General features: G+C 43.5%; 3 protein-coding genes across 5 annotated transcripts; 2 read left to right on the top strand and 1 right to left on the bottom strand.

The window, feature by feature from the left end:
* Nucleotides 1-1,341: 1,341 nt before the first annotated feature.
* Nucleotides 1,342-26,742, top strand: SIRT5 (sirtuin 5). 2 transcript variants are annotated; one of them, XM_055406804.2, is made up of 9 exons: nt 1,342-1,460; nt 7,673-7,822; nt 9,390-9,523; nt 10,804-11,029; nt 14,032-14,119; nt 14,903-14,956; nt 16,534-16,657; nt 17,181-17,296; nt 26,527-26,742. In XM_055406804.2, exons 2-9 carry the CDS (start codon nt 7,708-7,710, stop codon nt 26,600-26,602), a joined length of 933 nt encoding a protein of 310 aa, XP_055262779.1. In that variant the 5' UTR covers nt 1,342-1,460; nt 7,673-7,707; the 3' UTR covers nt 26,603-26,742. The 2 variants fall into 2 exon arrangements, with proteins under 2 accessions (XP_055262779.1, XP_055262780.1); XM_055406805.2 differs by having other exon boundaries at nt 1,459-1,541.
* A 3,672-nt stretch (nt 26,743-30,414) lies between these two features.
* On the top strand, nt 30,415-35,364 carry NOL7 (nucleolar protein 7). The gene is made up of 8 exons (XM_055406875.2): nt 30,415-30,744; nt 30,841-30,901; nt 32,050-32,108; nt 33,633-33,664; nt 34,052-34,130; nt 34,432-34,553; nt 34,628-34,705; nt 35,178-35,364. The coding sequence occupies exons 1-8, from the start codon at nt 30,482-30,484 to the stop codon at nt 35,252-35,254; spliced, it is 771 nt and encodes a 256-aa protein (XP_055262850.2). The 5' UTR covers nt 30,415-30,481; the 3' UTR covers nt 35,255-35,364.
* Nucleotides 35,365-36,137: 773 nt separating this feature from the next.
* On the bottom strand, nt 36,138-108,053 carry RANBP9 (RAN binding protein 9). 2 transcript variants are annotated; one of them, XM_055405929.2, is made up of 14 exons: nt 107,462-108,053; nt 93,697-93,808; nt 69,228-69,280; nt 68,193-68,360; nt 63,633-63,655; nt 58,448-58,632; nt 55,911-56,023; nt 54,532-54,640; nt 52,503-52,693; nt 51,254-51,398; nt 48,344-48,465; nt 46,588-46,739; nt 39,383-39,494; nt 36,138-37,128 (listed from the first exon to the last, which is right to left on the bottom strand). In XM_055405929.2, the coding sequence occupies exons 1-14, from the start codon at nt 108,051-108,053 to the stop codon at nt 36,998-37,000; spliced, it is 2,208 nt and encodes a 735-aa protein (XP_055261904.1). In that variant the 3' UTR covers nt 36,138-36,997. The 2 variants fall into 2 exon arrangements, with proteins under 2 accessions (XP_055261904.1, XP_088687458.1); XM_088831332.1 differs by lacking the exons at nt 36,138-37,128; nt 39,383-39,494 and having other exon boundaries at nt 46,618-46,739; nt 48,298-48,465.
* Between the last annotated feature and the right edge of the window lie 36,126 nt (nt 108,054-144,179).

Raw genomic sequence — 144,179 nt, 5'->3', positions numbered from 1 at the left:
ATTCCAGACAGAGGGACCAGCCTTTGGTTTGGAAAGACAAGACCATCAAGAAATTAAGGTCAAGTTGCTCCAAGGATGGGAAGGATAGTGGTTGATGTTTCAGAGAAAGTAGCCTGATATTGGCAGAAGAGTCAGCTTTTCTAAGCCTGGAAGAAGGTATGTGGTTAAGGGATATGGAGTGGGTAGCTGTGGGTAGTGACCCCTGGGCCTTGATAGAATATGATGTCCCAGAAGGGATCCAACCTGTGGCTGGTGCCATGGAAGGTTGCAGTGACGGGCACAGGGCCTCCCCCACAGTGTGCCCTCCCTCCCCCCCAGTGTCTGAATGAAGACAAGGATTGACACCTGATGACTAACATCAAAACCACAAAAAGCAACTTAACATGTTAATGAGAGGCAGTACAGGCAGTGGCGCTGACCCTTGTGGCTGGAGCCAAAGCATTTAGGCTCAAACCCCAGCTCTGCTATTCAACAGCCTATCTTGAGTAGTTACTTGACCACCTTGTGCTTCAGTTTTGCTATCTGTAAAGTGGGAATAACTATATCTTTTATCGGGTGGGGAAGATTTTAACTGGTTAAGACATGCGAAGTTCTTAGAGGTGTCTGGTACAAAATGCCATATACATGTTACAGAAAAAGTAGCAGCCAGACATAAGACCCTTCTCCAATTTTCTTGGACTCCATAGGGCCCAGGAGACTGATATAACCTGCGGGAGCAAGAGGGGTTCCAAAGCTGGCGAGACTTCCAGCCAAACTGAGGGAGGTGGTTGAGGTCAGAGTTGGAAAAACAAATGCTAACATCACATTCTATGCACCCAAGTTCTCAGACCACCTCCCTTTAGGATTACTGGCCAGTCCAGAAACAATTCTATTCTCGGAAAATTAGTTCTGGTGGTAAGACTGAATCAAAGACAAAGAAAGATGACTGCTTTTAAGGGCGATCAGACGCGGGGAGCCATGGAGATCACAGAGTACTCGAGGCCTGGAAACGGGTCCCTTCCGACGCAGAGTAAAGATCTCAGCATCAGCGCTGGTCATTGGTGGGATGGCCTGGGAACCCCTGCCTACCTTCATAGAAAATAGCGTTTCGGGGAAAGCCACCCCAATATTTCACATGTTCTGTGTGGCCAAGTAGTGCGGTCCAGCTGCAGGCTCAAAGAAGAAAGCCGCTCATCCGTCTTTCACGACACGTCTGGGAAGCTCACAAAGACGAAGCAACAGCCCGTTCCTTCCCCCGCCGGGCCATCCCCCCTCCACACACACAAGAAAGAAATGCAAAGAAACCATCTTGTGCGACCAGCAGGCCCAGGGAAGGGCCTCCAGGGCTCGGCAGCCGGACCCGGTGTGGGCCTCCGGCAGGGGCCGCTGCAGCCCCGGGCGGGTGGCTCCAGCCGCTCGGCCCCCAGGCTCGTCGTCCCGCCCCGGCGCCGGGGCTCCGCCGCGGTCCCCGCCTCCTGCAGGTGCGTGGGCTCCGGGGCCCGGCAGCGCTCTCCGCCGCCTCCCTGGACTGCGAGGGTCGCGGTCGAGCCCAGTGGGGCCGGGTGGGCGCCGGGCAGTGGGGCTCCCGGGGCGAGCGCGGGGCCGGCGCGCATGCGCGGGGCAATTGGCAGCGGCCGATTCCGGGGTCCGCGAGGGTGGGGGGAGGCGGAGGGGAGAGGGGAGGGGGTGGGGCACGGGGAGGGCGAGGCGGGAGGGGGCGAGGAGGGGAAGGGGCGCGCACCCCGTTTCTAAGGGTGGATCCAGTTGGCAGCCCCCCACCTCGCCGGCAGACACACGTGCGGAGGCCGGAGATCGGGGCTCGCTGCGGCCGGAGAGGCGAGGGAAGGGGCTAGAAACGAGGCTGGAGGGTCAGGCGCCCGGGGCGGGGGCCCTGGTAGGCCGCGGGAAGGGGAGGATGGCCCGGGGCACTCGGGGCAGGGTGTCCCCGTTGCGCAGAGGCCCGCCGGGCCCTGCTGCAGGCCGGGCGGCACGTGGGGCGGCCTGGCCCCGGTGGTGGGCGTGGGAGGCGCGGCCGGGTTGGGACACGGCCGTAAAGCTGCAGTTGCTGGGGTATATCGGCTTGTGTGGGTGTGAGGCGAAAGCCGAAGGGACAAGTGGGGGCCAAGGAGGACGGCGAGCTGAGGCTTTTGGGGGAACGTTCAAGAGTTGAGGCTTGACTGGGAGCCGGGAGCCTTGTGTTGGACATCCGAGGTGGGGTGCAGTGGTGAAGCCCCTGGCGATCCAGCGAGGTAGGAGGAAAACCGGGAGCAGCGAGTGGCTCCCCCGGAGGTGATCAAAGGGGTCAGAGGCTGGACCTGATCCAGGTGTACCCTTGGGTTTAGCAAGGTGGAGCGGGCTGGTGACCTAGATAAGAGCGAGTGGTGGACTCGGGGGAGGAACTGAGTCTCCCAGTGTTGATAGCTGGGGCCTGGTACTTTGCTTTGTTTGGCTCATGAAGGTGAAGTCGCTCAGTCGTGTCCGACTCTTGTGACCCCATGGACTGTAGCCTACCAGGCTCCTCAGTCCATGGAATTTTCCAAGCAAGAGTACTGGAGGCGGGTACCATTTCCTTCTCCAGGGAATCTTACCAACCCAGGTATCGAACCTGGGTCTCCCGCACTGCCGGCAAAGGCTTTACCGTCTGAGCCATCAGGGAAGCCCATGGGTTTGTTTGGCTTATAGGTGTTAAAAAAGTATTTATTGAACACCCGTGGAAGTTTTTGTAGTTCCTTCACGATGTACTTTAATGTTTTGTAAATGCTTTTTCTCTCGAATTCCTCATATAACCGTACATTTATTGTATCGTATTGTGGTATTCTTAAGAACTGGTGGGGTGCCCCCTTTCTCAACAGTAAACATAGAAACATTTTTCTGATTTTCTAATTGGGTAGGCGAGTTTCAGGTTTCCCAAGAAAGCCTGGTTAAGTGAGGATTGCCATTCACACAGACTAATATCAGTGTTTGAGAACCTATCCTGCACTCAGAAAGCTCCCAATGACTGCGATGAAAGAGTTTATTTTCTTCCCCGAGGCCTTACTTGCCACCTGAAGGTCAAATCAGGGCAGGATAATTGGAGGCTTTACCCAGGGCAGTTTTCACCCTGAGGTTTGGATCAGATAAACTGATGTCTTCCTCCTCTGACTCAGCACAGTGGGGGCCTTCTTACCCTTGGGGTATTTGCTTTGGCGTTTGAATTGGGTTGTGAGTTTGTGGCAGCTAGAACTACTGCCCACTCTGATCCCCCAGAAAAGCACATAAATATTGACACAGAAGATTCTTCTAATGAATACTTTGCATTAGCATCTTGAAAGTGTTTCCCAGGTGGCACAGTGGTAAAGAATCCGCCTGCCAATGCGGGAAATGCTGGCGTATCCCTGGGTTGGGAAGATCACCTGGAGAAGGAAATGGCAGCCCATTCCAGTACTCTTGCCTGGAGAATTCCATGGACAGAGGAGCCTGTCTGGCTATAGTCCACGGGGTTGCAAAGAGTCAGACACATCTGAGCGACTTAACAACAGCAAAGCATATTGAAAATAGACTTCTGTTCTGAGCATTTACAAATCGTGGAGATAAATTTCAGGTGGCACGGTTCTGAAACTGTTTATTTAAAACAATTTTTTTTGAAGTTTTTTTTTAAACCTCTCCTTTGTTTTCACATTTACTGAGAGACTTGGAGAATATCTTGTAAATTAATGGAAAATTTAGCAAAACGATTCCCACATTCATTAAAAAACTCATGATATTTTGTCTTGTAAATGTTTTTTATTTAATATTACAATTTTGAATTTTATCTAATTTCCAGTTGACAATCAGCAGCAGTTTGAAATACTCCAGCTTTTTAGTACCTTTTTAAGTTTTAACTACAAAACTAAAACTTACAGTTTTAGTTAAAAACTTGTAGTTTTTAACTACAAGGCTGAATAGTATTTCCCTGGATGAAACGCATCCAGTGATGAGCTGTATCTGTTATGGATGAACCACAGTTTGTTTATCCATTTATCAATTGATAGGCCTTTAGTTTGCTTCCAGGTTTTGACCTGCTACTATATGGGAATCCCAGACCACCTGACCTGCCTCTTGAGAAACCTGTATGCAGGTCAGGAAGCAACAGTTAGAACCGGTCATGGAACAACAGACTGGTTCCAAATAGGAAAAGGAGTGCGTCAAGGTTGTATATTGTCACCTTGCTTATTTAACTTATATGCAGAGTACATCATGAGGAACGCTGGGCTGGAAGAAGCACAAGCTGGAATCAAGATTGCTGGGAGAAATATCAATAACCTCAGATATGCAGATGACACTACCCTTATGGCAGAAAGTGAAGAGGAACTCAAAAGCCTCTTCATGAAAGTGAAAGAGGAGAGTGAAAAGGTTGGCTTGAAGATCAACATTCAGAAAACAAAGATCATGGCATCTGGTCCCATCACTTCATGGGAAATAGATGGAAAAACAGTGGAAACAGTGTCAGACTTTGTTTTTTTGGGCTCCAAAATCACGGCAGATGCTGATTGCAGCCATGAAATTAAAAGACGCTTGCTCCTTGGAAGGAAAGTTATGACCAACCTTGATAGTATATTAAAAAGCAGAGACATTACTTTGCCGACCAAGGTCCGTCTAGTCAAGGCAATGGTTTTTCCCGTGGTCATGTATGGATGTGAGAGTTGGACTGTGAAGAAAGCTGATCGCCGAAGAATCGATGCTTTTGAACTGTGGTGTTGGAGAAGACTCTTGAGAGTCCCTTATACTGCAAGGAGATCCAACCAGTCCATTCTAAAGGAGATTAATCCTGGATGTTCATTGGAGGGACTGATGCTAAAGCTGAAACTCCAATACTTTGGCCACCTCATGAGACGAGTTGACTCACTGGAAAAGACTCTGATGCTGGGAAAGGTTGGGGGCGGGAGGAGAAGGGGACGACGGAGAATGAGATGGCTGGATGGCATCACCGACTCTGTGGACATGAGTTTGAGTGTACTCCGGGAGTTGGTGATGGACAGGGAGGCCTGGCGTGCTGTGATTCATGGGGTCGCGGAGAGTCGGACACGACTGAGCGACTGAACTGAACTGAACTATATGATAGGCCTGTTGAACGTAAATAATTTCACAGGACACCAACATCAAACAAGACTACACTGTAATCATGATGAATCAGGACAAAAATAAGACAGCTTCATAATTAGGTCTGAAACCAGATATAAATAAGAACTTTCTCTAAACCGCAAAAATGACAAAACACGCTCCTATCCTGGCTAATAGGAGGGCCTGTTGCCTCTTGACCAATCCCAGCTCAAGCTTTACTTCATTCCCTCCTCTTTAGATCATTCATTGAAATATCCAATAAAAGGAAACTTTTCCCAGACAACATCCAGCGTAGATGAGAGCCTCCTTCCATGACTCTCCCTAGCCTTACCCAACACAAGCCCAAATCCTTTTCTGAGTCCTAACTTCATCAAGATGGGCTTCCCTGGTGACTCACTGGTAAAGAATCTGCCTGCAATGCAGGAGATGCAGATTCCATCCCTGTGTTGGAAAGATCTCCTGGAGGAGGATATGGCAACCCACTGGTATTCTTGCCAGGAAGTCCCATGGAGAGAGGGGCCTGGCGGGCTACAGTCCATGGGGTTGCAAGAGACACACTACTTATCAACTAAGCCACCACCACCAACGTCACCAATATGCCTGCGGCTCCTCACTGTAAGCTTCTCCCTCCTTGCACTTGCTCAGCTGCAGGTGTGTTCCCAGAGTTTCGCCAGAGAGCACTGACAATGCAAATAGCATAGAAACACATCCACTGAAAATCCTTGCCTCCACTCTCGTCTCCATACATCCTGATCCTCATCCTCATTCTTGCTACTAATGTCTTGGGAATTCGTCCTTTTTTTTTTTTTTTTAACACAAATGCAAATAAGTACCCTTTGCACTCTAGAATGTCACACAGGTAGAATCGAACATGCAACCTTTTTTTACAGCAACCATGCTGTGCATTGTGAATGTGTCCTTGTTTATTGAACTCATCCCCTGCAGATGGTCATGTAGGTTCTAGTCTCTTCCTATTTATCACAGTAGGCTAAAGAACAACCCTGTAGATGTGTCATGTTGGATGTGTGCAAGTCTCCCTGTTGTATAAATGTCCAGACAGGATTGCTAGGTCAAAGGGAAAGTGCATTTGTAATTTTGATAAGTTGTCCTCCAAAGGGATTGTAAAATATTGGGAAATGTGTTATTTTTCTATTTTTCCTATACCTGCTGCTGCTGCTGCTAAGTCACTTCAGTCGTGTCCGACTCTGTGCGACACCATAGACGGCAGCCCCCCAGGCTCCCCCGTCCTTGGGATTCTCCAGGCAAGAACACTGGAGTGGGTTGCCATTTCCTTTTCCAATGCATGAAAGTGAAAAGTGAAAGTGAAGTCGCTCAGTCATGCCCGACTCTTAGCAACCCCATTGACTGCAGCCCACCAGGCTCCTCCGTCCATGGGATTTTCCAGGCAAGAGTGCTGGAGTGGGGTGCCATTGCCTTCTCCGTTTCCTATACCTACAGACCTTTAATCCTGAGTTCTTCCAACAATTTGCGTTCTTCCACTAGGTAAAAGGCAGATATGTCAGTTACCCTTTTGATGTCATGGATCTGAGTATTGCCTTTCTCTGTGTCTTTGTCTTTTTCCCTGTCTAACTCCTCAGAGATAGATAAAGATTTAGTCAACGTGCTTTAAGACTCACAGATTTCTTTGACATGATCTCATCTTAATTCCATTTGTTGTGATGGTACATATCTTTCCGGCTTCATTCAGTTCTCAGAATTTGCATGCTCATAGAAACTGTATTTTGACTCAAAGTCAAGCCAATGGCTCTCATACCTTTTTAAAAGTATCAGAACCTGTTTTTCAAATGAATCCTCCCATCTAACTCCTTCCTAAACCTCTAAGGCTGTGGTTCTCAAACTTGAGTGTTCATCAAAATCACCTGGAGACAGATGGGGCCCTGCCTGAAGAGTTCCTGGTTCAGAGGGTCTGGAGTGGAGCCTATCCCAGATGCTGCTGCTCTGGGAACCATACTTTGTAAACCACTGTTCTAGGCACCTCGGAGCCCTTGAGGGTACACACTGTAAATAGCCAGTTTAGATGGGGTTTGTGTGAACACCATGAAAATTTTTGTTAAGGCTGTTCCCTTGTGGCTCAGCTGGTAAAGAATCTGCCTACAATGTGGGAGACCTGGGTTCGATCCCAGGGTTGGGAAGATCCCCTGGAGAAGGGAAAGGCTACCCACTTCAGTATTCTGGCCTGGAGAATTCCATGGACTGTATAGTCCATGGGGTCACAAAGAGTCGGACACGACTGAGCGACTTTCATTTCATTTTCATTATTCCTTTATATATGTGTATGTGTATACACATGCTAAGTCGCTTCAGTTGTGGCTGACTCTTTGTGACCCACTGGACTGCAGCCCACCAGTCTCCTCTGTCCATGGAGATTTTCCAGGCAAGAATACTGGAGTGGGTTGCTGTGCCCTCCTCTAGGGGAACTTCCTGACCCAGGGATCGAACCTGCATCTCTTTATAGCTCCTGAATTGGCAGGCCTGTTCTTTACCACTAGTGCCACCTGGGAAGCCCATATGTGTGTGTGTGTGTGTGTGTGTATTTGTAGAAATATGAGTGTTTTCTGATTGTTTCTGTTTGTTTTGTGATTTTTTTTTAAAGTCCATCTCAATTGTTAGTGCAACAGAGAAAACCTGATGCCACCTCTCTGGATCGTCCGGAACCGATTGTTTTCCCAGCTGTATTGTGGATTGAAGTATCCAATCTCCACACAAACCAAGATTTGCTTAACAATGGCTCGTCCAAGTTCAAGTAGGTCTTTCATACACGGTGACATCACCTCCTCCTGCTGCCCACTCTCTTCCTTTTCTCCATCAACGGTTTCATGTCTGAGGGGTGCTTGATGGGTCCAAGAGTTAGTTAGCCTTGGTTGCCACGGCCTCCCGGGGAGACCAGAGAGCCCGCTCCATCAAGCGAGGAACCTGCTTCTGGTCTTGCTCAAACCTTCAGTGCCTTAGCACAGATTGGCTGCACCTGGAAGACGGCCTGTGCCCGGCAGACGCTGACCCGGTGGCCTGGGCCAGCCAGAGGCAATGCTGATCCGCACTGGCTTCTCCCAGTGAGGGCAGTGGAAGGGGACTCCCACAGCTTGTGAACCACTCAGGCCTGGCCGGTTGGGACACAACCTTTCCTCATCCCACGCACGAGGGCTGCAGAGCTGCAGTGCCCGGGACAGCGGGAGCCACGGGCTGTGCCGGGACCCAGCCTCCACTGCCAGGAGAGACAGCGGCAGTTCGCAGTCTGGCTCTTCATGCTTATCCTGGGATGATATTTGTCTCAGGCTACCCAAGTGCTCGGCACAGAGTCTGGACACAGGGAGCCCTCACGAAAGGCGAGCCGCCACCCCTGTGGGTCTGAGGTTGGGCCAGAGGATGCCTGGAGATGGAGAGCCAGCCCTTGTGTCCTGGGGCGCAAGCCGCAGGCTGCGACCATGACTCCCTGCTGCCGTGTCATTCTGCGCGTTCAGTCCCCTTCTGTTGCCCCAGGTCTCCGGGGCCGTCTTGTTAAAAAGACCAAGTCTCCCTTGAGCTGTAAAGGAGAGTGTGTCCAGAGTGGGGTGGAGCATTTGTTCATGGGGAGGGGCCCTCATCCTCACCCTGCTGGTGATGCTGAGGGAAGCTGGAATTAGCAGGATCCTCCAAGGGAAGTGAATTTGGGGAGGAAGGGACGGCTTTGGGGTCCAGTGGGCCTGAGGTCAGCCTTCACACCACACAAGCTTGCTTTTACTTTTAAGAAGAAAGATACACTCCCACTCATTTTGTGTGTGTGTGTGTGCTCAATCAATTTCGACTCTGCGACCCATGGACTGTAGCCTGCCAGGCTCCTCTGTCCATGGGATTTCCCAGCCAGGAAGACTGGAGCAGGCTGCCATTTCCTCCTCCAGGGCGTCTTCCCAACCCAGGGATTGAAGCCACTCCTCTTGCGTCTCCTGCATGGCAGGCAGGTTCCCTACCTCTGCGCCACCTGGGAAGCCTTTTTTAGTCCTCACAGCAGCCCCGCTCTCTCGGGAAAGCACACTTGTGCACGTCAAACAGCTAAGGAGACCCAGACAGCAGAGGGTCAGCAGTTCACGCAGGATCCCACTCGTGGGAGACGGAGCGGTGGGGGCGGGTGGGGCTCAGAGCTCGGGCTATTCACCCCAGACCCCGCCCCTTCGTGCAGATGCTGTGCTTTCACATCTCATTGCATGGGAAGAGTTTTATTTGATTATCTTAAAAGTATAATTTCATGCAAGGTCAAGTTTCAAAATATAGGCAATTGACTGGGACGTAAATGTCCAAATGAAACACTGGATTGACCAAGATTTTACTCTCTTTAGATATGGCTGACTTCCGGAAGTGTTTTGCAAAAGCCAAGCACATAGTCGTCATTTCTGGGGCTGGCATCAGTGCTGAGAGTGGGGTTCCGACGTTCAGAGGAGCGGGAGGTTACTGGAGAAAATGGAAAGCCCAGGTTGGTAATGTTGCCAGAACTCTGAAAGGCTCTTTCTGAATGAAGCCGTTTAACAGTTTGACTCAGAATCTCTATCAGAGGGGAACGTTTTGAACTTTACTGTGACCCTTTTGTCCTGTTCTTTTTGGCATCTCCAGAGTCCATAGGATTAAAACCTCAGACTTCAGCAAAGCAGCCTCTTTTCTTTCTTTCTCGGCATGTGTTGATTATCCTTATTCAGATAACAATTGGATTTCCTCTAGTAACCAAAGTGGAACCAGGAAACTTTGGTTAGCATAATTCATTACTTTTCTATTCATGTTGAAATTAAGAATTACACATTTTTTAAAAGTTTCTGTGAACTTTTCAAATGAAAACCAGTGTTGAGTTGTTAAAGGCTTAGGCCTTGATGCTGCAAACTTTGTACAAAGGTCATTAGAATATAAGTTCTCTGGGGGCACAGAGTTTTTAAAATTCAGTTTTTATTGAGATATAATATACATGCAGTAAAAATCACCAATTTTAAGTGTACAGTTCAGTGAGTTTTGATGGATGTATATATAGTGGTATAACTGCCACCACAATCAAGGTGTATAATATTTCTTTTTTTTTTTAACTTTATTTTGTCAAGTATTTATTTTTATTTATTTATCTTGGCTGCGTTGTGCATGGGAGGGATCTTTGTTCCCTCATCAGGAATCAAACCCGTGTCCCCTGAATTGGCAGGTGGATTCTTATCCACTGTACCACCAGGGAAGTTTGGAGGAATCATACTTTTAAAAATGTGTATTTTATATATCCTGTTACTATATACACGATTTTTTTTTAATGTGTAGCTGTATGTGTGTGTGTTCCTGTAACTGTAGTTATAAAAGCCGAGTTTTCCCACTATGGCCATTATAGTTCAGTTGGGCGTTTTGCATTTTACTTTTCTTCCTGGATAAATGAGATAGCCATCACATCACGTGGTGCTCCATGAAAACGTGGCTTCCAGCCTAAGTTACCTTCCCCTGTGTTGCTGTATGTTCGTAGCTCACCTGAGTGGAAGACTGGACGGGTTGCGATCTTGCTGGGGAAATTAAACCTAATTTCTCCAGGGCCCCTCAGGAGCCCCGGGCCCCTGCCCGCGTGAACCTCCATAGACATGTTCCCGCGCCACCCCCCGGAAGGTGCCTGCCTGCCCACAGCCAAGGGCGCCTGGGAGTGTCCTCCCACCTCAGTCCAGTGCCCCCGCTGCCCGGCTTCTGGAGCATCAGCCCTTCTTTTCCCCCGCTGATCCCTGCCTCCTCCCTGCCCCCCAGGACCTGGCCACCCCGCAGGCCTTCGCCCGGAACCCGTCCCAGGTGTGGGAGTTCTACCACTACCGGCGGGAGGTGGTGCAGAGCAAGGAGCCCAACGCCGGGCACCTGGCCATCGCCGAGTGCCAGGCCCGGCTGCATGAGCAGGGCCGACAGGTGGTGGTCATCACCCAGAACATCGACGAGCTGCACCGCAGGGCTGGCACCAAGAACCTTCTGGAAATCCACGGTGAGAGGCCCTAGGTCTTCCATGGGAGGGGAAACCAGACCTGAAAACACATGTGCTGCTGGGGCCCAGCTGGGTCCACCAAGTCAGAACAGCATGGTGCCAGGACCCCGGGGTCTGGCGCGCAGACCACCTGGCCTGGAGAAGCCGGTCTATATCGGGGACCTGCCTCGATATGGACCCAGGATATCCTCGGGATGAACAGCGTCAGCCTCAGCGAGAGAGAGAGACAGAGGCTGATAATTCCTTGGTTTACGCAGGAAACCAATAAAACCCCAGCACGGGGTTTGCTCTGTTTACGTAGGTCGCAGGCGCCCTCTCGAATCACTGGAGGCACCCCACCAGGGCACCCCCTCGAGTGGGTCTTAGAAGCCCAGGCAGATAAGTAAACGCAGAGGGCCCAGCGCTCTAAGGATCTCAACCAGAAAAAGGAGAATAGAGAAAAGGACAGAAAAGAGAAAGAACGACATGGGGAGACCAAGCTTCAGTGAGCAAGGCCCAAAACTTTATTTTCCAGTGCTGCTTTTATACCCTAAGTTGTGCACATAAAAAATAGAGAAAGGGAGGTATAGAGTCACGCCAGAATCACGCGGGGTCAGCAATCTTGACCCTTATCAGGATCAGGGCTTATTTTGGTATGTCTCATGATATACAAAAGTTTTAGGTGGTTTACATCATCTTCTGGCCAGGAGGCCTGCTAACAGTTTATGGCCCTCTCTCCTAACAAAGGTTTAGTTAGCTAGAAAAAGGCTTATATTCTTTCAAGGTGATTTTCCTAAAGTCAGGCGCTATTCTCCAAAGACACATGACAAGGTTACATTCCTATAAGGCAAGGGTGTAGTGAGCTACAAGAAAGGAATTTATTAACTTAAGATCTGATGTGGTTAAAGGCTACTACTTATTTTCTCTATATGTGATTAATATATTTCCAAGGATACAATAGAAAATTTGGAAACTTTGCAGCAAGCATTGATTCAACAATGAAATCTTTTTTAGTACTATTCTAATGATTTTAACTTCTTCAACAAATTCCTGTATTTTAGAATATTAGACTTTCTGTCCTTGCATGGTTGGGAGGCTGTAAACAGTCACATTCATAGTTGTAAGAGCCCGGACAAACTTGTCAGGCAAGTTAGAAAGCTATCAGAGGGGCTTGGATTGGAATACTCCTATTAAGCCGAGGAGAACTTTTTAACTACAGCTCTGAATTAATGTTTTCAGAGAAAAGGTGGTTGGGGGGAAGCCCCCGTAAGTATTAGAGGACTTGGTAAGAGACGTAAGATAGTAAGGCAGTCAGACTCTGGTTTTCTTTGGGGTAGATGCTCGGGTAAGTCCAGGGGGTTCCTCGAGTCCTGATTAGCCTTTGCCCGTCAGGCCTCTTCCCCAATTGACCTTTGCCACGGGTAGGATTTCCCTCGCTGGCTCCCGGCAGGTCTGCACCCCTGCATGCTCTCCCCTCCCTGGGGGTCCTGTTGAGGGCGCCCTGTGCTCCCAGATGGCCCCCACCTGGGCACTGGGAAGCAGGAGGTTTGGGCCGTTGAATGGCTGGGGCTCTAGCAGGATTCAGGCTGCGAAGGCCTGGCAACCCCGGGAGATCCATTTACTCTCCCTGCCGCCCCCCCCCCCCCCCCCCCACCGTGGGCACTGCCCGCTTGGGCTGTGTTTCTCCTCTGCCCTGGAGCCTTAAGGTGGCTGCCCACTCAGTGACCTTCCCTCCTGGGAGCCCACCGGGTCTGTGACACCGAGGAGCTTGTCTGGGGTCCCTGTGGTTTCCCTTCTCTGCTTTCACTGACACCTTCCTCTTCCCTCTTCTCACTGAAGATCTAATAAAGTTGTTCACACAAGAGCATAAATGGGTATGCCAGAGTTTCTTCCCAAGGGCATCTGATAGTCTGTGATGCTGTGTTGAGCCGCTCAGTTGTGTCCAACTCTTTGCTACTGTTTGGACTGTAGCCCGCCAGGCTCCTCTGTCTGTGGGATTTCCCAGGCAAGAATACTGGAGTGGGTTACCATTTCCTCCTCCAGGGGATCGTCCTGACCCAGGAACTGAACCTTCATCTCCTGCATTGCAGGTAAATTCTTTACTGCTGAGCCATCCATGGAAGCCATTTAATAGTCTGCAAAAATTCAGTCCAAAGAAATGCATTTCAAATTGCAGAATTTCCAGAAGCAGTGACCCAGTGGGGCTCCAGGCTCCCTCCCTCCAGTTTAGCCATCTCCTCAGAAAATAAATCTCTGGATGGCCTGACTATCATTATCGTCTTTGACCAAACACTACTGCTGGAGGGACAGGATGCCACAATTAGACCAGTCTGGAACTTGTGCCCCAGCTTGTATTTGGGGAATGTGACTGACAGCTCCATCAGCTTGGCGTGGGACAGAGGAGGGGGCTGGTTTCTGAAAGAAGGAGCCCTGGAGAGAATGGACCCGTGTGTGTCCCCTGCTGTGTGACCTGCTCAACGCTGGGTACACCGGTGACTATGTAGTGAACTGAGGTCACCTTTTATGGGTTAAGCTCAGTAAGTCTTTGCTAGTTTTAATAATTATTTCCTTCATTTATTAGTTGATTATTTATTGAGCTGCCTTTGTAGAAAAGATTCAAGCTTTACTAAGTCAAAATTAAGATTTTGTAAAACACATCCCCAGCTACTGAGCCTCTGTCAGGCATCTTCTCAGTAAATCCTGCCCTTGGGTTTAGATCGGCTTCTTCTACCATGTGGCATATTTGAATTCCACCAGAACACCTGGGTGGTCAGAGAGCTCCTTGGTCATGCAGTAAGTCACTTCCTCTCCCCCTCCCCTCTCCAGATTGCGAAGTCCAGGAGGGCATGTGTTCTGGCTTTTTCAATCTCACTACATGCCTTGATGTTTGCCATGAAAGCTGGGATGGGTGCATTTGTTAAAGTGATGTATAGAAACATAAATCATTTTGTACTCTTTTAGACGTGGAGTCAGCTGCTCCCGATTACACTAAATTCTGGTCTTGTTTAACTTGTGTTTTTCAGGTAGCTTATTTAAAACTCGATGTACCTCTTGTGGAGTTGTGGCTGAGAACTATAAGAGTCCAATTTGTCCTGCTTTATCAGGAAAAGGGTAATTATACTGCACTCTGGAATAGGTGTTCAGTCTTCAGTTGACTATAAACACGAAGAAACTGAACATTCATCTATGACTCCCGTGGATATTTATGAGACATAAAGCTGCAGACAGTACAGCCGTATTGTAAGGGAAATATTTTGCTCACAGGTTACAATAAGTGAAAATAACAGGCTCGATAACTCTACATTATGATCCCAACTTTGTATTTAAACACACATCCACCCTCACCATGTTGATGTATCTGTATGTAGACAAATGTCCAGAAGAAAATCAACAACATATTAACAGGGACAGTAGGATTATGGCAATTTTGATTTCTTTTTCATATCTTTCTGAACTTTCCAACATGTCTATGATGAACATTTACTATTGTAAATATTATAATTGGGGGAAAAATTAGGAGTAGACTCAGAATATTGAGAAAAATTCTACCTAGCCATTTGAAGTCGGTGTAAGTTATGCAAGTAACTTATTAACATAATATCATTGCAGGTGATTGAAATTGCAGTGACATATATGATGCAAATCATGAAACTCCTTAGCACAACAGTACTATACCCCTTCCCGCATACAGATTCCCTCTCTCGAGGTGGAACCACTGATAATCAGCTCTTTGTGTCTGCCCTCCTCATCCTCTTGTAAGCCAGTGTGTATCCATCAGGAGTTTTGTGCCATAGATGGCCAGGCAAAGAGACAGTCTTTCACTGGGTTATCTTATTTCTTTGTTCTTTGATTACACCAGTGACATTCTTCCTTTTCTAATATTATTTACTTCAGGGCTCCAGACCCCAAAACTCAAGATGCCGGAATCCCAGTGGAGAAACTGCCCCGGTGAGTAAAAAGACTTTGATCTGTGTTTGGTGCTCCAGTTTGAAAAAAAAAGAAAATTAGGAGTCAAAGGAGAAGGCAATGGCAAGCCACTGCAGTACTCTTGCTTAGAAAATCCCATGGATGGAGGAGCCTGGTAGGCTGCAGTCCGTGGGGTCGCTAAGGGTCGGACACGACTGAGCGACTTCACTTTCAGTTTTCACTTTCACACATTGGAGAAGGAAATGGCAACCCACTCCAGTGTTCTTGCCTGGAGAATCCCAGGGATGGGGGAGCCTGGTGGGCTTCCGTCTATGGGGTCACACAGAGTCGGACACGACTAAAGTGACTTAGCAGCAGCAGCAGGAGTCAAAATCTAAGTTCACTTGGTGAGATGCCTCTGAAACATGCCAATGCAGGAACCAGCCCTGACCCATGAAGTGAAGGGTGAAAGGGCAAAAGATGAACCAAACCAGGCTTAAGAGAAGCACATCTGTCCTGTCCCTTTGTCCTTTGTGTTGTGGTGGGATCATTTGAGGTCTGGAAAGTTTCAGAAGCTGCTGTGTTGCAGCTGTTCACCCAGCGCGTGTGAAGCGCAGTGGCTGGTATGCCGGACGTAACCGGTCAGGAAGCCTCAGCTGCTGTCCTTCTCATCAGTGTCGCTAATCCAGGGCTGTGGAGGCCGTCAGAGGTCTCGCAGAGGTGAAGTTATTGGACCGAGCAGAATTTGTGCAGATTAACAATAGCAAAAAAACCTTGGAAAGATTTTTATGTCAGTTTTTCAAAACTCGACCTTAAAATGGCCCTTCGTAAAGTGTTTCATTGGGCACTGGATCCACATGACGTTGATAGGCAATACTCAGAGAAAAAAGATGTCACATGCCCAAATAAATATGGAGCCACTAGAGTGAACCAAGTCTGAAGCATCGTGCTTTGCTGCAGAGCTACTCAGAGCACTAAATGTGTGAAAGCACATTGTTACTCCCTAAAGAGCAATTATGCTAACATTTCCCTGGTTTACTTAACCTTTAAAATTTTTCTTCGTAAAGATTTTCATTACTAAAATCAGAGTTTTGACCTAAAAGAGTAAGTTTTCATGACTAAATTCTAAAGTTTTGATCTAACATAAACTTGATTAGGCAATTAATATGATGAAAATGGAGTTTGAGGGAGATTATTTTAGAACGTAAATAAATACATTGACTAGAGATGACCTAGGGTAGTAGCTAGTGAAAGATGAGAGATTTGGGGAAATTGACACGGGAGAACTTGGCTACCGACAAGGCAAGAGAGAGGTGAATTTGAGAGAAGATGAGGGAGGCCATTGATGACATTAGCAAGTGGTTTGAGTGTTGAAGGCAAGTATGAGTCCAGTGGTCCTCCTGGGTCCAGCTAACCGTGAGCACGGCAGTGCCTGAGTGGAAGGAGGTAACTGGGAAAGAGGAAGCTGTTTGGAAAGAGAAGGTCAAAGTTGGCTGAGACACATTCGCCAACAGATCACCCCAGTGCACCCAGACACAATAGAGACTTTATGATTTCCCCTGATCCACCTACCCCCAAGAGTAGGTCTTGGGAGTGGGTTAAGGATGACACTCTTGCAGTTGTGAAGAGCCAGGATGCGGGGGCCTGCTGCGACCTCACGTGGTGTGGTTTGGAGAAAACCTGGACCCTGCCATCCTGGAGGAGGTGGACAAAGAGCTGGCCCTCTGTGACTTGTGTCTAGTGGTAAGTCACAGCCTTCCCTGACCTTTTCAAAGAGCAGAAACAGCTAAAGCTAACTTGGGTGATGGTCAGATCATTTCTTTGCCATTCTGCCACGTGCTCAGCTCTCTTTTTCATACCAGGTAACTGGTGGTAAAGAACCTGCCTGCCAAGGGAGGAGACGTGGGTTTGATCCCTGGGTTGGGAAGATCCCCTGGAGAAGGAAATGGCAACCCACTCCAGTGTTCTTGCTGGGAAATTCCATGAACAAGAAGAGACAGGAGAGCTACAGTCCATGGGGTTGCAAAGAATCAGACATGACTTGGTGACTAAACATGACAAAATCCTTCCTAAATTCTAGGGATCAGCCAGAGGGGAGCCTCCCCGTCCCCTCTTGTCCCCCAGACATTCTCCATTTGTCCCACCCCGCTTACCTTCCCTCACACCAGCAACCACAAACTGGCCCAAGTTTCTGTAAGCTTTTCTGCAAAGACGCTGCTTCTCCACCATGTGGTCACTTGTCCGCTTCCATGTGTTTGCTCTGTAGGTGGGGACTTCCTCCGTGGTCTATCCCGCGGCCATGTTTGCCCCCCAGGTGTCAGCCCGTGGCGTGCCGGTGGCCGAATTCAACATGGAAACAACCCCGGCCACGAACAGATTCAGGTACGGGGTTACCAGGGTGGGAGGCGGACAGCACTGAGCAGGTTTGGACATGGTCATCCCAGCAGATTTTACCTGCTGTCCTAGCTTTGTAACACAGAGTTTGTGTTTTCTTATTTGGTCTGTAGTTGCTTTGATGGAAGAAAACAATGTGTTAGTTGTAGATTGATGGAAGAAAACCTATTAACTGTAGATTGAGGTAGCCGTGTCTTTTTACAGGGAGTTTGCCATAGGGATTTTGTTTTTCACATTTTGAAAGTTCTTCTGTGATGCTTTAGACTTTCCTTTTATTGATGCACTGAAGCTAAGTATAGTAATGGCATTCAGATGCCGGTCAGCTGAAGACTCAGCACATAAGCCAGGGAGACACCCACACACAACTCCCTCGCCCACTGTTTTCCGTGGGCCTCCCTGGGCAAATTCCTCTCTGGTCTTATTGCCAAGAATGTTTGTACTTGTGGCCATTTAATGACGTTGATCCTGACCCCCAGACTTGTGTGCAAAGTACAGATGATCACAGTATATTCACGTTGTCTCGGTCTAGGGTCCAGCTTACATCTCCTCCTTTGTTTTGCTCTCTTTTTTCAACCCTGCTTTTCCGTCTTCCCTTTTAATGTAGTTTATATATTCTTAATAGTCTAATTTCCAGAATAAGGTAGACTATGAACTAACACATCAGTATGAATAAGTAAAATGTAAAACGTTACTGAAGTGTCTTGTCCTTACTTTAGTCAGTGACTTTTACCTCAACTATGTATTTTTAAAAATCTGATGACTGGGAACTTCCCTGGTGGTTCAGAGGTTAAGACTTGGCCTTCCAGTGCAGTGGGCGTGGGTTCCACCCCTGGTCGGGGAGCTAAGCTCACACATGCCTCTTGGCCATAAAACCAGAACATAACAGAAGCAATATTGTAACAAATTCAATGAAGACTTTAAGAATGATCCACATAAAAAAAAGAATCTTAAAAAAATTTTTTTTCTAAAATCTGATGACTGGGTACCACTCAGGAGATTCTGATGTAACTGGTGTGAGGTATAGCCTGGGCTCCCCCCTTTTATATGCTTCCTGGGTGATTCTGATATGCACCCATTGTGTACATCTTCACGTGAAAGGAAAATGAACTTGGCAGTTTTCCTTGCAAGTTCAAATGAAATTCTTGGATTGTGCTATCACTTCATAAGTTCAGTTCAGTTCAGTTCAGTTCAGTCGCTCAGTCGTGTCCGACTCTTTGCGACCCCATGAATCAGCACGCCAGGCCTCCCTGTCCATCACCAACTCCCGGAGTTCACTCAAACTCATGTCCATCGAGTCGGTGATGCCATCCAGCCATCTCATTCTCTGTCTTCCCCGTCTCCTCCCACCCCCATCCCTCCTAGTATCAGAGTCTTTTCCAGTGAGTCAACTCGTCGCATGAGGTGGCCAAAGTATTGGAGTTTCAGTTGGGCCTCCCAAAACCACAAACCTGCTTCAGCTGCTGCTCATCTTCAACAAAAATTCTTCAGCTTCCCATCCTGAAAACCTGCAGTGTCTCTGTTCAAATAAACAGGCCTCTTGCTGGTCTGAGACTTTGATCAGATCTGAACAGCACCAACCACAGGAACCACAACAGATGCTCAGTGGACCTTTTCGGAAGCCAAGACTCTCTGTACCACCACGTCTGGGAATTTTCCCAGATGAGTATAACTGACCAGTGAAGCCAGCGGTGCTTTTATCTGGGCGTCATCAAAGCTGACATTTAGAAGAGTCGTGGGTGGTCATCTTCTCATCCTACTTGGGTTTTCAAACAGGGAACCAAACCCAGAGTGACTGAGAAGCTGGTTTAAACACACAATTTAACAAAAGCCGAAATTTCTCACATCTCACATGTAACGGATGTTGGTTGAACTCTAGCCTAGGTCAGAGGTCAGCAAACTACTGCCTATAGGCCAAATTCACCCACTGCTGCTGCTGCTGCTGAGTCGTTTCAGTCGTGTCCAACTCTGTTCGACCCCCTAGATGGCAGCCCACAAGGCTCCGCCGTCCCTGGGATTCTCCAGGCAAGAACACTGGAGTGGGTTGCCATTTCCTTCTCCAATGCATGAAAGTGAAAAGTGAAAGTGAAGTCGCTCAGTCATGTCTGACTCTCCACGATGCCATGGACTGTAGCTGACCAAGCTTCTCTGTCCATGGGATTTTCCAGGCAAGAGTACTGGAGTGGGGTGCCATTGCCTTCTCCAAATTCACCCACTACATTTTTGTAAATAAAGTTTTATTGGCACCCAGCCACAGCCACATGTTTCTATATTGTCTGTGGCTGCTTTTACACTTGAACAATGGAAGTAAGGAGTTGCAGCAGAGACTGTCTGGCCTGCAAACATGAAATAGTAAGTCTCTGACTCTTTACAGAAAACATTTTACCAGCCCCAGCTCTAGGTTAGTAGGAAAAATGAAAATTGAAATGATACTGCCTTTTCACCCAATTTCTTTGTTACCTAAACAGGTTACAGGAAATGATGCCTGCATTGTATGTGTTTATTTATTTCTGCCTACATTTTCAATTTGGATTTCACAAGACTCCTTTGCCCTTGCACAGGTTGTTTGGATTCTTTTCCCCAATTCTAATTTAGAAACACAGTCATGGTATCTGCTTCCCATCGAAATGTATTAATATTTTCAAGGTGTTATTTAGTTCCTATTTTGTTTTTTGTCATTTCCCCTGTCCCAGATGGTTATCTTGGATGATTTTCTGAGAAACCATTAGACTAGGTATTTGGGGATTTAGGCATCAGGGTTTTGACTGTTTCTCAACCCCAGGGGTCTTTGGCATGTAAGGATCTGTGTATTTGTTGAAGCAGAAATGGGATTAGTGCGCCCACGGGACTGGTGTGCAAGGCCTTCCGAGGACAGTGGGACCCCCATGCCCTGCAACCCCCAGTCGTGCAGCTTTCCATTTCTCTAAACTTTGGAATTTAGTCCAAGTCCACGAGTGTTTATTTAGCACCTACTATGCAGCCATGACGGAGAAGGCAATGGCAAGCCACTCCAGTACTATTGCCTAGAAAAACCCATGGATGGAGGAGCCTGGTAGGCTGCAGTCCGTGGGGTTGCTAAGGGTCGGACACGACTGAGCGACTTCACTTTCACTTTTCTCTTTCCACTTTCACACATTGGAGAAGGAAATGGCAACCCACTCCAGTGTTCTTGCCTGGAGAATCCCAGGGACGGGGGAGCCTGGTGGGCTTCCATCTATGGGGTCACACAGAGTCGGACACAACTGAAGTGACTTAGCAGCAGCAGCAGCAGCATGCAGCCATGAAATTAAAAGACGCTTACTCCTTGGAAGGAAAGTTATGACCAACCTAGATAGCATATTAAAAAGCAGAGACATTACTTTGCCAACCAAGGTCCGTCTAGTCAAGGCTATGGTTTTTCCCGTGGTCATATATGGATGTGCGAGTTGGACTGTGAAGAAAGCTGATCGCCGAAGAATTGATGCTTTTGAACTGTGGTGCTGGAGAAAACTCTTGAGAGTCCCTTGGACTGCAAGGAGATCCAACCAGTCCATTCTAGAGGAGATCAATCCTGGGTGTTCATTGGAAGGACTGATGCTAAAGCTGAAACTGCAATACTTTGGCCACCTCATGCGATGAGTTGACTCACTGGAAAAGAGTCTGATGCTAGGAGGGATTGGGGGTGGGATTCATGGGGTCGCAAGGAGTCGGACACGACTGAGCGACTGAACTGAACTGAACTGATGTCCTAGACTTTGCTGTTGTTTAGTGATTCAGATGTGTCCAACTCTTTTGCAACCCCATGGACTGTCGCCCACCAGGCTTCTCTGTTCATGAAATTTTCCAGGCAGGAATACTGGAGTGGGTTGCCATTTCCTTCTCCAAGGGATCTTCCCCACCCAGGGATCGAACCTGCGTCTCCTGCATTGGCAGGAAGATTCTTTATCACTGATACTGTTCTGAGAGCTTGGGATAGGATATACTAGTAAACAAAATAAAAATCCTACCATGTGAAGATGGCTTCCTAGCCGCAGAGGGCAAACAGTGAACGATAAGATAATAAATGTGCATACTGTGTGGCCCATGAGAAATGGGATTGGGCTGTGGGAAAAGGGAGAGGTAGAAGCGGGGCGGGGGGAGCAGGTGGGCACGGGATCCAGTGGGTGTTGGGGGATTCAGAGAGAAGAGGTCTGACAACACTGGAGGAGGAGGAGTGGTTCGCTGAGGAGACCTCTGGGCCAAGAGCCTGCCAGGTGCCAGGACCACCTGGGCAAAGGCCTCAAGGTGGCAGCCAGCCCGGGAGGCCCGAGGAGCAGCTCGGAGGCCAGTGTGTGTGGAGAGCGGGCGGGGAGGGGGCTCCAGGAGGTGGGGCTGGTCAGTAGTGTGTGTGGCGGGCACGTAGCGCGTGTGCGGGGGACCCGTCCCCAGAGAAAGCGCCCTGCAGGCGGAGTTTCAAAGTCTCTGGAACTCTTAGCTGGAGAACAGCTTCATAGGTGGTTTCTTGTTTGCGTTTGTGCTCCTCAGACAGGTGAAGATGCTTGTAATTTGCCGCTGGCTGCATGTGATGGAAAGGCCGGTGCTCGGCCTGCCTAGATCATCAGGCAGCTGGCCAGACCCTCTTAGTCCATGCAGTGGGGCCCTAGTGGTCCCTTAACCAAAAAAGTCACTTAAACCAAGAATAGTAAAAAAAAAAAAAAAAAAAGGACACATAAGCATCTCAGTTTCATTTAAAGCATAAATGGGCATTCATTTACTTTTTTTTTGTTAGAGCCAAAGGCGCCTTTCCTTTGAGTAGGAATCTGCAGATTGGGGCTCACCTGTGTTGCATAAATCATACTCACAATCCTGGTGGCAGTGGTTTAGTCACTCAGTTGGGTCTGACTTTGTGACCCCATGGACTGCAGCCCGTCAGGCTCCTCTGTCCATGGGATTCTCCAGGCAAGAATCCTGGAGTGGGTTGCCATGCCCTCCTCCAGGGGATCTTCCTGGCCCAAAGATCTATCCTGAGTCTCCTGCATTAGCAGGCAGATTCTTTACCACTAAGCCACCAAGGAAACCCTAGAAATAGAACACTGACATTTAAAAGTAAAGCTTCCATTGTCCTGGTTTTGATTATATCCTGTGGAGTCTGAATGACACAGCAACCTGACACCCACCAGCATTATTTACAAAACAAATATGTAAGCAGGATTTTTTCCAGTGAGAACCTTCACCTTTTTTTTTTCTCTTTGAACTTGTATCCCCGCCCATCCTATTTCTACCACAGAAATTTGTACTAATGTATTTTTATGCTCAAAAATCTTTTGTTGACTACCCTTTTATACTTCTGCTTCAAAGTATACGAATTCTTTATTCTCAGTTTCCTTAGAACTTAAACATTGTTCCACAGAAAAGCTCTTCCAGATGGAATTATCACTGCAGTAATTTATCTTATGTAGTTGTTGAAAACAGCAAATAATACATTTTGGTTAATAATTCTGTAAAAGTCAAACTCGGAGAAGACAATGGCAAGCCACTCCAGTACTCTTGCCTAGAAAATTGCATGGACAGAGGAGCCTGGTGGGCTGCAGTCCATGGGGTCGCTACTAGTCAGACACGACTGAGCGACTTCACTTTCACTTTTCACTTTCACACATTGGAGAAGGAAATGGCAACCCACGCCAGTGTTCTTGCCTGGAGAATCCCAGGGACGGGGGAGCCTGGTGGGCTGCCGTCCATGGGGTCGCACAGAGTCAGACACGACTGAAGTGACTTAGCAGCAGCAGCAGCAAAAGTCAAACTATGGGAAATGCATCTCTTAGTAGATGCATGGAGCATGAGATTTTTGAATTAGTTCAAGTGTCCACTGGCTTCCCTGGTGGCTCAGACAGTAAAGAATCTGCCTGGTCATGCAGGAGACTGCGTTTGATTCCCGGGTTGCAAAGATCCCCTGGAGAAGGGAATGGCAACCCACTCCAGTATCCCTGCCTGGGAAATCTCGTGGACAGAGGAGCCTGGCGACTTACAGTCCGTGGGGTCGCAGAGAGTTGGACACAACTGAGTGACTAACACAGACATACACACATCCACTCTGAGTATTGCATACCGTTAGAAGGAGGCAGAGTCCATGATGCTGCAGCCCTAATAGGCCTGTGGTCACGGGAAACAAACCTGTATCCTAAGGAGATCGGGTTTCCTGACTCACCGCCGTTAAGGGGACCCCAGAGAGCCCTGCTGCGTGTCCCCAAACAAAGGAAAAGATGGAGTTACTGTAGAATATGGAAGGAGGGTTGAGTTTAGGTGAAATTTCAGTGAAGCTGTTTTTGATCAACTCAGCAGCTAGCAGGACTGTGTGTGTGTGTATGGAGAGGGGTCAGATCCGCTCTGACTGCAACGTGGTTGCAGGGTCCCATGACCTTGGAGATGGACGTGAAACACTGGGCCCGGACGCCCCTCACCTGGAGCTCCGTGCCTGGGCTGGAAGTCAGGCTGCTTGTCTGTGGCCAAGTGACTGAGGTCCTCCAGGCACAGGAGTCTTTCATTCTTTACTGCCATCATTTCCAACAGTGAAGGGTCTGATAGTGTATGATTTGAGAGGACAGACTTCCTTAGTGAGCATCAAAGCAGTGGTCGCCCGAAGAAGGGAGCTGCTGTGACCCTGTACAGCTTGTCCTGGAGTGGGGCGGGGGGAATTGTGTTTCGAGTAACTGTGTCTCTAATTCCAGTCTGAGGCGAGCAGGCCAGATTTTCCAAGCTAAACACTTACCTTTTCAATGTCAACTGTAATTCTCAGTTTTTGGTTTTTATAAAGGAAAGCAAAAACTAAGTAGTTAATCTACAGATGTGAGAGTTGGACCATACATAAAGAAGGCAGAGCACCAAAGAATTGATGCTTGCAAACTGTGGTGCTGGAGAAGACTCTTGAGAGTCCCTTGGACTGCCAGGGGATCAAACTAGTCAATGTTAAAGGAAATCAGTCCTAAATATTCATTGGAAGGACTAATGCTAAAGCTGAAACTCCAGTGCTTCAGCCACCTGATGCAAACAGCTGACTCATCGGAAAAGACCCTGATGCTGAGAAAGATTGAAGGCAGGAGGAGAAGGGGACGACAGAGGGTGAGATGGTTGGATGGCATCACTGACTCAATGGACATAAGTTTGAGCAAGCTCTGGGAGTTGGTGAAGGACAGGGAAGCCTGGCATGCTACAGTCCAATGGGGTCGCAGAGTTGGACACGACTTGGCAACTGAACAACAACAATACCATACATAAAATACTCAGAAACCTGGGCCACATAAACCTAGGGCATGAAAGGAATTTTGTTCTGGCCACTCAGATTTTGGACCTCCTTCCATCTTACATGCTGAAATATCCAGAGTACTCCTGAATCGACTTTAGTGGTCTGTTTGGCAATTCTGTAAGAGCCTCTTTCAATTTTACTGAAAGCAAGAATGAAGTGGCCCTGTTTGTATATATTACCCAGTCTTTAGAAACCATTTGTTTTCTCAGATCTACAGCAGTGTTTCAGACATCCCTTGGTTTGGCAGCCCGTTAAGTTTTCACATTCTGGGATAAGAGGCACCATGTAAGATTTAGGATGGGTGAGGTCAGGTGCAGCTTGCTTTGGTAAACGGGAGGAAGATGAATCTGGAAAGGGGCACACAAAAGAACAGGTGCAAGCCGAGGGAAGTCCCTGAGTGCTCTCTGCCTGGCTGTGCTTCCTGGGAAGTCCTCAAGGGACTGTGCTGGGAGGAGCTTTCTAGTGGGCAGCCTTCCACGTGCTGGGGGTGGTGGGAGTGGGGTGGGGCTGCTGGAGGGGAGGCAGAAGGATCAGAAATGCCAGTTGGTCAGGGCTGTCCATTCATGGCACAGAGGGAACATTCTTGATCTGCGTTGTATCAAGAATAAGTAATATGACCAGATGCTTTTTTTTTTTTTCATTTTAAATTGTGCTCAGTTGATTTTCATTTATTAATAACACAGTAGAATTAGTTGGTTTCTTTTTTTCCTCCTGTCATAAGTGTTTTCCCTTGAAGGAAGCAGAAATACAGGTTTTTCTTATTTTCTCTCTCCCTCTTCTTTCTTTGATCTTTCTCTTTTTCCTACTTTTTAACTACAAGTCAGGACTAGTTGTGAATTTCAGTGATTGGCGTAGGCCAGCTGACTCAGCTAAGATCCTTATGGTCTGCGTGGTGTATGGGGTTCATTTTCTCTTGTCCTTAGTACCAGTGAAGGCGGTTTTATGTAGTTGTATAAGAGTTTATAAAACTTAAAATTATGAGTTTGGCAAAGCAATCACAAAATACAATCATGTCTCTCCTTCCTCCTTAAAATAAAATTCTCATTTATAGGCACCTAAATTCTAAACCCAACATTAAAAAAACTAAGATCATGGCATCCGGTCCCATCACTTCATGGCAAATAGATGGGGAAACAGTGGCAGACTTTATTTTTGTGGGCTCCAAAATCACTGCAGATGGTGACTGCAGCCATGAAATTAGAAGACATTTACTCCTTGGAAGGAAAGTTATGACCAACCTAGACAGTATATTAAAAAGCAGAGACGTTACTTTGCCAACAAAGGTCCGTCTAGTCAACGCTGTGGTTTTTCCAGTAGTCATGTATGGATGTGAGAGTTGGATTATAAAGAAAGCTGAGTGCCAAAGAATTGATGCTTTTGAACTGTGGTGTTGGAGAAGACTCTTGAGGGTCCCTTGGACTGCAAGGAGATCCAACCAGTCCATCCTAAAGGAGAGCAATCCTGAATATTCATTGGAAGGACTGATGTTGAAGCTGAAACTCCAATACTTTGGCCACCTGATGCAAAGAACTGATTCACTGGAAAAGACCTTGATGCTGGGAAAGATTGAAGGCAGGAGGAGAAGGGGATGACAGAGGATGAGATGGTTGGATGACATCACTGACTTGATGGACATGAATTTGAGCAAGCTCTGGGAGATGGTAAAGGACAGGCAAGTCTGGAGTGTTGCAGTTCATTGGGTCGCAAAAGAGTCAGACACAACTGAGCGACTGAACTGAAATTCTAAGCAATTGCTTTCCCAAATTCCCTTGGGAATGAGGGTGCCAACCCATACGTCTAGATTTGGCGTCGTCAGAAACTTGATGAAAGAACTGGGCTCCAAAATGCCTAAGACTCCTGTGAGAATCTGGATTTTATTCTGGCTGTAACGAAGAAAGTTGACTTGCTGAAGCAGAATGCTCATTTTGCTCCTAACTTTGCTGTGTTCGTCCTTCTGTTTCAGGTTTCATTTCCAGGGGCCGTGTGGGACGACTCTTCCCGAAGCCCTCGCTCCTCATGAAAGTGAAACTATTTCATAGCCATCCTGGGGAAGGAAGAAATCTCAGCGCATCTAAGTACCAAGCCACCAACAGGGGAGGCAGTCTTGTGAGCCAAATACTGGCAAGTCTGAAAATATCTTTTGATTGCTGGGCTGGAATCCAAACTGCTGATCGTTGATGGGGACTTGGAAGCAACAGTGGTAACCTTGCTTAGAAGGAGAAGTCACAGGACTTCTGAAGTCAGTTCCTGTTATTTTGTTTGATCCTGAGCATAAGTCTGATGTGTTTGGTTGGTTATTGGGTAACTTTGTAATTAGACTGTCTAAAACAAAGTGATTCTCCTGATTGTGTTTTTGCTATTTGGGCAAAGATATAAATAAAGGGGTAAAACTCGGGTATTTCTGATTGTGGCAAGGTTTGGTGGAAAATAAAATCACTCTCTATGCAGGTGATTTATTGTATAAAAATGTTAGCCCAAGACATTTCTCTCTGGGATGTTTTCTTTTCAGTGTTTATGTGTTTGACTGCCTAACCTCAAGTTCGGGGTGGGGATAGCTTACAATAAGAACTCATGCAAGGATGGAAGAGAAAATTAGCAGCAAGGTAGAAAATCAGGATGAGAAAAAAGAATGATGCAAATATAGGTTAAACAAAGCCGCCTAAAACTGAGCACAGCCGAAGAGGCAAGCAAGACGTGGTGGTGGGCTGTTTCTCAGTATCGTATACACGGAAGGACGTCTCTCACTGTTATAAACACACACCCTGCGGGGCCTGCCAAGCTTCCCCAGACACGGAACCTGGAAGGGAGTTTTTCTCATGGGACTTAAAAAAGTGTATGCTCAGAGTACCTTTTTTGTAAAGTCAGAAGAACACAGCCCCCCCTTCAACTCCCCCCACTTAATGCAGACCCAGGGATGCCCGCTGTCAGCAAGCACCAGAAACCAATGCAGGGAGTGGCCGTCAGCACCCAGCACGGGAAGGTCAGACAGGTCTAACTCCCTTAGACCAGGTGGGCTCCCCTGGGATTATGCAGCTGGGTGACATCACTTCCAGCCCTTACAAACGTGCAGTGACTCTCACACCCCTGGCTTTCGGAGAAGCCACATGATGACATAAAACTTTGTGCTGCATTTGCAAGTCACGCCTTTTAATAAATGCCAAGGGTCCTTTGCATGGATAGGAGGGGACTTGTAATACTTATAATGTAGTTTCGGTATGTAAAATGGGGCTTCCCTGGTGACTCAGATGGTAGAGAATCTGCCTGCAATGCAGGAGACACAGACCTGGGTTCAATCCCTGCGTTGGGATGATTCCCTGGAGAAGGGAATGGCAACCCACTCCAGCATTCTTGCCTGGAGAATCCCATGGACAGAGGAGCCTGGTGGGCTACAGTCCATGGGGTCACAAAGAGTTGGACACGACTGAGCGACTAACAGTTAACACTTCTTTGTACAGAACATACCATCATCATTCCCTTTTAATAGGTTTGTTGTCCAGGTTCTCAAAAGAGCACTCTATATACATTGCCCTGGGGTTAGCAGTGGTGGAAGCCAGCACACTGGTGGAGGAAGCCTGACTGTATTTTAAATTTTTAATTTCTATCTGACCAAGGCCCAGATATTTCAGAACTATCCTTTGTAAACCCCTTCCTACTAGGCCATTGGTACCTGTAGCTTTTTTTGGTTCCGTTTCATACTTTTTGTTCGTGTTTTGGTCTTCTTGTTTTTAAGCTAGGAAATACTTCCAAGAGAAAAGGAAAAGCAAATTGAAAATACTGCAAAATTTATGTGAGGAAGGATTATTCAGTTTAATATTTATCGAACATCTACTCTATGATAGACATTAGAAATACAGTGATTAAGAGGGATGGACCTTCCTTCCAGGAGTTCACATGGACTTAGTTGGGACCACTGGTACAGAAACTGTTATACATCATGGAAGCTACAGTAACAGAAAAAGATTCAAGGGAGAATCCAATCAGAGATGAGCAGGGTGGGGACGGGGTGGATATTAAGGCGCTTGAAAGGCTTTGAGAGGAAGTCAGCCTGGGTGCGGGTTTTCAGTTATAAATAGGAGTTCCAAGTGAGGACTGTACAACAAGAGCATGTCCAACTGCAAGGTAAGCATGAAATAGCTTGGTTTGTTCAGAGAATGCGGAGAAGGCAATGGCACCCCACTCCAGCATTCTTGCCTGGAGAATCCCAGGGACGGAGAAGCCTGGTGGGCTGCCGTCTGTGGGGTCGCGCAGAGTGGGACATGACTGAAGTGACTTAGCAGCAGCAGCAGTTCAGAGAATGACGAATCATTTGCTGTTGTATAATGGGTGTGTGCTTAGTCGCTCTGTCCTGTCCGACTCTTTGTGACCCCATGGACTGTAGCCCACCAGGCTTCTCTGTCCATGGGATTCTCCAGGCAAGAACACTGGAGTGGGTTGCCATGCCCTCCTCCAGGGGATCTTCCCAATCCAGGAATCAAACCAGGGTCTCCTGCATTGCAGGCCTTTTCTTTACTGGCTGAGCAGGTGGGAGAAAATAAACACAAAGATCACTGAATGGCCACACAGACTAGGAAATGAGATAGGTGTATTGGGGGCGGAGCGGGGCATGAAAATACACAGGGCCCGGGTTTCAGTCACTTAGTGGAGGTGCGATGGGCAGTCACCGGGCAAGGTCCTGGGGTCACAGCCGGGAAGCAGGGGTCCCTGCTCTCACTGAGCTCACGTTCTAAAGGTGGCGGGGGGCGGGGAGGGGCAGTCTGGAGGGAGACAGTCTGTGCGGACAAAGAACAGGCAGCGGCCGAGGGCTGGGCAGGGAGGGCCGCCGAGGTTGCCACACCGCACGCTTGGTGCCGAGATCGATGTAACTGTGGGTCTGTCCACCTCGTTTCTCCTCGGTGACAACAGGACTGCAAAGCATGGGGTCCCGCTGCTATGGCGCACTTCCGCCTTTTGAAAGGGCACTTTTATGGGGAGTGCGGAGTGGAGGGAGCCGAATCTACAAATACTGATTATTAGATCGACCCAGAGGCTCTCTGGGTCATGTATGGATGAGAGAGATGGACCATAAAGAAAACTGAGCGCTGAAGAATTGATGCTTTTGAACTGTGGTGTTGGAGAAGACTCGCGAGTCCCTCGGACTGCAAGGAAATCTAACCAGTCCATCCTAAAGGAAATCAGTCCTGAGTGTCCACTGGAAGGACTGATGCTGAAGCTGAAACTTCAATACTTTGGCCACCCGATCCGAAGAAATAACTCCTTGGAAAAGACCCTGATGCTGGGAGGGATTGGGGGCGGGAGAAGAAGGGGACGACAGAGGATGAGATGGCTGGATGGCATCACCGACTCGATGGACGTGAGTTTGTAAACTCCAGGAGTTGGTGATGGACCGGGAGGCCTGGCATGCTGCGGTCCATGGTCGCAGAGTCGGACACGACTGAGCGACTGAACTGAACTGAGCGGCTCTCTGAGCGGAAAGAGGCGGCGACAGGGGACTGGGGCTCGAGGTCCCCGGTTTCGTGGGCACCGGGCGGCGTGACCCGCGCCAGCCCGCCCCGAGGAGCGCAGGGATCCAACCAACAACGCTCTCGGCATCCCCGCTAAGGCGGCAGCAGCACCGATCGGCCCTGCCTGGACACAAGCTCCCAAGTCCACCGGCTCGCGTAACCGTGGGCGGGGACCGGGCATTCTGGCCCTCGGCGCGCAGGCTCCGAGCCGGGTGGAAGGGAACGCCCGGCGCTTTCCTTAGGCCACGCTCCCTCCCGGCTCTGCGCATGCGCCTCCGTACCGCGCGGTGGGGCCTCCGAACCTGCAGAGGGCGGCAGAGCCCCGGCGGCTCCTGCCCTGTGCGTCACTCCCCGCGTGCGTGCGGCTTCCGGGTCAGAGGTGAAGACGGCCGCCGGGCCCTCCTCGCAGCTCGGGTCATGGTGCAGCTCCGTCCGCGCGCGTCCCGCGCCCCGGCGTCGGCCTCGGCGATGGTGGACGAGGGCCAGCCCGCCTCGGAAGAGGAGGCGGGGCACGGGCTGCTGCTCGGGCAGCCCAGCAGCGGCGCGGCCGCCGAGCCGCTGGAGGAAGACGAGGAGGGGGACGACGAGCTTGACGACGAGGCTCCGGAGGAGCTGACTTTCGCCAGCGCCCAGGCCGAGGCGAAGGAGGAGGAGCGGCGAGTTCGGGAGACGGTGCGCAGGTTCGGAGCCCCGGGGGCCGGGCCGTGGGGAGAAGCGCCGCCCACCCGTCCCGCTTCTCTTTTCCGCGCGCCCTGACCCGTCGCGGTCTCTTCCAGGGACAGAGCGCTTCTGAAGGAGAAGAGGAAGCGGCGCGAGGAACTGTTCATCGAACAGAAGGTTAGGGGTTTGCAAAGCGGGGGGCGTGTCACGGGCCGGCTCGGGGGAGAGTTAAAGGCTGCAGGGTTCGGGGTGGAAGACAGCTGCCGGGGGTCTCTTCCGGCAGCACTGACACGCGCCTGCTCGTGCTCCTCGCTGTCCGCCAATTCACAATAGGGTCGGGAAGAGGAGAATTCGTAGAGCCAGACCACCTTTGACGCGCGGCGGCGGTGGTTTATGTGAACTTGGGTCGCTGTGAGAAGGCAGCCCTGGGTAAACGGAGGGCCGTGCAGACGATGCTCGGTTCGCGCTCTGATGTTCCAGAGATTGGCCGCAGGTGGACGTGACTGTGAACCGCCCTCGGTGTATAACGTGACCCGAGGGTTGGAATAAAGCGGGAACCCCTTCCAGCCTTCACGTCTTCCAAGTGAAGTAGGAGTAGGCTCTGAGTTGCTCGGGCCCCAGTCTTCCGACAGCTCAGAAGTAGTGGAGGGCAGTGTTCGGATCATTTATTTGCCTAGAGTTAGGGCTGTCGAAAGTTATGACCAACCTAGATAGCATATTAAAAAGCAGAGACATTACTTTGCCAACCAAGGTCCGTCTAGTCAAGGCTATGTATGGATGTGAGAGTTGGACTGTGAAGAAAGGTGTTCGCCGAAGAATTGATGCTTTTGAACTGTGCTGCTGGAGAAGACTCTTGAGAGTCCCTTGGACTGCAAGGAGATCCAACCAGTTCATTCTAAAGGAGATCAATCCTGGGTGTTCATTGGAAGGACTGATGCTGAAGCTGAAACTCCAATACTTTGGCCACCTCATGCGACGAGTTGACTCACTGGAAAAGTCTGATGCTGGGAGGGATTGGAGGTGGGAGGAGACGGGGACGACAGAGAATGAGATGGCTGGATGGCATCACCGACTCGATGGACATGAGTTTGAGTGAACTCCGGGAGTTGGTGATGGATAGGGAGGCCTGGCGTGCTGTGATTCATGGGGTCGCAAGGAGTCGGACATGACTGAGCGACTGAACTGAACTGAGGGCTGTCCTTAAAATGGTAACTTCAAAAGCACTTGAGGGAGTGTTGTCCTGTTGCTTACTTTTTATTGATTTTTTTTTTTTTAAGAAAAGAAAACTCCTTTTTTTAAGTCCCTTTCATCTTTTTTTCTTTAAGAAAAGAAAACTCCTTCCAGATACTATTCTAGAGAAATTAACTACAGCTTCACAAACTAGGTAAGTGGTGGATCTAGTTATATTACTTGTTTACATACAGTGTTTTAATGCTGTCTTGGTACATTTATCTGAACTCAGGTTTTAAAGTCTAAATTAGAAAGCTACACAGGAGGTATTTGAATTTGGTGGGGCAGGTGGAGGGAAATGTTCCCCTTCTTTTCCGTCTGTGGCTGTTTGTTATTTTTGTTGTTCCCATGGGGAACTCTTAAGCTTCTGAGTTGCTGATCTCAGTGAGTTCTTACCGTAAATTGTGGCTCACTGTCAGTGTACTAGGGGCAGGATAGATGGTGTGAAAAAGTGTTGTGAAGTTCATCCTTTAGTGGGGTGTGGAGTGCTAGTCTATTATTGATGGTGCTGCTGCTGCTAAGTTGCTTCAGTCGTGTCCGACTCTGTGCAACCCCATAGACAGCAGCCCACCAGGCTCCCCCGTCCCTGGGATTCTCCAGGCAAGAACACTGGAGTGGGTGGCCATTTCAGGCTCCTAAAACTCAGCTTGTCCTGTGCCTGCTTCTCCTTCCTTGCTAAAGTGAAGTCACTCAGTCCTGTCCAACTCTTTGCGACCCTGTGGACTGTTTCCATGGGATTTTCCAGGCAAGAGTACTGGAGTGGGTTGCCATTTCCTCCTCCAGGGTATCTTCCCAACCCAGGGATTGAACACAGGACTCCCGCATTGTAGGCAGACGCTTTACCATCTGAGCCACATAATTTTTCCCTCCTTGTTCCCCTTTTCATTTAATAGCTTTGCCATCCACCGTGTGTTTAAAGCTCCTCTTTCTCCTCTGTGCTGTGGCATCAGGATTCTATACTGTACTAAATTTAAATATTTGCTATTTTTTTCCTGTTGCCCTTTGTCTCTTCTTATTGCTTTCAACTTAGCTTAGCCCTGCTAGAACAGTGGTTCTTTTTCCGTTGAACTTTTCCAGAGTTACTCAGATTCTGAATACATCATGGTGGCAAAGTCCCTTTCATCTTTGAAAACCAAGTTTGGATGTCACCTGTCCCTTCTTATTCTCTCTACCCCATCACTGCCCCCGCTGTTTAGCTTTTCCACTTCTGTATAGACATCTCATTGCGTTCTGCCGTTGACTCTCTCTCCATTAGACCACACTTCTTGAGACTACCATTGTTTGTCTCCATTCTTGTGTCTGAAGTGTTCAATTAATCCTTTCCACTCTCTGCACATGAAGTGACGCAGGCCTACCACCTTTCACTTCATGTTTCAAATACTGTATTACATGATTCTGAAATACTTTTAGCACATCAACCACAACAATCGGCTTCTTTGGAAGCCTGCTAATATACTTTCAGATTTTAAATTCTGATCCTCCTAGCCTAGTATAGTTTTTTGATTGGGAGTTGTTGACAGCGCATTGGGGAGTGACTTTAAGGATGCTGAGTAAAAATTAAGAATGGTGGTAGTAAAAGGGGGTTATCTTATTTGTAAAACCAGCTGAAATTTTGTGATAACTTGAGTCATCATTGCTCTCAGCCATCCCAATCACTGTTTTGCTTGTTCTTCCTTAGTGTGAAGAAATCACCGGGAAAGTTGAAAGAAGGTATGAACTATTCAAGTAACCTCTCATTAAGTGTCAAGGGCATTTGCTGATATTTGCAAATGTTGTTGATCCTGAGAAGGAGCATGGGAACAGGCCTGGCAGGCTTTAGCTTCTTTCTTCAAAAAAATAATTGATTTGGCTGTGCCGGGTCTTAGTTGCAGCATGCACATCTTTTAGTTTTGGCATGTGGGATCTAGTTCTCCCAGCAGGGATTGAACCTAAGCCCCCTGCACTGGGAGCACAGAGTCTTAAATTTTAGCTTATTTGGTACAGTCAGTCACATACAAATTGGTTTCTAGTGGATATTTAAAGTAAACTCCAGTATATATTCATTCTTGATTTATTTGTGCACAAATGCTAATGAGAAACATTAACTCAATTTTTTAGTTAATTTGCAAAAGAAAAATGAAGGAGAGAAAGGAAGTGACTCTAAGAAAACTAAAGTGCAGAAAGTACAGACTGTTGGGTAAGAAGTCTTCTTTGTGTGTAGGATGTAAAGGTGACCTTTGAGGGGGGTATTACCTCAATTAGTAGGGGTTTCAGATCCTCTGTGGAAAATTTTGGGTATTTACATTAAAAAGCATTTGCTGTACTAAAATGTACACATTAGTTGTAAAATAGCCCTGTAATTTCATTTTATCATCTAACCTGTGCTTATACAAAACTAGGCTTTGGGGATTTCTCTCCAGTATTTGAATCAACTAACAGAAATACTTTATTTTTAAAATAAGCATGGCCTCATTTTCACCTTTTGTATTGATCGCCAGCCAGAATAAAAGCTACAAGGCTGTAAGGCTAAAAGATCAAGATTTGAGGGATTCAAGGCAAGAAGCAGCCAAAGCCTTCATACAAAATTGTTTATATGGTCCTGGAACCAACAGAACTACTGGTAATTTCCTTACAGACTGTTTTCTTCCAAGTGTGGATTAAACAAAAAAAATGACAAATAATCCTCTTTCCTAGTAAACAAGTTCCTGTCTCTTGAAAACAAGAGGTTACCGATGAAAAAGGCTGCAGCCCAGTTTTTGAATAATACTTGGGGTAAGATTTGGCTTTATTCTCTTGAATCTGAGTTTTATGTATTGAATAATGTTTTTTGTTAAGGAGATAGTAAATACTCATGAAGTATCTTTTTTCTTACACTGGCGTCTATTACTATTTTAAAGTTGCTTAGTCTAAAGAACAGGTCAGTGTAGTACATATGTGCATGTGTGTTCAGCTGTGTCCAACTCTGTGACCCCAGGGCCTGTAGCCCAACAGGCTCCTCTGCCCGTGGGATTCTCCAGGCCAGAACACTGGAGAGGGTTGCCTTGCCCTCCTCCAGGGGATCTTCCCGACCCAGGGATTGAACTCGTGTCTCTGGCATTGCAGGCAGATTCTTCTACCATTGAGCCACCAGGGAAGCCCAGTATATGTGTACATATATCAACTTTTATTTATGTAGAAAATTTTTGAATTGTTTCTTGGGAATTTTATTTCTTTATTCTTAACTGCACAAAATTTTTTATTCTAGGATCTCAGAGAAAACAAAATGCCAAGAGGTATACAAAACGTTGGATGGTCAGAAAGATGAAAACTCCTAAGAAGTAAATCAAAGCTAGATGAAGAACGAGTACTTTGTATGTATAGAACTTAGTTATTTAAAGAATGTAATTTTTCTGAAAAAAAAAAAAAATAAATCACTTATAAATCCTTCCGAAGAGTCTGTATGTATAGAACTTAGTTATTTAAAGAATGTAATTTTTCTGAAAAAAAAAAAAAAATCACTTATAAATCCTTCCGAAGAGTCATTTTAAGAATCTCAAGTCTCTTAGGGGCAGTACCTAGTCATACTTTATCCACCTGGCATATAATTGTGCCTCCTAGAAGCAGCAATTTAAAAGAGCTTGTTTTCCTTTCTTTTTATAACTGTTTTTCCATTTTATTGACCACAAGGAGTACCCACACCAGTAGGGCACCTCTGCTACCCACCCCCCACCCCACCCCCACCACGGCAGTAAAATTCTCTCACTGAAGCTCTCGGATGTGTTTGTCTCAGGTATTCTGGTGCCGCTGATGAGAATTTCACAGAATATGTGGGAGAGTGCAGTATCCAAGTGTAGATAGTCTGTTCTTTTAAAAGAAGGTTGAAGACCCAAGTGTACAGCTGACAGACACCTTTGCCAAACAAAGGATGTGGTCATTCTGTTGAAGAGCTTGTTTATATTTTACTTCTAACCAGTTTGGGGGTTTGCTTTAAAACTGGCAAGTCACATGCCATATGATGATTATGAAAATAAGGTCAATTTCCTGCTTTCTCTATCAACTGTCGTATCAGGTTTGGCCCCAATCCAGGGAGGCCAGTAAACGCAAGGCAGTCTTAGGTTGTAGAGCTCAGATTTATAGTAGCAACCATTCATTTTACTTGTTCTAACTTTATATTAATCATAAAAGTATGCAAGTACCTAATGTATAAATTCAATTGACACTCTGGTATCTGAAGTAAATTTTTAATGGCTGGTTAATCATATCACTACATTTTTATTGCAATATAGTACTCATTTTAAGCACTTAAAAATGGAAGGTGTACAAAGATTAAATTAAGACACAGTAAATTGACTAAATATTTGGTTTTTATATAAATAAAGGTCATAACCACACTGTTGACATGTAATACTGTTATAATACAACAGTTCAACTTGTGAGTCTACAACAGAAGTCATCTGTAGTTAAACAGGAAACAAAGTTGAGAGAGACCATGTTCAAACAGAACTACTGGGACTAACAGGTCGGGATTGTAAGTAGCAACAAACATACTCACTCAGCTCCTGAGTATTTCAAGTTTTACAGTACACATTAAAAATGATTTCTTCCATCAACACTATAAATTCAAACTGTCAGATGTTTATGCATTTTGCAAGTTACACTGATTGAATGCTTATATGGGAGCGGGGGTCAGAATACCTCCCAATTTGAAGTTTACACCACCCACATGCTAACACAAACACAACTTGTTCCGCTTCCTTCCCCCCTCTCCCCCAACAAAGAAGGCAGGACTTTTTGGTTTCTTTTAGGTAATTGTTTTAAAGGATTTGTGATGATCAATTTGAATGTCTGAAATTCAGTAATATTTAACTCTTAGACAACTAAGAGGTTAAAGATGGAAAATAATTTCTCCTAACACTAAGTTAGAAAATCATTTGCATCATGCTGTAAACTAGGAAGCAATGTAAAGCGACAAAAACCTGTCCCCAGTACATAATTAAAAAAATCTAAATTTCAAATCAGCAGAGCTGGTCTACTTCCATGTTGTCTATATGCCACAATATAAGTGTGAGCTCCGAAAATGCATAGCTAATGTAGGTAGTCGTCCACTGTGGCAAAAGCACAAGATCCGATTCCTGATCGAGCCATCAGTCCCAGACACTGGGTGGCCTGTCCCATGGCTAGGGCAAGTGGAGGTTGCTTTGGCAGATTGTGGGTTTCTGAGAAAAAATGATTAAAAGTGGAAAAGGCAATTAGCAAGGCATTTTAAACAGCATCTCTCAATCAGGAAAATACTGCATTGCTTACAAAATTACCAATGCCTGTACTGCTCTTAACCAGCTAAGTAGCAAAGGTGGTTTTTAAGCAAACAGTGCCTACCTTGACAAGGGACTATGGTCACTGGGTATTCAAGTAGTAATAAATTCTTGCAGAATTAAGACTTTGTTAGATATTCAGAAACTTTCACTTCCATATTTACTATGATGGGAATGATGTGATTTCTTATCTGATGTTTGCACTGGGGAATAAGGAATATTTAGTATCTCTCTTCTGTTTGACCAAGGTCAGTTGACATTACCAGAGAAAACGGCACCAGGTTTTCAGTGAAGTTTCACTGATGGATTCTTCCTCTTTCTGGGGATATGGCCCAACAGAGGTCACCTACTCCTCTCCAGGGCACAGTCATGAATGCTATTTGGGTTGATAAGTACTTTGTTAGTTTTATTTTGGCCAAGGGAGGCACATCAGTTACAATTTCCTTTAGATTTTTTTTGGAAAACAAAACTTGCAGGCATCACATACCAGCAATGTAACTTGAAGCACTAGTGAGACATGAAGTTCTATAATAGAGCACAGTATTTCTAAATATGCACACACATGCACACATACCCACAGCAGTTTAAGTCTTGTCATTCCTTTTGCAGGAATTATATTTAATAAATTTAAGCACTACTTATACCTGAACTACATAATTTATGGCACAATATATAAGACTATGCTGCTGCTGCTAAGGCACTTCAGTCATGTCTGACTCTGTGCGACCCCATAGACGGTAGCCCACCAGGCTCCGCCCTCCCTGGGATTCTCCAGGCAAGTACACTGGAGTGGGTTGCCATTTCCTTCTCTAATGCATGAAAGTGAAAAGTGAAAGTGAAGTTGCTCAGTCGTGTCCAACTCTTCGCGACCCTATGGACTGCAGCCCACTAGGCTCCTCCATCCATGGGAGTTTCCAGGCAAGAGTACTGGAGTGGGTTGCCATCCCCTTCTCCAGTTTTATATATATATATATATATCCTGGATAATGGTCCTAAGCAATTGACTACTTCAAATTTTAATTCCCCTGGAGAACGCAAGATTCTTAAATGTCCGTCATATGAAAACTGGTCACTTCTTCAAAACTTTCCGAGCCTGAATGTTACCCAGATACAGAGCAGTTAGGGCTTCATGGTCACCTATCATGTAGTCGTTCCAAAGGCAGACACAGTGAACTATAATCTGCCCCACAATCCTAGCACTGCTATTGAGCATACTTATTTTTTACCAGTAGAACTAAATTCAGTTTGTATAACCAAAGACAATATATTAACCAAAGAAAGTTCACAGTATTACATACAAATTCTAAATGTGAGAAAATTATAACACCACCACTTCCTAAGCCAAGACTTCAGTATTAAGCCACAACAATTAATTAATAATGAACTTTATAAGGGCAAAGAAGCAGATTAAGGCCCCAATGTCAGAACTCTAAATCGCTCCCTTTACATTCCAGCCATCTCAGCCCTGTCCTTCGCTCCTGTCTCCTGCCTACAAACTGTGTGCACTGCTCACAGTTTGCGACGAGTTGACTCACTGGAAAAGACTGATGCTGGGAAGGATTGGGGGCAGGAGGAGAAGGGGACAACAGAGAATGAGATGGCTGGATGGCATCACTGACTCGATGGACATGAGTTTGAGTGAACTCCGGGAGTTGGTGATGGACAGGGAGGCCTGGTGTGCTGCGATTCATGGGGTCGCAAAGGGTCGGACACGACTGAGCGACTGAACTGAACTGAATTGGCTAAGCCTACTTATTGCTGCTCTCCCCTCCCCTCCCTTTTTCACTTGGTAAGGACATGCAGTTAAATCTGAACTTTAATGCAAATAGCCTGCATCTCCAAGAGCCGGGGCTGACAGCACTGAAGAGCCACCTGGAGGCCCCGAGTGATTCTGGCCAGGAATGCTTGTGTCCACATTCACACAGAAACGTGTTTTCCAGACATCACAAGATATACCCCAATGTACTGTTTTTACTCCATTTGAATCCATTTAATCTGGGACTGAGATAACAGGAGTTTTTCTATACTGTGAGGTAATTTTTTTTTTTAATGTAGAAAACATTTCCCTTAAGATTTTACCAAAGGATAAATGCCAGCACAAATACCATCTCAAATACTCAAGAGACTAGTTGAAGCTGTGCTTTCTGGCTTCACTTACCTAATATTGCACTGTTAAGAGCTGAGCACACAGGTTCTCTCTGAATGGGGTCAAGCTGATTTCCAACTGGGCTGTTCCAAGGATCTGAATAGGCTAGTAAACTGAATGCATCCTGTTGAAAACAGCAATTTGATTAATGCAGATAGTTCAGGGTCTGTGCTCACTATGGTTTTAACTTGAGAGACAGGTAAAATACTCCCTTAAGGCACTGAAGTAACACTTAAACTCATTTACCCCTGTGACTATGAGACTTTTTTAACAACTAGATTATGCAGCAAAGTCTAATTTTTTTTCCTATTTTTTACAGACAGCCATTTTCACCATCCACCACTTATACCTACAAAACATACAGGACAGAAATAAAACAGAAAAACCTCATTCTTGTGGAATGGGCAAAATATTCAGATGCTTTACAGTTAATGACCACTGATACAAACATGTCATTACAAGGATATGACCTGCCCATATACTTTTAAAAAAAAGATGGGGAAAACTGGACACATCTTACTGGACGTCTTCTCAAACTCAGTGATCAAAAAAACAACTAGCTCCCCTTCAGGAACACTCAGGCATTCCAACCATCTTCAGACCGCCCCTCCTGAAGTAAGTGACATACAGCCTTCTTTTCAGGTGATGGCTTTTGTCTTTCTGTGGGAGGACGTAACTACAATGGCTTCCAACGTGGCCTCAAGTGGAGCTGCATCACCAGTGTAGCCTTTGGCAAGAACAGCTTTCCTAAGTATCAGGGTCATCATCTGTACAATGGGGACGGGGCTTCCCAGGTGGCACAGTGGTGAAGAATCCGCTTGCCAGCGCCGGAGCCACAGAAGGTGCAGGCTCAATCCCTGGGTCAGGAAGATTCCCCTGGAGGACGAAATGGCAACCTGTAGACTTGCTGGGATAACTCCAAGGGTGGAGGGGCCTGAAGGACAGCCCATGGGGTCGCCAAGAGTCGGATACGACGGAGCACCGGCCCCACATCATGGGGATTGTAAGAGGTCTTCTTTCAGTTTATGAGGACTCAATGAGCTAAAGAAATTAGCCATGTCAGTTCACGCTAATCTTTCAATGAATGATAAATTACTGTTTTGCCAGAAATCAACACCCCAGTCCAGAGTAATATTATGATACAGATATAGACAGTTAGACATAGGACACCTTCCCAGTTCACATGGGGTGCGTGGAGAAGTGCTGAGGAAACTAAACCGTGAATTCGGTAACTACACTCAAACGCTGGCCACTGAAACGTGGCAGACAAATTCCTGAAGAATACTATCTTCCCAGGTAAGCTGCTCCGGCGCCCCTTGAGTCACCCTGTGAGTGGGAGAAGGCTTCCCGGGCAAGTCTGACCTTGTCCTCTCACCTGAGTTGGCCTCTGTGTTGTGGCAACTAGAGAAGAACTGCCCATTAAGCAGAGCTGTGCGGTCTGGGGTTGACGACAGGAATACGTGAGGCTCCCCCATCCACTGTCCTACTCGGCGGAGCATTTCATTCACATTGGACCTCTTGCCCCAGCTATTAATCAAAGTTCTCTGAAGAACTTATGCCATTCTGATCCCCTGCAGCTACTCAAGGTGCTGGATACAAAGGGGTGAAAAAAAAGGCCTGCTGATGGCAAGACCTGCTTAACAGTATTGACGATATCTTTTACATCCCACAAAGCTACTAGGTTCTGTTTCTGGTTCCCCCCCAATCCAAATTTATTCATGGAGAAAGTACTAATATCTGATTATCCTGTGAAGCTAATTGATCAATCACTATTTCGAAAGACTGAGCTTTGCTCAAGACTTAATCCACCCCACCCAAATCCATCTCATGAAGTACCATTCCTATAGTGCAGTTCAACTCAGTTCAGTTGCTCAGTTGTGTCTAAGTCTTTGCAATCCCAATAGTGCAGACAAATTTTAAAAGACTGAAGAATTTGTCCAAGGAATAATCGCTACATACAACTTTAAGCACAAGACTATGCTCCTGAATCTACATCCTGACTTGCTCCCCGAAAGGTGGGATGCTGCAGTTCCAAATCTCCCATCCAGACCACTCTGTCTACACCTCCTGGTATTTAAAACATTAACAGAAAAAGATCGTGATGGTAGTAACTTATTGTGCGCTAACACGGTGCAAGGCACTGTCTCAAGGGCTAACATGTACCATCTCGTTTAATCCTCACAATAACCTTAGGAGGCAGATGTTTATGGTCATCTTAGAAGCAAACTGAGGCTGTTTTACCACCACAGCTAGTACTTCCTATATTATTTTAGTAAAAACAGTTTCTTTCAATTACCAATCTAAATATTACAAGCAAAAAAAGTCTAAGATTTTGGGCCCATATTTTCAGTACAGTTGTCGAGTATTTATTGGACGAAGTCAGGGATCACCAGGACCTCGTCCCTGTTCCAAGGACTCAGTCCTGGGAGGAAGGCGGACATGTGAGCAGAGATGCCCTGTGTGCTGCTTACTAACAGAGTGCACTGTGTCACAGAAACAGGCTGAGAGAAAGGAAAAGCCCTGGACGGTGGGAGCCATGGACATGAGCTTAGATCCTAAAACACCCTAAGTGAAGTCAGTAAGTGAAGTCACTCAGTCGTGTCCAACTCTTTGCGACCCCGTGGGCTGTAACCTACCAGGCTCCTCTGTCCATGGAGTTTTCCAGGCAATAGTACTGGAGTGGATTGCCATTTCCTTCTCCAGTGGATCTTCCCGACCCAGGGATCGAACCCAGGTCTCCCACACTGTAGACAGACACTTCACTGTCTGAGCCAACACCCTCCTGCTACTGCTGCTAAGTCACTTCAGTCGTGTCCGACTCTGTGTGACCCCATAGACGGAAGCCCACCAGGCTCCCCTGTCCCTGGGATTCTCCAGGCAAGAACACTGGAGTGGGTTGCCATTTCCTTCTCCAATGTGTGAAAGTGAAAAGTGAAAGTGAAGTCGCTCAGTCGTGTCCGACCCTTAGCGACCCCACGGACTACAGCCAACCAGGCTCCTCCATCCATGGGATTTTCTAGGCAATAGTACTGGAGTGGCTTGCCATTGCCTTCTCCGAGCCAACACCCTAGACAACTTCAATTTTTTCCAGCATAGCAATAGGAGTTGTTTAGTCACTCAGTCGTGTCCCGACTCTTTGGGGCCCCATGGGCTGTAGCCCACCAGGCTCCTCTGTCCCTGGGATTCTCCAGGCAAGAGTACTGGAGTGGGTTGCCATGCCCTCTTCCAGGGCATCTTCCTGACCCAGGGATTGAACCCATGACTCCTGCACTGGCAGGCTGATTCTTTACCACTAGCACCACCTGGGAACTGGAAATACATTTTTATGACAAATGTAAGAAAATACAAAATAGGATAACTACAATTACCAACCAGATAAAATATTAATATATGCCCATGCATTTAAGGCAGAAAACTGAAAATACTTGTAAAATATCATGGTATTATGGGTTACTTTTTATTTTAGAAAAAAAAATTGCCTCAGAGGGAAATACGACACTTAGGTAGGATTCTCAAACTGTACTTATATTTGGCTTAAAATCAGTAGCAGTTTCTCAGTAGGATGCACCTAAATGATTCAATTTCTGCTTCCGTTACTAGATTAAGAGCTACTTGCAGACTGGGGCTGCGTATTCTAACCTGACCCACCCAGCCCTCCAGCTTGCAAAGTTCAATACACAGCTGTTGAACAACTTAAGGAGCTCTCTCGGGAGCCAGTGGCAGACTCAGGCAGGTAAGCAAGAAAAAGACAACAGGAAAACAGGAAAGGAAGACTGAGAGAATGAGAAAAAGGTCAAGTGAGCCCGGTGCAGCAGGAACCCCCAACCTGCTTTCAGCCCAGGGGGGTGGGCTACTCCAAGGGTCTGCTGTGTGCCTGCTACTCCACAACCGAGGAGAAACACAACACCCAGGGGCCCTATGGTCACTTAGGTAAACCTCACCTCAGCTTTTACTAACTCCGTCTCTCTCTACATAGGTATGTATGCTTCAGAAGTTTGTGCAAACTCGAAAAAGATTAAAGATAAAAAACCCCACTTCAGCTACCCATGACCTGAAGTGAAGAATAAAAGAAAAAAGCACTGATTTCTAATCCTTCTTAACCAAGGCAAATGAAAGTCCTCCCTGTGTCCCCCTCCAACACAAATCCTCCAGCACTGTCCCCTGGGTGCTGAGGCGACACCGGGTCAGTCACTCGGGTCTCTGTCTACCTGGGAGGAGATCAACCCTGGGAGATGAGAAGCAGCTCAGAACGCTGAGACAGTACTCAGCATCTGCACAGAAGTCAGATGGGCAAAATCAAAGCCATCGGCGTTCCTTACATGATAAATTACCTCTTCACTTCATTCAACATATAATCAGGGAGTATCTCTGAGAACAGGCCACGTAATGCCCTTTTCTGTGCTTCACACAAATTACAATGAAATAAGCCGTGGAGTGAAATGTTAAATTTTCAAAGGGACTACATACAATTAGCATAAAGTTTTAACAAGAAAACAGATGATATAGATTCCTGTCTCCAAAATATCTCCTAAAACATCAGTTCTCTCCAGGGACAACTGGGGTCCAAGACCCTTTCATGGGCTCCTGTGAGGTCCAAACTATTTTCATAATACTAAACTAAGATAGTACTGGCTCTTTTCTCACTCCTATTCCCTCACAACTCTCCCAGTGGGGCTTTCCAGAGGTGACACGATGTGTGAGTTCATAAAAGACTGAAAGCAGAAGTAGGGACGAGAATCCAGCTTACCTTTTATTAAACCTGGCATTAAAGAGAGTGACAAAACTGTAGAGCAATGCCACTCTCTTCTCATGGTTTTATTTTAGAAAGATTAAGTAACACTTTTATGAAAAATACCCATGTAATGATTTATTTTAAAGTGAATTAATAACTTTAGTATTAATTTCTAGTAGAGAAAAATCAATAGTTGTATTAGGTTGATACAAAAGTAACTGCTGATTCAGATGGTGAATTTTAAATCATTAACACGAGGCTCAAACACATCTTTATTAATCAAAATAGGAACCATTACAATCAACACATTTTTGCCAATGAGAATTAAGCCTGTTTATTCCTATAGCAAAAAAATCGATGCTTTGGGATACGACGAACTCTTGGAAAGCATTTTCTGCCTCCTGCTGGTTGTGGAAGCATTTTCCCTGCAAAAAGTTGTTGCGGTGCTTGATGTGGTAGTTGGTTGGCAAGAGGTCAGGTGAATATGGCAGATGAGGTAAAACTTTGTAGCCAAACTTGTTCAACTTTTGAAGTGTAAGTTGTGCAATGTGCAGTCGGCCGTTGTCACAGAGAAGAATCAGGCCCTTTCTGTTGACCAATGTCAGCTGCAGCATGGCAGGTTTTGGTGCATCTCATCGATTTGCTGAGCATACTTCTCAGATGTAACAGTTTCACCAGGACTCAGAAAGCTGTAGGGGATCATGGCAGCAGACCACCAAACAGTGACCAGAACCTTTACTTGGGGCAAGTTTGGCTCTTGGAAGCGCTCTCGGACTTCTTCTTGGTCCAAGCACTGAGCTGTCTGTATAAAATCCAGTTCTTGTCACATGTCACAATTCGATCGAGAAATGGTTCGCTGTTGTTTAGTACAATGAGAGAAGACGACAGTTCAAAATGACAATTTTTTTGATTATCGGTTAGGTCAAGAGGCACGGGCTTGTCAAGCTTTTTCGCCTTCCCAGTTGCTTTATGTGCCGAATGAACACAGAAGGACAGACGCTGCGTCCTTTGGCAACTTCTCATGTAGCTGAAGAGGAACAGCTTCAGTGATGGCTCTCACCTGGTCGCTTCAGCTTCCGATGGCTGCTCACTGCACTCCTCGTCTTCAAGGCTCCTGTCTTCTTTGCAAGGTTTCTTGAGCCACCACTGCACCATGTGGTCGTTAGCAGTTCCTGGGCCAAGTGCAGTTGTTGGTGTTGCAAGTTGTCGCCACTGCTTTACGACCCATGTTGAACTCAAAGAAAAAAATGGCTCGAATTTTCTTTTTGTCTAACATCATTTCTATAGTCTAAAATAAGTCATCAGCCAAAAAAACAAAGTGAGAAATGCCATTAAAATGATGTATAACATAATCACATTTAAAGACTGTATTCCAATATCATATGGCAAAGTTCAAAAATGAAAAACCGCAATTACTTTTGCACCAACCTAATAGAATGATGAAAATTTGCAATCTGGAAAAATCCAGTTATGCGTGCCTTTTTATCTGGAAGTGTAAACCTTCCTAGACAGGTACATTCTGCCTACACAGGTGCTGTAGTAAAGCCATCAGTGCCGAAGGCTGGGATGGTTATTTCCCCGATTGTATACGTATTTAGTGCTCGTCGGGACTGCTCACCGGCCCTCTCAGGTCAGGTCGGGAAGGGAGGGCGCGAGTGCTGAGGCTCGCCCTCTCCTTCACACCGAAGTCTCAGTATCAAGGCCACTATGTGCCATTCCTCCTTCAGTTTTTGGACTTATTTCAAAACACTGAGAAGAAAATGTTTTAACAAACTGACACTGAGCCCAACCTAACGCAGGGCAAACAAAACAATGGCTAGGTTCCTGTTTCACAGGTCGACAGGGCTGGTGGGACTCCTCGGAACAGGAAAAGAGTCTCCTCTCTGCAGCTGACTGCAGCGCTGCCTTAAGGGAGGCAAAACTCCATCTTCAGCTGCTACACAGAGCCGCGGCTAACCGGAGTGTTTCCACCTTCCCCGTCATCACTGCCCGGCACAGGCATCAATCCAGAGAGCTGAGAGTGTGTGCTTACTCTTCTGCAAAAGACGACCCAACCCTTCGCCAACCACCATCAAGATAAAGGCCACACATCGCACATTCAGTCTGCGGCAACCCTAAGCAATGTTTACCAAAATCAAAACATCTCACATTTGTAGTTTGATCAGCATACTCACATTTCCCTTAATAACTCTGCCAATTTTACAGCTGAGAAAATAAAACTAAGAAAGCAAGTTGATAAGAGGCACCCGACACTGGGAAGCACAGAGCTGGGGTCTAACCTACGTGTTTTACTGAAATGCAGCGCTTTCTCCAGCAGAGCCTGGCCGCCTCACCCCTCGCGCGTTTTCAGCGGCTGGGCAGGAAGCCAGGGGGAAGTTCATGCCGAAGCTTCCCAGCAGTAACTCCAGTACTGCTCGGCGTTTCGCGAAACGGCATTCTGGTCTCACGCACACATTTACGGTCTCTCGAGCGAGAGCACACTCGCCTTGAGCATCTTCTTGTTCGCCGCGCTCCTGCCGCACTCCCTCCGCAGCTGCTCGCTCATCGCTTGCAGCTCTCTCCCAAAGCGAATCATTCTCTCCACGGCGGCCTGGCTCCCTCCACACAACTGGCGTCTCAGCTGGCTTGAATCAACTTCTGTAAGCAAAACAGACAGGCATTTTACTACCTCACGTTTGGGATACAGTGGAGAAACACACATAAATTGCTTACAACATTTTGGACATTTCATTTAGTAACTACTTCCTAATATTGTACCTAAGTATGCGGTTTCTTTTTAATTTATTATAATATGGAAACTTGTAGCTACAAAGAATACTTTCTCTAAGGCTCATGAGTCTAGGATCCAATATCTATCTAGCTTGGAGTTGAAAGTCAGGTGACAAGTTTTCAGTGTTATGATGTACATGTCTCAAGGAAAATGTTATGAAAAATTGAGCACAATTTTCTAAAAATATAGCAACATTGCAAAAAAAGGAAAAAGTAACTACTTCCCAGGCTACTTTAACTGACACAGAACAGTTAGAAGGTAAGATAGTCTAAATGACTCCAATAAAAACACAGACGATACGGTACCTAGTCAAAAGGGTTAATTACACTACTTTTAGGAAAAAATTTTACAGTTTATATATCTTGACTGACAATAATCACTGATCAACCATGCAAAAAGTATATATCACTAGTTAACAATACATAAATCACTAATCATGAAGGCAACAGTTAATGTTTATGAAGCACTTACAGGCAGTTATCATTACACCCATTTTACAGATGAAGAAACTGAGGCAAAGAGCTCCTAAGTAATTCACTCAAGGTTACACAGCCAGTAAGTGGCAGTTGCAGAATTCAAATCCAGGTGATCCGGCTCTAGAACTCCTGCTCTTTATCCCTAGGCACTAATTATTCTTGGAATATTGAGGCTGCTTGCTAATATTTGATAGGGTAAAACTAGGCTGCCTTTCAGTCGTACTCCTTGCTTGAAACATTGGAACACATGATCCTAAACAAGAAGGTGGTTGTGTAAGTAATATTAAGTTTGCATTTATAAAATAGTTCCTAGCAATTTTAATAAATTTCCTTTAATATCAAAATACTATAAAATCAAATAAAAATTTATAGGCTTCAGTGATTTTCACTCTCCAATTGATGGGAAAGCTTGCTGATTGTTTAACTTTATGGTACAATTTACTACACAAGTTGTCCACAAAGTAAAATTATGCATGCTAATATATTTTTCAGCCACATAATTTTCAGGGGGAAGGAACCAAGGGAGGGTGTCAAACAGGCACCTACTACCTGCCAGGCACTGAACTATGAATAGCCACATATATTCAGGTTAAATGAATTAAAGAAAATTTGATTCGAATTTATAAAATCATCTCTACCCATGTGGCCTGTCTATATTGGCTATATTGAAATAGGTACACAAACTTTTTGTATCTCCTGCCTTAGCAATGCTTTCAAAGGGTCGTGAACACTGTTAAGTTAGCACTGCTGCATTACTGAGAGCACTACAGCTGTGCAGACAGTTCAGCAAAGAAAACCCCACAAGAGCCTAGAAAAGTAAACCCACTCTCTAGCAATCCACTCTCAGAGACTTCCAAGAGAGTATGCTACTATCAAATCCAATGGCACACACATCTCTAAATTTGATTTATGTTCATCAGCTGTGAATCAGTACAAGTAAAAACATAACCTTGTCATCATTTTTTATTAAAAATGTAAGAAATATCACTGCAGACCCATTTCGGTGTCACAATCTTCCATTTCGTGGTCATGTTTAGAGCTACCATTTAGGAAACCATTGGATGAAGTTTCTCCAACTCCATTGGAGTAGTGATCTGTTTCCATGTCTACATCATTACTGAAAATGAAAAAACAAACCTAATTTTAGAAATAGCACACTTGCAGCTTAGTTTAATATCAATTAGTACTCAACTACAGAGCCTACTTATAAAACTGACTTCATAAGGCAATAGCAAGCTGGAAAAAAGGTATTCAGTTAAATCTTGAATGTATTCAAAGCCAAAGATGTAGCTAACTTTTAACATGTACTAAAATGTAGTAGTGGCTTTAAGACTTCCTATCACTATGGAGAAATCATTTTTCAGCACATATTTCCCATTATCTTTCAAAATTAGATCTGCACTTCATTTAATCAACTCCTGTCCTAAAATACCACCCCCGCCCCCCAAGCATGTAAGGGAAAAACCTCCCTGACAAAAAAACCTGCTCCTGGGACCCACCTCATGTCACCTCTTTCCCTGCCCTCATAGGCGCTTGCCTCTAGGGCACTTTTTCTCTAACAGTCTTGGCATTCTGGCATTTGTCCTTAGCACTCAAAATGATGCTCGTTCCCAAAGGCAAATGATAGCACGAAAAACGACCACTCAGTCTCATCCCTCAGCCCTTTTCAGAACCCACCACTACTTTTCTCTGACAGGCTTTCTTATTGGCTGAAGATTCTAAATATACTGCAAAGTCTTAATTTTTGAAATGCTGTTTTGGAAATACCTAAGGCGTTTCCAGCTCGCCCATTTCACACTGACTGGATGAATAACATGTGCCAACAGCTCTAAGTGGCCACGCTGAGGTTGCCAACATTTGCCCTTCATTCCATCCACACCCCGAGCAATGATATCTAACCTTCCAGATTCCTCCTATGAAGATCTAGGTAATGATTATACAGTCCAGAAGGACACACTTGATGAAACTTTAGAAAATATTTAAATAAATAAAAATGATCATTTCTCATTAAAAAAGCAATGTATATTCATTTATAGGAAAAAAAAAACACATCAAATGCAGAGAAGCAAAAAGCACTTTATGCATAATGCCAGCAAAGGTAACCACTGGTTACCAGCCTGGGTGAGTGGGTGCATACACCCTTCTGTCCATAAGACCATCACGGTACAGGGACACTCAGAGATCTAGAACAGGGCGTGGCTCCAGCACATCTCCGTCAGTTAGAAAAGCTTGTTTAGTATCTTCATGAAATTTGAGAACTGATAAGAAATCATCCTGGAAGAGGTAACAACTGAAGTGGAATTTTACAGCTTGAGTAGAATCTGGGATGGAGGAGAAGGCGGTGGGGAGAAGAGCATTTCTCACGGGGAGTCTAATGGAGAAAGCGCGAGTCTAGAGGTCAGACACCCTGGGAAGTAGTCATCGTTCTGCAACTTACTAGTTACTCATTATTCACCTTTAAGCCATTTACTTCTCTGGTACTCAGCTCTACATCTGTAAAATGGTTTTCACAGTTGGTCAATACCATCTTTGCCTACTTCACAACACAGTCGCAAGGAAAGCCATTACCAACTAGAAAAGAACTGTTCCTGCTGAACAGTTTAGGAGCTTACTTTCTTCTGTGCTGCACACAAAAGAGGATGCTGTGTCATCAACCCCTTCCGCTCAGCGTGCTTCCCTCAACTCACGTAATTACAGGTCTCTTTAGCAACTTCCTGTCATGAGCATAGTATTTGAGTGAAAAACTCAACAAAGTAACTGCAATCCTACCTTCAAACTATGGTAGAACCATCTAACAATCATAAAGTACCATTAATAAATACTATAAAGTATGATGATGCACTAAAGGCTTAAATTGTTTACATCTCCATACAAAATTTTTACTATGATATTCTGATTTCATATTTTACTGTGTCATCTCTACTGCCTACCCTGACCTCCTCAGCAACACAGTCCCTTTTCCTACTGCTGTTTCTGGATCTTTTTTGTGGGTTTCACAACTATACCACATAATACCATTATTTCAGTACATATTTGTCATTAATCTCCAAATTTGTAAATACAGATTTTCTACTCCAGAATCATACTGACACTGAGAGTCACTGTAAACATTAGGTGCTGCCTCCTTCAATGGGAGAATTTCGCACTGATGCATCGTCCCCCAAAACGCAGTGTGACCCAACAATTCATGTTCTAAAACCAAACCAACATCAATCAAATTGATAAAAATCCCTAAAAACTTGCCCTCACACACTAGCATTTAATTCAAATGGTTATATTTCACGAACCCTTAGGTTTCGTGAATAGAAACTTGAGTGTGGTCAGAGTACCATGACAGGAACATCTCTTCTCTCAAAGCTCTGCGAGTGGAGACCAAGCAGAGTGTTTGACACCCACCAAGTTTCCAATCCTCTCCCTGTGCTGTATGCTTGCTAACTGACTTAACTATCTGCCATATGCAAGCTATTCAAATTAAAGGTAGGTTCTCATCAACAAATACTTTGTGTAAAGTTAGTTATTTGCAACTCAGGAAACACTCCTCACACTGAAAAACCCACACACAGAGAAAAAAATAGCTGTATATATATCATATGTCAACTCCAGAGCTTAAATACACTACAGTGACTTAACTTGGAAACATTAACAAATGACACTTCTGTGACCACCGTAGGGGTCTGCGGTGGCAGGAAGGTAACAGAGAGCCTGGATCTGCCCCCGTCACCCCTCCGGAGGGAGAGGGGTGCAGAGGAAGAGGAAGGGACAGCACTGGGGAACTGACTCCTCACCCTTTCATTCTCTCGGACCCCCACTGTGGCCATCTAACTCCATTTTTCCATATTATTTCAGACGATGCCACCTGTAACTGAGGTTACTCACAGTGATGCCAACACGAGGGGACTCATTACCTGGTGAAGCTGCTGACCTGCTGCGACCTGGACGTGTTGATGCTGTTCAGCTCCGGTACGTTCAGACCGCACGGCTGGTGCTTACCATGGCAGTAGGCCTGATGTACTTTGTTAGATATCACACCGTTACTACAGCTTTCAAAACCTGGGGACAAAAAGAAGAAAAGACACTTTATAAAACAGAAACAAATCAGGCTGCAACAGATCTACCATGTTCTGATGATGTACTTAAGCCTTTTATAAGGTAGGAAAGTCAGTGGACTATTTAAACAGAAAACAAGTGGATAACATCTTCGAAAGAATATCAGGATACTTAATTGTGAGCTGTAATCTCCTCCTGTATTTATTGAAGGCTTAATTATGCATCTCATTTAATCCTTGCCATGAGGCCCAGCGTTACCATAACCCCATTTCACATAAGAACACAGTGAGACCAAGGATCTGTCCCAGCCTGACAGGACACACGGTGTCCAAGGGGCGCCAACTGAGGACACAAACAGGAGACCCACACACACTGTGCAGGATGATGATGTAAACGAGCGGAGAGGCAGCAACGCAGAAAGGTGTTATGTTGAGGAAGAAACAGCAAAGGTGTTGCTCTACTCTGTGAAAGCACAGGAAACAGTATCTGAGTTGGGTTTTAGAAAGTTAAACGTACAGAGGGAAAACAGAAAGCAACAAGCAGAGCAAAAAGACTGAGAAGGACCAGAAATAAATCTGTAGAAGATGTCATAAAAGCCAAGAAAGGAGAGAACTTTAATTAAGCCTCACCAAGAGCCTCAGTGAGTCCAGGAGGAAACGGACAGGCACACCTGATGCTTGCCAGCAGCTGGGCTGGGAAAGGAGGAGGGAGAGGCAGCTTGGCTGGTAGCCGGGTATGGGGTCGGTGGCTTCAGACACCATGGCCACGTCACTGCCTTTACATGTATACTTCACTAAGACACACCATTGCCTTCTCATCACCAGATATCTCTGATTTGACTTTTAGAGACTAAACTCGAATGCTGCCCTTCATTTATGGAGATCTGTTAGTAACCCTAGAAACAGCTCATCTTGAAGTTACTTTCTGGTACCAAAAACACACGAATCTGACCCGCCCACAATTTTTCTTCCAGAATCTCTTGAGATCAAATTACGAATGTGCAAAATGGCTGGCAGAAATGTCTACATATTTTTTTTTAAAATTTATTTTTGTTCAAAATCATGAAAAAGGGTAAAAATTGTAAGATAATGTAAGACTGAATCTCACCAGAAAAATGTGCAGTACTTCCTCTGCCCGATGCTAAATTGTGGATATTCATTCCATGGCTGGGGCTCATACTTGGACTACTAAAAGGTCGAGGACTAACAGGATAACTGTCTTGAGACTTTGGACTTCGGCCTCCCAAACATCGTACTTCACTATCTGTACCATTCACCATTTCTATAAACTGACGCACTCTAAAAAGAGAGAACAAAAATTTATTTACATCATCTTCAGATTACTGTTTAGTTACCTAATAGCAACAGACTTCTACAAGGAAATACTTGAATAATTTGCATTTATCAGTAAGTCTGGCCTTTAGATAGCATACTAAAAATGCTAAATATGGTTCCATATACTATACTGCTTAGAATATTATTTAAAAATTTCCCAAAAAATGAGAGTATAATGCAAAAGATGTTGTATCACCTTTAATCAAGATTTACTAAGAAACTGAAAATCTGTCTATAGCTATAGTAAACCAAAATGAACCTTTTTTTTTAACCTAAAATCATCAAAATAATATTTGCACTTGGACGCAAATCAAATAGTACCTAAGAAGTTACCTGATGTACACACCTACCTTCACACAAAATAAGGACTTACTCCCCAAGCTTCCTCACCCCTAGTCCCATCTGCAACCTCTTAATCAAATGGGCCACATTTAAACTTTTATTCTAAAGCAAAGAAGTTCTGTCATCGGGTTTTGCATTTCTGATCAATTTTTATGATCATTTCTGATCAATTTCTGATCATTTTTTAGCATTTCTGATGCTTAAGAAGTTTCCATCTTAAACTTAATAACAGCTTAATTTTAAGATAACAAAGATTCATACAACCAACAAAAAGAAGCCAATAGCTATTACTTATTTTTTCAAAAATGAAAGAAACAAAACAATAAGTGTAAGTGAGGATGAAAAACTAGAATCCTGTCACTGTTGGTGGGAATGTAAAACTGTACCAGGCTATGGAATTGTGAGGACTAATTTTCAAAAAATGAAACACAGAATTATCCTATATTCAACAATCCCCCTTCTGAACATATATGCAAAAGAAAGTAGGAACTCCAACACAGATGTGTGCACCCATTACGCTAAGGGAAGCAAGGCAGCGACAAAGGACAAACATTTTATGATCCCATTCACAAGAAGTACTCAGAGTACTCAAATTCAAGTGTGCAGAGACAGTAGAATGGTGGTCACCAGGAGCTGAGGGAAGAGGGTCAGTGTTTAGCAGGTACCAAGTGTCAGACTGAGGTCATGAAAAAGGTTCTAGAAACTGATGGCTGGTGGTGGCTGAAAAGCAATGTGAGTGTCCCAGAAACAAGGTGAATATCAGAAAACTGTACACGTAAAAATGGCACATTTTATGATATGTGTATTTTTACTGGGCTTCCCTGTTAGCTCAGTTGGTAAAGAATCCACCTGCAATGCAGGAGACCCTGTTTCGCTTCCTGGGTCGGGAAGATCCGCTGGAGAAGGGACAGGCTACCCACTCCAGTATTCTTGGGCTTCCCTTGCGGCTCAGCTGGTAAAGAATCCGCCCGCAGTGCGGGAGACCTGGTTTCAATCCCTGAGTTTGGGAAGATGCCCTGGAGAAGGGAAAGGCTATGCACTCCAGTATTCTGGCCTGGAGAATTCAGGACTATACAGTCGATGGGGCCACAAAGGGTCGGACATGACTGAGTGACTTTCACATATACTTTTACCACAATTTTAAAAAATGCTGCAAACTTACTTTAAGGTATTTTACAAGAGAAAAAACAGATACCCATCTTCTAAGTAAGAGTTTTACATTTTTAAAATACAGGGATAGAATGACAGAAGAGCAAACGCAAAGTAGAAAAATGCCTTCTACTTAAGAGTCCTCAACACAAAAGTGTATTCCTCAACCCATTACTTAAATGTGCTCCATTACAAAATTATATCTAAATACCTGAAACAAGGTAAAACAAAAATTAAAACTATTAAAGCAAGAAAATAATTTTGGTTATGTAACGCACATATATAATTAATATAACATTCATTAAACTCACTTTAACGTGAAAAGGAGATTGGGATTTCTTTCAAGTAAACTTGGATATAACTGTTGTGTTGTTTCAATGGCTTCTCCCATTCTTCCTGCTAACACCAATTTCTGAATTCCTATTTAGAAAAAGAAAGCAAAAGATAAATTTTATAAGAAAAGAAAAGGAAACTTAGTAGACCCTCAAAAATTAGTAAAAAATAATCTTTAAATTGTGATGAGTCTGCACTTATTTTTCTAACTCAGTTTCTATTTTAAGGAGTATTTTCAGACAAAATAACCAATTAGAAAAACAAGTACTTTAATAAACTATTAAAAAATTTCAAACATATAAGTAATATAGGAAAAACAGCTGTTAAGCAATACTGATGTATTAAACACTAAGATGAAAAAGATCGGTATATTATGCCATACACTGTGGTGATGGTCTCAAGGATATATACAAACTCATCACCCTAAATAGGCATCATTTTTCATATGTCAACCATATCTCAATAAAGTGGTTTTTAAAGAAAAGACCAAAGGACACATTACAGAAATAATAGTCAAGATGTCTTATCAAATCCTATATAGCCTTTTGAACCCGGTACTAAATGGAAGCTAGCCTTTGAGTAAGATCTGAGTTCGGCAGCCACTGAATGAGCACGCCCTGAAGGTTAGATGGGGAGGACAGGGGAAGGTCAGGCAGACGTCGCCTGTCTGCTGCAGCCTGTACGGCGTGGTGAGCACAAGCACACGATCAGCTCCGACACAGCGCCATCAGTGTCGAAACAACCTAACCGACGAGAACTTTGCTCGCATCCCTCAAGTCTGGTTTTCGTCTCCACACCCTCATCAAGCCACACTCTCCCTGATGGACGGAGAGCACCAGTTTTAGGATGGCTGATTGTGGGTCAGCTGTCATGCTGATCTGCCCCTGTTGGAACAGGCCCCACAGCACTGGCCACTAGCATTGGGACCTAAGCAATGAATACTTAAGACCAATACTATCTTAAATTTAGGCAGCAATTCAAGTGCAGACATCTCACATTATCTCCACTAATATCTAATAATCATGGGACTACTTTACCTGTTGAAATAAAACACACACACACTTCTTATTGTTTACTTTCTGAAAGCTCAAGAAAACATTTTTAAAGGAAAAGTGGCAAACATTTTAACAAAAATTTCACCACAATTCTATCTTTCTACATCCAGAATACTACTACAGCCCTGTGAATTTTTTAAGGTAACCTTCAAAAATGTCAGTAAAAGTCAATTTCAGAGGCATAATTTCAAATTAATAAATTAAAAAAAAAACTTTCATGAAAAAAATCAGGTTTCTAAAAGTGAATGTAAGCAAACCTATAATCTGAAAACACGTGTTAGCCATGCACCACAGGTCCTTACTTTGTCTATTTTTAATGGAAGCTAATTCTTCTAGAACGGTCTGGTCTGTAGATCTGGCAAAGGCCTCTGCTGTGGCACAGTACCCATGGTGGACTAAATAAGATGAAACCATTCTTAAAATAAAAAGAAGAAACACACAGCTTTTAGTCAAGAGAATACATGCTTCATACTACAATTTATATACACAAGGTCTACCCTGGTGTTACAAAACCAATCCATGCCCTGGGAACAATGAACGCTTTAATTACCTCAGGTTCAAAATCAGTTCAAAACATCATTTTGTCTTATTCACAGAGTTATCTCCAAAAAGGTAACTGCAAATGCTACGGTGAGTCTACTCTACCTAAAAATAAGTAAGTATTACCAGACAATCCAGGACACGAAATAACTTGGATTCTCAGCACTCCATTATCCCCAGGTCCTTTCCTATTATTTCCCACCCTTACTCAGTCATACTAACCATAATTTCTATTTTATCATTATCACATGACTTACCCTAGTAAAGCGCTGGCATTTTGTAAAATAAAAAATTTAAAAACAATAGATTAACTCTTCGTGTTCTGTAGCTTAACTCCTTGCAGTTCTGTCCACCAATTACATAAAATGGGTTACAAGGTGTGAACACAAAAAATATGAAGGTGACCCCACAGACAGAATCTTCTGGAACAAAGTCTATGAGGGTGATAATATTAATCAGTGAGGAGTCAGCCGTCTAATCGAAATCAGGTAGTATGTTCATGCACAGGAGATGAATTCCTCAAATATGACTGATGAGTAAGTGACACTTCCAAAGAGCAAACTGATTTTTTAAAAACCAAGTGGTATTTACAAGTATGGTATCTGGATCTAAGACGAAATGTTAGAAAAACCACTGACTAAACAATATTAACTGAAATACCCAATATATCTATAAATATTCAGCTCTTGAATCTGCCTCCTTCTGGCGCTACTAAGGGCCCAATATGAAATGGTATGAAGCAGTGGTTCAGGAAGGGGACCGAGCTGGCACGCGGAAATTCCTAACAAATGGATTTTTTTATTTCATCTAAATGTTAGATTAATTTAACAGGGTAGGGGAGAACGTTTTAACATGAACTTCCCCCAGTGAGGATCTATTTTGTGAAGAATGGGGCACTTCCTCTACAGCCACCCTGCCACGATGCTCAGCGGGAACCACTGGACAGCATTAAGAGATGGACCCCAGAGAGCAGTGCAGCCCAGCTCACATTCTTAACTCACGGTGACTAGGGGATTCTGAGGCAGAGCCACTACACTTCCAGCTGTGCAGGACAGAAACACTGGTGTCAAGACTCTGATAACAGCTCTGGGGAAAAAGCTTGTTCTCGGAATCATCAAAAAAACATGACAGATCCTCCAAAAAACATGACAAGTTTTACGAGATTTATAAATTTAAGATTGTTCAATTATACAGACATTTAAGATGAACTGTGTCAGATTGAGGGTATCTTGAATTTTCTTGGGTTAGATTATGATAGTGAAAATGACTACTTATTTATTTTGAAATCTGCACTGTTTGGAGTTTTAAGAGCTACTGCTATTCAGTACGACTGACATTCACATGTCATCTCAAGCCTTTCAAGCAAAGGCGTAATCTAAAAAAGGTGACTGTCACAGGGGTTGTATTTTCCTGCTGACTCCCATACTGAAATTCTACTTTATCATAAAAAGCTACCTAATAAAACAAATTGTAAATTGGGGGTAAAGAGTAAGTTGAGACAAAGGTCATTCATTTACAGCACTTTCACTAAAGCCCACTATTTGCTCTGCAGCTGCCTGTCCTCCACCCTGTTACACTGACTCAGAAGCATTTAAACTGCACTGAGGAATCTAAACTCCACACTCACTGTCTCTTGATCTGTATTCCCTTTCCCTCCTCTTAAATGTCTAACAGAATATATAATAAGTAAATGGAGTTCTGAAAATTCTTTAGACTGGAGATATTTTGTCAGACAAAAAAAGGGATCCAAGTAAACAAAAATAGCTGATATTATTCTTACATAGTTACCCACTCACTGGAAAAATTTAGCCAAATCCTGAAAGGTGCAATGAGTACATCACGTCTGTATTCCAGGATGTAAAATACACCATTATTCTGATGTTTATTCTTACTGAGCAATAATTATTTTTTCTCCTAAGTGTTTATACCACTGCTGAACAGCACAGCCAAGTTCATGCCCCAAAACCACAATGTGAATTCTACAATCTAAATTATCTTTCTGAATTTATCTTCTGCACTGGCGCTATTAATAGTTGAATCACGTAATTTATGGAAACCGTTAAATCCCATTACTAAGGATAGCAAATGAATTAACCTGCGCGATCCAGTGTCACTTTATTTCCTCCAGCAAATTAATAAATCAGACTAAAATACAATTTGGGACGTGTGTCACCAAATCGAGCACTATTAATACGTTAAGATCATCAGGACACATATGAATAAACAGCCTTCCACACCGCAAGGCTGAAGCGTTTTATGAAAGATGCTTGAAGACGCCCCTGCGCACCGCCCCACTCACCTCTGGATCACGGTCTGCCACTCTCCCTCTCGGTCTCCGAGGGGAAAGCGGTCTATCTGGGCCTGTGTCTTCGTTCTCCACTCGCGCATGTAATCTTCGATATCGAACACAAAAGGGTGCTGCCCAAAATTAGCATCGACGACTTCTCCTGGTGTCTGGAGCCCCACGGTAGGATATAAATTTGGCTGTAAGACAACAGAGGTCACTAAATATCCATCCCTTTTATGTTAAAAAAAAAATTCATTCTTTCAAATGCTACCTTTAAAATAGCAGAACTGCAAATTTGCTCCACAAATATTTTAAGATCTCAATCAGAAACTAGTAGAGGAAGAACTAAAGCAAATGATCAAGAAAAATATACAGCAACCTAAGCTACGTATTTATTCAGACCATAGGGCACTATACTTCTAACAAATGAAGGTACTTCTGATAAATAAATTCCTGCTCTTAAGAATATGTCATACAGACTCAGCGAACTGAAACAGGGGCTCTGTGACAGGCTGAAGGGTGGGCCAGAGAGGTAGCTGGGCGAAGGTCTGGGAGGGACGGGACATGGGTGGTATACCTATGGCTGACTCTTGTCTGTGTATGACATAAACACAATTCTGTAAAGCAATTATCCTTCAATTAAAAAATTGGAAAAAAAAGAGTATGTCATACAATATAGAGATTCAAGCATAACTCACGTTTATCCTCTTACGTATGATACATGTGATGCGCTTCTAGAAAGTGCATGTGGAAGCTGATTACCATGGAAGACCATCCTAACTGGGCATACACTATTTTAAGTTTACTCATTTCTATTCTCTGTACACCTGGGATGCCTTTATTAAGGAATGGTGATAAGAACTGAATTATAAGCAAAACAGTGCCTTTAAGAATAGAGATTCTTCACATAAAAATAAAATGCACACATTTTGAGAAAGGATTTAAACATTCAAATTCATACAGAAATGCACTTCCTCCAAGATATACTCCAAGACTTGAGGGTGAAACAAGTTCAACAGCTTCAAAAATTTGTACAAAAAATACAGGAGTCCTTCTATTGGATCTATCACTACTTGTCACATCTGAAGGGAGACTAAGTTACTGAATGTCTACTAAGTGTCCGGGTTTAATGATTATAATTACCCTGTTAAGTCGTCATCATTATTATTATTTGCGTTATGAAGACAGAGGAACTGAGGACTGAGGTAAATTAACGTGCACAGTCGTCCTACACTACGGCAGAGCTGGGGCTGGAACACAGGCTTATTTAACACCAAAATCTAAGTTCAGCGTACCTTTCTGTAACTCCAAACCCTACTTCATCTTCAGTCTCTGTACTTATGCCTGTTTCTTTGCTTTAATGATTATCACGGGTATTTTCAGTACAAAATCAGGTAAAGATTAAGAGAATATAATGTGTTAATATAAGATGCTTAGATAGATTTCACTGCAAAAAGCTAAGAAGGTATTTTTAAACTCAGGTGACCAATCAAGCAACCAAACTCAGAAACAGAAGGAGTCCTGTGGTAATATATTGAGAAGGACAACCACATTGGGTTAGGGAAATAAATGGTAACACAACACACACAAAATGTACTGATTCTTAATAATCAACAAAACGCACAAGTTAACAGAATTTTAAGGTGAAGACAAGTGAGATACTTATTATGATCTTCTCATTTCACCAATGAGAAACAGAGACTTAAAGAGCTTGCACGGTGTCTCCAAAAGCACCAGTTTGTTAATGATGCGCAGAAAAGGAAACTCATGGCTCTACTCCGAGCACCGTATTCTTTTCATTAAAGCCCATTACAAAATTGTGACATAGTTTAAAACAAAAGTATTTTAAGCCAAAAACTCTTATGTCAAGAAAAATGAAATTTATAGAAAAAAACAAACCTGCCACATACATAAGGACCAATATTCTAAATACAAAAAAATAATCTCAGAATATCGGAAAACAAAGACTACTAGTTTGCTCAACGTTATGCCGCGGCCTGGGTTTGAGGGGAGTTTGGGGGGAGAATGGATACATGCATATGTATGGCCGAGTCCCTTTTGCTGTGTGCCTGACACCATCACAACATTGTTAATTGGCTACACCCCAATACAAAACAAAAAATTAAAAAACAAACAACCAAAAGAATTACTAGTTAAAAAAATTTAATTGGCAATAGATACATAGGCAATTTGAAGAAACATAAGATGATGACTAGAAATACAGAGATACAAATTGAATTTCTTAAATGCAAATTAAAATAAGCAGATTATTTTGCACAACAGATGAAGATGTTAAAAGCTGAGAATACCCAGTATTGATGAAGGCTGAGAAAATAAGCCCTCTCATTCACTGTACACAGAAATATGAACCGATATAACCTTGTAAGAAAGAAATTTGGCAAAATCTATTAAAACTGACAGGACAATTTTACTTCTTTCTTTCCAATTTGAATTGCTTTTATTTCTTTTTGTCTGATTTTGAAATTACAGATTCAATTTCCTTGCTGGTAATTAGTCTTTTTCTTGTAAGAAATTAATCTTCCAGAAAAACAAACGTGTGCAAAGATATGTGTCCTGCAGCATTCACAGGTGGCATTATATACCACAATCAGGAAAGCTCAGCTCCCACTGACTGTAAGATCTATCATCATTTTATGTCTAAGCAGAAATAGTGTCCATTGAACTGTGTCAGGCCATAGATTTCTAGGATGCACCCCATTTCATAAATGTCAAAAATGCAAAAACATACATCTTTAAATTGTTGCAGTGCATCTTACAATAAGATATTATAAAAACAAGCAGAAAGCGTGAAAAACGTGTATCAGTTCAGTTCAGCCGCTCAGTTGTGTCCGACTCTTTGTGACCCCATGAATCGTGTACACTGACGCAGAAAGAGCCGCAATACACATTACTAAATGAAGAAAGAGAGCTACCGGAACAGCGCCTCAACTATGACCTGTCTTCTTCCAGCCAGCAGTCACGGACATACCGGCTAACGTAAGTTTAAAACAGATCTAGAAGGGCATACGCTCAACACAATCATTACATCTAAAGACGGTGAGGTGAGTTGGGCAAGAATGATCATTTTGAAAAACATCTCCAGTTTTCAGAGATGTAAAGCACCCTCTGGTTCCATAATAGGTAAGCTTTTTTTCTGTAAACATCCCCTCCACGGAGGCTGACTGCTATGACTGGCTAGTGAAGGATCACAGGTGGTGGGGACTCTAAGAGAAAGACTAACTTTTTCTTTCCTTTTTAAGTAGAAGAATGATATGTTGTGTGTGGAAGTCCCAGAAGATCTCACAGCCACAAAAATAAAGAGCTCTCAGAACCACTGTGTTATTAACAGAAAACACAACCACCACCCTAACCACCACTTTACCCACCGCTGTAGAAACGAACATCACCCTTGGCTAATTACAGACAAGGCAAAAAATATAACTGGTGATTCTAAAATGGGACAAAAAATGATCAGAAGGCAACCCCAGTCAACAGATCTACAACTAGCTACGCCTTTTTCAAACAATCACCACTATCTGTCAATGAGGAACAAAATCTGCCGACAAGTTGATCTTACTTGCTTAGTGCCACAAGAACTGGGGAAAGAAAGAAAAAAAAAAAAAATCAAAGCAGCTACACATGCCCTTTCACCAAATCCATGTGACACCGAGAGTCTGAGCAAAATCTCTGCAACAAGACTGAGCTAGGTGGGCCCTCGTACCTGCACCTGCCAGACACTCTTCTCGAAAGCCTCTCCTTTCCACTCATCCACGGGATCAACCCCTGTCCATTCAACGGCAGGATCAGGCTACTTTTCCTCTGGATATACAACATCCCCTGTTCTTCTTGCTACTGTATCATTCTCAACAGCAAGCAAACAGCCTGCTAACCCTAACAATAAACCTGCTGGTCAGTTCTCAGCCCGTGTGATGTGACACGCCGCAGTGGCGTCTGACACGCCGACTCCTCCCTCTGGACAGACCTTCAGCTGTGACGGACGCCCGATCCTCAGTCCCGCTCCGGCCTCACTCGCCGGTCGCTGCTTCCTCACACCCTGTCTCAGGCGCACAATAAGGGATGCCTATCAAAAACTTACTAATAGACCTAAATACCTGAAGAGATCAGTGAATATATGATTATATAAGATACAGAAAATATCAGTTCTAAATGATAAGAAAGCTCCGTATCAGAGTTTATTAGTCCCCACTCCCTTTAGGGCTATATATGATGCATATTACACTGACAGAGGCTTACACTGGGGATGTCAGGTGTCTAGAATGGAAGCCCTCCTTATGTCTCCAGATGCTGAGTCACCAGCGTCTCCTGCCGGAGTTTCTGCAACAGCCCCTCACAGTCGGCTTGTTTCTGTCTTTGCTCCCCACCACTGCCATCCGTTCGTCATCCCGGCATATCACAACAGCTAACTCTCTGCAACGTCAGAGCACTTCATTCAGAGGAAATGCCCGGGTGCTCGCAATGTCCCGCATCCTCGGGTCCCTTCGCACTCCTCACACGCGCCCCGTGCACCCTGCCTGAGTGCCCAGCCCGAGCTGCACCCTCTGCCTGCAACGTCCCTGTTCTCCGTATCCCCGCTTCCTCCAAAGATTCTGCTCAGCAACTACCTTGAACAATGGTGAGCAAACTGTACCACCTGGGTTCTGTCTTTGGGCCTCTCAAGCGCTACGGTTTTTCTTCCTTTAAAAAGTATTTAAATTTTAAACAATATTTTTAATGCATTATTTATTAAAGTTCCTCAACCTGAACACTCCAAGAGGACACAGACCTCCATCTAGCGTCTTGCTGAACAAAAGCAAGCACAGAACTCGCCACACAGTGGCATCGATAGACGCTGAATTAGTAAATGACTGTCACACAGCCACTCACTAAAAAGCCCAACAATAAATAATTTCAAATGAATCCACAGTGACACTAAAAAGTGTCTTCTAAAGAACCATTTCCGATTTGGTTCTCAGCCACAGCTAAGTTCCGTGGGGCGATGGTGCCCAGTGCATTCTTGGGCTTACTTCCCAACGGTCCACACCAACGGAGCTCAAGAAAGGCGCTCTGGGCTACGTGCAGCATGGCTCATAAACCTAATCATCGATAAGACTGCATTTCAAATGTGAGGAGTACTAGTTTCTATACACTTCTTTTAATTAAAAAGACAAAACTACTGTTACAAGAAATTCTGTCTTACCGGTAAGTCGGTGAAAGCGATACCTAAAAGGAAAAGAAAAAAATGGCATTAGAAGTTGTTTTTCCAAGGCAGAGTACAGTGACAAGCTGAATTTCTCACCAAAAAGAAGGGGGAATTTAGCAAAAGAAGAAAAAATTAAAAAGCTAAATATAAAATAACAAGACTAATTTTTCTCTCTATAACACTTATACAGGTCTGAGTGAATGCCATCCTGTTTCAAGCTCATGACCCTTGTTAGGGACACGCCAATTTTATTTCTGGGGTATGGCTGTTGCCTCCAGGATTTCTGAAATGGTTTCAGATATACATTCAAAGCTATGTGAGGAACCACAAAAGAAAACTGGTTGCAAAATAATTACATTTAATTTCTGACTGACACCTAAGCTGCTTTATCTGGCCTTGTTATTTAAATCTTCCTTACCTAGATTTAGCTTTTAAATAATTTTGAGGGAAAAGGAAAGATTTTCTGTTACAAAAAGGGATGAATAAAAATATGGTAGCTTTGTATACTTAAAAAAATTCTCATAAAAATACATTCTTAAAGTTTTGACCACTCTAGAAAACAAAATCAATTCCTCCTTCAAAGGACAAAGATACAGTTGAGAATTTCTCTTAAATGCTCTCTGACAGTAATTTCAACAGTTATGTACCAAATACATTTGGACAATGGCAACATCACTGGAATAAATCTACTGACATCCCAAAGTGATGATGTAATCACCCTTTAAATATTCAAATAAATTCCTTAGCTGAAAATAAGATAATAAACAAACCAGATATTTCTATAGGACCTCAGTCATATGTTTAAAAAGACTGAGCTCTACAATAATGGGAGGGAGTGGTGTTGGTGAGTTGGCTAATCGCAATTCTTCAGTTTAAACACACGTTAAGACAAAATCAAACCACGCCAGCATCCTTCCCTCTATGGTGATGATCACCACCTAAAACAATGAGGGCCCTTCTGTTGAAACGGTATCTTTAAGGTCTCTTCCCAGTTGACAGTCTGTGGCTCCACAGCTGTGGGGGACCAGCAGAAAATACAACCATCTGACTCTACTCTTTAAAGTCATAAAGTTAAAAGGCAAACAGACTACAAATCTCTACTTATATATGCCTTGAAATAAATGTAACAATAGTGCTTTGTAATGAAAATACTGTTTTTATGACTTTTAAAAACCAGTAAACTCAAATGTTAACTTGTCAAAAGTGAAAACATTCAGATTACCTTTAGTTTCATTAATAAACAGAACGTAAAGTGATTGTGGGCCAAACAAATGTGAGAATTAATCCTAAAAATTTCAGAAAACTAAAAAGAACAAAGAAAATAGCAAGAATAAATAAAACATGACCATATATAATTTTACCACCTTTCATAAAGCAGCAGCATCATCACTTTCCCTCAAAAATGTCTTATCGATAAAGACTGTCTAAATTTATATCGTTTAAGCAAAAATTTTCTTTTGTCAGTAATTACTGAGATCCTTCCTCACTTTACCAAAAGCTCTAATGAAATATCCAACTTAATTCTACAGAATAACACTTTTGAACACTGCCAAATATGTTAAACACAACCTATACATATTCAGACCACAAAAATGGCACTTTAACAAGCTGAACAATTATTTAAGTTTTACACAGAAAACAATTCTTTCCCAATTTCCTAATCTGATTATCAAGAGACTTTTAGAAAAGTAATTGTCAACTGAAGAATGATAATAAAATTTAAAAATTCAAATGAATTAACTTGCATACTGAAATGTTTCTCCTTTAATTATTTCCTCAAAACCCTTTTCATTTCTCTTTATATGGTAAGTAAATATACATTTTGAAAACCTCCATGAGACAGAAACTAAGGATGTACCAAGCTTTGGGGCACAAATTATCCACTTTGTGAAATACACGGGAAAAGTAGCTGAGTAATATTTTATCTTCTAGATGCTAGAATCTGGTCCAGAGAGAAACACATTACTCTGTAAAGGGTCAGAAAGTAAATATTTTCAGCTCTCTAGGCTTGTTTCAACTACTTAGTTCTGCTACAGTAGCAGGACAGCAGCCATATACAGAAAATAAACAAACAGGGGATGCGGGTGGTGGTGATTGTGTTTCAATGAAACTTTACTAAGAAAGCAGACACGAGACTGATCTGGCCCATGGGCCATCATGGCTTGCTGACCTCTGCTCCAAGGGAATAATTTTTGCTCACTGCAACCCCAGCACCTGGGCCAGAGTCTGGCAAATGACAATAAACAACATTTACTGAGTACTCACTAAGTATATGGCAATCACTTAACTTCACATGCATCACTTCAGTTTGCCCTAGCAACCTCAATAAGGTACATGATATAGTGATCTGGTTTTATGCTCTGAGGCACAGAAATGTTTAAGTAACTCATATAAGGTCACAAGCCCAAGCCAGGAGATAAACCCAGACAACTGAACTCCCATACTGACCACTGTTATCCTGACTCTCCATTGTTTGATAAATACGTATTAGGTTTATGAATGAATAATACCAACTGTTTCAAACTGACAATTTTAGAACGTGATTCCATCAAGTACCCTTGTTCTTAAACAGCATCTCACGTGCTACGGTTCATGGGGTCACAAAGAGTTGGACACAACTTAGGGACTGAACGACAACAACATATTTTAAAAACAGCTTTCTTAACCCAAGAGAAAATCTCAATGTAAATGCTTGTGAAAATCTAACAGGAAAAAAAATAATATCACATCACCTATGATCTTCTCAAGTCCCCAAATAAAATTTCTTCTCTGAAATAAAGTTTGCAAACTATAAAAAGATTCGTTTTGGTTTTAAAAATGTCATCTTTGCATTACTGAACCAAAGATCCTACCTAAAGACAGACTTCTGGTTTAAGATCTTAAATACCTTAAGCAGCCAAGCCAATGAAGACTATCCCAGTGAACTGCTTTGACAAGTCAGAGCCTGAAGAGCACCAACAAATAAACTAAAAGGCTGTCTCCTTCTGGAAACCAGTCGGCCAATAACAGATCACAAATACACACACTATACATGGCAACCTTTATCAACGGTCCTGTACTGAAAAGAATGTTAAGAATCTCTGTGGACTTGTGAGAGCTTTTAAGTTAGCCAGCATAGGACTTCAGAATCAACAGCAATATTCAGAAGGAAAAGTTTTAAGCCAAATGCAACTATGACTAAGACAGTAACATTATATAAGGAGTATGTCAAGACACTGCTGCTGCTGCTGCTAGGTCACTTCAGTCGTGTCCGACTCTGTGCGACCCCATAGACGGCAGCCCACCAGGCTCTGCCATCCCTGGGATTCTCCAGGCAAGAGTACTGGAGTGGCTTGCCATTTCCTTCTCCAATGTGTGAAAGTGAAGTCACTCAGTTGTGTCCGACTAGTAGCGACCCCATGGACTGCAGCCCACCAGGCTCCTCTGTCCATGCGATTTTCTAGGCAAGAGTACTGGAGTGGCTTGCCATTGCCTTCTCCGTGTCAAGACACTAAAAAACCCCAAATAGCTATTACCAACGTAGCCCAAAATTTAGAATTCTCTACTATTAAATTACACAATAGTTTTTGCCTTATATTAAAGAATATTTATTATATGTCTAAGCATACTATCTGTAGTTTAATTTTTAAATACTGTTTATAAGCAAACTGAATTTTCTGCCTTTGGGATTAGTTTATGCCTTCTTTCACTTTATCTCATCAGAAATAACCTGCTATAAATCAAGAATGTTTTAAACAGTTAAAAATCTGAAACTTTTTTTTAAAGCATCAACCTTGCTATCCTTTATACTTTAATACAAAACAAAGACAAACAAATATCTAAGAAAAAGGGAGCATAAAAGTATTAAATCTGAAGTAGTAGAGATATTCAACCCAAACCCCTAATTTCCTGTTAGTCTTACAGCGGAGTGATTTTCTCATGTTTTCACTATCTATTGATTTGCCAGCTGTCTTAGTTTTGTTGTCATTTGCTCATTTTAGTTCTGCTCCCTCTTGCAGAACTAGCTTGTAGTTACAATCTTTATTAATTTTTTGTTAGTAGGCCTGATTTTTCAGTATGTCAATGCCAGTCATTTCGCCGGGAGCATTAAGCTTTTCCATGCTCTGTCATTACTCTCATATTATACTAAAAACTGACGGCATTAAGCTTTTCCATGCTCTGTCATTACCCTCATATTATACTAAAAACTGACCGCATTTTTCTCAGCACCCGGTATCTAGAAAACTGGATCATACTGTGAAGGGCTTTATTCAAAGCAAAGCAGAAAACACGTAGCATTTCCACCACTAGAATAAATATCTGAGCATGCAGTCATTTCTAGTTAGTCCCACAGGTGTGATACAATGTGGCTTTCAATGTAAAAAATTAAGATTTTTAATTGAATATGTGCCCATTATATAATACTTCAGATTTAAGTTTTCACCATTTTCTCAACTTCTACCTAGAAAGAACAGAGAAATAATTTCCAGAGGCATCTACTCATAAAGGAGAATTACATAATAAACATTACTACCATGTTGTAAGTACAATAACCATAACATCTGGTTATTTTAGTACCTAAACTATGTCCATTCTTGGTGTAGAAGCAGGTATTGTTGATAAGGTTAACACAACAGCCAATGACATCACCAGTTGTAAAAGTTGGTCCATAAGGTTGTCCCGTTCCAGAAGAACAAAACGAATGTCCATCATCACCATGGTAACCATATGAATGTTTATCCCAGCCTAAAAGAGAAAGTTTCAGTATATTTACAGTGAAAAGTAAGGCTCCCCCACACTAGAACTATTCAGTAAATTTACAACAAGACAAGCAAGAATAGTACAATCTCTGTAAATTTCACCTTAAATTCTCAACAATCACAGTACATAAACTCTGTATTAAAACACTGCTCGCAACATTAACAAAAATAAATCTGCCACACAGAACGCTAAACTATGTCTTAAACAGAGAGGACTCTTAACAGAAAAAGCAAACAAACAGCAAGACGCAGTCTCCATGCATATTTCCTTTGCTAATAGACCAAAGGAATTTTGCTTTCATTTGGTTTAAACACACAGAGTTTAAAATAACACACAAGATTTTTCTTTCAATTTTCAAGCAGTTTCTGCTAAAGTTAATTTTTAACATTAGTAAACAGAACATCAGAAAATATAATCGAAGAATCACTTTGGTACAATTAATGGTTTTAGGAAAACAGTCTGCCATTGCGTTTCACACCTTCCTTACTTTCCTTTTTTTCTCCTTAGTTTACTTTTAATATCAGCCTAGATACCCAGAGTATTAAACAGCTGAAAATAGGGTAAAAGTCAGAGATGTGTTGGGTAGGAGACAGAGCCAACCGCATTAAAACATCTAAAGTAGTTGATATCACTATGCACTAGAAGTTCAAAATACCAACAAGCAAAACGAAACAAGGCATGGCATATTTTGCAAAAGAGCATAAAATTTATTAAAACCATTTAGCTTCAACTCTGAACTCATAAAGTGGTTAAAAATATAGAAGATTAATGTACTTAACTATCTCAAGTTATTACTTGACATTTTTAGCCAGTTAGCCATAAGACTGTACTGTAATTCAATTACAAGTGTACCTGGTAGTCTATTCATGTTCACACCTTGAGCAGAAAGACCAATCCCCATGTAACTGTTTAAAAAAAAAAAAAAAAAGGAAGAAAGAAAAGCTGGTGATTATAGTTATATATATGTATAAATTACCAAACACACTCAAACATTATCAGAATTAAGCCCAAGATGAAATGCACAGGGTAGCTACAAAAAAAGTCTTAGAATTCATGAAACAGCAAAAAGGGCAATATTAAGCAACAACAAAACCCAGACTCACAGTAAATTCCTATAGCTATCATTCATAAACATACCCAAAGAATTACTTATGTATTCTTAAAATTATAAAAATCTTTCCAACTTATCTACACATATATATTCGGAATTAAGAATTCTAACAAAAGGTACAGAGGGGCATGTCACTTTTAAAAGGACACAGTAAATATCTAGTTCCTCCTCTCCCCTAAAAAAGACATGGAGACATACTTGAAAAAAATATCCGATTCAGATAAAAGCATCTGCAATACCTAAATATCCTAAGAAGTATGTGCTACAGGGTAACTATGTATTGGTTTTCCGAAAGTATTTTGGCAAATTGACAATATGGACTTAAACATGAAAGCCTTAATTATTAATGTATAAAACACGAGAACAAAATTATCTATACAAAAGAAATACTAGAGCAAAAGGTAATCATTAAGGTGCGCAATTCATTTTAAAAACTTTAAAAATATTAATAAAATCTGATAAAAGTAGTTAAAAATATAATGTAAAAGAAATTTTTTTAAGTATGAAGTACAAAAAAGTATAAAAAAGTATACTTTTATAAAAAGTATAAAGAAATTCATTCACAAGTATTGATGCAAAAAAGAAAAACTAAAAAAGCAAACTGAGTCCATTAGTTAACAATTAAATTGCTAATTGTGATTGTATCAAGATTTAAAATGGTATTTGATGAATTCAGCTACCACTCCTAATAAAAACTCAAATAAAAATAAAAGGGAAGTACCTAAATGAGACACACTTTTTACCAAATTTAATACAAAAAGGTATTCAACAGTGAAACACTTAAGTCATTTCCAATAAAATCAGGCATAGAGATGCCTACAACTGTTAAACATTGTTTTAAAGGTTTTAGTTTAATAAGAGAACTAGATAACAAGTATAAATATTATAAGATATAAAATTATATTAATTGCAGTTGCTCTGATTATATACCTTGGAAACTATGGAATATACTATAAGTTTTTAGAGTTAACTAGGTATTTTGGGAAAATTTAAGATCCCCTGGAGAAGGTAATAGACACTCACTCCAGTATTCCTGCCTGGAGAATTTCATGGACAGAGGAGCCTGACGGGCTACAGTCCATGGGGTCACAGAGAGTCAGACACAGCTGGAGTGACTTAGCATGCACGTATACAAAATAGGAGTAAAGAGCTCAAGTAAAGGTCAAAAAAGGTATCTAAAAGTGATAATAAATGAGTATTTTAGTATCTGGGTAACATAACAGCATAAGAATAGCAATCTTTCTAAAATCAATATATATGTGTACTGAGGTTCAAGATTGTGCGGTAGTTTGAGCATTCTTTGGCATTGCCTTTCTTTGGGACTGGAATAAAGACTGACCTTTTCCAGTCCTGTGGCCACTGCTGAGTTTTCCAAATTTGCTGGCATACTGAGTGCAGCACTTTCACAGCATTATCTTTCGAGATTTGAAATAGCTCAACTGGAATTCCATCACCTCCACTAGCTTTGTTCCTAGTGATGCTTTCTAAGGCCCACTTGACTTCACATTCCAAGATGTCTGGTTCTAGGTGAGTGATCACATTATCGTGACTATCTCGGTCGTGAAGATCTTTTTGGTACAGTTCTTCTGTGTATTCTTGCCACCTCTTCTTAATATCTTCTGCTTCTGTTAGGTCCATACCATTTCTGTCCTTTATCGAGCCCATCTTTGCATGAAATGTTCCCTTGGAATCTCTAATTTTCTTGAATTTTCTCTTGTTTTTCCTATTCTGTTGTTTTCCTCTATTTCTTTGCATTGATCGCTGAGGAAGGCTTTCCTATCTCTCCTTGCTATTCTTTGGAACTCTGCATTCAGATGCTTATATCTTTCCTTTCCTCCTTTGCTTTTCGCTTCTCTTCTTTTCACAGCTATTTGTAAGGCCTCCTCAGACAGACATTTTGCTTTTTTGCATTTCTTTTCCATGGGGATGGTCTTGGTCCCTGTCTCCTGTACAATGTCACGAACCTCTGTCCAGAGTTCATCAGGCACTCTATCTATCAGATCTAGTCCCTTAAATCTATTTCTCACTTCCACTGTATAATCATAAGGGATTTGATTTAGGTCATATCTGAATGGTCTAGTGGTTTTCTCTACTTTCTTCAATTTCAGTCTGAATTTGGCAATAAGGAGTTCATGATCTGAGCCACAGTCAGCTCCTGGTCTTGTTTTTGCTGACTGTATAGAGCTTCTCCATCTTTGGCTGCAAAGAATATAATCAATCTGATTTCGGTGTTGACCATCTGGTGATGTCCATGTGTAGAGTCTTCTCTTGTGTTGTTGGAAGAGGGTGTTTGCTATGACCAGTGCGTTCTCTTGACAAAACTCTATTAGCCTTTGCCCCGCTTCATTCCATGCTCCAAGGCCAAATTTGCCTGTTACTCCAGGTGTTTCTTGACTTCCTACTTTTGCATTCCAGTCCCCTATAATGAAAAGGACATCTTTTTTCGGTGTTAGTTCTAAAAGGTCTTGTAGGTCTTCATAGAACCGTTCAACTTCGGCTTCTCCAGCGTTACTGGTTGGGGCATAGGCCTGGATTACTGTAATATTGAATGGTTCGCGGATGTGAGAGTTGGGACTGTGAAGAAAGCTGATCGCCGAAGAATTGATGCTTTTGAACTGTGGTGTTGGAGAAGACTCTTGAGAGTCCCTTGTACTGCAAGGAGATCCAACCAGTCCATTCTAAAGGAGATCAATCCTGGGTGTTCATTGGAAGGACTGATGCTAAAGCTGAAACTCCAATACTTTGGCCACCTCATGCGATGAGTTGACTCACTGGAAAAGATTCTGATGCTGGGAAAGGTTGGGGGTGGAAGGAGAAGGGGACGACCGAGAATGAGATGGCTGGATGGCATCACTGACTCTGTGGACATGGGTTTGAGTGAGCTCCGGGAGTTGGTGATGGACAGGGAGGCCTGGCGTGCTGTGATTCATGGGGTCGCGGAGAGTCGGACAGGACTGAGCAACTGAACTGAACTGAGGTTCAAGATAAGACTCCAAATGAGTCTATCTTTCTAAAACTAGAAAAGGTGATTTTAAAGTTCATATGTAAAAATAGAGAATTTTGATCAAGACAAAGTTAAATAAAAAATAACTTAGTGTCTGCACTAGATATTAACATTCACGGATAACGGATGCACAAGTGCGATATGGCCAACAAGAGCTGTGTGTCAAGGGACACAACAACGACAAAACAGGAAGGAACAGACTGGATGTCCAGTCAGCACTCATTAAGGTGGTCTTCTGACTCAGCCCCTTTGTTCCGAATACAGCACACGATGTAATTACGTTTAAAGAAAGCAGTGAGTTACAAGAGAACCTCCGAGAAGAAACACAAAAGGAGTAGGGACAGCTCCGGGCCCCCGGACACCCATAAACAGAAGCAGTTCCTCCTGAGGCACCAAGGGCTAACAAGGTCCCACAGTGATCATCAGCTCTGCGCACAGCTTAAAGTCCACTGGGAAGAGGCTCCCCCTCCTGAAGGGAAGAAAACACAGATCCCCCCGCGGCCTAGGCTAAAGCTCCTCTGACACTGTGGCCTAGTTAAGGGGAAGGGAGAAGGAGCAGCCTCTTAGCTCAGAGCTGGACAAAGTTACTGACGCCATCCGTGAGTCAGCCTGCAACACTCACCCTGAACAAAGACCCTGGAAACCCTAATGGAGACCTGGCTTTCGACTGGGGGCCCAGCAGTTAGAAAGCAGCTATAACCCGTAATAAAGAGAAAAGTACAGAACTAGACAAACAAAATGAAGAAAAGTGTTTACCTTCCTAATTCAAATAATGCCACAAAAACAAAATTCTAAAATACACCAAAAATGTGCCATGTTTAACTGTGTCCAACTCTTTGCAACCCCATGAACTGTAGTGCACCAGGCTCCTCTGTCCATGGGAATTCTCCAGGCAAGAATACTGCAGTGGGTTGCCATGCCCTCCTCCAGGGGATCTTTCCAACCCAGGGACTGAACCCAGGTCTCCCACATTGCAGGCAGATTCTTTTGTAAAAAAAAAATTATTTAACTGGAGGCTAATTACTTGACAATACTGTAGTGGTTGTTGCCATACATTCACATGAATCAGCCACGGGTTCCCCATCCTGATACCCCCTCCCACCTCCCTCCCCATCCCATCCCTCAGGGTCATCCCAGTGCGCCGGCCCTGAGCGCCCTGTCTCATGCATCAGGCCTGGACTGGCGATCTGCCCCACATGTGGTAGTACACATGTCTCAGTGCTGTTCTCGCAGACCGTCCCACCCCCGCCCTCTCCCAGCGTCCGAAAGTCTGCTCTTTACCTCTGTGTCTCTTTGGCTGTCCCGCATACAGGGTCATCGTTACCCTCTTTCTAAATTCCATATATATGCATTACTATACTGTATTGGTGCTTTTCTTTCTGGCTTACTTCACTCTGTATAATAGGCTCCAGCTTCATCCACCTCATTAGAACTGATTCAAATGCATTCTTCTCAATAGCTGAGTAATACTCCATTGTGTGTATGTACCACATCCATTCGTTTGCTGATGGACATCTAGGTTGCTTCCATGTCCAGGCTATTGTAAACAGTGCTGCAGTGAACACTGGGGTAATTATGTCTCTTTTAATTCTGGTTTCCTTGGTGTGTATGCCCAGCAGTGGGATTGCTGGGTCATATGGCAGTTCTAGTTCCAGTTTTATAAGGAATCTCCACACTATTCTCCATGGTGGTTGTACTAGTTTGCATTCCGACCAACAGTGTAAGAGGGTTCCATTTCTCCCGCACCCTCTCCAGCATTTACTGTTTCCAACATCCGCTGGATCACGGAGAAAGCAAGAGAGTTCCAGAAAAACATCTATTTGTGCTTCACTGACTGTGCCAAAGCCTTTGAATGTGTGGATCACAATAAACTGTGGAAAATTCTGAAAGAGAGGGAATACCAGACCACCTGACCTGCCTCTTGAGAAACCTGTATGTAGGTCAGGAAGCAACAGGTGGAACTGGACATGGAACAACAGACTGGTTCCAAATAGGAAAAGGAGTACGTCAAGGTTGTATATTGTCACCCTGCTTATTTAACTTATATGCAGAGTACATCATGAGGAACGCTGGGCTGGAAGAAGCACAAGCTGGAATCAAGATTGCTGGGAGAAATATCAATAACCTCAGATATGCAGATGACACCACCCTTATGGCAGAAAGTGAAGAGGAACTCAAAAGCCTCTTGATGAAAGTGAAAGAGGAGAGTGAAAAGGTTGGCTTGAAGCTCAACATTCAGAAAACAAAGATCATGGCATCTGGTCCCATCACTTCATGGGAAATAGATGGAAAAACAGTGGAAACAGTGTCAGACTTTATTTTTTGGGGCTCCAAAATCACTTCGGATGCTGACTGCAGCCATGAAATTAAAAGACGCTTACTCCTTGGAAGGAAAGTTTATGACTAACCTAGACAGCATATTAAAAAGGAGAGACATTACTTTGCCAACCAAGGTCCGTCTAGTCAAGGCTATGGTTTTTCCTGTGGTCATGTATGGATGTGAGAGTTGGACTGTGAAGAAAGCTGATCGCCGAAGAATTGATGCTTTTGAACTGTGGTGCTGGAGAAGACTCTTGAGAGTCCCTTGGACTGCACGGAGATCCAACCAGTCCATTCTTCTAAAGGAGATCGATCCTGGGTGTTCATTGGAAGGACTGATGCTAAAGCTGAAACTTCAATACTTTGGCCACCTCATGTGAAGAGTTGACTCACTGGAAAAAGACTCTGATGCTGGGAGGGAGGAGAAGGGGATGACAGAGAATGAGATGGCTGGATGACATCACCGACTTGATGGCCATGAGTTTGAGTGAAGTCCGGGAGTTGGTGATGGACAGGGAGGCCTGGCCTGCTGCGGTTCATGGGGTTGCAAAGAGTTGGACACGACTGAGCAACTGAACTGAACTGAGACTTTTTGATAATAACTATTCTGACCAGCATGAGATGGTACCTCATTGTGGTTTTGATTTGCATTTCTCTGATAATGAGTGATGTTGAGCATCTTTTCATGTGTTTGTTAGCCATCTGTATGTCTTCTTTGGAGAAATGTCTGTTTAGTTCTTTGGCCCATTTTTTGATTGGGTCATTTATTTCTCTGGTATTGAGCAGCCTGTATATTTTTGAGATTCTTTGTCAGTTGCTTCTTTTGCTATTATTTTCTCCCATTCTGAAGGCTGTCTTTTCACCTTGCTTATAGTTTCCTTCATTGTGCAAAAGGTTTTAAGTTTAATTAAGTCCCATTTGTTTATTTTTGCTTTCATTTCCATTACTCTGGAAGGTAGGTCATAGAAGTTCCTGCTGTGATGTATGTCAGAGAGTGTTTTGCTTATGTTTTCCTCTAGGAGTTTTATAGTTTCTGGTCTTACATTTAGATCTTTAATCCATTTTGAGTTTATTTTTGTGTATGGTGTCAGAAAGTGTTCTAGTTTCATTCTTTTACAAGTGGTTCACCAGTTTTCCCAGCACCACTTGTTAAAGAGACTGTCTTTTCTCCATTGTATATTCTTGTGCAGGCAGATTCTTTACTGTCTGAGCCACCAGGGAAGCCCAAGAACACTGGAGTGGGTAGCCTATCCCTTCTCCAGGGGAACTTCCCAACCCAGGAGTCAAACCAAGTCCCCTGCATTGCAGGCAGGTTCTTAACCAGCTGAGCTACACAGGAAGCCCCTGAAAAGGTTTATAAGACAATGAAATGCACAACTGGAACGTGAATTCATTCTAGAAGACATCAATCAATGGAGAGTATGGTGAAAAAAACAACACTTAAAAAATACATACACTTAGGATTACGTTAAAGAAAAAAATGAATCACCATTATTAAAAAGTACAGTGGAACACCAATATTTACTGAGATAGTTTAGCTAGTGATTTCCCACAACTAAAAAATATTTTGGTTAAGCTGAAAGTGCACATCACACACACTGAGAAAGATAAAAATAGATCCACACACAAACACACTATAGACCATCGATACAAACAAAATCTGAAAAGCTTCCAAAGAGAAAGGCAGATCACGTCAGAAGGAATAATGGTGACAATGACAGCTGCCGTCTCTGCAGCAACAGCTGATGACAATAAACCATGACACAGAGTATTGAGAGTAAAGAACCCTCAACCCGGAACTTAATCCCAGCGAGAGCATCATCCAAGAATGAGGGCAAAATCAGGGACCCCATGGCACAGTAAAGCTAACACTCTATTACCCACAAATGCTCACAAAAGAACTATTTGAGAATAGACTCCAGTAGGAAGTCCAGTGAAACCAGAAGGAAATGCAGGAGACAAAGAAACGACAATTAGCAAAGAAAATTATGAAATGTCATTAAACTTACTGAAAAAATAGTTAATTAAAAAAATTATATTCCAGTTACAACATGCAATTCAAAATTACCTGACATATAAAGACACATATAAAGTATAACATGACCCCTAGCCAGGAGTAAAGAGAATTTACTGACCAAGTTACTCATCTAAACATTATGTTGATAATAACAAAACCTACCTCATTGGCTTTCACATGCAAGGAGCAACTCAGAGGTGTGCCAAATTTATAACAAGGACTGTTATTGTGACTATCAGCATTTTATTCTCTGTGCAGAGTGGAGGCCTGGCACAGAGGAGGTGCTCAATGCACATTTTCAAATGAATGGTTAGTTTGACTAAAAAATATTGCATAAATTAATGGTATGACATTTTTAGAGTTCAGCATACCTTATTGGTAAAAGCTAAATATAGACAGATAAATATATTCATCTAATAAAAACATCCTATTCAAGAAAAAGGGGAAGAAATAAATCTGACTTTATTTGTAAATAACATTAACAAAAGATAAATACAAAATAATCAGTAAAGTTAATAAGTTAATTTAACACAGTTGCACAATACAGAATTACTACATAAAAATATCTATTGTATTTGTATAAACTGGCAGCAAACACTAAGAAAATAAAATTTTAAAAACAATTACATCTACAAAAGGACCAGAAAGCATAGAACATTTAAGAACTGAACAAAAGACATGTAGAATTTCTCAGCTGAAAATTACCAAACAGTGATGGGGAAATTAAAGATGTAAATAAATGGAGAGATACATCACATTTATGGACTAGAAGACTCAATATTAAGGCTACAATTCTCTCCAAATTGATCTCTAGAGTCAATGCAATCCAAATCATACTCATGCTAGGAGGTTTCTATGAAACCGACAGGCTGCCTCTAACGTTTGAAATAAACAGGATCTAAAATATCCAAAAGAAAGTATGAAAAAGAATACAGACGTAGGACTTACATCATTTGACCTCAAGATTCACCTAGCATAAACCTGAAAAATCAGGACAGTGTGGTACTGGTATTAAGGATAAACAAACAAATGAACGCAATGGATTCAGAAAGAGACCCAAAAGAGTGCCACACTTATACAATCACTTAACATTTTCACAAGAGTGCCAAAACAGTCCAAAAGAGTAAGGAAGGTGTTTCTATCAACAGTGATAGAACTGATATCCATTTGGAAAAGTAAACACTGATCTCTACCTCACACGATATAGAAAACTCAACTGAAAATGGACCACAGTCCGAAACACAGAGATTAAATGTATAAAGCTTCTGAAATAAAACATGTAAAAGTACCTTACTTACATGGGGATAAAGCAAATACCTATTAAGACACAGAAAGCAAGAACCATTACATAACAAACTTGTAAGTCAGACATCAGCAAAATTAAACTCTGCCCCAAAGACATAAGACTATGAGTCACTACAAAAGGGACATTAAACCACACTGAAGTACCACTATGCATCCAGCAGAATGGTAAAAATTTCAGACTGACCACACCAGTACTGCCAAGAATTTGGTACAATAAGAACTTTCACACACTGTTGGTAGGAATGTAAAATGGTACAACTCCTTTGGAACACGGCTGGCAGTTTCTCGTAAGTCTGAGTGTATGCTTACCCCAAGACCCTGCGATTCCACTCAGAAGAGAAATGAAGGAAACATGTGCACCTAGAAACTTGTATAATCAATCATGCTCCTAAGAACTTTCTTCACAAAAGAGAAAAAACTGAAACAGCCCACGTATCTAATCAACAAGGGAACGGATTCACAAACTGTGGTATGTTCTACTCAGAAATAAAACGGGAAATGAATTACTGATATACAAAGCACGGATGACCTAAAAAACGCAACACTGAATCAAAGACATCCTGCAAGAGTCCATGCCATGCGCCTCCTTTGGCAGACATACCTCATCTTACTCAGCTTCACAGATACAGCTTTAAAACAACCAACTGAAGGTCTGTGGCGACCCTGCGTCCACAAGGCCCATCAGCACCGACTTTCGGACAGCATCTCCTCACCCTGCGTCTCTATCACGTTTTGGGAATTCTTGTAATATTTCAACCATTTCCATTATTATTAGCATTTTTAGCAATTAAGTACTTTTAAATTAAGGGATATACTTTTTTTGACATAATGCTATTGCACAATGAACAGATGATAGCATCACGTTAACGTAACCCATCTGTACTGGGAAACCAAAAAACTCATGTGACTTGCTTTATTGTGAATTTGCTTCACTGTGGTGGTCTGAAACTGAACCTGCAATTTCCCCAAAGTATGCCTGAATATGAAGTTCTGGAACAGGCAAAATGAAAACAATGGCACTTCTGAGACAGTGAGGACAGGGCCCGACTGGGAAAGAGGAGGAGGAAACACTTCTACTCATCAAATGGTACACTTCAGACTTCACGGTACGTAACTTTTACGATAATTTCAAACAGAGCAGTAAGCAAGTATCAAACTCTAGTTAACGCTATGCATGCCATAATCATGCTTAAGTCTGCTTACTTCTAAATGCATTAAAAAATAAGACTGATGGCTGGGTGGACACAGGAATGGGCAGACATGGGATAGAGCAATTACAGTCAGTTCTGCTATTATCACAACGTCTGAGTTCCTTAAAATCATTGCAGTATACAACATCATGCAATAAAACCGCAGAGCTTACGGAGAAAATGGGTTTAAGAGCACAACATTCAAAACCTTTATCATATCAACAGGTAAAAATCCAATAAAAAACCACCAAAATTCAATAAAAATGGTTTTACATATGCTGAATTGTCAAGAAATACATAAATACTACAATAAATATGGCACCTTACACTGAGAAAGACCTAAAGGTTACTTGGGGAAGTCGGTGAAATAGAACTGCAGCTTGTGCGTTGTGAAGTGGTGGAAGGAGTTATTGGACAGGGGAGATTTGCAACACAGATGTACAGGGCTGTGGCTCACAACCAGGAGTGAACCAAGACAGCTGGCAGCTGTCTGAGGTGCTGCATGACCTACAACAAGCTCAAACTCAACAGCAGTGAGACAGTGAGAAGATTCGATGGACAAGAAGCTTACCGTGGTCCTATGTGCAGTAAGTCCCCTACATACGAATCTTCAAGTTGCGAACTTTCACAGATGCAAACATGCGCTCACATGCCCAAGTACGTAAGTTAGTTCATGTGTGTGGCGTACACAGTCACGTGCGTGCATCCTCTACAAGTGGCTGTGCTTTTGTGTACAGTATTGTTATTTCCAGGATGTTCAGAAGCAAGCGGAAAAGCAGTGGTGATGTAGCTGGTACCACTAAGAAGGAGCGATTGGTTATAATCTGTCAGAAAGCATCTGCATCACCTGTAAAGTGGTGAAGTGTTACTTGAAAATGGACTTAACAGTAGTTGAAAATGCCTACTGCAACTCTACCAATAAAAATTTTAAAAGAACTATAAATGCTATCTCAAGATAGAAGAGAAAATGCAATCATTTTTAAAAATGCTCAGTGAACACTGAAGCGGGGAAAAGATTTTAAAAAAGCAACAAGGAACAAAGGCAATGGATGAAATAGTTAAAATCAAGGCTGATATCACTCCAACTATAACAATAGTCATTTCAATGTGAAAGGTCTAAATACAACAATCAAAAGAAACTGACAGACTGAGTAAGAGAATAAGACCCACAAATGCTGTCTACAAGAAACCTATTTTATATTATAAAGACACAGATGGATTAACACGAAGGGATGGAGAGAGGTACACTATGCTAATCAAAGAAAGCTGGGCTAGTTATATTAGTTCCAAACAAAGCAGATTTCAGAACAAGGAAAATTATCAGGGATAAAAAGAAGCATTATGTGAAGTGTCAATTCTTGAAGAAGGCATAACAATTCTTAATGATGATGCACCTCGTAACAAAATGTCAAAAGATGTGAGGCAAAAACTGATAGAATTACACAGAAAAATAGTCAAATCCACTATTATAACTGCAGACATCTGCAACTGGCAGACAGAGCAGGAGGATACCAGTAAGGATATAGAGAACACCATCAATCAACCGGATTTCATCGACATCCACATCTAAAAACATCAGAACACACACTTTCCAAGTTCACAAAAACATTCACCAGAAAAGATCAGATCCACATTTTAAAAACTGAAATAATACGCGGGACACTCTGAAACCAATAATGAAGTTGAACAAGAAATCAAAAGCTGAAAAATCTCAAATTATTTAGTGAATAAGCATCACACTTCTAAACAACAAAAAAGTCACAAAGAATATTTCTCAAAATAAAATTTAAAATATCTTAGACTAAATAAAAATGAAAACATAACGTATCAACATTTGTGGGATGCAGCTTAAAAAAGGTACTTAGAGGAAAATTTGTAGTACTGAACATTATAATAATCTAAAATCAATAATTCATGCTTCTATCTTAGGAAACCAGTAATTAAGAAAAATATAAACCTAGGAAGAGAAGAAATAATAAAAATCAAAGCAGAAATCAATGAAATTGAAAACAGGAAACCTGAGAAAATAAAAAAACCAAAAGCTGGTTCTTCACACTGTTAGTCATCAGGGAAAAGCAATCAAAACCAGAGTGAGCTATCACATCACACCTGTCAGAACAGCCCTCACCAAAAAGACCACAAAGAACAAATACTGGCAAAGATCTGGAGCAAAGGGAACCTTTGTACACTGTTCATGGGAATGCAAATTGGTGCAGTCAATTAAAAAATAAATAGTTCGAAAAACAGACTACCATATGATCCAGCAATTCCACTCCTGAAGACAATGAAAACACTAATTTGAAAAGATACAGGTACCCCAATGTTCACAGCAGCATTATTTCCAACAGCCAAGATATGGAAGCAACTTAAGTGTCACATAAATAGATAAAGAAGATGTGATCTCACACACACACAGAGTGCTGTGCAGCCAAGAGTTCTGCCATCTGCAACAACATGGAGGGCTTGGAGTGTATTAAGCTCAGGGAAATAAGTCAGACAAAGAAAAACAAATACTATATGTTATCACTTATATATGGAATCTAAAACATAAAAGGAATGAATGTAACAAAACATAAACAGACTCACAGATACAGGAAACAAGAGAAGGGTAGAGGATTAAGAGGTATAAACTACCATGTATACACTAAATAAGCTACATGGACATATTATATAGCATAGGAAATATAGCCAATATTTCATAATAACTTTAAATGGCGTATAACCTATAAAAACACTCACTCACTATGTTGTATATCTGAAACTAATACAATACTATAAAGCAACTATGCTTCAGTCAATAAAGAGGAGGACTGGAAAGATTCCCACCCCCCACCCCCCAGCAAAGAAATCTAAACGCCGGTTATCCGAAAAACTCAACAAAAAGATTCTAGGAAAGAGGGAAGGGAAGATCCAAAAGAGGTTAGTAATTAATTCCATCATTGCTCACACAAAGAATACCTTTAAAGAGGAGACTATAGATATTACTATAAAGTAATTTTCTAAGCATAAAAATACACTAATGCCCTGCCTTAAAAAAAAAAAAGGCAAACAGACCACATCATAATAAAAAAAACAAAATTCAAACGTGACGAAAATATTTAAAGTTTCCTTTCACTCCTATTTCTACCTAACCACTTCCCCATATCTACAGGCAATTAGTGTCACCAGTGACTTGTGAGATCCGTTCACAGCCTTCTCTGGCATATTTGCTTGTAAGTTCAAAAGGAAATAACAGAAAAAAACAAGAAATCAGTGAAAATGGTTACCTATGGGGGAAGACCAGGGTAAAGGGGGCCTTCTGGGAAGGGCCTTCTTGTACAGTTTTAATTTGTGAACAATGTAAATGTTCAGATGTGTTATTTAAACAAAAATCAGAAAGAAAAAAGCAACCCCTATAAACAAAGATAAATTTAAACAAGTGAAACTAATAAAATGTCAACTGGTGTGAAACTGTAAAAAAAAAAACATATATATTCAACATTCTTTTAGTAATAGTATTGGTATGTTCATTCAGAAATGTAGAGCTATGTTCTAGGACAAAGCAAATAAAAGTTTGTCAATAGGATTAGAAACAAGATTTTCAGAGTAAGAAAAGAGAGATTCAAGTGCAAAATTGGAGAATTAAAACTGGTTTGGAAACTCTGACCTTGAAATGCATTTAGGAAAAGAAAAAAGTATTCCTGGATGGACAGATCTGGGATAAAGCAAATAGAGCAAAATCCTAAGTCTAAAATTAAGGCGGTATGTGGGTGTTCACTGTATTAACTCTTCTTGACATGTGAAAATGCTGGGGAGGAAAGCTGCTGAGATTCCGCACCACCTAAATCACAGAGAGGGCAGCCCTAGGATGAGGGACAACTCCTCGTCAGCCTTTGCTTCTATCCCAAACAGTTACTACTCGGTCATCACTTTAAACATCTCAACTGGCCCTCCTGAAAAATCTATCCAAGTGCCAAATCACCCACAGAAAACCAGAAGGTCCAGGACTAACAGATCACGTCTCTCTATTCTGGAACGTTTACTTTTATGGAAGTGATTTCAGCAGTAGACAAACAGCAAGCATGCAATATATCTGAAATAAACATAAATGGACTGGTTACAAACAGTTTTCTGATTCTGTATAACTGACATATGACTAAGTAATAATATATTCATTACGACAAAACTATACAACTTTAACAGGCTTCCGTGGTGGCTCTGTGCTCAAGAATCTGCCTGTTAATGCAGGAAACTTGGGTTTGATCCCTGGGTAGGAAGATCCCCTGCAGAAGGAAATGGCAACCCACTCTGGTATTCTTGCCTGGAGAGCGACAGTCATGGAGCCACAAAGAGTCAGACACGATTTAGAGACCAAACACGAACAACAAATACAACCTTAAGGCTATATTGAAAGATTGTGGGTATCTTCAAGACATTATTAAAATGGGATTTTCTCTCAATTTTTAATTAAACTCATATTAAGTATAGGTAGTGGTATACATAATTCGCATATATCTTAAACCAAATTTTCATTCTTAGACTAATGTTAAAATTTGTTTGAATAGAAGGAAAAAAGGCAGAATATACCCCAAAATATCAACTGTAGTTTAGTATGAGTGGTAGGACGGCAAATGCTATTTAAAATAGTTATGCTTTTTTTCTACTTCACAGGATTTGTCTGATTTTCTCTTTTGCATAAGAATACACTACCAGGGGACTTCCTTGGTGGTCCACTGGTTAAGACTCCAATAAGCTTCCAATGCAAGGAGAGTAGGTTTGATTCCTGATCAGGGAATTAAGATCCCACATGCTGCATGCAATGACATATATATATATATATATTCCTTGGAAGAATACATTACCTTACAACTGGAGAAAATGCTCTTTAAAAAATCCACATGCATTTGCTGGGCATAAAATAAGTGATGGAGTAGGCGTAGAGGTGACTTGGGATTTCAACAACACTGAAGATAGATAACCAACTCAAGAATAATTTAAGAAACGTGGTGGTTATTTATCTCTAGGGCACTTTTCCCACATTCACTAGGCACTTGTTAAATAAGTTTCTTCCTCACCATCAAAAATGCAGCCCAAGCATCTTTGGTGGTTTCAAAATGTAGGGAAAGAAGTATCCAAAACCCAAGCTTCACCTTGTCCATTTTATAAACACCAACACCTATACTCTGCACGCGACACAAGGCTGGGGTCTGCAGAGGAAAAGCCGTTCTTCCCACCACCCTCACCCAGGTCCCTGTTTTGTGCCTGACATTGTTCTATGCACTGAGGACATACTAGTGAAAAAAACTGACCAAAAAGCCCTTCTCCTCCTCACATAGGCTGTCTTTCACTGGCACATCCTACCCGGCAGCTCCAGGAACTTCCCCTCAGAAATCCCACCAGACCTCTTCTTAAACCTCATGAGAAATAGCAATCCTCAAATTGCTGGCTCATTTTGTCTACTTTTACTGGCTCTTTAACCGATTTCATTTCTCCTTCAGCTAGCCTGAACTAAAATTGTCCGTTTGAACGTTCCTTCACCAGTAAACCTCAACTACTACAACTGTTCTTCTAACTTCCTAAACTGTAATTTTCCACTCTGCATCAATCATGCAATTCAACTTTCCTCCCCAGCCAGCTGAGTACATAGTGAAAAACAATGTTACATATGTAAATTGCTGTCACAACAAATTCATGGTTTTAGATCTCACAGTTCACCATTTTTACTTCTTTGATCAATGTATGTTTACTAAGTAACTGTGTGGGACAACGGAGATTAAGCTGTGAAAAAGACAAAAGTCTGTGCTCTAGTGGAGCTCACACTCTAACAAGGAAGACAGATCTTACATAAATAATTACGAGTATGATGAAATGTTATGACGGGGAGCAGAAGTGCTATGAAAGCACATAAAACAGGAGTCTAATCTAGTTTGGAGGTGCAAAGGCTGTCAAGACAGGCTCCCCAAAGCAGAGATGCTTCTGTTCTAATCAACTGCATATTCCAGCCCACATTTAACCCCTCAACCCCACTCCGTCAGCAAAGGAGCTTGTTTCCGCAACTTGCCTTGGATTCCCCGGTGATTCCCTCTCTTAAATTTACACATATGACCAAGCTTCTCCTGCCCAAACGGAAGTTTAACTCATTTTTCTAGAGAGTAATTTGGCCACTGCATCATATATCTAAAAGTGTACACAGTCTTTCTTTTGATACATTGATTCTACTTCAAGAAATCATCCCTAAGATTAAAAAAAATCATTTAATGCAAATGCAAAAAAATCATTTAGAATAGTGAAAAGTTAGAGAAACAACTTAACAAGTGGGAATAGCTATGATGGGCCTTAATACACATACAATAGATGATACTGCAGGAAAAAAATAAAGCAGAAAGAAGATGACCAGAGCTTTTAATCTTATAGCAAAAGGCTTACACCTGTAAGTAGGTTAAAAAATACACAGTAAGTAAATCAATAATAAAAACAGGCTATAAAACTGTTTAAGGAAGAGCAGAGCTGTGTAATAAAAATTACACTTTTATACCTTTATAAAAGATATAAACACTGGAAGGAAACAAGTTGAATCATTAACAGAATTTATACAATGTAATTTTCTTCCTATTTTTCTGAAGGGACAGAGAATGACTATTTCCCATAGTAGCCACACAGTTAGGCAGCTCCGGTTCCACTAACTCTGTCCTGTACTCTTAACTCTAACACACTGCACTCACTCCCACCCCAACTTTAAGGAATTTGCTAGAACAAGGATTAACAACCTCCGCAGTGACCAACCAGCAGACAATTCAGTTCTCCTTTTAACTGACCTCCTTGGCTTCTAACACCCAGGACCCTCCACAACCTTCCTTCTGACTCTGACCACCCCTCCTCAGAATTCTTAGCTATTAATACCCTTCTACATTTCCTATAGATGCGGTGTTTCAGATGTCCATCCTCGGGCCTCCTCTTTTTTACACCACATACTTGGATGATCACATCAATCCTCATGGCTTCAACAACTTACATTCTGATGACTCCAAAATCCACTGACAGCTTTTCTCTCTAAATCCCATTTATTTTTAGTCAAAGCCCTACTATTAATTCATCATCTGGATGTCTCACACTGTTCCCATTATCTACGATTTCAAAGCTCCACTTCCCTCCAGTATTCTTTATTATGTTCAGTCACAGCACCATCTATCTAATTGACTGTCCCAGTCACCACCCTTCATTCCTTGCTTTTTAACAGCTACCCTTACTATTCCCACTTCCTAATCAAGCCTTTTCGTTTTCTTTAAAGTCCTAAAGAGTTAACAAATCCATCTATTTTTGTCACTATCTCCACAGATTAAGCTAATTCAAAATCATAATGGCCCAACTGGTCCTCTTGTGTCTCTCAGACCTCTCTTTTCTGTATCAGAGCCAACCACTGTCATTCCCCATTAAAACTAGCACCTAATAGGTAGAGATTATCCATTAGAAGTCCCTTCATGATCAACCCTAGACGCATTCCTGCCACAAACCTTTGTGTTCCTCTGTCTCTATCGGCAACAGCAGCATCAAGGATTTGCAGCAGGCAATGCAACAGCTGCTTTACCTGAACTATTTACAATCCTACGAGGTTGGCACTGTTTCCATTTTACAGAAAAGGGAAAAAAAGTTTGTCAAAATGTACAAGGACACAGAAACTAGTAAGTGGCAGAAAAGCGAAAGTGATGTAGTAGCTCAGTTGAATCCAACTCTCTGCAACCCCATTAACTGCAGGCCAGCAGGCTCCTCTGTCCATGGGATTCTCCAGGTCAAAATAGTGGAGTGGGTTGCCATGCCCTCCTCCAGGGGATCTTCCCGACCCAGGGATCGAACCCAGGCCTCCCACATTGCAGGCATTCTTTACTGTTTGAGCCACCAGGGAAGCCCCGGTTAAAGTGGCAGAGCCAATATCCAAATCTCCATCTTTCTAATCCCAAAGTACTTCACTGTATTTTAGCAAAAGTAACTAAATCAGCTTCTAAAGCAGCTATTTCTTTGAAAACTGCTCAGGGACGATCTCTGGAGGGATTCCTAGGAAACCGGTCTAAGGAGGGTGAGCAGGTGGCTGAAGGACAAGGAAGTGAGAGACTTGTGTTCGGCTTTCTTCCTCTTCCGTAACTACATGCACACTTTCTAGAGGCTTCCCTGATTGCCACCCATCTGCCAACAGAGCTGGTCACTTTCTCCACCACACTTCTCCACGGTGTTCATACAGCTATTATTATACCTATGTTTTAATGTGTTGCCATGTTCATTTCTCATCTTCCCCCCACACATCTGGAAGGCAGGGATCCAGTCTCGGCCAATCCATCCTTGGAAACCCGAGGTTCCTAGCACAGCAGCTGGTACATAAGAGGTACCCAACAAGTGGAACTACGTCTTCTTCCTCTATTTTTTTTAACCTCTATCACAATTCAATCCGAGGCAACACCCTCAGAGCCTCACTCCCATCTCTGGCTCTTTTCCACATTGGATCCCCTCCCCACCCGGTACTGTTCTTCTAAACAGATAAAACATCACTGCCTGATTCAAGAAGACTGAAGGCCCCCTTCTACCTACAGAGTATTCACCCACAGAATGATCATCAAGGCTCCAACACCCGATTCCAACTCCGCTCGTACTTCTGTAAGCTCTTCCCCAGAAGACCTCAAGTCGCCACCAATACTGGGCCATGTACCTCAGCCAAAGACACCATGTGCTTCCACTCCTCCCACTGGGCACAGTCTGGAATATTTTTCCCCAACAAAGTGTCTCAAATTCGAGCTCACTTTCTAAGGCCGATCAAATACTATTTCCTTTACAAATCTGTTTCCTGGAGCCAGAATCATCATCTCTTCAGTTCTCCCACACAGTCTCTCATTCTTCACTCAATATACTGCGCCTTCATCTAGAGTTATTCGCACAGATCTGCTCCCTGCCCTGCACCACTGAACCCTCCATATACTGAATTCTGTATTCCCTGAGGACAAGAACCCACACTTGGCTCACTTGACACATGTACTGTGCTTCTGCTGCCGCGTTCTCTACTAGAATCTAGGGAGAAGGCAGAGATCAGTAAGTTCTCACTGAAACTCACTCAGCTGCTGATGGTGCCTGATACACCACACATCACTCTTGTTCAATTGGCAAATTCACCACGTTAATAAATATACTGCTCATTCGGTGTCTTTTTTACAGTTTCCGTCTGTGTTTCCCTTTACAGCTATCACCGACAGAAACTAGAACGAAAGACCTTTTAAGGATAGATGGGGAAAAAAGGCCTTTGATTTCTTTTCTACTCCCCCAGGAAATAATCCAGAAAAGTCAGGAATCATAGAGGGAATGTTCTGAAGACTACATTTTATTATCAGCACAATTTAGGAACAGAACAGAGACTGGATTACTTGCTGATTTCTCCTGAATCACACTGGCAGAATGGCATCAATATTTTGTTTGAACAGCTAAAAATATCACACTCATAATAAATTATTCTAAAAATTTCCAAATAAAAATTTTATTATCTCTCACATTTATAATTAACTTTATCTCCACTGCCTCTATTAGTATGCATAATTTAAAACCTGAATGAAATTCCTGAACTGAAAGTACATTCATGAGACAAAGTCGATTAGAAATTCATCTTGACAGTCATAAGAATTAACAAGAACATTAAGTAAATATATACCCTTTAAATATGTCTCCTCAAAAATGATTTTATGCAGATAACATGACTTAATTTTTTGGTTGCAAAATGTGTTAGAAATTCATTTTTAAATTAAAAAATCTAGACTGGTGATTTTGTCCTAATAAAGTACGCTTATTTTGCTGAACATACAAAAAATTATGTTTAAATGAAAATAAACATTTAAATGAAATTGAAAATAAATGAAAATCCAAGGCAGAAAGCAAAACATACTATTTTGTTCAATAAGAGGAGCTTCCTTCAAGCCTCACTTCTTAGGCAATGAAGAAATACAAGTAATAATCATCACAGTCATATTCCCAATTTTCCAAGGCAACCTAGAACTCACGCATTTTTTCAAATAAACCAAGAAGCAATTCATACCCAACTCCTGCCACTTCATGAAAAAACCTGCTACAATGACAATTTCTCTTAAGAAAACTGCCATCTTGGATCCAAATACTTATTTATCTGTCCCTATCTTGGATAAATACATTGCTTAAAAAAAATTCAATTTTAAATTAAATAAACTCTCAGATGAGCATATATCACTGCAAATGAAAGATAACTGACAGCTGCTCTTTCTGATTAAATCTTTGCAACAACGTTAGGATTTTAGGAAGGAATTCTTGTATCTCTTGATAACAGTTCAATGTATCTCCAGAAAGACCTTACTTGGCCAAAATAAGCTACATGACTTGCTTTTGTTCCATAAACGAACTGTTTGTTCTTTGCTTCCAAAACCATTGAGTTGGACCTAAAACTGCACTCAAAAAGATTACCCAAAATAAACAAAATCAGACCAAAAAACAATGGCTTTCGCCAAGAAGATACAGGCGCGGGCTCTGCTTCTCATCGACCCATTTGCTCATTCACGAGGGCTAGCTAAAAATAAAGCACTGGACACGGAATATCAAACAGTCCCTCATCCTTGAATCAGTAAGTGACACTCACAGCAGTACAGGTACTAGTTTGTCTGCCCTCAAAGGAAAGGAAGCATGATAAAGGCATGATCTTATTTTGGGAAGGAGAAAGTGCCACCAAAAAAAAAGTACCTGTAAACTAGGACTTGAAGAGTATTAAATTAGCTAATAAGCTTGGCAAATGGGGCAAGGGACAAGAGAAATTCATTTTTTAATTTCTCACCAGGTTTATGGTTAACCGCTCTATCCAAAACTTGATTCCCTTTCTGCTCTCACCCCTCTTCCCCTCCAGACTGAGACGTATCAGAAAAAGGGAGACTGAAACCCAGCAGGCCCCTGTGAGGCCTTTCTGGATATGAAAGCCCTTCCATGTTTCCTGAGTTCCGAAGAGCAGACTCAAGCAGTGACGAACTAGGGAAGTGAGGGAATGCAGAAACAAATGAAAAGTGGTCATTCAAAAAAAGCAATGACAGCTTGCTAGTTCAGTGACAAAACAGAGCCCCAGTCTGCCTCACGGGATACATGTAGCAATCTGACGAGTATCTCTGAGTTGTTCTGCAGAAACTAAGAGCCCCCCACCCCTCCCAGGAGGTGGATGGTGACTACGTGCTGACCCTGGACAGGCTTGAACCAGAAGGCTGATGATTAAGATTCCCAAAGCATCACCCTGTTATCCCACCACCAGCTGAAGAAAGTCCACAGGCTGATCATACACCCTGCAGCCCTCACCTCTAATGTTGCCTTTCGAAAACCTTCCTGGAAAGTCACTGGGGAGTTTGCGTCTTGGGCATAAGCTGCCCATCTTCCTGGCTTGGTGCTCACACTAAATACTGATCTTTACCTCAGCCTGGTGTCGGCAGACTGGCATTGCTGGGTGCTGGGCAAGGGGACCCCAGTTTGCTTAGGTAACAGTTTCTAATCTAAAGTGTGTCCCATCCCCCTCCTGTCATGTCACTTTATATTGGTTCGGCTCTGCTTAACACCCTACTTTCTATTTTCTGGGGCTTGCCTCTCCAAGCCCAAGCTGGCAGGAAAGTAGGAATGGAGAGTAACTGGGTGCCCCACTTTGAGCCCCCCCACCCCCCAGCTCAGGAAAGAGAGGAGAAATAAGGACCTTAAATATACTCAGGGAGAAGGCTAAAATGAGAATTGCCCTAAGAAGCACTCCATTCAATTATGCTCTGTTAAGTCCTTTCTTAACCATGTCCATAGTTGTTGACAATTAATTTAAAATTAAAATGAAAGAATTATTAAGTTTGTTTAAGAAAAAAAACAGGGCAGATGAGAATTAATGATTCTTCAACTACATTGGTCATTAGGGAAATGTAAGTTAAAATCACAAGAAACCACTAGGTATCTATTAGAATGGCAGCAAATTAAAGACAAACAAAACGACCCTGACAATACCAAGGGCTCCTGAGGAGGCTTGGCCCCCAGGACCCTACACACTGCTGGTGGGACTGGAAGCCAGCACAGCCACACCGCACAACAGCTTGGCAGTTTCTTATAAAGTTAAAAAGACACTTAACGAACGACCCAGCCATCCCATTCCTGTGTATTTACCCAAGTTAAGTGAAAACTCACGTTTAGGCAAAAACCTATACATAAATGTTTCTAGCGGCTATATTCCTAGTTGCCAAAAAACTGGAAATAATCTGATGTCCTTCAACTGTGGTTGGTTCCTCCATACAATCAGCGATAAGAACTGATCAACCAATACATACAACAATAGGGATGAATTTCACATGCATTATACTAAGTGAAAGATGCCTGGCTTAAAAGGTGACTATACTCTTGACACTGCATGACTCCATGCACATAGCATCCCAGAAACAGCAAACTACACAGAAAGAAAACAAATCCGTGGTTGCCAGGGGCTGGGGACCGGCAAAGGTTGCCTGAAAAGGGATATGGAGGATCCGGGTGTCGGTGGGTGATGCAATTGTTTTATATATTGATTGTGGTGATGGTTACAAGACTGTACACATCTGTCAAAACTCAGGCCTGCATGCTAAAACAGTTTAAGATTTACTACATGTAAAATATACCTAGTTTTAAAAATGAAAGAAATTCTGGCCACAAAAAGATGAGACTAAAAAATCAGCAAGGCATTAGTCATACATCGTGAAGGATCCTGGTAAGAAGTTTTATTCTCAAAGTAACCAGTGTATTAAAGAATCTTAAGAGAGGGACAGACACTTGAGTTCTGTATCGGGAAGAAGATGGACAACAGCTATAGACTGGAGTGAGAGCAAAACAGGGAGCTCCTGGGAGGTCTCAGCCACTCAGGGCACCAACGACCAAAACCCGCCTCGGGCAGGAACTGTCGAAGTGGAGAGAGAAAGTTAAAGGCAACCTGCACGTCTCCAGCAGCAGTGAAACCAAGAGGCTTTTCTCAGGCTACGGCTGGGAAAAAGATTTTAAATGAGCTAAATTTACATGCCTGTGGGACATTCAAATTCAAACATCTGGTCCAGAGCTCAAGGGAATATCCTGAGATGCAGTTTCAGATTTGAGACTCGTCAGGGTACTGGCAGCCATGAAAATAGAAGGTCAAGCTCATGCAGAGTATGTAGAGTTAAAGGTAAAGAGAATTCTGGGAATTATCCTGAGCAACACCAGCATTATGGAGCTAATGATATAATTTGAAGTATAGAAGAACTGGGTGAGTACGCAGCCGCAGAACTAGAAATGGTTACAATTATGTGCCATTTCAATCTGGGGTCTCTCAACCACTTTACTCTTGGCTTCTCTGATTTCATCTTTGGCCTGATCACCCTGGGAAAACTGAAGTAGTTAAAAAGTTACCGTTGAATCCAAGGCTTCACTTTGTACTTTCCATACTGCCTCATTGATAATGTTCAGCAAATAAAGTAAGAGGAATAATCTACTGAACACACTTATTTTGTCAATTAAACCCATAAGAAGCACTGAAAGGGGTGAAACGATTCATTTCAAATACAGGTAAAGTTACACATTCTAGTAACTTCACCTTGGGAGCTGGACAAACAACTCTAGAGATGCTTTAAAGGATCTCTGATACCACAATGAACTTATCAGGAAATACCACAGGACCGATCCAACGAGTCTATATAATCAGCTCTACACCTGAAAATACTGATTAAGGAACTTGGGGAGTAAGACCCAAACTACTATATTTTCATCAGTCCCTTAAGTGACTCTGATGTGTACACACACATAGGGTGTGCGTACTGTGTGTACACGCCACACGTGTGCACTCTGCTGGGTACACACCACACACCACTGATCCCAAGGTGAAAGGCAATGATACAAAAGTTAGTTCCAGCACCTAAACGAAGTTGTCAACTGGAACCTTCTAAACTATATCCTAATCCTTGCGAATAGCTGAGTGTGTGCTAACACACATTTCCCTGACCTAAACCTAAAATTCTGAGTCTCCACCCCTATAAAATAATCTGCAAATCACCTTTTGGTTTTGATTAACTATCTCTAAGAAGATTTAACTTCTCAGTGGAATTCAGAAAATGGCATGGAAAATGATTCATTATCTCTCTATTGTTTTATTCAAATTCTGTTTTAACAAGAAACCTACCAGAAAAATCTGGTAATTTTATCAACTAAAGTGTTAGCTTCAACGAGTATTTAAGCAGAACCAGATAAAACCTGCTATACTAGAATATTCAGATTCCACTCTTTCAATTACCAAAATTTTCCAAAAAATTCCAATTTTCCAATTACATCATAAACAGTTATGAATGAAAACAAAAATAATTACCCATAAACAAATTTTTCCCACCAAAATTTACACTTACCCATCTCTTCCCTTACTGACAATTTTTACTTCAAAATAATAAATCCCACAGGCTGCTGGTATTGGATGCGTGGCACGAACTGACGCCGCATCTTTTGGGGTTTTGCCGTGACCTGCATAAGGAACAGGAAGAAAGATAATCAAGACAGATATTCAAATGAAAATCTTAACTCAGGAACGAACACAGCTTTTGAATGACATATACATTTCTACTTTCATCAGTACAAAGAATCAAAGATTTAGTAACACACCTATCACAATTAATCCAATATGCAAAACAGCACAAGTTAAACATGGAACTCTTTACAAAGTTACTAGTTTTGGTGAAATTTCAGAATCTAATAAGCACATTGCAAATTAAATATTTTAAGGTAGACAATATTTTTAAGAGACAAAAGGATACCTTTAAGAACATGACGAGAACGAGATTCATTGTATTAGATCTAAACTTACACATAATTTGTAAAATTCCTAAACAACACATTTTTGCCAAATGACTTTTTTAAACCAGAAGCATCTATATCATTGATTATTTTTTAAAGTGAAACTTTATACAATTAGACTGAATTGGTGAAACAGCTTTCTTACTTTAAGAATTTACAAAGCTGTTCTTTGACATACTTTGATCATTAATTCTATACAGAGGCTGATCCATAAAAGTTCTTTGGTCAATTACGGCCTACCGAGAAACGTATCTATCCTCCAGTTGTCTTTTCTTTTTTACGAAAGGAAATGAATATACCATACGATTGCTGACATCTTTAGGAAATCAGATAATGGCTTTTAAGCTTCTACATAGAGCTATTCCTCAGTCTAATCGCAGAGAATTTTATTCACTAATATCACATTCCCCACTATGTCTACCCCCCAAGACACAAATTATCTTGAAAGCTAGCATGTGAACAAAACCATGTGAGTAAGAGAAAATATGCCCAAATACGCCCATAAAACCACCAGAAGAATAAAGACAGAAGCTGAAGCAACATGTCAGAGAGTACTCAGAGTGAATGAGACAAGCCCCCCAATCCCCAAAAGAGCTAATGAGAAATAAAGCTCTAAGGCGTTGCTCAGGTGTTCCAGTTAGATACGCTTCACCCCGTACAGTCATTAAACTTTCAGTCAGACTATACTGCTACCTTCATGGTTAGCAGAATTCCCCTTCTTAAAGTTAACATGATTGTTTTAAAATTAAACCCTTCTTTTAAGTCAAAAATTATACTGGCTATACAATAACCATCACACATCAATGAGATCATATCTTTTCTTACCATATGCTCTGTCAAATTATCATTGCATAGCCTATTATTAAACAGTTGAGTGTACACTTGCAGTGCAAATTACCACATGGTCACATGCCCTAAAAGAAACAGAATGAACTCAGCCACTCTACTCAATTACTATTCTTAAGTGTCTTAAGTATACATATTATGGACACAAGTTTTCAGCCCAGGGGACCACTGAGGGGTGATAAACTTAGCTAGGAAGATAAAAATCGAAGTGGCAATGCACAGATACTGATAAAACTGCTTTAACATATGTAGGTAATATTTACATTGAGCTAAGTGGAAGAAAAATAGAACAAATCTGAAGAATGATATACTAATCACTTTTTAAAAACTGAAATTTTATAAATTATGATTTCAGCAAAACATCTTCTACAGTAAAATTATGTTCAAATAATTGAGCTGCTTGGGAAAAGGTCATGGAAAGGAAAAGCATTTTTAGAATTTAGACAGCTAAAAATAAATCTGAAGAAAACCCCAATTAACCCAGGAGTCCTAAATCGACCAGCCTTTATTTTTGGTTTTGGCTTTTCTGAAGAGCAGTGCTCAAAACTTTTAGGGATAAGGGAATCTGAAAGTATACTTAATAACAGTATGTGACAATAGATGACATATATTTAATACTATGTGAAAGGCACCATTCTAAAAGCACTGTATTGACATAGAAAACAAACTTACAGTTACCAAAAGGGCTGGCTGGGGCTGGGGTGGATATATTAGGAGTCTGAGATTAACATATACACACTACTATACATAAAACAGATAGGGCTTCCCTGGTGGCTGAGGTTAAAGCGTCTGCCTCCAATGCGGGAGACCCGGGTTCGATCCCTGGGTGGGGAAGATCCCCTGGAGAAGGAAACGGTAACCCACTCCAGTATTCTTGCCTGGAGAATCCCATGGACGGAGAAGCCTGGTAGGCTACAGTCCACGGGGTCGCATAGAGTCGGACACGACTGAGTGACGGAACGGAACTGTATAGCACAGAGAACCATATTCAATATCTTGTAATAACTTACAATAGAAAAGAATCTAAAAAATTTATATGCATGTATAACTGAATGACCACACTGCACGTCTGACTCACACATACACAATGTAAATTAACTGTACTTCAATTTTGAAAATGGTAATTAGGCAAATAAAAGCATTTTGTTTATTAGCTCATTTCATATTCAAAACAACCTATGAAGTAGGTACTATTCATTACCATTTCACACTTGAGGAAGCCAAAGGAAGAAACTCAGGTCTCACTGCTGAGTGAAGAGTCCCAAACCAGGATCTGTGCTGGGACTTAAATTCAAGAAGCCTGATCCAGCGCGAGCCCTGAACCCATAGGAAGGATTTAGTTACCATGGCATTCTGGGATCACTTCACAAGTACTCCCACCTCCTATTTAAGCTACTTCTATGAGAAAAGAAAAAGAAAACTAATATTTGAGGGTAAACAATCTCTCAAAGCATTAGGTGCTTTTGTATAGATTTTTCTCATTCAACATCTATGAAATAGGTATAATTTAACCTCATTTTTAAAAATGAAGAAATTCTTACAGAGGTAATGTAACTTGCCCCGAACTGGTAGAATCATGCATTAAATCCACGTCTGAATTAAAATCCCCAACATGTTACTACTGTGCAAAAATAACTGTAAAGAATTACACAATCTTAAATCTCCAAGACTAGTATATTCATTATGCTCTACCAAGACCCTACAGAAAAATTCTGTAAAGGTTAAAAGGATTTGCTTCATTTTAAAATTAACTTTAAAAGGTAAAGACCCAGGAGAAAGGCGAGATGTAAGATTAAAAGGATGCATACTATTTTTAGGTGAAACTAGTAATATCATAGCAAAGGGCCTATTTCTAGTAACATTTGTCGGCAGGAAGTATATTACCTTAAATTTTGTGGTGACCAAAGTACAACCTCACACTACCGAAGTGCACATTTTTAAAACCACAGTCTTCAAGGTTAAGCGTTTTCTAGATGGTTCAAGAAGAAAATACATGTGTTGCTTCAGGATTCTAAGGCTAGCAAGGTCAGCTCCTCCCATGCACACCATCTGCTGAATGCATTTAACTGGACGGTTCTGAATAAAGCCCCCACCCCTAGAACCCGCCACTCTCCAGTGAGCAGCCAAGTGCCGTTCTGAAAACATACCTCAGTCTTCCTGTACCACTAGCCTTCAGTACAACTGACGTCCTCCCCTTTCAGCCCTTTCAGCCGAGAAAGAGATAAACTTCCTGAAAACCCCATCTGACCTCTCCCTCCTCTGCGTTTCCCACCTCTTCCTTTCTGCTCCAGCCACCCTGGCCAGGCCAGGCAGTGCCCACGCAACTCCCTGCAAGTGGAGAGTGGTGCCCTTCCTTCTCAGACTTCCTGTCTCAGCTCAAGCTTCACCTCCTCAACTGCTCTTTCTCTAATCTCTCTGGCTCAGCCTAGCCTTGTTTACAGGCCCTCCATACAACATTCACACACCTAACACTCATATGTGATTATTTTATTGTTGCTGCATTTCAATTCCTGGACCTCTTTTTGCCCCATGGACTTCCACTCTAATTTTGACCATTCCTCCTGGAGCCATGCTCTGGATTCAGACATCACCTGAAACTACTCCACGGCAGAAACATTAAATTCTAATAAAGTCTTTCTTGCTACTAAATACATTTCTTGAATACAAATTAGCTCACGTGCACTTGATAAATATGGGAATGACGTCAGCATAATAAAGAAGTCATTCGGTTCATAACAGCTTTTCCCAGTACATTAGTGAATTAAAGGGAAAATTTTACCAATATACAAAAGGCCCTAAATCAAAAGAGCTGGGATTCCTACAGAAGTGTATTCCTATTGTCCCTGGTGTTTGGTGGCTTCAGAAATTGCTATACTAACCACCATATTAAGCCATCTGGGAGAAATTCGACAGCAGCACAGACCAAAAGTGCTACAATACTTCTCTGTTTATATCCGAACGTACTCATGCACCTCATGCCGACTTATTTCACACTTCGGGTTACAGTTCAAGGCCAGCTCATGTCTTCCGCTACTCAGCACCGCCCCACTCAGCCCTGGGCGCCTTTGCAGTCGGCTGCCCTGGCACTCTGATGTGCCTCCACTTGTGTTTTTTTGTTTTTGTTACTTTCCGGCAATGCAAGATGCTGGAAACTCATCCGGCGTATTTCCTGCCCCAGTCCTAGAATCAGTCATCTCTCTAAGGAGCCCTGGCTCCTTTTACAGACAAATGGCATTAGAATCAAGATTCAGGTACTAGGTATGCTCACTGTTGGGCTTCCCAGGCACAGTTGTAAAGAATCCACCTGCCAACGCAGGAGACACGAGACATGGGTTCAATCCCTGGGTTGGGAAGACGCCTTGAAGAAGGAAATGGCAACCGACTCTGGTATTCTTGCCTGGAGAATCCCATTAATCAAGGAGTCTGGCGGGCTACAGTCCAGAGTCAAAGAAATGGACACTAACACTTTCACTTCACTATACGCACTATCGGAGAAGGCAATGGCACCCCAACCCAGCACTCTTGCCTGGAAAATCCCATGGATGGGGGAGCCTGGTGGGCTGCAATCCAGGGGGTCGCTAAGAGTCAGACACGATTAAGCGACTTCACTTTCACTTTTTACTTTCATGCATTGGAGAAGGATATGGCAACCCACTCCAGTGTTCTTGCCTGAAGAATCCCAGGGACAGGGGAGCCTGGTAGGTTTCCGTCTATAGGGTCGCACAGAGTCGGACACAACTGAAGCGGCTTAGTAACAGCACAGCGTACACACTATACACATCTATACTTAATGCTGAGAAACCTAGCTCCTACTGTCCACCATCCATTGACTGAATTGTTAAATTCCAGTTTACGTGGATCATAGTATCAGAACTGTTAACCCATATCCCTCTGAGGTACAGCTTATCAACAAGAATTCGGTGCTGATCTACTTTCATTTACCTTTTTAGTTTTACAGACTCCACTGATTTCCAGTAACTTGTTTATTTAGGTCAGCGTCTTTTCCCTCCTTTCCTGAGACTGTTTCATAAATGTGCAATATAGTTAGATTGCTTTGTCACATTTTACACTCTATCCTGGGATCCCCCCAACCTTCCTCCCAAGTAATTTTTTAAAAATATGTACTAAACCAAAACTACAACGAGATATCACTTCACACTGCTCAGAATGGCTATCATCAAAAAATCCACAGATAACAAATGCTGGAGAGGGTGTGGAGAGAAGGGAACCCTCCTGCAACTGTTGGTGGGAATGTAAATTGGTATCGCCACTATGGAGAATGATATGGAAGTTCCTTAAAAAACTATAAATAGAGCTACCATATGACCTGCAATCCTACTCCGGGGCATGTAGCTGGAGAAAAACATGATCCAAAAGAAAAACATGCACCCCAATATTCATTGCAGCACTGTTTACAACAGCCAAGACATGGAAGCAACCTAAAGGTCCATCGACAGAGGAAAGGATAAAGAAGATGTGGAACATATATACAATGGGGTATTTACTCTGCTGTTAAAAAGAATGAAACAATGCCATTTGCAGGAACACGAATGGACCCAAAGAGTGTCATACCAAATGAAGTAAGTCAAACAGAGAAGAAGTATTGAATGACATCCCTTATATGTGGAGTCTAAAAAGAAATGATACAAATGAACTTACGTACAAAACAGACTTAGAAAACAAACTTATGGTTGCAGCGGGGGAGCGGGGGGTCGGGGGGTGGGGGGGGGATAGTCAGGGACTTTGGGAAGCTCATGTACACACTGCTATATTTAAAATGGATAACCAACAAGAACCTCCTGTATAGCATGTGGAACTCTGCTCAGCGTTATGTACCAGCCTGGATGGGAGGGGGTTTGGGAGAGAATGGATACATGTGTATGTATGTCTGAAACTATCACAACATTGTCAACTGGCTATACCCCAATACAAAATAAAATGTTTAAAGTTCAGGGGGGAAATGTATGTACTAAGGCTCATCTTTAAAAAAAATAAATTTATCTATTTATTTTTGGCTGCGCAGGCTTTCTCTAGCTGCGGAGGGCAGGGGCCACTCTTCACGACAGTGTGAGGGCCTCTCACCGCAGTGGCTTCTCTTGCTGCTGAGCACAGGCTCGAGAGCACTCGGGCTCAGCAGTTGCGGCTCCCGGGCTCCAGAGCACAGGTGCGGCAGTTGTGGTGCACAGGCTTAGTGACTCCGAGGCATGTGGGGTCTTCCTGGATCAGGGATCGAACCCATGTCTCCTGCACTGGCAGGCAGATTCCTTACCACTGAGCCACCAGGGAAACCCCAGATGCTTACTTTTGATTAAAGAGGAACTTACATCTCTAACAGGGAAGACCAAGCCTGCAGGTTGAACGCTATGAGGGATCAGCAGCCGGTGATACCAGGCACACGCGGGATTGGAAATTTAACCAGGCCTGTATTTTATTAGAACTGTTATTTTTGTAGTGCTCTGGTTACAAAGTTCCACAGGTTTTAAATGGTCTGCCCAGCCCTATCTTTCCCAGAAGTCCTGTTACTTTTAGTGTGCAATTCTGTGGAAAACACAAGGTTTTCGCAGCAACTCAATTCTGGCATTACAGCGGCAACACCGATGTCTTCCCCAGGACACACCCTCCTATCCTCTCCCCTTCCTAAAGAACTCACTTCTTCGTTTCAAAATCCAGGCAACTTCAGCTCACTGAACTCTTTCTTGTTTTTCCTCTTTCAGGATGATATACGTGGTAATTATTTTAATGCACTCAAATATCTTGATTTCCCTCATATGCCTACCTTTCCATCACAGCCAGGCAGCAAAACCACAGCCTTAAACAATGTTACAAGCCATCTTCCCCACTCCTGCACCGGGCGGCTGGCCCTTGCTGAATACAAGTCCAAACATCTTGCAAATAGTCACCTCTGTGAACAAATGATGTCAGCAGGGACCCCCACTGTTATCCACACCACACAGACATCTTCAGAATGATGGACATGGCTCACACCCTCACCGTTCACTCTAGGCTTTAAGTCCACTATCTGAATTCAGTGAGCAAACCGCCTCGCCTCCTGTCTCACAAAACTCGACTTAAACGGGACTCCACCGTTACACGTGGTTATGTTCTACTCTCCGCTCCCGTACTGCTAACTGGCAGCCTCTTTCACTATTATCGCAGGGCCAGCATGTATTTCTCCCCTCTCAAGGTCAAGCATCTTTAGCTTCTGAACTACTTTCTGTGCTCCACGTCCTCACTCTGTCAGCCTCCCAAGCTCGTATGTTCATCCTTCTCCTCTTCACTCTCCTTCCCTTCAAGCTATAAGGGCACAGTGTCCCCAAAATGCATACATGTTTCATAAAACTATATGCCTCTGTGCTATAAACCATCGTCAGAGATACACCGGGGTTGGTGGTGAGTATAATGAACTTTTCCCCCCTAACTTTATGGTAATAAAACCAGGTATTGTTACTATTTATCTTATTTGTTAAAACACATTAAATCCAGTAGACATTTATTGGGACTCCATACCTCGCATCACACTGTCACCTAAATTATGTCACTTCATTTTTATACCCACAACAAGATTAAAATGAGACCTACTTAGAAAAGACACAGTAGTCTCTAACACAGTACTTTCCAAAGGATTTTTAGGGATAATTTTAATTATGTGGATTTTCATCGTATATGCTGATGTTAGAAGCTAACTTTCAGATCCAAAAATTTCAAATCGATGTAACTCCAATATCAGCCACAACAAGGGAAAAACAAAAAATCTGCCCTCTCCTCCATTCTTCTCCAGGTACTGCCTAATCTCTTTCCTCATCTACATTTCTCAAGAATAATTTGTATTCACCATACATTCTGCTCAGTCCCTTCTATTTACCCTGATTTCTGCCCCCATCACCCAATTTGCACTGCTCTGCCTAAGGTCACAGTGATCTAACTTCCAAATCCAGTGGACACTTTCCTGTGCCTGTTTCACTAAACCTGTCTGTTGCCTCTGACGCTAAAGTTCACGTCCTCATTTCTGACGCTCCACTCCTTTGCTCAGCTTCTGTGACACAGCCCTCCCCTCCGTGCAGGCACCTCTTAACTACTCCTCCTTGGGCTCCCTCCAGTCTTCCATGTTGGTGTTGGCTCAGGACTCCATCTGTGGCCCACTGCTCTCCTCACTTTACCTTCCCTCTCAGTCACTTGCGTTTCAACCACCAGATAGCGGTGACTCGCAAGTCAGTCATGACCTCGACCTCTCCCCCAGGATCCCATCCACGGTGGTACGTGCCAGCCCTTCCTAGGAGAAACTGCCCCCCATGCTGTCCCTACTGAAGCAAGGGGGGCTCACACTCCCCTTGTGCCAGGAAGACATTTCCTAACAACCATCACACCCCTACAGTTGACTCAACGCAGTCGAGCACCCACGAGAAGGCCACCAATTCGCTCCACAGCATATAATGAAAAGATCTGTCCAACTGAGGATGGCGGCAATTAGCTAGGCCAATCCGAAAAGGCTCTTGGGAGTTTAAAATAGGAAAAAGGATAAACCAGCTGGTAGAGAAGAGAAGAAAACCACCATAAACTAGCACTGTCGCTGAGTCACCGTAACATCACAATCAAGTGAAAAATCATGAGCTCCAGCTGTGCTTATACTGCACCTCACTGACTCCAGAAGACCACTATCTGTTCTTCTTTAATGCTATTTCTTTGGCTTCTTCTGGTTTACGCGAAGTCAGATCAAATGGCTGAGATTCACATTTTTACTTATCTCTAAATATACTGTAATATTTCCATGCCATCATCATTTACTTCCCGATTCACTGCAAAAAACTAACAGGGCTAGAGACCCAGCATTGGCCTTGATTTTTTTTTTTTCATCATTCCATCATATCCTGTCAGGGTGACTTCAATACAGATCACAGATACGTCGTTTTTTCTCTACACCGAACACTGACCAACCAATTCAGGTCCTTATTTCTTCTATGGTCTGCAACAGCCTTCTGAATGAGTCTGTTACTTCTAGTCTTATGGCCCCTGAATCCATCTTCCAATTACTTGTATAATCTGACAAAGATGAAAATGAGCCAGTCACTTCCTATTTAAAAATCCTTTGATGATTCTTCATCTTCTACAGAATAAGATCCAAGCTCAATGAAATATTCTGTAAGGCCCTGCTGGATCTTTTCCCAGCTGTTTCTTGTCACATACTTACATTCCAACAACCTCATATTGCTTTCAGACCCAAACATTTAGAATAATTATCGACTCTACACTTTTGTTTATGCCTTTTTCCTTGTAATGTCCAGCCCCTCCTCCTCCCCTGTATCATATCCATCTTTTAAGACTGACCACTGGCCTCATCCCCTTCAAGAGGCTGTCCCTGACCCACCAGCTTCACCCCTTCCCACGCAGCCTGCAGTGGACACCCCTCCATCTTCCATAGCACTGGGTAACACACCTCCCCACTACACACACTGCACAAAGTCCTTTGAGTGCTTTGAATTCAAAGACAGTGTCTTACTCACCTTTGAGTGCTCAGAACCTGGCACAAAGTAAATACTCACTAAAAGCCTACTATATAAATAAGACAGTTGGCCTTCCCAGGTGGGTCAGTGGTAAAGAATCTGCCTGAAATACAGGAGATGTGGGTTCAATCCCTGGGTTGGGTAGTTCTGGAGAAGGAAATGACAATCCACTCCAGTATTCTTGCCTTGGAAATCTTGTGGACAGAGGAGCCTGGTGGGCTACAGTCCACGGGTCGCAAAAAGAGTCGGACATGACTCAGTGACTAAACACAAGGAGCACGATATACATCAACTGCTTAATAAAGCATCACTACAAAAAAAAAATCATATGATTATCAGAATCACTTAATTCTTGCATTTATCAACAAGGACTCCTTTAAAAAAAAAAAAACAACAGAAGATTTTCTTTGATGTGGACCATTTTTAAAGTCTTTATTGAATATGTTACAATGTTGCTTCTGTTTATGTTTTGGCTTTTTGGCCCTGAGGCATCTGGGATCTTAGCTCCTAGATTAGGGATCCAACTCTGCATTGGAAAGGGAAGTCCCCTCAACTAGCATTCTTAAAGCAGAATTTTGGCAAAGCAAGTTTTGTTTTGGAAAAACTCACTTTTTAAATTCCTTGATTTTAAAGAATATTTTCTGTATCACCTCCCATAAATCTCAAAAGACATTTGTATTGGTAAGCAAGCGAGTATGTGTTGAGATATTTGTTCTACCTAAAGAAGTGCAAGAAATTAGATAGGCAATTAAATTTAGGAGGTGTTAAAGGTCTAATGACTGGTGACACTGAGGGGGAGGGGAGCTGGGCAAACCGAAAGTTCAACCTATTTGGTTACTGTTCATAATGCTTCAATTAGAAGATGATACTCGCTATTTGCGTCTTCCTATCATTCCGAACTTTCTCATTTCTTCTAAGCTGCCCTAAATCTATAATCTGGGTGTCTGGACTTTTCCACAGTATTAGTGTGCTCCAGGCAGCACTTTCCCCAGAGGAAGTACTTTCAACATCAACTATTCTTCAAAGTCAACTGTTCTCCAGAAAATTCTAAATGTGATCACTGGATTTTTATCTATTTGAGACAATTAAGTCTCATACAAACTGAAACAGGCAATACAGTATGGTGGAAAGAACAGTAAATTAATCTGTGAAAATTAGTTTCCATTCCTGGCTTGCCTGTGATGGGGGAGCTGAACCTCCAGGTGCTCCCACTTTCCCATGTCTTAAATGGGAGCCCTACCATCCTATCCAAATCCAGTAACACACTCTTGGTGTATGTATCAGAAAGCTTCGCAAAGTGTCCAGACTGTGGTAACTTCACAAATACAAAAATCCAACCTGCAACTGAAACATCCAGAACAGTCAAACCTACTGTCATATTTGTTAAAATGCATTAAGCTGGAATAAACTTATTATAACTAGGTCTAAACTTGTCATATTTGTATTTATTCAAAGCTAACAAGAATTTTAAAAATAAAAAGGGCCATGTTTAAGGATTTCAACAGTTGGTGTATGACTGCTAAGCAAGAAGTCTTTTTAAAAATTTTAATAAACACACCCAATTCCCCTGCAATCTAATCAACTTTGTCTGCATGGCTGGCATTGTTTAACATCAATTCCCTCAAATCACTTAAGGAACCCCACAGCTTCCAAAAAGAGTTAATTCCTATTGAGAAGAACTACATCTTCAAACCAGAATACATTCAGAGCAAAAGAAATTTCTATTTCAAAGATAGGGAAAATCCTCACCATTCTGGAAAATAATTACGTTCAATCTTTTGAAATTCTACAGCATGCAAAAATACTTTACGAATAGTAGATTTCAATGTTTTTTTGTGCCTTGAAGTTTGATTACCCCTGCCTATGACACCTCTCCTTTGCTCAGATGCCTAGCAACTTCTCGCGTGGCCCACTCAGAAGACACACAGGAAAACAAAAGGAAACACACACATGCACACATTTAAATAACAAGACGAGGCAGAGCAGGGAAAGGGGGCCTGTATTTGTGACAAGAGGGAAGGGAGAGACAAAGGAGGGAAAGAAAAAGGGAGAGGAAAGGAGGACAACCAGCACAATCTTTTTTTCCAAAAATAATGGTTTATGTTTACAAAACAGTGAAGTTTCCAGAAAGTGAATCTTAGTGTTACACAACAGAAAGTAATAAAGAGGCCAAAAGGAAAAATAATTGAGACAGCAGTGTCATAAATATTCCAAACTCCAACCAATTTCACATAAGCTGTACTTTTCCCTGACCTGAATCAACAATTTTATGTCAAAGGAGTTAGGAAAACTAGTCAAGGCATGTTACAGTGCTAAATAAACTATAATCACAAATCTTAGATACCATGGAAATTCAGAGCTGGAAATTTCCTTACCAACCAACCACCTAGTTCAACTCTCTCAGAGGAAGAGACTGAGGCCCTGTCTGGTAATATGCCTAAAATCACAAATGAGGGCAGGATTCAGAAAGCTGGAATTCTTTGTTCAATAATACCCTGTATCTTCTGTCTCTCATTTTATAAGCTATCAACCATCAAACATAAAATTTCAAGTTCTGTCGAGTCTTTAACAAAAAGCATTCTGGTAGTCTGATCAAAAGTGAACACTTCATTGGAGCACTGTTCACACAAAACACAAAATTAAGTACTAGCCTTCAGAGGAGGGTATTAACAAAATATCCTAACATAAAAAAAAATGTCTGATATTTTGAAATTTTCAGTCACTTAGACTAAGAACCATAGCATTTAAAATTGAAAGTTCTTCTCTGGATCTATGGATAAAAGGAAGAAATATTCAACAAGGCCTATTTTTGTGCATATTCTTTGCTGCCAAATCATTTGGAAGATTTCTGTGGCTATTCTCCTTTCTGATTAAATAGTAACTTATTTATCAAGGTTCTTCTCAAATTTCAGTCTGGTAAACTTTAAGAATTTCACCACAATGGTTGTTTATACCCTCTATATCCATGTCACTAGGATCTGAGTAAGACCCTCCCTTTGAAGCCAATCAAAAATGAAGCTGCTTTGAATGTAAAAGCAGCAGGTTTGGGGCCTAAAAAACTGGGTTTTCAGATTGACTGATAAAATGAATTGATTTTTCCCCCCAGACATGTAAACGTGATGCATGCTATTAATTTGGGCTACATTTCAAAAATTCCCATGGCAATTAATAATTTTATATACAATTAATCTGCTTAAAGCTTTGTTTTAACATAGGAGAGATAGGTGAGGGGAGGGACACAAGAGCACTAGCCTAAGGCCTTTTTCTTTTTTCAAACTGCAGGTGGAAAACAGAAGCCAATTTTCTTTAAAACACTAAAAAACGTGTGTTTTTTAAAAAAACAAATTCCTGTTTTCCACGAGACTTTATATAACGCCAACACACAGATATAGGGCATTTCCAATCGGTAGTGGTAGGTTTCTGCTCCCTCAAGACAACACGTCTTCGTGAGGTTTCAACCTCTCTCACCCTCCAGTTTCTTTTATGGAGATAACACGGACGACAAAACTTCGGTCGCCGGTCCTTTTGTCGTCCCCCCTAGACAATCACTGGCCTAATCTGGGGCAAAACCCTCCACGGATCACTCCTCCCCCCCTACACATCCCTGCTCACCCTTGATTAGCAATTAATACCCCAGAATCTTGCCTCTCTTCCCACCGCTCCCCACGTAATAAGAGGAGAGCGCCTGACCCACCGCCACCTGGAGAACAATGTAAACCCAACTGGGAACCCACAGATTTCCTCCATCCCGGCCCGACGATTTGTCTCAGAAGGCGATCAGAAAGCGAGTTATGTGCTGTCATCCTGGATTCCCCCGAGGTGTCCTGCTCCCGGCCTGGGATTACCAGCTCCCACTCTACACGCAGGGAGCCTTAACCCCTCAGCACCCCCTTCCCGCGATCGCCGCCCGCGGACCCCGAGCCCGGCCCCGGAGCGGCGGGCTGGCCGCGGGCCCCAGCTCCCCGCGCACGCCCCGCACCTTTGTAGTGCACCCGCAGGTTGTTCTGAGACAGGCCGATGTAGCTGAACTTGTCCTTCGGGCTCCAGGACCGCGGCAGCGGCGTCTCCTGCTCGTCCACGGCCGGGTAGAGGCGCTTCAGCCGCCGCTGCAGCTCCTTCTCCTGCTCGTTCAGGGCCGAGTCCCCGTGCGGGAAGGGCGCCGCGGCGCTACCGCCCGCCGCCGGGGCCGGGGCCGGGGCGCCTCCGGCAGGGCCGGGGCCCGCGGAGAGGCCAGGGGGCGCGGGGGGCGCGCCGGCGGGGGCGGCCGCCGAGGCGGGCGGCGGCGGCGGCGGGGGCGGCGGCGGCGGCGGGGCCGCGGTGGCCGGGGGCGGCGGCGGCGGCGGGGGCGGCGGCGGGTGCAGGAGCAGGGCGGCCGCCGCGGCCCCCAAGCCGCCGCCGCCGCCGCCGCCGCCGCCGGGCGAGCCGGCCGGAGACGAGCCGGCGCTGACGGCCGGGGGCGCCGGCAGGACTCCGGGCGCCGGGGCCGCGGCCGCCGGCGGGGGCGGCGGGAGCTGCTGCTGCTGCTGTTGTTGTGGCTGCGGCGGCGGCGGCGGCGGCGGCTGCCCTGACATCCCGGCCGCGACTCAGCCTGCGGCCGCCTCCGCCTCCTCTCTCCTTCCTCCTCCGCTTCCCGGGGGCGCTGTGGCGGCGGCCGCCGGCACCAGGCGCCCAGTCCGCCCGCCCCGGAAGCAGGCGGCCGGCCGCGCGCCCAGACGGAGGGAGCGCGACGGTTGGGGGGCTCGCAGCCGGGGCAGTGGGTGGGCGGCGGGCCCCGGAGGCCCCGAGAGAACGTTAGCCGGAGCGCGGGCCCGGGACGAGGCGCCGAGGCCGCGGGCGAGGCGGGGCAGGGGGTGAGAGCGCGGTGCCGGCCGCCGCGGCCGCTGCTCTCGCGGCTGTTTCCCGGCGGGCGGGCCGGGCCGGCGCGAGACGCTGCGCGCTGGCGACGCTGCGAGGGGGCGGAGCCGGAGAGCGAGCGCGGCGCGGAGGGCGGGGCCGGAGAGGGGGCGGGGCCGGAGCGCGAGACGAAGCGCGCGGGCGGTGCAGCGAGGGGGCGCGGGCGGGCGAAGGGGCGGGGCCGGAGCGTTAGGGGGCGGGGCCGGAGAGCGAGCGCGGAGCGGAGGGCGGGGCCGGGCGAGGGGGCGGGTCCAGGCTGCCAGTGTGACGCGCGCGGTCGGCGGAGGGTCGCCGGCTGCGGGCGGGCCGGCCGCTGGCGTCCCCGCTTCTGCCGGGAGCCCGCCGTGTCGCCCCGCCCGCCCGGCCGGCAGACTCTCCTCCTACCTGACTTCTTTTTGTTGCCGTCGCCCCGCCCCCGCCACCGTAGGGTCGCCGCTGGCGCGGCCGGGCCGCCTCCCATCCAGGCGAAAGCAATCGAGCCCCGCTGGCGCAGCCGCGACCCCGGACGGCGGACCCCCGAGACCAGCGGGACCGCCCCGGCTCCCGGAGCCCAAATCGGGTCCGTGAGTGAGCCGTCCGGGTCGTGCCCGGGTTCTGCTCGAGCTCGTGCCCCGGGACAGGGCCCTGTTTGCCGCCTCCCTCTTGATGACCCAACTGTTCCTCATCTTTCAGTTATGTTAATAACCATTTCTAAAGGGAAAGTCTCCCACTTAAACCAGGGCGCGTCTTATTAAGTAATTTTATGAGGCCTTAAAAATGAACCTCGGGTGGCAGAAGGTGTCACTAATTTATTAGGAGAGCTAATAAAGAGTGGCATGTCATCGGAGAGCAGGAACACGAAATTACAAGTTGTATTTAGGAAGGGCTGCTGCTGCTGCTGCAAGTCGTTTTAAGTCGTGTCCTACTCTGTGCGACCCCATAGATGGCAGCCCACCAGGCTCCTCTGTCCCTGGGATTCTCCAGGCAAGAATACTAGAGAGGGTTGCCATTTCCTCCTCGAACGCATGCACGCATGCTAAGTCGCTTCAGTCGTGTCCGACTCCGTGCGACCCTATGGACTGCAGCCCACCAGGCTCCTCCGTCCACACGATTCTCCAGGCAGGAATACTGGAGTGGGTTGCCATTTCCTTCTCCAGGAAGGGCTTCTAGAGGCGTCCAAACACTTTGCAAACTCCTTGATTTTCATAACAGACGTCTTTATTAGGTAGCAATGAATTATGCCCATTTTTAAAACAAGGAACTATTCACTGAGGTCAGCAGAGTCAAAAATAGGACTTCCTACTTTGCAATTCCCAACAGTGCTTTGTTTGGTCGACTGATTGGCATAACTGGTCAAGCGTTTATTTCCGACCCCTCCCAACGTTACTGTTTTGTTTTCACCACTTCTTAAGTTATCCTTTACTTAGCTGGCAAAATCGAGCTTTACAGTGTGTAATCTACACGATATAAATTCTAGTGTTTTGCTTGCTTCCAAAGATATTATGATGGTAATTGTTTGGCCAAATAAGCAAAGAACATTCCTTGCTGAATAGAGAATTATTTGTCTTGAAGAGTGTAAATAAATGGTGGCTTAATTGAAGGCCCTCAAGGGCTGGCCAGAACTAATAGTCATTCAGTCTAATTTCTCCCTCAATTACCCAGCCACTAGATGCCCTGTTGCTCTTTAATAAAAATATCCTACAATTCTAACCTAGCACTTGATGACTTTTTTCAAGCCACTGCACTTTAAATTACATGATGTCATTGTATTTAAATTGTTCTAAGACTGTCATTTATGTTACAGTAAGGAGTTAATTGCAATGGCAAGCCACTCCAGTACTCTTGCCTAGAAAATCGCATGGGCAGAGGATCCTGGTGGGCTGCAGTCCATGGGGTCGCTACTAGTCGGACACAACTGAGCGACTTCACTTTCACTTTTCACTTTCACACATTGGAGAAGGAAATGGCAACCCACTCCAACGTTCTTGCCTGGAGAATCCCAGGGATGGGGGAGCCTGGTGGGCTTCCGTCTATGGGGTCACACAGAGTCGGACACGACTGAAGTGACTTAGCAGCAGCAGCAAGGTGTTAATTGTAAGCCAAGCTTTATTTAAATATTGGCTAGCCAAAGTAGAAAAAGTGAGCTCCAAGTCTCATCCAACTTGCTTAAAGTAGTCACCAAGGTTTTATTTTGGTGTTGGAGAAGACTCGAGAGTCCCTTGTACTGCAAGGAGATCCAACCAGTCCATTCTAAAGGAGATCAATCCTGATGTTCATTGGAAGGACTGATGCTAAAGCTGAAACTCCAATACTTTGGCCACCTCATGTGACAAGTTGACTCACTGGAAAAGACTCTGATGCTGGGAAGGATTGGGGGCAGGAGGAGAAGGGGACGACAGAGAATGAGATGGCTGGATGGCATCACCGACTCTGTGGACATGAGTTTGAGTGAACTCCGGGAGTTGGTGATGGACAGGGAGGCCTGGCGTGCTGTGATTCATGGGGTCGTGGAGAGTCGGACACGACTGAGCAACTGAACTGAACTGAAGGTTTTATTTACAAAGGTGTATTTTCTCCTGTCAGTACACTAAGAAACCATTTAGAATTTTACATATGCTTAGGATCAACTGAGCGGAGAAGGCAATGGCAAGCCACTCCAGTACTCTTGCCTAGAAAATCCCACGGATGGAGGAGCCTGGTAGGCTGCAGTCCGTGGGGTCGCTATGGGTCGGACACGACTGAGCGAGTTCACTTTCACTTTTCACTTTCACACATTGGAGAAGGAAATGGCAACCCACTTCAGTGTTCTTGCCTGGAGAATCCCAGGGATGGGGGAGCCTGGTGGGCTGCCATCTATGGGATCACACAGAGTCGGACACGACTGAAGTGACTTAGCAGCAGCAGGATCAACTGAGAGAAGAAAAGTCGCTGATATTTTGTTGGAAGCTTTTCATAGGGGTGACTAGTTACTTACCAAACAGGCAGCCTCAAGAAATGAATGATTTCAGTTCTATAAATTTCAGGATTCTGTAAAGCAGGCCCTTCCTTAATCTGAAAGTTTTAGAAAACAGCAAACATCATTTTAGAAAGCCACAAATTTATCCTGTCTATGTGCTGTCCTTAGTTGCTTCACTTTTTGCAACCCCATGAACTGCAGCCCACCAGGCTCCTCTGTCCTTAGAATTCTCCAGGCAAGAATACGGGAGTGGGTAGCCATTTCCTTCTCCAGGGGATCTTCCCAACCCGGGGATCAAGCCCAGGTCTCCCACATTTCAGGGGGATTCTTTACCAGCTAAGCCACCAGGGAAGCATCATCATATTTATAAAGAGACATAAAGGTGTTCATGCCTTTTGACATATTCCCACCCAAAATTTAGAACCAAGTAGCAAAATATGACGTGTTGAAAAAATTAAGGCCTAAAAAAGTTCAACAGGAAATACTGATAGATCAAACATGGAAGCAAACTAAACGCCCAACATGAAGGGACTAGTTGAAGAAATTCCACTCAAGGGAATCAGAAGCATATTTAGCAAATTTGTTCAAAAAAAATTGTTTAATGTGTCCCCCCTGGGCAGTGGAATCTCCAAAAGAAAGGACAACTAATGAGAGAACAGGCACGCCTTCCTCTTGGGTCAGTCAGTAGATCCAGGGCACAGTTTCGTACCCAGTCCTTCCAGGCCTCTTGCATAAGCACAGTCTGAAGAAGACACATACATTATTAAAGATGAAGACACAGAAAAGTGATTCTGATGTTCTAAATGGAAAAAGGCTATACAATAATTTGCCAAAATTATTACCAAAATGACATGAGGGAAAAAAAAATCACAAAATTCTTCTACCATGCACAATTAGAATACATAATTAAAGTGAAAGTGAAGTTGCTCAGTCCTGTCTGACTCTTTGCGACCCCGTGGACTGTAGCCTACCAGGCTCCTCAGTCCATGGAATTTTCCAGGCAAGAGTACTGGAGTGGGTTGCCATTTCCTTCTCCAGGGGATCTTCTCCAGGGATCGAACCCAGGTCTCCCACATTGCAGGCAGACGCTTTACTGTCTGAGCCACCAGGGAAGCCATAATTAAAAGTAAAGTTTTATTACAAAAATATGAGACTTTCATTTAGAGACCTAGATGGTAAAAATCTATTAGCCTTGAACCTATCCACATTCATTTTGCACCTATATTTTCAGTCCTTCCCATGTATCGCTGTGATACTGATACACAGATATTTTCTGAGGTTCTCAATAGTAAACAATTAGGAGCCAATTTTGACTGTCTTAAGCAGAAGGAGCTCATTGGAAACATATTGGGTAGGTCTCAAGATTAACCAGAAGGCTAGACAACCAGGCCTAAAACAAGACCAAAAGGGGCCAGGCAACATAAATAGAGTAGCCTCACCACTGGTTACATCAGCCACCATCAGATGCTACCTCTGCCACCTTTCTGACCCCCAATCTTTTCATCACTCACTCAAGGTTCAAAGTTGGCCAAACCTAAGTTGCAACCTCCTGCCAAGGGCTACCAATGAGTAGAGATTTCCAGCTTATAGAGGTGCTACATTACTGAGACCTTCAGCTCAGGGTGGGACTGAAGTGGCTAGAGACTGTGGCACCTTCTGGCAGTGAGCAGTCATGTGGATTCGTGGAGAACTTGACACATCTAATTCGTTTTCTTTGCTTGGCATGACATGGAGAGGTTAGAACACACTGCCCTAATGGAACAGGGACCACTGATGTCCACAGTCGAGGATTTTCCAGTACCAAGAAAGAGGTTCAGACCCTGGCCCATCGGTTTCAGTAAATGTCCATGACAGTATCCTTCTAGGCCCTGGAAAATGGATGGCAGACAGTGCCCTCTGTCGTGTGGTGTTAGGGTCTGTATTAGTTATCCATTGCTGCTGAACAAATTATCCCCCAAATAAGTGGCTTAAAATATTTATTATCATACAGTTTCTGTGGGTCAGAAAGCTCATGAGAGTGGGGGTGGGGAAGGAGCTTCCCTGGAGGTCCAGTGGTTAAGACTTCTAGCTTCCACGGCAGGGGCATGGCTTCTATCCCTGATCCGAGAACTAAAATCCCACATGCCAAGAGGTGTAGCGGGGCAGGGGGTTGGGGGGGGGGGTAAAGAAACCTCATAGGGATTCATGGTGCCAGCTGAGGCTGAAGGATTGATGGGGAAGGATCTAAGCTCACTCACACGGTTGTCTCTGGAGGATTGGACTCTGTTCTAGAGACCATTGGTCTAAGGGCCTTGGTAACTTGCTGGGTATTGGCCCTCTATCCTTTGTCACATGGGGCTCTCCGGCATGGCAACTTGCTTCATCAAAATATGCTGGCCAAGGAAGCACTAGTCAAGGGACAGAAGTCGCAGCCTTTAGTAACTGCATCACAGAAATGACATCCATTACTTTGGCCACAATCTGTTTGTTCAGAGTAAGTCACTAGGTCCAGCCCTCTTTTAAGGGGAGGGTTTGACACAACGGCATGGATACCAGACAGCAGGGCATTTCCTTGCAGGGTGTCTTTGAAAACTGCCTCTTACAGGGTTGTTACAACTTCCAGTGACCCAGGGAGACTGCACTTGCCACACACACATCAACTATATCTTCTCAGACCAGGAATTGGCCAACGTTTTCTGTAACGGGTTGTGTAGTAAATATTTTAGGTTCCATGCACCTGTTGAAACTATTCAGCTTTGCCTTTGTGGATGAATAGAAGCCACAGACAATACACAAACCAATGGGCACGGCTGTGTTCCAATAAAGCTTCACTTACAAAAACAGGCAGCAGGCTGAACTTGGTCTACAGACTGTACTTTGTGACCCCAGTTCTAGAAAACACCTCTTATAAACCATCCTCAATACTAAATGGCAAGACCAAGCCACTAGCCATGAAATCCCAGAAGGCAGCACGTTGACTTTAGGACCAATGACACATGCTTCACCCTAGGGTCCTGGACATGCCCGATGCCATACACGAACAGAGCCGGGATATTTCTGCCACAAATGTGTGGCAAATTGAACTGGATGGCAAATGGCAGAACAAAGCTAGGAAGCTGCTGCAGGAGGGGGTTTGGGTAATGCTCAGTCAGCGTTTATTAAGCACCTATTATGTTTGGAGCCCTGTGTTAGGTTCTGGGCACGAGTCAGGGAAAGACTAAAGAAGGATTACAAAGACAAACAAGGCAATATGGAATCTGTTCCTTCCGTGAACTGAATCTAGTTGGAGAGGCAAAAGTAGTACCGGTGACTAACAGCAGGGCTTCTCAGATCCGCAGGTGGGCGTCTGCTGAGCGGCACCGACAAGCTACATTTCTATGAGGCTTCCGGGGGGATGTCACTGCTGCTGGTCCACGGACCATCCTTTGAATAACAGGGACTTACAGAAACAGGGGAAGCTCTTTAGAAACAGAGGCTATGACTTGCCTTCCTTCTGTGAGTTAGCCACCTATTTCCTGACATGTGGGCCAGTCATCATTTATTTAGTGCCTGCTCTATGAAATCCACCGTGCCAGGCAGCATGTGGAAATTAAAAACAGAGAGAGAAAGAGGGGAAAGAGAGAGAAAGAACTTAAACTCCTTAAGTTTTGTGGAAAAAAAAACATTACTTCCACAACCAGTTTTTCAGGGTAGAGTATGAAAAGAGCCGCAATAGAGACAAAAAGCACCAGGGCTATTTTTCTAACATCCCAGGAGAAGGAAAAGTAGTTCTCCAGCCGAACCCGTTATCACTAAAATGAATTTTCCAATGTGAGTTTCTTTCTATCTGTTATAGCATGGAGATAACTATATGTATATGTGGGCTTCCCTGATGGCTAAGGCAGTGAAGCATCTCTCTGCAATGCAGGAGACCTGAGTTCGATCCCTGGGTCAGGAAGATCCCCTGAAGGAGGGCAACCCACTCCGGTAATTTTGCCTGGCGAATCCCACGGACAAAGGCTACATGGACTGGTAGGCTATAGTCCATAGAATCACACAGAGTTGGACATGACTGAGCGACTAACACTTACTTTTTACTGTATATATTTTTTCATACATATACATTATACATATATATATTTCATCATTATGGTCCTCAAAGAAGGTACAAAACCTAATTTGCAGTCTCAGTAAATATAAGAAGAAAGTAATTTAGAGAAGTGATTTATTTCACAATTCACTCTGTCTTTCATCATGGTTCTATGTCATTTTATGCCTGGTAATTAATTTTTTAAGCCTTTTTGCTAGTTCTTTCCTTAACTGCCTTTAAAGATATGCAAGGAAAAATATCGGAGAAGGCAATGGCAAGCCACTCCAGTACTCTTGCCTGGAAAATCCCATGGATGGAGGAGCCTGGTGGGCTGCAGTCCATGGGGTCACTAGGGGTCGGACACGACTGAGCGACTTCACTTTCACTTTTCACTTTCACACATTGGAGAAGGAAATGGCAACCCACTCCAGTGTTCTTGCCTGGAGAATCCCAGAGACGGGGGAGCCTGGTGGGCTTCCGTCTATGGGGTCACACAGAGTCGGACACGACTGAAGTGACTTAGCAGTAGCAAGGAAAAATATGCCCAGCAATATGTGAAGCTTCAAAAAATTTTACTATTTCAAAGATGTCAGAACATCTGTATCTTAAAAACTGTTTCAAAGAATTCTTTAGTCTTTCTCTGTTTCGACTGCAATTATCCTAAGAATATTCAACTTAGAAACAGATATCAATTGTTTAAAGAGGAGTCGCGTTTGCTGTGGAATTACTTGTCTGTCTCCTAATGTCATCAACAGTCTCGGTCCCTCAAATATGCCTTACGCTACTGTCCACCTGAAAATCACACATAGCTAATTGATCTTTGGCTGTTCTTAAGAGGCCGAACACCTTTCCAAAATCCTCAAACTCCTAATTCTACCGTAGCGTATTATGCCACACCATAAAACTGAATCAATATAATGAGACTAATCGACATGATTGCTGCTGCTAAGTCGCCTCAGTCGGGTCCGACTCTGCATGACCCCATAGACGGAAGCCCACCAGGCTCCCCCGTCCCATGATTAGAGAACACCAAAGTCACACTGACACGTGGGCACTGAGTGGTGGTTGGCTGAATCACTCAATGACCAAGTGCATGTTTCCAAGTCATGCAAACCTCATCACACATGTGATGCAATTTGGGCACAATTATGAACCTGAATTACATCAAGAACTTTCTGGACTGCTTCTAAAGACTGTGGGTGTTCAACATGTGTGTAAGTACTTATACATAAGTGTGCAAGTACTGCCCTGATCAGATGCTTCCAATGCACACGTCTCTCTTTATCTTGCTCTGGTTGTGTCTGCACACACGTCCACACTGTGACAGACCCAAAAATGCCCCCTCAAGAGATTCACCTGTGAGTCTGTGCACATGACCTTCTTGGGAGAGGGGGTCTTTGCAAATGTGATCAAGGATCTTGAAATGAGATAATCCTGGATTATCTCAGTTCAGTTCAGTTCAGTTCAGTCGCTTAGTCGTGTCCAACTCTTCGCGACCCCATGGACCGCAGCATACCAGGCCTCCCTGCCCTCACCAACTCCCGGAGTTTACCCAAACTCATGTCCATTGAGTCGGTGATGCCATTCAACCATCTCATCCTCTGTCGTCCCCTTCTCCTCCTGCCCTCAATCTTTCCCAGCATCGGGGTCTTTTCAAATGAGTCAGCTCTTTGCATCAGGTGGCCAAAGTATTGGAGTTTCAGCTTCAACATCACTCCTTCCAATGAACACCGAGGACTGATCTCCTTTAGGATGGACTGGTTGGATCTCCTTGCAGTCCAAGGGACTCTCAAGAGTCTTCTTCAACACCGCAGTTCAAAAGCATCAATTCTTCAGTGCTCAGCTTTCTTTATAGCCCAACTCTCACACCCATACATGACTACTGGAAAAACCATAGCCTTGACTAGACAGACATTTGTTGGCAAAGTAATGTCTCTGCTTTTTAATATGCTGTCTAAGTTGGTTATAACTTTCCTTCTAAGCATCTTTTAATTTCATGGCTGCAGTCACCATCTGCAGTGATTTTGGAGGCCTCAAAAATAAAGCTAGCCACTGTTTCCACTGTTTCCCCATCTATTTGCCATGAAGTAATGGGATTGGATGCCATGAGCTGAGTTTTCTGAATGCTGAGCTTTAAGCCAACTTTTTCACTCTCCTCTTTCACTTTCATCAAGAGTCTCTTTAGTTCTTCTTTGCTTTCTGCCATAAGAGTGGTGTCATCTGCATATCTGAGGTTATTGATATTTCTCCTGGTAATCTTGATTCCATTTTATGCTTTATCCAGCCCAGCATTTCTTATGATGTACTCTGTGTATAAATTAAATAAGCAGGGTGACAATATACAGCCTTGACGTACTCCTTTTCCTATTGGAACCAGTCTATGGTTCCATGTCCAGTTCTAACTGTTGCTTCCTGACTTGCATACAGATTTCTCAGGAGGCAGGTCAGGTGGTCTGGTATTCCCATCTCTTTAAGAATGTTTCACAGTTTATTGTGATCCACACGGTCAAAGGCTGTGGCATAGTCAATGAAGCAGAAGTAGATGTTTTTCTGGAACTCTCTTGCTTTTTCGATGATCCAACAGATGTTGACAATTTGATCTCTGGTTCCTCTGCCTTTTCTAAAACCAGCTTGTACATCTGGAAGTTCACGTTTCACGTACTGTTGAAGCCTGACTTGGAGAATTTTGAGCATTACTTTACTAGCATGTGAGATGAGTGCATTTGTGTGGTAGTTTGAGCATTCTTTGGCATTCCCTTTCTTTGGGATTGGAATGAAAACTGATCTTTTCCAGTCTTGTGGCCACTGCTGAGTTTTCCAAATTTGCTGGCATATTGAGTGCAGCACTTTCACAGCATCATCTTTTAGAATTTGAAATAGCTCAACTGGAATTCCATCGCCTCCACTAACTTTGTAGTGTTGTTTCCCAAGGCCCACTTGACTTCACATTTCAGGATGTCTGGCTCTAGGTGAGTGATCACACCATCGTGATTATCTGGATTGTGAAGAGCTTTTTTGTACAGTTACTCTGTGTATTCTTACCACCTCTTCTTAATATCTTCTGCTTCTGTTAGGTCCATACCATTTCTGTCCTTTATTGTGTCCATCTTTGCATGAAATTTTCCCTTGGTATCTCTAGTTTTCTTGAAGAGATCTCTAGACTTTCCCATTCTATTGTTTTCCTCTATTTCTTTGCACTGATCGCTGAGGAAGGTTTTCTTATCTCTCCTTGCTATTCTTTGGAACTCTGCATTTAAATGGATGTGTCTTTCCTTTTCTCCTTTGCCTTTTGCTTCTCTTCTATTCACAGCTATTTGTATGGCCTCCTCAGACAGCCATTTTTCTTTTTTGCATTTCTTTTTCTTGGGGATTATCTTGATCCTATCTCCTGTACAATGTCACGAACCCCCATCCATAGTTCTCAGGCACTCTATCTATCAGATCTAGTCCCTTAAATCTATTTCTCACTTCCACTGTATAATCATAAGGGATTTGATTTGGGTCATACCTAAATGGTCTAGTGATTTTCCCTACTTTCTTCAATTTAAGTCTGAATTTAGCTATAAGGAGTTCATGATCTGAGCCATAGTCAGCTCCAGGTCTTGTTTTTGCTGACTGTATAGAGCTTCTCCTTCTTTGGCTGCAAAGAATATAATCAATCTGATTTCAGTGTTGACCATCTGGTGATGTCCATGTGTAGAGTCTTCTCTTGTGTTGTTGGAAGAGGGTGTTTGCTATGACCAGTGTGTTCTCTTGGCAAAGCTCTATTAGCCTTTGCCCTGCTTCATTCCGTGCTTCAAGGCCAAACTTGCCTGTTACTCCAGGTGTTTCTTGACTTCCCACTTTTGCATTCCAGTCCCCTATAATGAAAAGGACATCTTTTTGGCTGTTAGTTCTAAAAGGTCTTGTAGGTCTTCATAGAACCATTCAACTTCAGCTTCTTCCGCATTACTGGTCGGGACATAGACTTGGATTACCGTGATACTGAATGGTTTGCCTTGGAAATGAACAGAGATCATTCTGTCGTTCTTGAGATTGGATCCAAGCACTGCATTTTGGACTCTTGTTGACTGTGATGGCTACTCCATTTCTTCTAAGGGATTCTTGCCCACAGTAGTGGATATAATGGATTGTCTCAGTGTGCCCTGAATCCAGGGGCTAATGAAGGGAAGAATAGGGGGATTTGAGACAGCCAGACGAGGAGGAAGAGGCTGTGTGAAAATGGAGCAGAGAGATGGAGCCGCAAGCCAAGGAATGCTAACAGCCGCAAGATGCTGGGAGAGACAAGGACTCGATCCTCCCCCACAGAACTGGGGGGAGTCCACCTTGATTTTGGACTTCTGGCCTCCAGGACTTGAGAGAATAAGCTTCTGTTGCTTTAAGCCACCAAGACTGTGGTCATTTGGTACAGCAGCTGTAGGAAACTATTATACCCATACAGCTCAGATTTTTCAGGTCTTGGGAAAAAGAGTTGTACAAAGTTGTTAAAAAGATCAAGGGTACCAGTGGATTGTGGAAGCTACCGTGATGCAGCACTGCATCTCTCCCGCATCAGAACTGCAATGCTTTTTATTGGAATGTACCTTTCCATAAGATGCAGAGCTCATATGTTACATAAATTTTATGCATCAATAAAGGCAAATCTAGATTCACTACTTGTCTTCATAACTTTATGGTTTACTCTCTCTCTCCCTCTGGATTCTTACTACTCTTCAGTAAAAACGAGGTTATAAGCACTCTGGTTTGATGGAAAAGTAATGTTTTGATTAGGATATGAGCTGAAATTACTCTTCCACTGAGCAGAAACATAAATGCCATAATGCTGCCTTAGGAACACTGCTGGTGGGTCACCGTGGCTGCAAAGTTCAGGGCTGTTCCTTTTTATTTGTTTTCAGATTGACTTATTTGCTTTCTTTTTGGCTGTGCTGGGTCTTCATCGCTGCACTGGGGTTTCCTCTAGTCGCTGAGAGAGGGCTCCTCTCTGTTGCCATGCTCAGGTTTCTCATCACGGCGGCTTGTCTTGTAGTGGAGCACAGGCATAAGACACATGGGCTCAGTAGCTGGGGCACACGGGCTCAGTCACTCTGTGGCATGTGGAATCTTCCTGGACCAGGGATCAAACCGGTGTCCCTTGCATTGCAAGGCAGATTCTTAACCAGTGGACCACCAGGGAAGCAGGGCTGTTACCTTTTAACCATTACCTGCCTAAATATCATCCGTGTCATACTTTGACAACCATTTGAACATCTGACTTTATGAGGATAACTTTACAGGATAGGTCAGGGGTCTTGTATCAGGTTTCCCGCAACAGACTCTGAGACGGAGTTTCTGATGCAAGTGACTTTGGGAGGAGCATACTCGCAAGTGAAATCTGTTAGGGAATAAGGGATGCAGGAGAGCGCAGGGGGAAAAGTCAGGCAAAAATGAAGGTTCGGGGAAGTCTGGCTTCCGCCTAAGGAGCTGGCGCGGGTGTAGCACTACAGAATTCCATGCTCTGCCCCCGGCAAGAGTCCAGGACTTTTGTTACCTGTATTAATCACTCATTAGCTGCAGACTACCTTCCTTCTGGGAAAGCATAGCATCTTGAGCATCTCTGGGCAAGGAGGCTCCTTCTGGAGAAGGACGTGGCGTGAGTCATTGGTAACCAGTGCTCATGGCAGCCTGAGATGGGCACACCAGCAGGTAAAGGGGAACTGGTCAGGGTATCAGCTGCATTGAAGGATGCAGAGTGTGTGCATGTTAAGTTGCTTCAGTCATGTCCAGCTCTTTGTAACCCTATGGACTACAGCCCGCCAGGCTTCTCTGTCTGTGGGATTCTCCAGGCAAGAATACTGGAGTGGGTTGCAATGCCCTCCTCCAGGGGATCTTCCTGATCCACGGATCAAACTCGTCTCTTCAGTCTCCTGTATTGGTAGGTGACTTCTTTACCACTAGCGCCATCTGGGAAGCCCAAAGATGCAGGGACTTCGCTTCAAATTGCGTCTCTAATCACACGGTTGGTCATAATAGTGGCCACATCAGCTATCAGAGAACTCACTGAAAGAAAAAAAAAATGCTTGCATTACGAAAGATTATTGGAATTTCATGAGTCTTTCAAATCATGTCATGGAGACATAATCAGCAAATATTTTCAAATCTTAATAGGAATAATGTGGGAAGAGCATCTTTTGTAAAGAAGTTGGTTGTTAGAATGCACATGTAAGCAGGAGCCCAGTCACAAGTTTGGCAGTGCTGCTATGGCCAGGGCTGAGTTCCATCATGTTTATTTTCATGATCTGTCGGCCACGTGAATGTCTGTCTGTGTCCATGTGAATGTCTGTCTGTGTCAGTGTAGATTATTTTAGTCTGTAAGGTCCTAGTGGGCACAGGTCCCAATGTATGGATCGTTCTCTATTGTTGCACAATTATCTGCTTAATTACCACTTCTTGTTGATGACGCAGAGTAGGTATGTGACTATTTGCTTTGGTGATGGTTCTTTAGTCACTAAGTCATGTCCGACTCTTGTGACTCCCATGGACTGTAGCCCACCAGGCTCCTCTGTCCATGGGGTTCTCCAGGCAAAAATACTGGAGTGGGTTGCCATTTCCTTCTCCAGGGAGTCTTCCTGATCCAGGGATTGAACCCGGGTCTCCTGCACTGCAGGCAGTTTCTTTACCCACTGAGCTACTGGGAAGCCCTATTTGCTTTGGGATGATGGCAACAATGTTCTGCTTAATAATTGCCCAGGTTATAACCATGTGACTAAGACAGCCTCTGAAGCAGGATGCACACATTCAAACAATTCCGGGAACCAGAGAGGCAATGTAAAAGAGTGAAGCTGATGGTGCATAAAGCAATAGAGATCAGTGGGAGCTGTCACAGACTAGAGACTGCAAAGGAGTTCAAATCAGAAAGCTTGAAACACGACACAGGCCAAACAAAGCACTTCTGTGAATCAGACCTGGTTAAAATGTCACCGGTTAGGGGCCTAAAGGCTGATGGGAGCTCAGAGCTGGAAAATCAGGCCAATTACAGAAGTCCTGGAGGGCTCTTCTGTCTTACATTTGTCTGGCTCCCCAAAGAGTCAAAAACTATTATTATTGCAAAACCACCATGAGATATCACCCCACCCTTGTCAGAATGGCTATCATCAAACAGTCCACAAATGTCAAACGTTGACAAAAATGTGGAGGAAAGTGAACCCACCTGAATGGTTGGTGGAACTGTAAATTGAGGCCCCCACTGTGGAAAACAGTATGGAGGTTTCTTTTAAAAAATGAAAATAGAACTACCATCTGACCTAGCAATTCCACTCCTATGTGTATAAATGGAAAAAACAAAAATCTTAGTTCAAAAAGATACATGCACCCCTCTGTGTTCATAGCAGCACTATATACAATTGCCAAGACATGTAAACAACCTAAGTGTCCCTCGACAGCTGAATGATAAAAAATGATGTGGTACATATATATGAGGGAATACTATTCAGCTATAAAAAAGAACAAAATGTTGCCATTTGGAGCAACATGAGGGGACCTGGAGGGCATCATGCTTAATGAACTAAGAAAGAGAAAGAGAAATACTGTATGCTATCCTTTATATGTGGAATCTAAAAAATACAACAAACTGGTGGATGTAACGTAAAAGAAGCTGACTCACAGATACAGAAAACAAACTAGTGGTTACCAGTGGGGAGGGGGCAATGTAGGGCTGGGGAGTGGGTAGTACAAGCTATTGGGTGTGAGTCAGGCTCAAGGATGGATTATTGTACCACAGGCTGAATATAGTCAGTATTTTATACAACTTTAAATGGAAAGTAACGCAGATGCTGATTGCAGCCATGAAATTAAAAGACGCTTGCTCCTTGGAAGGAAAGTTATGACCAACCTTGATAGTATATTAAAAAGCAGAGACATTACTTTGCCGACCAAGGTCCGTCTAGTCAAGGCAATGGTTTTTCCCGTGGTCATGTATGGATGTGAGAGTTGGACTGTGAAGAAAGCTGATCGCCGAAGAATCGATGCTTTTGAACTGTGGTGTTGGAGAAGACTCTTGAGAGTCCCTTATACTGCAAGGAGATCCAACCAGTCCATTCTAAAGGAGATCAATCCTGGATGTTCATTGGAGGGACTGATGCTAAAGCTGAAACTCCAATACTTTGGCCACCTCATGAGACGAGTTGACTCACTGGAAAAGACTCTGATGCTGGGAAAGGTTGGGGGCGGGAGGAGAAGGGGACGACGGAGAATGAGATGGCTGGATGGCATCACCGACTCTGTGGACATGAGTTTGAGTGAACTCCGGGAGTTGGTGATGGACAGGGAGGCCTGGCGTGCTGTGATTCATGGGGTCGCAGAGAGTCGGACACGACTGAGCGACTGAACTGAACTGAACTGAACTGAACCTTTAAAGTTGTAGAAAAGTTAAACATTTTTTTGGAAACTGTTACATTTGCCTCTGCCCACTGCCCCATGGGTGATTGGAAGAAGCAGCGTTTTTAGTCACGCTTCTCTGCCTGTAAAATCAGATGCAGAGGTGATCTTGAGATACTTCCTGGCTTGCCAGGGAAATCTGAGTCATAGGTGTCCCATTTACTTAACAAGCAGTGAGAAACACCTCAAAAGAGGCATTTCCTATTACAGTGCCCAACATCTAGTAGGCCCTCCTTAAAAACTTCCCGATGCTCGAACAAGCTAGTTTCACAATACTTGCTTCCACGTCTTTAATCTGCCGTGTGGCTTTTATTTTGAGCATGAAGTTTTTCAGTCTACTATGGTGCAGAGATTCCATGTACGGGTAGCGTGTTGGTGAGGATGTGGAAAGTTGTAACACTCACGCACTGCTGCTGGAAATGCAAACTGAGGCAGCCACTCTGAAAAAGAGTACAGTGGGTAAACAGAGTAATCATATAACCCAGAAATCCCACTCCTGTTCCCAAAAGGAATGAAAGCATATGTCCAGATGTTGCTGCCTTTATGTGCCATATTGTCTTGACCAATCACAGTGGTGCATGTTAAGGGGAGAATTTTTTAAAGACAGAGTCTGACTCAATCTTCACAACTGTATTTACTGAAAAATAAGCTCAAATGTGAAATTCACTGTAAGGTTTGTTCAACAGTATCTTTTTGAAAATATGGGGAAATCTTACTTAAAAGCATGTTTGTTTTACTATAAAATTTAAAGTACATACTTATGCCCAGAAGGATCTGAATTGATGTTTGCTCTTTTAATTAGCACATAATATACAGTTTTCCAATAGCCCACGGAACTTACTGACTAAGCCATACTTTTATGAATGATGAGACTAATGACAAGCACAAGGACATGTCCAGAGAGTTTCCTGATGGTCCAGTGTTTAGGACTTCGTGTTTCCATGGGAACTATGATCCTGCATGCCAAGCACTGTGGTGAAAACAACAAGATTTGTTCAAAAATATCATAGCAGCATCATTCATAATTGTCAAAAGGTGGAAACAATCCCAATGTCTACCAATGGAAGAATGAATGAGGTAGTGGCGGTGGTATGGTTTAGTCACTAAGTCGCGTCTGACTCTTGTAACCCAGTGGACTACGGTAGTATATTCATACAGTGGAACATCCGTACAGTGGAAGTCCATCCATACCGTGGAACAGCATTCAGCAATAAAAAGAAATGAAGTTCTAACACATGCCACACCATGGATAAGCCTTGAAAACGATCTGCTAAGTGAAGGAGCCAGTCACGAAAGACCACATATTTTATGATTCTATTTATATGAAATGTCCAAAGTAGGTCAATCCAAAGAGACAGAAAGTAGATGACTGGTTGCTAGGAGCTGAGGGGAGGAGAGATTGGGGAGTGACTGCTAATAGTATAAGGTTTCTTTGTGAGATGATGAAAATGTTCTAACATCGACTGTGGTGATGGCTGTACAACTTTTGAATATACTAAAAACCACTGAATTGTACACTTTCAATAGATGAATTCTGTGGTATGTGAAATATATCTCAATAAAGCTGTGATTTAAAAGAAGATTATATGTATTATGGAGGTTTTGGTCCTAGCCACCAAGTCCTGTGCATAGGAGTGAACTACAATACAACTTTAAATGCTTTGCTCACTATGAGGTATATGGTAGGTGATCAAAAGATGCTTAATGAATAAATCTTGAATAGACTTCTGAAAACCTAGAGTATTCAGTGAATTGGGTTAGGAGATTCTGATCAATTTTTAAAATTTCTGGAGGCTATCCTGAAAATTATGGATTTTCTTTCCTACTGGAAAGAGCCTGGCACGAAACCTGGCATGTGGCACCCTCTCAGTAAACAGTACTTCCTTTCTTCCTTTTCAAAAACAGTTTTAAAATCTATTCGTAGTATTCCTTACTCAGTATCAAGTTTGTCAACTTCATAATGGATCGTTAACAGAAAGAGAGGTTAGTTTGTATTAGTTGCTCAGTTGTGTCCAACTCTTTGTAACCCCCATGGACTGTAGCCCGTCAGGCTCCGCTGTCCATGGAATTCCCCAGGCAAGAATACTGGAGTGGGTTGCCAGTCCCTTCTCCAGGAGATCTTCTTGACCCAGGGATTGAACCCGGATCTCCCACATTGCAGACAGATTCTTTATCATCTGAGCCACAGGGAGGCCCAGAAAGAGAGACAGGAATTCACAAAGACCAATTTTACTTGTAGTCAACTGTTAAAGTTATACTCAGCTAAAAACTGGCTTTTTGAATGTTGTTTAGTACAGTGGTTTTCAAACTTACAGAGTGCTTCAGAATCACCTAAAGGGTGGGGCCCAAGTATTTGCATTTCCAACAAGTTCCCAGGTAGCCTTGTTGCTTCTATTCTGGAGAACACATTCTGGGAAACCCCGGACTGGAATTTTTCTTTTTAAAAGAATTCAAAAATTTTTTTGAAACAACCACAAAGTTACAAAGAGGTTACATTCATTGGAAGGATTGAAGCTGAAACTCCAATACCTTGGCCACTTGATGCAAAGAGCCAACTCATTAGAAAAGACCTTAAAGCTGGGAAAGATTGAAGGCAGGAGGAGAAGGGAACAACAGAGGATGAGATGGTTGGATGGCATCACTGACTCAATGGACGTGAGTTTGAGCAAACTCCAGGAGATGGTGAGGACAGGGGAGCCTGGAGTGCTGCAGTCCACGGGGTCACAAAGAGTTGGACGCAACTTAGTGACTGAACAACAACAAAGAAGCTGGAAATAAAGGACAAAAAACTTCTTAAAAAATTGACTTATTTGAAAAGAAGTTGCTGACATCAATTATCACCTTCTAAAACTTTAGTGTGGAATTCCTACAAACCAAGATGTTCTGCTACATCACCAAAGCATGACCATTGCGATCAGGAAAGGAACACTGATGCATTGCTACCACCCAATCTTTCCATACTACTCAAATTTTGCAGACTGCTCGAATAACATTGTTTACAGCCAAAGGATCCAGTTCCAAATCACGCGTTGCAGACTCGTCCCGCTCCCACACTCATGAACAGTTCCTAGTCTCTCTTCAACTTTCATGGCGCTGACACTATTGAAGGTCACAGACTTGTGATTCTTGGAGCACCCCCCAATTTGTATTGGTCTGATATTTCCTCGTGAGTAGGTTCAAGTTACGTATCTTGAGCAGGAATCTCAAATGGATGCTTCTGTGTTCCTCTCAGTGCATCCTCTCAGGCTACACGATTTCAGTCTCTCCTGCTAATGACGAGGTGAACTTCCATTGTGTAATAAAGGTAGTATGTGCCACGTTTCTCTCCTCCTTGTCATTAATAGCTATTATGTGAAAAAGTATTGTGAGCTGATCTAAATACCTCACTTCTTGTCAAATCTTCAATTTATTCATTATTTACTTGTGTGTCTATGGACACGCGGTTTCTCATTTTATTCAACAGATTCATAATCTGCTCCTATGATCATTCACCCTGATGTTCAAATTATCCCTGACTTGGCTCGTGGGAACTCTTTTCTAGTGGACTTCTATATTCTTTTTGACATGCCCTGGTCATTCTTTGAGCATTTGCTTATTTTCTGGCACAACAAAATGCTCCAGGTTCATTTTGTCCTTTTTCTGCTGCAGTCCTGGAATCAGCCATCTCTCTAAGGAGCCATGGTTCCTTTGAGTTGAAAGTGGCCGTAAAGTCCAAATTTGGGCACCAGGGGTGCTCACTAGTGCTGGAGTGCTGGTCCCTTAGGCATCCTCAGGGAGCGCTATGGTACATAGACTGCTATGCCGGTTCTCTGTTGAGTGTTGAGGAGTAGTCGCTCAGTCATGTCCGACTCTTTGCAACCTCGTGGACTGTAGCCTGCCAGACTCCTCGGTCAGTTCTCTATAGCTGCACAAATTAGCAGCTTACAGCAACACGCAGTTTTTATCATTTGGTTTCTGAGTTCAGGAGTCCATCCACGGCTTAGCTGTTCCTCTGCATCACGGTCCCAAAAACTGTCAGCTAGGGCTGTGTTTTTGTCTCCAGGCTCAGCTGGGGAAGGACCCATTTCCAAGCTCATGTGATGGCAGAATTCAGTTCTTTGTGGATTTGTTGGACAAAAAGCCTCAGTTTCTTGGAAGCTGTTGGCTAGAGGTTGTTGCTGTTTAGTTCCTCACTCAAGTCTGACTCTCTTGTGAGCCCATGGACTGTGGCCCTCCAGGCTCCTCTGTCCATGAGATTCTCCAGATAAGAATACTAGAGTGGGTTGCCATTTCCCTCTGTTATGGGATTGGGAGGGTGAAAGAGGACCCTCTCTTGTTCTGAGGACCCTCAAGGACCTCAGTTCTCGGTAAGAACACAAAGAATAAAGTTGCTTCCAATTTTTTTATCCATGTGGGCCTCTCCACAGGACAAGTGGCTAAACATAGCAGCTTGCTTCGTGAAAGCTGGCAAGGGAGAGAGTCTCCAAGCAAGTCAGACACAATCTTATGCAATATAATTACAGAAATGACATCCTATTCGTTTTGTATTCTGTCAGTTGAGAGCAAGTCATTGGTCATGTCACACTCAAGGGGAGGGAATTAATTACACAAGGGCATGAGCTCCAGGAGGGGTGGGCCATTAGGGACCGCCTTAGAATCTTTAACCTTAATCACCTTACGAAACCCAGGCCTCATAAAGTGCATAACTGGGGAGTTAAGCTACAGTACATATTTGCATATGTACATCTATGCCTATATTTCTGTCTATCTAGTCTCCCCATCTCTCTAATATTTGTCTTTCTATCTTGAAAATCATGGTTCGGGTTCATACGTCCAGTTCCAGTCCAACACCACCATGTCCATTCCAGCTCTCTCCCTTTCCATGTTTCTGACTCCTTTCTCAGGCGTGAGAAACCTTCAAAGATTTATCTGATCGGTTCCGTGGGCTCACCTCCAGCCCTCCCTCTTACGGATGCTTTCCTCTCTGCTCAGGCTCCAGTATGCTCACATGAGGATGACTTGGTTATTGTGTTCACACTCTGACACACACGTGGAGCCACACTGTCTGTGGATGCCCCCACCCTCACAGGCTCTGACCCCCATCAGACTTCTCCTTAGCACAGAGGTCCTCTTTACCTAGAGTGGGTGCCAACACGCCACAGGTAACTCTGTCTCCCGCACCGTGAATGTCCACCTCTCTCTGCCCCAACTAATACTTTTGGATGACTGGATCATTTGGGAAGAGAAGGGAAGGGCCAGACAGGAAAACAGCCACTTCTCTTCAATGATTCTGTATTTCCTCCTCAGATACGACGCTCCTTCCTTCCCCCCAAAGATGTGAGAATAGGTATAGAACATTCCCTGAACAGATGGTGTAAAATAGAGGTGGCTATTCTATAGATATGCAGCCTATTAGCTGGAGTTGGAGGAACTCTAATGTGTGAAGCAGCAGAAAAAAAAAAAAATTAAAGAAGGACAAAGGTAAACAAGGATGCTCGGCCCTTTCATTAGAGCTCTAGGCTTCCCCTGAGCTCATCTATTTTCCAGCCAGAGAAGCCCACTTTGCTGTCCTTTGTGTTAGTTCAATTCCTCACTTAATTCAAGGGCCAGCTCCCAAGGCTTCGTCTTCCATGGAAGACGCTCCCTAACCTGAGCCAGCCAATGTATCCCCTTTTCAAATTCCATCCACGCTCTTGTCTTTGTCATCACGTGCTATTACTCGATTCTATATGACCTTGCATTGATCTCCAGCTCTTTTATGGAGTCACATCTTTTTTCCTAAACTAGGTAGTAAGTTCTTTAAAGATCTACTTCTTTCTGTCTCTCACATGCTTGTTGAGTGGTTGATACCAGCCGCCCTGGGTAGGCACACGCTACTGGGCTGATGTGAGAAAGATGAGAATCTTTTCAGAAGAATGGCCACTAGCTCTTCCATCTCGTATTCCTTTGTTTAGTTCTGTCTCCAGGCTGAAGGCAAACACAGCATCAAACACTTCAATAAATATGGACTGAATTAGGATTTAGTACATGCAGTAACTATCTCTACAGAATATGTGGACCCCAGAAGCCACGTACATCATATTTCACCTACCCCAGTGGTTGGTGGATGATGGTCAATGTTGCTGTTGTTCTGTCACTAAATCTTGTTCAGCTCCCTGCAACCCCATGGACTGCAGCATGCCAGGCCTCCCTGTCCTTCACCATCTCCCAAAGTTTGCTCAAACTCCTGTCCATTGAGTCAGTGACACCATCCAAGCATCTCATTCTCTATTGTCCCTGTCCCCTCCTGCCCTCAATTTTTCCCAGCATCAGGGTATTTTCCAATGAGGCAGCTCTTGGCACCGGGTGGCCAAAGTATTGGAGCTTCAGCTTCAGCATCAGTCCTTCCAATGAATATTCAGGGTTGATCTCTTTTAGGATGGACTGGTTGGATCTCCTCGAAGTCCAAGGGACTCTCGAGAGTCTTCTCCAGCACCACAGCTCAAAATCATCAGTTCTTCGGTGCTCAGCCTTCTTTATGGTCAGTGACATGCGTATAAAACTAGATGGATGGCTTTATTTATATCCCTGGCTTTCAGGACCCCATATGTAATGTGAGCACCATAATTTAAAGAGTCTCACTGAACATGGATGCACAATTACATTTGCAAACCACTGAAAGAGAGAGATCATAGAGTCAGATCATCTTCCAACACAGTCTGAGTTAAGAAAGGCAGCAGCTTTGATTACGACTGAAAAATAATAAGAACAATTTTCTGGCGTGACGTGAAGCCTCAGTCTTGACTGTGTCACAGCCACGGTGTTAAAGGCACTTGCTTCTTATGGAGCCTTTGGAGCTGTTCAGTAGATGGAGCTGCACATGACTTGAATTTCAGACTTATTTATAAAAACAAACCAGCAGTTTTTCTTACAATAAAATCCCTAGTAACTGTGTAGGGGGTGAACATTAGTCATCACCACAGAAATGTTAACTGGTTTAACCCAAGGCACTGAAAAGCATCAGACCTGGAAAATCTTGACCTTGTGACTGGAACACCTTCCAAGAGGCCTTGTGGATATCATCTTTTTTTTTTTTCTTATTGGTATTCATCATGAATAAGACAGTGGCTTTGGGTTGTATTTACTTGGTAGTCAAGTGATACTATCAAGTCTTCCCTAATCACCCTGATCTAGCACTCAACTAGTCAAAACAGATCCAAAAAATAGCACCATGTGATCAGGACATGTAGCGCACTCTCCTGCTGCCTGCCGGGGTGACAGCCCTGGCTCCACACAGCTGCACAAGGCTCCTTTAAGGGGTGGGAGCAAGAGAGAATGCCTGTGGGCTGCCAGAACCCAGGAGCCTGGCAAAGAGGATCCCGAACACGAACACGTGAAGAGGGTGATGCAAAATGTAAACAGAGCCTTTTCTCCTTGGCAAAAACAAGACACAAGAGACACCACGGGGGAGAAAGAAACAGAATTTTTAGATGTGCTAGTTATGACTGTTTTTAGAGGTTTTTTCCCAGCAAATTCAAAAGTAGTTTTTTTTTTTTTAAATAGAACATTTGATTCTGGTTTTATAAAGTAATTGAATACACATGTACACACACAGAGACCACCCCCTTGCCCATGTAGTTGCCAGGGGATGTCTGAAGAAATGGAACCAGCATTTTGACTCTGTTCTGGGTGCCAGAGGTCACAGTGGTGGCCTCTGAGTGTCCTTGTTCCTTGAGAAGCACGAGGGAAAAGGCTGCAGTGTTTTAGGAGAGGATGAGCTCTCCAAGGAACATTTCCTTGAGATTCTCTGAGTCCTTTAACTACCATTTTAAATCAACACACTCTTGTGATGGGTAGGAGACCCCTTGAAAAAAGGAGGCTGGACCCTAGCAGGCAGCATAAACTTCCTTAGACACAGGTGCAGCTGAAAATGTTCTCTAGCTGGAAACTGAAGAAGAAACGAGAAGTTTTTGTTCAAGAGAGGTTCTGTGGTGAGTTTTTATGTTTAGCCAAGATTTTGGCTAGATATCAGACTCTCTAGTTACGAGATTTACTTAAATTCTACCTATATTAATCAGAATACTGTTTTAAAAACACTGGAGTTCTAACCACTGGATGGCCAGAGAGTTCCTTTTAACATTTTTTTAAACCCTTAAACTGAACCCAATACAAGACTCACTTCCTTGAACCAAGACAGAGGGGAAAGGTCAAGAAATATGGAAGTTCAGTGACATTTCTTACCAACCATTATTAATAGCATCTGCTGCTCAGGTTAACCAAATGCCAATGATTTTGTCCTCCTAAAGTCCTCATATGGTCAAGTATGGATGTGAGAGTTGGACTGTGAAGAAAGTTGATTGCCGAAGAATTGATGCTTTTGAACTATGGTGTTGGAGAAGGCTCTTGAGTCCCTTGGACTGCAAGGAGATCCAACCAGTCCATTCTAAAGGAGATCAATCCTGGGTGTTCACTGGAAGGACTGATACCAAAGCTGAAACTCCAATGCTTTGGTCACCTCATGCGATGAGTTGACTCACTGAAAAAGACTCTGATGCTGGGAGGGATTGGGGGCAGGAGGAGAAGGAGACGACAGAGAATGAGATGGCTGGATGGCATCACCGACTCGATGGAGGTGAGTTTGAGTGAACTCCGGGAGTTGATGATGGACAGGGAGGCCTGGCATGCTGTGATTCATGGCGTCGTAAAGAGTCAGACACGACTGAGCGACTGAACTGAACTGAAGTTCCCTTCTATGATAAACCTAGAAAACATATTAAAAAGCAAAGACATCACTTTGCTGACAAAGTCCTGCATAGTCAGTTATGGTCTTTCCAGTAGCCATGTACAGATGTGACAGTTGGACCATAAAGAAGGTTGAATGCCAAAGAATTGATGCTTTTGAACTCTGGTGTTGGAGAAGACTCTTGAGAATCCCTTGGACAGCAAGGAGATCAAACAAGTCAATCTTAAAAGGAAATCAACCCTGAGTACTCACTGGAAGGACTGATGCTGAAGCTGAAGCTCCAATACTTGGCCACCTGATATGAAAAGCTGACTCATTGGAAAAGACCCTGAAGATAGGAAAGATTGAAGGCGAAAGGAGAAGATAGCAGCACAGAACGAGATGGTTGGATAGAATCAGTGACTCAAGGGAAATGAACTTGGGTGAACTCCGGGAGATGGTGAAGGATAGGGGAACCTGGCATGCTGTAGTCCATGGAGTTACAAAGAATCAGACGCGACTTAGCAGCTGATCAACAACAGCAACAAAGGCCCCTTCTAACTCAACCATTCCTTTTCTTGTTTATCAGATTCTTCTATCTATCCTCTCATTTATTTATGTTAATTTTTTGGTAAAAATACAATATGCCTAAAACCAAAATATTCTAACAATACAGAAAGTTACAACAGTGAAAAAGTCAGTTTCTCCCCCACCCTTGACTCCTTCACTCCAATTTCTGCCCCACTCAAACCACTGTTAACAATCTGCTGTATATGCATTTGTTTTCCCTGTACCTTCCGTATACAAGTAGTAACATGACCCCCAGGTATTCTCCATTCTCATATAACTACCTACAAATGGACTTTCTGGGTCCGAAGAAGTGTGCATTTCATATTTTGAGAGATACTGCTAAATTGTCCACTGAAAAGGATGATGCTCATCTCTCCAATACCCCATCAACACTTTTCCTTATCACTCTTCCATGTTTGTTAGTCTGCAAGATTGAAAAACCACATCTCATTGTGGTTTGACTTTGTCTTTCTTCTGTCGTGTAGGCTGAAAGTCTTCATATGCTTAAAATCATCTGTTCGTGTACTTGGCCCTTTTCTCTTTTGCACAACTATGATTTTTTCTTGGAATGCAGAAAATCGGACATCCTTAATACCCCTCGAGGGGAAGACGGAATTTTAAAGGCATTGTTATTGAGGCCATGGGGTTACAGGTGTTGGAACAATGGCAGTGGGTGGAGTGGTCCACGAAGAACCCTCAGAGTGAGGGGGGAACCCACACAGAGCAGAAACACTCATCTGAGAAGGGCTTTTAACACATTAGACAGGGTTTTAAACAATAGCAGGCAAACAAACAAAAAAACAAAGAATGTGCTGTGGGGACCCTGTGGCCCATGAAACTTAAAATATGAATTCCTTTACAGAAAACATCTGTCAATTCCTGAAATCTGAGATGAAGAGAAAAAGGGGAGGCTGAGACGGTGCTGTCCAGGATACAGGCAGAGATGCAGACAGACTGGCAGCTGAGAAGCCAGGAGTAGAAAGTTTTATTAGATTGGAGGAGTTATCAGTGTTGAGTTTGGCCAAGAATTCAGGTTAAACAAAGATTTAAGAGTGCTTTGGAATTGGCAATGAGGAAGCAGGTCACTGTGACCTTTGGTAGAGCAGGTTTGGGGGAGGCTTGATTCTTCCCTGGCGGCTCAGATGCTAAAGAATCTGCCTGCAATGCAGGAGACCCAGGTTTGATTCCTGGGTCAGGAAGATCCCCTGGAGAAGGAAATGGCAGCCCACTCTAGTATTCTTGCCTGGAAAATTCTATGGACAGAGGAGCCTTGTGGGCTACAGTCCATTGGGTCTCAAAGAGTTGGACACGACTGAGTGACTAACACTTGAGACTGTGGACCACACAGGCTCCTCAGGACCACACAGGCTCCTCTGTTCATGGAATTTTTCAGGCAAGTATACTGGAGTGGGTTGCCATTTTTCTCCCCCAGGGGATTTTCCTGACCCAGGAATCAAACCCATGTCTCCTGTGTCTCCTGCATCGCAGGCTGATTCTTTGCCTGCTGAGCCATCAAGAAAACCTCTATATTCATTTCCAGACATTGTATTTCATTCATTTTCAAACTTCTGCCTTGAACTCCATCTTTTTGTTTTTGCAAAATCAGTATTATTGAGGTATAATTTTTTTATTGTAGTAAAGTACATATAATAAAAAATTTACCATTTGAGTTATTTTTAAGTGAACAGTTCTATGGCAGTAAATATATTCACATTGTTGTTTTAGAAATTCACATGAAGTACCATATATCACTACCATGAAAAAAGATGAACTTTTTCATCTTTCCCAACTGAAACTCAATGATCATTAAACAGTAACTTCCCATTCCCCTGGTTGGTGTATAATTGACTTACAATAAAACTCATTTTAAGTGTATATTTTGTTGGATTTTGACAAATGTATACTCTTTGGTATTCTACCATAATCAAAATATTCTCTCAAGGTCCTTTGTAGTCAGTTCCCAAATTCCACATCTGACCTCTGTTGTAGATTTGTGCTTTGTTCAAGCACATACTTTGGCTATCCTGAAGATTGAAAAAACCGTACCTCACTGTGGTTTTACTTTGCCTTTTAAAAACTGTGCATGAGCTTGAGAATGTTTCTGTCATTGTAGGTTCCCTTCTTCTTTTCTAGAACTTCATAAATGGGATCATAGAGTGCATACACTTTGGCATCTGTTTTCTCTCATCCAGTGTAATGTTTTTGAAATTCACCCATGGTGGGTATTCCAACAGTTTGCTCTTTTTTTTAATTGCTGAGTAGTGTTCCATTATGGGCTTCCCCGGTGGCTCAATGGTAAAGAATCCACTTGCCAAGCAGGAGACGCAGTTTCAATTCCTGGGTGAAGGAAATCCCTGGAGGAGGGCCTGGCAATCCACGCCAGTATTCTTGCCAGAAAAACCCCATGGAGAGAGGAGCCTGGAGGGCTACAGTCCATAGGGTCACAAGGAGTTGGACATGACTTAGCAGTCAAACAATCTAGTGAAACAAGTATTTCATTATATTTGGTAGACTACACCAAAACACATTTATTGATTCACTTGCTGACAGACATTTTGGTTAATTTCAGTTTTGTTTTGCTTTTGATATTATGAATATAGCTTCTGTAAACACTCATGTGCAAGTCTTTGGGTGAACATATTCTTCATTTCTCTTGGGTACAAGAAAAGGAGTAGAATAGCTAGGTCATGTGATTAGTGTAACTTTAAGAAACAGTCCAACCATTTCCCAGTGTGCTTGTTCCATTTTGTATTTCCACCAGCTCTCCCTCCTTCCCAATACTTACTTGGTGGTGTTGTCAATTTAAAAATTCTGGTCATTCTAGTGAATTTAATTTGCATTTCTCTGATGAATAAAAATGTTGAGCATTTTTCAAATGCTTCATCCAAGATTACCAAAACCTTTTCCTGTCCTTTCTTTTAGAAGTGTCATAGTTTTAGCTTTTAGGTTCTAGGTGTTTGGTTATTTCAAGTTAATCTTGGGGTTTGGGGTCAATAAAAGCCAAGGCTCGTTTTTTTTTTTCCCATGCAATTATCAAATTTTTGTGGGACATTTTGTTGAAAAGATATCCTCAGCTCATTGAATTACATTGGGACTTCTGTCAAAAATCAATTGGCTATCCATGTAAAGATCTGTTTCTAGACTGTTTACCATATTCTATTAATTTGTATGCTTGTTCTTATACCAAAACCACCCTGTCTTAATTACTGTAGCTAGTATTGAAACCAGTAACTGTCATTCCTTCAACTTTGTTCTTCTATTTCAAAATTTTTTGGCTCTGCAATTCCATATACATTTTAAAATGAGTTTGTCAATGTTTTCAAAAAACGTGCTGAGATTGTGAAAGAGATTTCAGTGAATCTATGGATTAATATTTTCCTCATTTAAAAAATCTCATTCTGATCTTAGGGACTCTTAAGCATGAAGACTTGAATCCTTGTATGTTCTGAGATAGTTTTATCGTGACTTTTTTTTCCTTGGATAATTCTCTCTGATAATTCATTGAGGCCTGTATTGAAAATATGTTTATCAGAGATTTTGCATTCATTCTTTTCCAGGCATCATTTACTGCTCTGGCCTACATTAAACACAAATTCCACATAGGACTTTTTTGGAGAACCATGTTTGTGAATTTCAATCTTAAACCCATGTAAAAATGAATTATGACTGTAATTTATTCTCTTATCTTAGGTCTGGTTTCCTTGGAAACAGACCCTGAGACTTGATCTGAGTGTAAGTAGTTTGTTTTAGAGGTGATATCTTGGGTAGCCCCAGTAGGGAAGTGGAGAATTAGACAAGAAAAGGAATTGGATATGGTGTATTAATGAGTTTGACGTTACCACTGGACAACTGGGACCCAGTTTCACTAAGCTCCTGTTGCAGATGCTACAGAGGTACATTAGATGTGCCTGACGTGAGGGGTGAGAAAGCTGGGGTATTTCTCTACCCATTTGCAATCATCATTGGTTGCTCCCTGTGGGCAATAGCTCCCTGCCTTCCAGACATTCAGATGAAAAGTGCTCGGGCAGCCAGTGAAAGCCCTCAGTGGAACACTTTTACTCCTTTGTCCACGAGGAAGATTTCTTCCTTAGGTTCCTTTCCATTAGGAAAACTGAAGTGTCTCCAACACAAATGTGCTTCTTTGCTTCATCATTAGTCTGTTCTCCTGTGATGACTAATTTTGTGGGCCAGCTTGACTGGGCCACGGGGCTATTTGGTCAAACATTATTCTGAGTGCGTGGCTGAGAAGAGTGTTTTTAGATGGGATTAGAACACCTTCAACAAGAAAGTCCTTTACTCCTGAAAAACTATTTTAGCTAAATCTCATTTTACATTACAGAAACATTCAACAGTAGGAATTGGAAAGGAGTAGTTCCCTGATGGCTCGGCGGTAAAGAATCCGTCTGCCAATGCAGGAGACGCAGGAGACATGGGTTCAATCCCTGGGTCAGGAAGATCCCCTGGAGGAGGAAATGGCAACCCACTCCAGTATTCTAGCCTGGGAAATCCCATGGACAGAGGAGCCGGGTAGGCTATGGGATTGCAAAGACTTGGACACTGCTGAGCGACTGAGCATGGAAGCACAGTTATGTAACACTGAACCACAGTGCCATTGACATAGAAAAGACAGCAGTTCCTATTATTTGGTTCCTGAATCTATGATCTAGGGACTTTAGGCCTTAGGAGGAGAACAGGGTTGAAAGTATAACAATGACATAATAAGGATATTGTATTGAGCTATTACCATGTGCCAGCTGCTGTGCCCATGTATTACATGCTGTCTTGTCCAATCACAGTTAGTCTCTGAAACAGCCTTGCAGTGGGTCACCTTCCTTTCCTCATTTACATACAGGGATACTGAGGCTTATAGAAGTTCCATAAATTTCCTAAGGTTACTCAGGTAGTAGTTTGCAGTCTTGTCACCAAAGACCATTCTGAAAATTTCACTCGCTTGTTAAACAAATATTTATCTGATCTCTGTATACCTGGCACTCTGCTAGGTGCTGGGTGTTCAACAATGGATAAAGAGAGTTTGTGTCCTCTTTCTAGGCTCACGCAGAAAAATGTCCAGTGCTTATTAAATGGCACTGCATTGGGGGGCCTTTGGTAAGGAGGCTTCTGACATCCACTCCTGTAAAGATGCAGCCACAGAGCATGAGTGGGACTTCATAATTCCTCAGTGATTGCAAAGCCCCCTTTACCTGATTTAATACCTGTGGACGGCGTTGCTTTCAAGGAGTAAACAAAGGGCGGTTTGGTGGCAGCTGGCATTTTGTGGCTGAGCCCTAATACCTAAAGTGGTAACAAGCAACGGCTTGTGGTCTCAGTGGGTAAAGGCAGTTGGCGGCTCCCTGGCCTTTTAGGAAGACGCCTCAGGACCGCAAACCAAAGCCATCGGAAGTCCTTGGCTGCTAGGGTCTGAAGGGTCTCAGCCATGTTTGTCTCTGGGGGAGAAGGAAGACCCGGTAGAAATTCAGCAGGGCATCCTAATACAGGCTCACGGTCCGTGTCCTGTCCTAATATGATGACGGAGAGTCAGCTCCACTGAGTGGCAGCCTCAGAAGAAAACCCTCTCACCTCTCTCGTTCTTCCCCTTTCTAGCTGAATATTTGAAACAGCAAATGACGTGGGACCTCGTGAAGTTTCTTCCCACAGGTTTGTTCTCTGCTGGTGCTTCGGTCAGAATCTCTTCACAATTCCGCACAGGAAGGTGGTCGTGAAGCAATGGGAAGTTTTAGGGGTGACCTCAACACAGATCAAAGTGCCTCTCAGTGATTTTTGGAATATTTACCTGCAGGAAAGCCTTTGGTGATCACTATCTAGCCAGGAAACTGAGGGGCTTCCTTGCGACATTTTCCCCAGCATGACTAGCAGAGAGGTGGGCATCTTTTTCAGGAACTGGGTAGGGTGCTGCTGAGATGCTTTGTCCCACGGAATAGGTGGGACTGACCTTGGATGGGCAGCTGGAGCCAGAGGGAAACAGCAGTGCGTGAACAGGCTGCCAGAGCCTTGCTTTAATCCCAGTGTGTTAGTCACTCAGTCGTGTCCAACTCTTTGTGACCCCATGGACGGTAGCCCACCATTCTCCTCTGTCCATGGAGTTCTCCAGGCAAGAATACTGGAGTGGGTTGCCATTTCTTGCTCCAGGGGATCTTCCCGAACCAGGGATCGAACCTAGATCTCCTGCATTGCAGACAGTTTCTTTACCGTCTGGGCCACCAGGGAAGTCAGTTAATCCCAGAGGAGCCAGAAAATCAGGGCCAGAACAAGGTGAGACTCAAACCAAGAAATGGAGGAGAATCCAGGAGACCACAGACCACCTGCTGCTGCAGAAAAAGCAACAAAATGAAATGAGGGGAAGTCTGGAAGCTTCCTCACCTGGAGCCTGGGGGCTGGGCCCTGGGGTGTAATGGTCAGTGCCCGGCAGCCTGCTCTCCTTGTCATCTGACATCAATTAATCCTTTTATTCATTCAACAAACATTTATTAAGCTCTTATTCCTCACCAGGCCCTGGGGATACAACAGCAATACGTGCCCTGGCCTCATGGGAAAGAGGAAGTTGGTCAATAAACAGACATGTGAAAATGCCAGCAGAGGCAGTGGAGAACCACGAAGGGAGCTTAGAGGGATGGGGATGGGGTGGCCTGGGTACGTCTGCTATTTTTAGAGAGAGAGTTCAGGAACACTGGCTCTAATGATGCTCAGCAGACCTAAAAGGGGCAGGCTTTCTAGACCTCTGCAGGAGGACAGCTTTGTTGTTGAGTTAGTCACACAGTCGTGTCTGACTCTCTGAGACCCCATGGACTGTAGCCCACCAGACTCCTCTGTCAGTGGAATTCTCCAGGCAAGAATACTGGAGTGGGTTGCCATTCCCTTCTCCAAGGAATCCTCTCGACCCAGGGATGGAACCTGGGTCTCCTGCATTGCAGGCAGATTCTTTACTGTCTGAACCATCAGGGAAGCAGGAAGAGTGCTTTGGACAGAAATGTTACGGAACTCAATCCCAGGAGATGTGGAAGGGCCCAGAATCTTACACTGGCCTCCAGGATCTGCACAACTGGCCCAGCTCACAAGGCATTGGTTCTGCCCTCAATGACACCTGATTAGAATGACATGTTTGTCTTCTTTAAAATTTGGATTTTCCTTAAATTGCACAGAAAAAAATATTGGTAGCTTTCAAATTCATTGGCCTCACAACTGGATTTGGGTGGAAGGAGGCTGGCTGAGGTAAAACGCTTTCCTGACCAGATGACATTTCAGATGAGACCGGCAGGATGAAGAAGAGTCAGCCAGGACTTCAGGGAAGGGCAGGTGGGCCACGTTCAGAGGGAACAATGCATCAAAGGCCTGAAGAGGCCTGCTAATTTTGAGGATCTCATTTCCAAGGTGGTACTTTACTGCCTTGAGTCTCTAAGCATGGGATGGGCATCCTCTCCTTAGTGCAAACTGAAGCCATCAGCCCGTCTGCCCTGCAGCCATTCTAGGGTGTCTTCTGTTTCTATGCCCCAGGCTGCTATCCAAGATCCTATTTATATATTTGATGCTGGGTCCTTAAATTTTTAAAGACAGCCCACCACCCCAGCCTTGAAACCATTCCATATGTCTCCTAAGGTGCCTTTTATCTCCCTTGGGTCCTGGGGTGGACTGGCCTTTTGGTCCTGAACGCCTGTTCTCTTGCTTCAATGCCAGGCTTGGCCAGGTTTGCTCTGTGACATCTGGAAAATGACTTTCCTGCCCCATGTTTCAGCTTTTTTCAAACTCCGTGCCATTCTATCATCTTTATACTGGTAGCTCCATAAGGGGAAGGACTTCGTCTATTTTGCTCATGGCTATTTCCATAGCAACTAGAATAGGGCCTGCCACAGAGCAGGCCAGAGTCACTCTTGCTGGTTCTGGTCATTGGCTGCTCATGTCAATGAATGGCCAATGTCGTGTTCCCTGTGGGTTTCCATCTTGGTTCCTTTGATCCTTTTGATTCTGAGTCAATGCCTTCCTGGTTTATATCCTCTGTGACTCAGCAGCTGCCTTGTGATCTCCTTCTCAAACTTTCTAGAGAGTGCAATCCCACCTCTATGATCCACTCTTTATATATTTGCTATTCGATTAGCAGGAATCTCACCTCTCACTCTCCAGATGTCATTGTATTAGCAGTTCGTGGATACCCTCCTTAAAAAAAAAAAAAAACCAAGTTCTCTTTCTCATCAATATCCCATCCAAGGTCTGAGCGGCCTTCCTGAAAGTCACATCCAAACTGTAAGCAGACCTTGCGCTTCAGCCTCAAAGAAGCATTGGAGGGCCATGTCGTTGCTGTAGGGAAAGAAGCTTGCATCTGGACAAGGATGGCCCAGGTGTGCAGCGCCCCAGCTCTGCGGCTTACAGTGGGACGCGCTCGGGCAAGCCCCTCCCTTCCCCATGCTCCACCTTCTGCCCTTGGACGGCAGTCAGCGACATCAGCCTGGCAGAGAGGCTGACAAAAACGGTGCAGACCTGGAAAACGCAGAAGGGTCTAGCACATGGCTGGCAGTCAGCAAAATTCCTCCCAACCGTACGAAATCCTCTGACACATCTGCTCCCTCGTGTTCAATGGAGTAGCACAGTGTCCCCAGACCGGGTGGCTCTGTGTGCAAAATAAAGTATTTCCCGTGGGAAAACGTTCAGCATACCATGAAGTTCCATGATCACTTCAAGCATATTGGAACAACACAACAATAACCTGTACAGCAAAATTATGTTGTCAGTCAAGTTTACGAGGTCCAGGCATTGTCTCAGGTACAGGAAAGCACAGCTTCACCCCCAGAGCATAGCCCTTAATGAACAGGTGGCACTAAAGTACGATGAATAGACATATTTCCCTCTGCCAGCCTCACCTTTGCCAGAGGGACTGGAAACATTTATCCTAACCCTTGCCAAATCCACAGAAGCTTTTCTAGTTCCCACTACTTTGCGACTCAAAAGGAAGGGAATGATTGCTTCCGTGGTAGGGTGTGGTATATTTAGCAGAGTGCTGAAAGCAAGTTCAACACAAATGACCGATGTTGGCAGATTGCACAGTTCTCGAGTTATTTTTGTGATGGGCAATGTTTTCCTCCCTCTTGAACTGGCTGATGATTTCCAGTGAATAGAAACGCGTCCAGCACAATCCAGTTAGCCCACATTGAATGTCAAGCATCCATGGGAGGTGCTGTGTTGACACTCTATTTTCGTGGACTCCCAGTCTAGTGAAGATGGAAAATGACATGCGGTTGGGACGTTCGTTTGTAATTTGCACTCTTGGTTTGGAAGTGGGTCATCCGCTCAGTACAGAGAATATGAAAATACACAGTAAGGTCACCACAGCTTCTGAAGTCGGAGCCATCACCTCTTGCGGAATCAAAACACGTGTAGACACATCATGAAAGTGTTTAATATTTTTCTATGTGACCAGGTGTGGGGCTTCCCTGTCCAGTGTGGACGAGCTATCTCGCTTTGGCTTGGCAGAAACTCAGGCATCAGGTGTATGCCTGGCTCCCTGCAGTCAGCAGGTTGCTACATTCACCACCAGCTGCACTTTCTTTGTGATACTACCAGCAAGAATGTGTTTAATGCTACTATTGATTACTATTGAATCTAACAGATATCATATCTCCACTCAACAACCTTTGTCCATCCCAGCGGACCGGGATGAGGACAGGATCCCTGACAGTGAGTCACATGCACCCAAGGAGGCAGTCAGGTTCTATCTTCATGTTCACTTTATGATTGTTTGGAGATTCCCAAATTCTTTCTGGGGAGCTGAGTGCGGGAGTCAAGGGGAGTTTTTTTTTTAAACAGTAGTATATTAAAAATGTTTATTTATTTTTGGGTGTGCTGGGTCTTCATTGCTGTGCACAGGCTTTTCTCGAGTGGTGGCAAGCTGGGGCAACTCTCTAGCTGAGGTGTGAAGGCTTCTCATCGCAGTGGCTTCTCTTGCTGCGGCGCACAGGTTCTAGGGCACAGGGGCTTCAGTAGTTGTGGCTTCTGGGCTCAGCAGTTTCGCTCCTGCTCTGGAGGACAGGTTCAGTAATTTAGTGCATGGGCTTGGTTACTCTGAGGCATGTGGGATCTTCCCAGGCTGGGGATCGAACTCATGTTTTCTGCATTGGCAGGTGGACTCTTTAACCACTGAGCTACCAGGGAAGCCCCCCAAGGGGAATATCTGAGTCAGTGAATAGTTTCCAAGAGAAGCCTTGGCACTGAATCTCCAGATTTCATTTTTAGAAAGGATTACATGCTCATGGTAAAAAAAAATAAACAATGCACATTGAAGAATGAGTGTCCCTTCACCACTGAACCCCTAGTTCTCTCCCCAGAGACAAGCACTGTTACCATTTTTCATGTCCTTCCAGACAGAAACTACACACAGAAGAGGAGCTTTGATTTCTAAAACGCAGTTTCATACATCAGCTGAAGTGGTTCACAAGACACCTTTTCCAAATAACTCTCCATGGTAACGTAACCTGGGAACACACACAACACAGACTTGCACGCACACAGGCAAGTACACACACACACTCATTCTCTTAAGCACAAGATGGGGAGGAAATGATGCAACAGAAAGTGACTAGGAAATATATTACCATAAACCACAGCAGTTAGTGATTCTCAGATGGTTCCAGACAGCTTTTTGTACAGAAATAGCCCTGCGAGAACACGCCAGCCCACTCAGGCTACAGACTGACTCCCAGGAACTTACTCTTTGTGCAACCTTCCCTGTGAAGTTCAAGTCTAAACACATCAGGGCTTGGCAGGGCGGCAGGCGTACATTAGCTGACAGAGGAAACACTCGAGGTCCTCAGGCTCCCCTGGTTTCTTCCTGGTGAACTGGTAGATTCTTCTCGATGGCACCCGCTCTTCCCCCACCCCCAGGAACATGCAGAAACCGAGAACCCCTCAAGTTACTCTGGGTCACGGAGTTGGATAAAAACCCACCTGACTCTCACACTCTGAAGGAAAGGGAGAAAACAACCTGGGAAGTAGAAAGTTAGGATTTATATGTACATGTTTGGCAGAAATAAGAAAAACTGTTCTATCCACCAGACTATTCTGAAACTAAGTGATAGGTACTGGGTGGTGGTTTAGTCACTAAGTCATCTCCAACTCTTTTGACCCCATGGACTGTAGCCCGCCAGGCTCCTCTGTCC

Source organism: Moschus berezovskii, chromosome 23, assembly GCF_049115385.1.
Source record: "Moschus berezovskii isolate FMDL1 chromosome 23, NW_MosBer_1.0, whole genome shotgun sequence".
Classification (NCBI taxonomy): domain Eukaryota; kingdom Metazoa; phylum Chordata; class Mammalia; order Artiodactyla; family Moschidae; genus Moschus; species Moschus berezovskii.
This window is presented reverse-complemented; position numbering and strand designations above follow the sequence as displayed.

Coding starts and splice junctions, on each gene's coding strand:
- RANBP9 (XM_055405929.2), bottom strand. CDS start 108,053: ATGTCAGGGCAGCCGCCGCCGCCGCCGCCGCCGCAGCCACAACAACAG. Junction 56,024..58,447: donor TGGCAGACCGTGATCCAGAG/GTGAGTGGGGCG, acceptor TTTTATTTTAAG/AATGGTTTCATCTTATTTAG. Junction 39,495..46,587: donor CGAACAAGAAGATGCTCAAG/GCGAGTGTGCTC, acceptor TGTTTTCAACAG/GATGCATTCAGTTTACTAGC.
- SIRT5 (XM_055406804.2), top strand. CDS start 7,708: ATGCCACCTCTCTGGATCGTCCGGAACCGATTGTTTTCCCAGCTGTAT. Junction 9,524..10,803: donor GGAGAAAATGGAAAGCCCAG/GTTGGTAATGTT, acceptor CCTGCCCCCCAG/GACCTGGCCACCCCGCAGGC. Junction 16,658..17,180: donor TCTGTGACTTGTGTCTAGTG/GTAAGTCACAGC, acceptor TTTGCTCTGTAG/GTGGGGACTTCCTCCGTGGT.
- NOL7 (XM_055406875.2), top strand. CDS start 30,482: ATGGTGCAGCTCCGTCCGCGCGCGTCCCGCGCCCCGGCGTCGGCCTCG. Junction 30,902..32,049: donor AACTGTTCATCGAACAGAAG/GTTAGGGGTTTG, acceptor TTTTTCTTTAAG/AAAAGAAAACTCCTTCCAGA. Junction 32,109..33,632: donor ACTACAGCTTCACAAACTAG/GTAAGTGGTGGA, acceptor GTTCTTCCTTAG/TGTGAAGAAATCACCGGGAA.